Raw genomic sequence first — 144,179 nt, 5'->3', positions numbered from 1 at the left:
ACAATAATAGTAATCAAGTAAGATGTTCTTGTATTGCCAAGCACAGTGCTGATGAGTATTCTAGTCCTCATCAGCTACTCCCCCTAGTCTGGTTGAACTGTGTCTTCTTCGTTGTTCAACCAGTGGTGTGTGATATAGAGTCAGCGCTGTGCTGCTCTCCCGTGTCAATTAAGTGTACATGATTCCCTGCACTTCTTAGATAAGAACTTGTCAATCTTTGTAAGAACAGTAAAGACAAAGTATTTCAGCGCTGCAAACGAACCAAGATAAAATAGAGTAATTTTTCCTTCGAATTATTTGGATGTCATCAATGATGACTAACTTAAGGCTCAAGTATCCGCAGAGCGGCTGAGTTTCCACTTAAGGCTCATCCCCAGTCTAACTTTCGCGGCTTACGATGTTTCTGCGCGGAGCATAGACATTGAGGCCTTCGTCGTGCAATTAATGCATTGAATTTTGCAATTAATGCCTTGAATTGTGCAATTAATGCCCTCATCGTGCAATTAATGTCTTGACTTGTGCAATTGATGCCCTCGTCGTGCAATTAATGCCTTGAATTTTGCAATTAATGCCCTCGTCGTGCAATTAATGCCTTGAATTTTGCAATTAATGCCCCTGTCTAACTTTCGCGGCTTACGATGTTTCTGCGCGGAGCATAGACATTGAGGCCTTCGTCGTGCAATTAATGCATTGAATTTTGCAATTAATGCCTTGAATTGTGCAATTAATGCCCTCATCGTGCAATTAATGTCTTGACTTGTGCAATTGATGCCCTCGTCGTGCAATTAATGCCTTGAATTTTGCAATTAATGCCCTCGTCGTGCAATTAATGCCTTGAATTTTGCAATTAATGCCCCTGTCTAACTTTCGCGGCTTACGATATTTTTGCGCGGAGCATAGACAATCAAAGAACCCTGTCTAACTTTTGCGGCTTACAATATTTTTGCTCGGAGCATAGACAATCAAAGAATCCTGTCTAACTTTCGCGGCTTACAATATTTTTGCGCGGAGCATAGACACTGTGAATTGACAACGACTCGGACATTTTGCGCCGACCGAGATAACTGAGATAATTGTTTTCCACTGGTTGCGCTGATATAATCGCACTGACTGCGCTGAGATAACCACATCGACTGCACTGAGATAGCCACACTGGCTGCACTGAGATAGCTACACTGGCTGCGTTGATATGATCACTCTGACTGTACTTAGATAGCCACACTGGTTGCTCTGATATGATCCATCTGACTGCACTGAGATAGCCATACTGGCTGCTCTGATATGATCCCTCTGACTGCACTGAGATAGCCACACCGGCTGCACTGAGATAGCCGCATTGGCTGCGCTGATATAATCTATGCAATTTGCGCTGCAGATGACTTAAATGAAGAAGACTGCACAGGTTGAGCTGATAATTTGAGCACTGATTGTACCGAGATAACTGAGACAGCCGCACTGGCTGCGCTGAGAAAACTCAGATAAATTCTGAGGTTGATAGCTGCACAGGCTGAGATAGCCTGTGCTGACTGCGCTGAGAAAGCTCAGATAAATTCTGAGGTTTACAGCTCTGGATCGTAGTTAAGTTACCATTTAAGGTTTTAATATCCGCTACGCGGCTGAGTTGCCATTAAGGCTCAAATATCCTGCTAAGTTTTTCGAGAAAGCACATATGGTGGTATATACTCCACTCCCCCCCTTAGTAACATGTGCATGGTTCAACAAAACATGTTATGTGTATACTTGTGCTTGGTGTCCTTACTTGTGATGCTAGTGGCAGCGCTGACATGACTATGGTCCCGAAGTAAGTTATTCAAATTATGTTCCAGGTCCTAGCACATATGCAGAAGGTGTGCAGCTTTGTGTACTTAGTCAATTTATATTCCAGGTCTAGGCACATATGCAGAAGGTGTGCAGCTTCGTGTACTTAGTATCAAATTCTCACATCCCATCAAAGATAATATAAAACATTAGTATGCCCGAGTGTTCAAGTAGAGTATCTTTTGATGCCCAATCATGCTCACGTGCTTCGATAACTAAGATCATGTATGAGAAACTTTAGTTCTGCGAAGTACCTGAATCATCACTATTTAGTGGGTTGCCCGTGTATCACATTTGTTCAAATGTTTTCCCAAAACATGTTTAACCTGCGCTATAGGAATTCTGGAGCAAAAAGATTAGTACAACATGAGAGCCCCTAAGATCAGGGCTATAAACCCATTAATAATATAAGAGTGTACACTTTGCTTTCTCTAAGCGACGACACTGACTGGAGCTAGTATCCCATCAAGCAACTCATACGGTGATGAAGAGCTCGTGCCTTGACACAATACTTGGCCAAGAATTCACACGCGTGAGCAAGAAAATCATTTTCATCAAAAATAGCAGATCATGCTTTAATTCCTGTTTCATATATATATTTTATACACATATTGTCTGATTGAGTTCATGGATGAGATTGATCAAGCGAGCTACATCATCAATCGGCTCCCAAACATTTCTTCCGACCAATAAGGGTTATCAAAACTTCTCAAACTTAAAAGCATAATCCCCAATATAGTCATTAAAGTTCAGAACCTGTTTTATTTAATCCCCCATTGTTGTTGCACATGCAAAAGATGATGTTCCCAATAAAAGTAAAAACAACTCAGGAAGTTAAGGAGTGATACAACAGCACCCGAATCATGAATTGAGTTCAATGTACGTGATCAGCGCAATCTTAACAATCAACAAGTACAACCCAAGAAAATAACTAATTCATCAAGAATTAACATAATGAAAGGAGATAACTTAGCTTCCTCTTGTATTAGTGTTTATCAACGCTGGAAATTCAGCGCAGGCGATGAGATGGACCGGTATATGGCATCGACCTGGTGAAGAACAAAGAATGCGCAGCAGCGCTGGTGAAGAGCAAAGCATAACATCACAGCGTTGGAAACTTCATTGTATCAAGATCAATAAATCCCATAGAGTTGAGACGCTAGAGTAATTTGTTTGGCTTGGTGATCATAAAAACTGAGACTTTATCATCCCAGCTAGTTCACCTCAGTGGTGGGTGTGAGTTGCCGACGACGTGATTTAGATTTCGAAAGGCGACATCTTCGTATGTCAAGGAGTTCTGAAGCTGAGAGTGCATCTTCAATAATATAAGCCCATCTTAATCACGAGTCTTTTGTGCGCGGCAGCGAACCCGGGACTGAATAGCTGGAATTGGCCTTGAACTAAAATTCACCTCTCGTTGAGATCAATGCATTTCGCTGCCCAGATTTGATGTCCTGGCTATTTCACTGCAGGTGCTGCAAACGTCGATAATCTAGTCACTGCATTGCCAAATTTTCCCCTATCACGAAGCAAAGCAACTCAGCAACTGTTATTATATAAACCATATTTGATTTACAAGGTTCCCAACTATAAGTGCTCATGAACAAGAATGGAAACATGAGACGAGCTAGCTGTTGTACAGACTTTAAGGGCAGTTTAGCAAATGAGCTAACAAAGCTATGTCAAGAACTTAGTTAACCAAAACTTAAATATCTCAACAACCTCAGCATCTTGGTACATTTCAACAAGAGAACGATTCATGCTTGAGTATATTCCGCAATAATTAGCACTAAAAGCCATGAAGACTCCCCCCACAACAACAGGAATCAAATACCAGCACGAAGCATCCATACTTATACAGATTTTGCAATCAAATAAAAAGGAATCGAACTATAATAGCTTATCACAAACTCTCACATATGCATAAGATGCATCAAACATTGTTATACTCATACGAGGCAGTAAAACTTAGATTTTAGAACGAATTGGGCTGCAATTCCCTGGTTGCAAAGAAGCGGTGATTTGTGGCCGGCAGCAAGCAATCTCCAGAGCCCAGGGTACGATAATCGGCGAGTAGAGTACAGAGGTAAGCTTTGGGATCTTCGCCTCGGGTCAATTTAATGACAAAACCAGGGGCTCCAGAGCTTGGTGCAAGAGGGGACGAACCCCAGTGCTAAAGGAAAGGGGCTGCGCTGCCGAGCAGAGAGGTGATGCTGGCTGCGCTGCCGAGCAGAGAGGTGGCGCTGGCTGCGCTGCCGAGCAGAGAGGTGACGCTGGCTGCGCTGCCGAGCAGGGAAGACTTTGGAGACGGTATGATCGCGGATGTACTGCGTGGTGTTGTTCGCTGTTGAATGGAAACCATGCTGCCCTCACCCCTCACGATGCTTGAATTCTCGTCAATGGTCTACTTGTGGAGGGTGTTATCCACTGACCCCTCGCGCCCAACAATGGCAAAATCAACAAAATACTGAACTTGAAAAAATTGGAACTAGTTTACTTGTCTTCATATGTCCTCGCATAAAAGATCAAATAAGGTCACCAGAGATTGTAAGTAACATGATTAGAAATCAAGGAACTAAGCTGGTACGAAACAAATTGAAGAAAACCATTCGATGCGGTTCCGGCAGAAATCGGTGGAAAATCCCCGATGATCTGGGGAGAGTGATCGGTCCAACAACGCGAAAGAAGGCAGCGAGAGATTTGAGGTCTTTAGCTTCAAGGCTTCGTCCCTGGTTCGATTTTGGACTTGGGTGTGCGACTCTCTTCAAAGGCGGTGATTGAACTGAGAGATTGATGAGACTCGACGCGGAAGGTTTTTCCCAACCAATCCGCCCTGCCACAGCCTGAAAATTGAGGTTGGATTTTGGGATTCCCTTCTTAGATGGAGAATCGATGGTCAAGAGAAAAAGCTTTGTTGCTGGTTTATGTGTTTCACGATCTGAAATTAGTGTGGAGAATTGATGGTGGGCTCGATCTGGAGGTATAGAAATCAGATTTGGTGATTTTTCATGGGATCTTCGATTGAAGGTTTGTTGATTCTCGTCAGAAGCTTTTGGCCAAGAAAGGTGAACAAGGGACCTTGCCATCGGCAACTGGAAAATACCCAAGAAATTTTCTCTTTTTTTTGTTGGATGAACAGTAATCTCCTCCGATGAACAGTATTTTCTCCGATGAACAGTAACCCCACATCCTAATTTTTTAGAGGCTCGTCGGGACTCACGACGTAGCCCCCATTTCCCACAGACGGCGCCAGTTGGTGAAGCATGAAATCGACGCTGTAATACCCCGAATTTTCGATCCTAGGATTCATAATATCATATTGATATTATTAGGATATGATAGGTCCCTAATTCCCGATTAAACAGAATAATTATCCTCGCGATGATTTAATGAGTCTTGATGCCTAGGTTTTCTCTTAAGAAAAACGGAAAATAAGAAGATGATTATTTTATATTACCGATTTAAATCATTATGTATATACATGCATACTTTTTATTTCAAGGTATGAAAAGAAAAGTGCATATTTAGTTTAATACGTGTTTGTTAGGGCTGGTAATCGGGTCGGGTTCGGGTACCCTATCCGAAAAAATCGGGTACCCGAACCCGAAAATCCCCTAAACCCTATACCCGACCCCGACCCCGAAATTGAAATCGGGTACCCTAATACCCGACTCGGGTACCCGAGTCGGGTATTAGGGTACCCTAAATTACCCGATTGTAGGAACTTTCAGATCTGTACAGAATTTTGGAGGAGGAAGAATCTGGGAAGATTTCGGAGAAGAAAAGGAGACTGAGCGTGGATCAAGAAGAAAAGAAGGCTTTGGTTTCAGAACCGCCGTGCGCGGTGGAAGACCAAGCAGTTGGAGAGAGATTACGGCCTCCTCAAAGCCAACCACGAAGGCCTAAAGCATAAATACGAGTCCCTCCACAGAGAGAATCAGTCCCTCCACGACGACAACAACAGCCCCATCACCTCCTCCGGCGGGATCCTCCACCACAGCCCTCACCGCTTCGGCGGCGGATTCTCGGAGGCGAAGGCGAGTGTCGTTGTAGACGCCAGCAAGATTTACCAAACGCGGTTCGTGAAGATCGATCTGTCGTGGACTGGGGAGGCTGGGAACGAAGGTGACGCACCGACGCTGGGCTGGCGAGGGGCGACGGCGAGTGGGGCGGCCGGCCGGGGCTGGACGTGAGAGCCGAGACAGCTAGGGCTGGGAGTTCACAGTTCAGTTTGGGAATTGGGATTTGGGAGGGATGAATTGAAACAGGGGGCGGGGCCGCGGGACGGGAGGGATAAATTGCTAGGGCTGGGAGTTTTTACTTTTTAGTTTTAGATTTCATATCATATGTAATTTAATTAAATAATTTAAATAGTTTAAAATTTATTAATTAAAAAAATCGGGTAATTCGGGTATACCCGATACCCGATCGGGTATACCCGATACCCGATTATTTCAACCCCTAACTACCCGATCCCGTACCCGATCCTAAAAAAATCGGGTATCGGGTACCCTATACCCGATTTTTTCGGGTCGGGTATCGGGTACCCGATTACCCGAACCCGAAATTCCCAGCCCTAGTGTTTGTTTTTAAAACGGGTTTGAGCGAGAACGGGCTCGTAGAAAGGGCCGAAGGGTGGGCCGATTTTTGGACAAGCCTTGGGCCTATTTTAGGCTCCATTATTTAGTTAAATATCAGCCCAATTTTCAAGCCCAAGCCCACATGTGATCAGCCACCCTTATTTTATTATTTTTGCCAACATAATGATTAAAAGTGCATGGGAACTAGTAGAATGTGACCTCCAATGCATCCATGCATTGGTGGAAGCCACCCCCCCTACCCTACCCTAAATTTCCTGCCCCACCCCTTCCTAAAGCCAAGAGTTGGCTGATAACTCTTCCCACTCACTCAATTTCACTCCAAGAAAAATACCAAGGCAAGAAAAGCTCTCACTCTCTCCACCTCTCTTCATTTTCGTCCCTCCTCTCTTCCCCCACTCTCACAAATTTTCTCCCACCATTATCACACTCCATAGAAGCCCCTGAAGCCCCAAGAGAAGTATCAAAGCAAGGGAGAGCGTGGGAAAACTAGGGCGTAAAGTTAGAGTGAAGGTTGTGCTTCGAGGGTGAGTTTTTCTTTGATATTCTCAACTGAAAATGCTCTATGGCCATGGATTTTTACACATATGTGTGCTATTTTATGTGAGGATATGTTTTATGGTTTTGGATATTTATTTTGGTAGAGTTTATTGGGTGAAAAACCGTGCATGAGGTAAAGCAGTGAATCTGCCATAACTACACTTCTCCTGCAGTGTTTTGCAAGGCGATTCCAGCCATCCAAACGGTGCCCACAAATTCCCAAATTAATTTTGTATCGTCTTTAATATGTTTTCTATACTATGGTAAAATTTCAGAATATTTGGAGCTCGTATGATTTATTTACGAATTTTGAACATCACTGCCTGTCTGGAATGAATTTCTGGTAAACAATCTTTGGGAGGCCATAAGTCAAGTTTCAATCGGTGAAAACCTTTGAAACTTGAATATGTCACTCTAGACTCCCGTATCTTTCTTTTGGTATTGGCTTCACCATTTTTGAGTAAGGAAAACAACCGGTATAAATTCTTGAAATCTAGTTGTTGTTCCTTGTACCATCGAGTAGGTTTTACAAACCTACGACTTTGAGGTGGCAAAGGCCAATCTAAATCTTTGATTCTCAAGCCCATTTTGCTACTGAATGTTCATTGATATGTTGGAAACTTATTTGTTCATTTGTAGAATTTTTGGTGAAACCTAAAGTGGTTTTTCTGATTTAAACTTTGAATCTGCCGAACTTGAATTCTTTTTGTGCACTGAACTTTGGATGTTAATATCTCCTAAACCATGAACCTTTATGGGGTAAATCCAACTGGAGAGTGTTACACTCTCTCCCTAATTTTCATATTGACCTTTGGGGTTCCTAGTGGAGTTTTGTAAAGGGATATATGAATTTTTAAAGAAAGCCCACTGACTTGGTTCTAATCTGGAAATCTGAAATTTTCAGATTTTTGCTTGTTAAATACCCATCTTTGAGTGGGCATATCTTGCTCGTTTCAACTCTGTTTCATTCGATTCAAATTGGAGAATGATCCTTGAAATGCCTAGTTTCCAGAATGTCCTTTGGAGCCTCATTTAAAGATCCGAGGAAGATTTGGTGTCTGTTACAAAACAGCCCCTTAAGAGCTCAAGTTGTTGAATTATTTTCTAAGTTTGAAAGTTGATTTTAAAGGATGTTTCATGAAATATTATGTATATGTGCATGACGAGTTTGGGACATGTTTTGTGCAAAGTTTTCATGAAAATGAGTGAGTTAACCTAGATAAGGCATCAAGATAAGCTAATGTATGTAAAATGCATAATCCCTAGTTCGATTATGCGTTGTAAGTTCGGGAATAGGTTGACCTAGAGGCCCTAAGTAGACAACGGTTTTCGTTATCCATGATATGTGCTAAGTGTTAAGAACTCGTCTTGTAGGAATTGGTTCACAGGACGGTACCACAGCTTAAGATCACCTCTCTTCCACACTGAGGATCAGGTGGGCTTACTTTCCAAATGTATGATTGAGTTATTAAGCTCTAAATATTTCATGAAATGAAAATTGTTTATCCAATAAATGTTTTTGTGCGCTCTGTTATGTTTAAGGCTCGCAATTCATGGATCGATCGAGGTTCTCTTATGGCCTAACACGTTATTTGAGAATTATGTACACTTGTTAGTTGTTTTGGTGGGTTGATCTCCATCGGGCACTAATTCATGCAAGAGGCGTTATAAGGGTGCTCAGCTGGATGTGTTCCGGAGCATGTATCATGTAAGGCCTGCCTGGGTAGCGTCCTGAGGTCAATTCAACTTGTCTTAGTTACGTCCTCAGGGCAAGTATCATGGGAATGAGGGATCCGTTGGTGGCTAAAAGGTCCGGGATCACAACGAGTAACAGAACAGAGTGTGACAACAGCGCGCTAATAAAATGAAATATTTTAACATGCTTAGAAGTTCCTCTACTTTAAAAACCTTCTAAGTTATGTCATGAATAATTGGATAAACTGCTCTTACGAATTGTGAAATGTTTTAAAAGTTGCAGCCCACTAAGTACATTAGTACTTAGCCTAAATATTTTTAAATGTTTTTCAGGTTGATGGCTGGTGTTGACGGGGAGAGCTGAGGCTAGGGTTCAACTCCGTGTTTTGACTTCCGTTGTAGTACTAGCCTTTATCTGTCTTTCGTTCTCTTGACTTAAGACCTTTATGTTATAACTCTAAACGATATCTTTTGTTGCGCCTAGACTTTTGACTCTCATGTATTTTGATTAAGGAATGTTGGTTATCTGAAGCATGAAACTAAACTTGTGATCCTGACGTTTGTCATGTTTGTCGATTGATTTGTATCAATTGGATACATGTCTTTCTTCATCTAAAGGGGCGATGCCCGATTGTTATCCCTTCATTTCGGATTTCACAAGGTTTTTCCCTTGTTCATTTTAATGATTAGTCGTACCCCAGTTATAGTTATTGTTTCAAGAATTGGGGTGTGACAGAATGGTATCAGAGCATAAGTTTTCTTTCATGTCTCTGATAACCGAAAGCTTCTAATGTCGAGTCTAGAATAGTACCTCTAGACGTCTAAGAAAGTTGTTGAACCTCAGCTCGCCGTCACACTGCCGCAACCAAGGTATGCTTTAAAAGTTCAAAAGCTTTAAATGCTTTCAAAGTTTTTAAGAAGTGCGCGCTTTCAATGAATGATGTTATATGGATTGCTTATCGATTTCATATTGTTATATTGAGTCTCCGGCTCATATAACCAATGTATGTATGTATGTCGTGTTTGGGACTACCCGAGCCCTTAACGAATCAATGAATTTATGGTCGAGTTAGATTCCTTTAATCTTTCCGACTTAAGAAGAGTTTTCATGAAAGGGACACTTACTGTCCAAATGTTTTAAGGTTTCAAAAGAAACAAATAATTAAATGTTAGTCCATTGCCTGTACGATACGAATGATGAGTCCTCGTACAGACCGTTTGAGTACTACCCAAGAATACTTTAGAAATGTTAGTCGTGAAAGCTTCACTTGATCAATTTAAGTAAGGAATGATAAGATAGCAACGTTTAACATAGATATGTTACAACGTAGAAGAAATGACAAGAGGTTAAGGTTTCACTTAAGTTAATCCACTTAAGTTAAGATTTGTTCCCACATAGAACTAGTCTTTCACGTGGTTACACCATAGAAGCGATATATCTTGTATATATCTAGGTATGTGTATGTATGTAGAATGAGTCTTACTGTTGTGTTAATATCGTTCGTAAACTAGAGTGGAAGACGCACCAAGAGGATGCGGTAGGGGACGAGGACGTGGACGTGGTCGCGGACGCGGCAGGGGATTCATCCCTGAAGAGCCAATCCAACAAGTAGCACCAAATCGTACTGCTGAAGAGAAGTTTCGTAAGGAAAAACCTCCAACGTTTGACGGGCTGGACGATCCAACAGACGCCGAAAAATAGGTAAGGGCCATAGAGCGTATCTTTAACTACATCCGTTGCGATGACGAAGACAAAGTAACTTGTGCAACCTACCAATTGGTGGACGAAGCCGACTTCTGGTGGGAATCAGTGAGACGCACAATGACTGAGGAACAGTGGGAAAACTTTACTTGGGAAGATTTTAAGACTGTGTTGTATGAGAAGTACATACCAGGATGCTATAGACAGAAGAAGCAGAACGAGTTCTGGAATCTAAAACAAAAAGCTGGGACAGTTACGGAGTACGATAGAGCATTCAATCAGCTATCAAGATATGCTCCGACGCTGGTGAACACTGATGAGAAGCGCGCAGAAAAATTCAGAAATGGATTGTGCCATGAGATAGCGATTTCTTTAGCAAGCCAAGGAGGTCTTACGTATGCACAAACATTGAGCAGAGCCCTCACCATTGAATCACTGCTACCGAAGAAAAAAGGAAAATCTACCGAACAATCTGGAATTGTACCATCTCAGGATAGTGGTAAAGGAAAAAGAAAATGGAACGAGGGAACTGGTGGAAACCCTGGGAATGGAAATGGGAAGAAACCATGGGCGGCAAATCAAAATAAAAATCAACACCAGAACCAACAGCCGCAAGCTATAGCTCCACCACCTTGTCCAAACTGTCGGAAACCCCATTTAGGGGAATGCATGCAAGGAACGAATGTTTGTTATTACTGCGGGGAACCTGGGCATTTTGCTTCAGCATGCCCAAAGAAAAGAGGAGGAGCACCCCAACAACAAAATCCCGAAAACCAACAACGACAGAACCAAGGTCCTGGAGGATACCAAGGACAGCCACGAAATGCTAGGGCCTATGCCCTTAACTAGCACCAAGCAGCAGGAGATCAGGGAAACCTAGCAGGTACGATTAATATTTTCGACGTGTCAATTATAGCTTTGTTTGATACTGGTGCCTCACATTTTTTTCCAATGCTGTGTGTGATGCACTAGACATTGCGCCTGCTAGGGTAGATAAAGAACAAGAGAAGTTTGCTTGAATTTAGAACTGAACCTAGAAGGACATAAGTTCCTAGCTAGTCCCAGGGTACTCTTTATCATCGACTTCGACCTCATCCTAAGAATGGATTGGCTGTGAGCGAACAAGGCAACGATAAACTGTCAAGACAGGGAGATCATTTTCTCACCACTAGGCAGGGAGCAAATCACCTACCATGGAGCCATGGTAGGGTCCAGCAGAAAGATAACGATCTTCGAGAAGCTTAGGCTTGAGGTAGTAGTACCTCCAGAAACACTCCAGGAATGCATAGCAGCATTGATTGTGAGACCAGACCTCCGGGAAAGAGTCATCTCTGCCCAGCGACAGAGTGAGGCCCTAGAAAAGAAACTATTAGCTAGCAGAACGGGAGGACCCCGAGAATTTAGGGAAAAAGCTGGATTTGAAACCCTGACCTTGGGGATAGAAAGAGGAGTGGTTATTACCACTACACCACACCAATGAAAGGGATGGTGCGATTCCGCAAGCGAGGAAAATTGCGCCTTCGCTTCATCGGGCTGTTTGAAATACTAGTCTTTCACTTGGTTACACCATAGAAGCGATATATCTTGTATATATCTAGGTATGTGTATGTATGTAGAATGAGTCTTACTGTTGTGTTAATATCGTTCGTAAACCAGAATGGAAGACGCACCAAGAGGATGCGGTAGGGGACGAGGACGTGGTCGTGGTCGCGGACGCGACAGGGGATTCATCCCTGAAGAGCCAATCCAACAAGTAGCACCAAATCGTACTGCTGAAGAGAAGTTTCGTAAGGAAAAACCTCCAACGTTTGACGGGCTGGACGATCCAACAGACGCTGAAAAATAGGTAAGGGCCATAGAGCGTATCTTTAACTACATCCGTTGCGATGACGAAGACAAAGTAACTTGTGCAACCTACCAATTGGTGGACGAAGCCGACTTCTGGTGGGAATCAGTGAGACGCACAATGACTGAGGAACAGTGGGAAAACTTTACTTGGGAAGATTTTAAGACTGTGTTGTATGAGAAGTACATACCAGGATGCTATAGACAGAAGAAGCAGAACGAGTTCTGGAATCTGAAACAAAAAGTTGGGACAGTTACAGAGTACGATAGAGCATTCAATCAGCTATCAAGATATGCTCCGACGCTGGTGGACACTGATGAGAAGCGCGCAGAAAAATTTAGAAATGGATTGTGCCATGAGATAGCGATTTCTTTAGCAAACAAAGGAGGTCTTATGTATGCACAAACATTGAGGAGAGCCCTCACCATTGAATCGCTGCTACCGAAGGAAAAAGGAAAATCTACCGAACAATCTGGAATTGTACCATCTCAGGATAGTGGTAAAGGAAAAAGAAAATGGAACGGGGGAACTGGTGGAAACCCTGGGAATGGAAATGGGAAGAAACCATGGGCGGCAAATAAAAATAAAAATCAACACCAGAACCAACAGCAGCAAGCTATAGCTCCACCACCTTGTCCAAACTGTCGGAAACCCCATTTAGGGGAATGCATGCAGGGAACGAATGTTTGTTATTACTGTGGGGAACCTGGGCATTTTGCTTCAGCATGCCCAAAGAAAAGAGGAGGAGCACCCCAACAACAAAATCCCGAAAACCAACAACGACAGAACCAAGGTCCTGGAGGATACCAAGGACAGCCACGAAATGCTAGGGCCTATGCCCTTAACTAGCACCAAGCAGCAGGAGATCAGGGAAACCTAGCAGGTACGATTAATATTTTCGACGTGTCAATTATAGCTTTGTTTGATACTGGTGCCTCACATTTTTTTCCAATGCTGTGTGTGATGCACTAGACATTGCGCCTGCTAGGGTAGATAAAGAACAAGAGAAGTTTGCTTGAATTTAGAACTGAACCTAGAAGGACATAAGTTCCTAGCTAGTCCCAGGGTACTCTTTATCATCGACTTCGACCTCATCCTAAGAATGGATTGGCTGTGAGCGAACAAGGCAACGATAAACTGTCAAGACAGGGAGATCATTTTCTCACCACTAGGCAGGGAGCAAATCACCTACCATGGAGCCATGGTAGGGTCCAGCAGAAAGATAACGATCTTCGAGAAGCTTAGGCTTGAGGTAGTAGTACCTCCAGAAACACTCCAGGAATGCATAGCAGCATTGATTGTGAGACCAGACCTCCGGGAAAGAGTCATCTCTGCCCAGCGACAGAGTGAGGCCCTAGAAAAGAAACTATTAGCTAGCAGAACGGGAGGACCCCGAGAATTTAGGGAAAAAGCTGGATTTGAAACCCTGACCTTGGGGATAGAAAGAGGAGTGGTTATTACCACTACACCACACCAATGAAAGGGATGGTGCGATTCCGCAAGCGAGGAAAATTGCGCCTTCGCTTCATCGGGCTGTTTGAAATACTAGTCTTTCACTTGGTTACACCATAGAAGCGATATATCTTGTATATATCTAGGTATGTGTATGTATGTAGAATGAGTCTTACTGTTGTGTTAATATCGTTCGTAAACCAGAATGGAAGACGCACCAAGAGGACGCGGTAGGGGACGAGGACGTGGTCGTGGTCGCGGACGCGGCAGGGGATTCATCCCTGAAGAGCCAATCCAACAAGTAGCACCAAATCGTACTGCTGAAGAGAAGTTTCGTAAGGAAAAACCTCCAACGTTTGACGGGCTGGACGATCCAACAGACGCCGAAAAATAGGTAAGGGCCATAGAGCGTATCTTTAACTACATCCGTTGCGATGACGAAGACAAAGTAACTTGTGCAACCTACCAATTGGTGGACGAAGCCGACTTCTGGTGGGAATCAGTGAGACGCACAATGACTGAGGAACAGTGGGAAAACTTTACTTGGGAAGATTTTAAGACTGTGTTGTATGAGAAGTACATACCAGGATGCTATAGACAGAAGAAGCAGAACGAGTTCTGGAATCTGAAACAAAAAGCTGGGACAGTTACGGAGTACGATAGAGCATTCAATCAGCTATCAAGATATGCTCCGACGCTGGTGGACACTGATGAGAAGCGCGCAGAAAAATTCAGAAATGGATTATGCCATGAGATAGCGATTTCTTTAGCAAGCCAAGGAGGTCTTACGTATGCACAAACATTGAGGAGAGCCCTCACCATTGAATCACTGCTACCGAAGGAAAAAGGAAAATCTACCGAACAATCTGGAATTGTACCATCTCAGGATAGTGGTAAAGGAAAAAGAAAATGGAACGGGGGAACTGGTGGAAACCCTGGGAATGGAAATGGGAAGAAACCATGGGCGGCAAATCAAAATAAAAATCAACACCAGAACCAACAGCAGCAAGCTATAGCTCCACCACCTTGTCCAAACTGTCGGAAACCCCATTTAGGGGAATGCATGCAAGGAACGAATGTTTGTTATTACTGTGGGGAACCTGAGCATTTTGCTTCAGCATGCCCAAAGAAAAGAGGAGGAGCACCCCAACAACAAAATCCCGAAAACCAACAACGACAGAACCAAGGTCCTGGAGGATACCAAGGACAGCCACGAAATGCTAGGGCTTATGCCCTTAACTAGCACCAAGCAGTAGGAGATCAGGGAAACCTAGCAGGTACGATTAATATTTTCGACGTGTCAATTATAGCTTTGTTTGATACTGGTGCCTCACATTTTTTTCCAATGCTGTGTGTGATGCACTAGACATTGCGCCTGCTAGGGTAGATAAAGAACAAGAGAAGTTTGCTTGAATTTAGAACTGAACCTAGAAGGACATAAGTTCCTAGCTAGTCCCAGGGTACTCTTTATCATCGACTTCGACCTCATCCTAAGAATGGATTGGCTGTGAGCGAACAAGGCAACGATAAACTGTCAAGACAGGGAGATCATTTTCTCACCACTAGGCAGGGAGCAAATCACCTACCATGGAGCCATGGTAGGGTCCAGCAGAAAGATAACGATCTTCGAGAAGCTTAGGCTTGAGGTAGTAGTACCTCCAGAAACACTCCAGGAATGCATAGCAGCATTGATTGTGAGACCAGACCTCCGGGAAAGAGTCATCTCTGCCCAGCGACAGAGTGAGGCCCTAGAAAAGAAACTATTAGCTAGCAGAACGGGAGGACCCCGAGAATTTAGGGAAAAAGCTGGATTTGAAACCCTGACCTTGGGGATAGAAAGAGGAGTGGTTATTACCACTACACCACACCAATGAAAGGGATGGTGCGATTCCGCAAGCGAGGAAAATTGCGCCTTCGCTTCATCGGGCTGTTTGAAATACTAGAAAAGGTAGGTCAGAACGCCTATAAGCTAACACTACCTCCCAGTCTAGTAGGAGTGCACGATGTTTACCATGTATCATAGCTCAGAAAATACGTTTATGATCTCAACCATGTGATATCATATGATGATCTAACCTTTGAGCCAGATCTTGGTTATGTGGATAAACCAGTATGCATCAGTGATAGAAAGATACAAGTTCTTAGAAATAAAGAGATCCTAATGGTGAATGTGATATGGAATTGCCATGGGCAAGAAGTGGCAACTTGGGAGCTACAGTCTAGCATGAACCAACAGCACCCCGAATTGCCATACCAAGGTACAAATTTCGAGGACGAAATTTCCGTAAGGAGGGTCGGTTGTAATACCCCGAATTTTCGATCCTAGGATTCATAATATCATATTGATATTATTAGGATATGATAGGTCCCTAATTCCCGATTAAACAGAATATTTATCCTCGCGATGATTTAATGAGTCTTGATGCCTAGGTTTTCTCTTAAGAAAAATGGAAAATAAGAAGATGATTATTTTATATTACCGATTTAAATCATTATGTATATACATGCATACTTTTTATTTCAAGGTATGAAAAGAAAAGTGCATATTTAGTATAATACGTGTTTGTTTTTAAAACGGGTTTGAGCGAGAACGGGCTCGTAGAAAGGGCTGAAGGGTGGGTCGATTTTTGGACAAGCCTTGGGCCTATTTTAGGCTCCATTATTTAGTTAAATATCAGCCCAATTTTCAAGCCCAAGCCCACATGTGATCAGCCACCCTTATTTTATTATTTTTGCCAACATAATGATTAAAAGTGCATGGGAACTAGTAGAATGTGACCTCCAATGCATCCATGCATTGGTGGAAGCCACCCCCCCCCCTACCCTACCCTAAATTTCCTGCCCCACCCCTTCCTAAAGCCAAGAGTTGGCTGATAACTCTTCCCACTCACTCAATTTCACTCCAAGAAAAATACCAAGGCAAGAAAAGCTCTCACTCTCTCCACCTCTCTTCATTTTCGTCCCTCCTCTCTTCCCCCACTCTCACAAATTTTCTCCCACCATTATCACACTCCATAGAAGCCCTTGAAGCCCCAAGAGAAGTATCAAAGCAAGGGAGAGCGTGGGAAAACTAGGGCGTAAAGTTAGAGTGAAGGTTGTGCTTCGAGGGTAGGTTTTTCTTTGATTTTCTCAACTGAAAAGGCTCTATGGCCATGGATTTTTACACATATGTGTGCTATTTTATGTGAGGATATGTTTTATGGTTTTGGATATTTATTTTGGTAGAGTTTATTGGGTGAAAAACCGTGCATGAGGTAAAGCAGTGAATCTGCCATAACTACACTTCTCCGGCAGTGTTTTGCAAGGCGATTCCAGCCATCCAAACGGTGCCCAAAAATTCCCAAATTAATTTTGTATCGTCTTTAATATGTTTTCTATACTATGGTAAAATTTCAGAATATTTGGAGCTCGTATGATTTATTTACGAATTTTGAACATCACTGCCTGTCTGGAATGAATTTCTGGTAAACAATCTTTGGGAGGCCATAAGTCAAGTTTCAATCGGTGAAAACCTTTGAAACTTGAATATGTCACTCTAGACTACCGTATCTTTCTTTTGGTATTGGCTTCACCATTTTTGAGTAAGGAAAACAACCGGTATAAATTGTTGAAATCTAGTTCTTGTTCCTTGTTCCATCCAGTAGGTTTTACAAACCTGCGACTTTGAGGTGGCAAAGGCCAACCTAAATCTTTTATTCTCAAGCCCATTTTTCTACTGAATATTCATTGATATGTTGGGAACTTATTTGTTCATTTGTAGAATTTTTGGTGAAACCTAAAGTGGTTTTTCTGATTTAAACTTTGAATCTGCCGAACTTGAATTCTTTTTGTGCACTGAACTTTGGATGTTAATATCTCCTAAACCATGAACCTTTATAGGGTAAATCCAACTGGAGAGTGTTACACTCTCTCCCTAGATTTCAGATTGACCTTTGGGGTTCCTAGTGGAGTTTTGTAAAGGGAGATATGAATTTTTAAAGAAAGCCCACTGACTTGGTTCTAATCTGGAAATCTGAAATTTTCAGATTTTTGCTTGTTAAATACCCATCTTTGAGTGGGCATATCTTGCTCGTTTCAACTCTGTTTCATTCGATTCAAATTGGAGAATGATCCTTGAAATGCCTAGTTTTCAGAATGTCCTTTGCAGCCTGATTTAAAGATCCGAGGAAGATTTGGTGTCTGTTACAAAACAGCCCCTTAAGAGCTCAAGTTGTTGAATTATTTTCTAAGTTTGAAAGTTTATTTTAAAGGATGTTTCATGAAATATTATGTATATGTGCATGACGAGTTTGGGACATGTTTTGTGCAAAGTTTTCATGAAAATGAGTGAGTTAACCTAGATAAGACATCAAGATAAGCTAATGTATGTAAAATGCATAATCCCTAGTTCGATTATGCGTTGTAAGTTCGGGAATAGGTTGACCTAGAGGCCCTAAGTAGACAACGGTTTTCGTTATCCATGATATGTGCTAAGTGTTAAGAACTGGTCTTGTAGGAATTGGTTCACAGAACGGTACCACAGCTTAAGATCACCTCTCTTCCACACTGAGGATCAGGTGGGCTTACTTTCCAAATGTATGATTGAGTTATTAAACTCTAAATATTTCATGAAATGAAAACTGTTTATCCAATAAATGTGTTTGTGCGCTCTGTTATGTTTAAGGCTCGCAATTTATGGATCGATCGAGGTTCTCTTATGGCCTAACACGTTATTTGAGAATTGTGTACACTTGTTAGTTGTTTTGGTGGGTTGATCTCCATCGGGCACTAATTCATGCAAGAGGCGTTATAAGGGTGGGTGCTCGGCTGGATGTGTTCCGGAGCATGTATCATGTAAGGCCTGCCTGGGTAGCGTCCCGAGGTCAATTCAACTTGTCTGAGTTACGTCCTCAGGGCAAGTATCATGGGAATGAGGGATCCGTTGGTGGCTAAAAGGTCCGGGATCACAACGAGTAACACAACAGAGTGTGACAACAGCGCGCTAATAAAATGAAATATTTTAACATACTTAGAAGTTCCTCTACTTTAAAAACCTTCTAAGTTATGTCATGAATAATTGGATAAACTGCTCTTACGAATTGTGAAATGTTTTAAAAGTTGTAGCCCACTAAGTACATTAGTACTTAGCCCAAATATTTTTAAATATTTTTCAGGTTGATGGCTGGTGTTGACGGGGAGAGCTGAGGCTAGGGTTCAACTCCGTGTTTTGACTTCCGCTGTAGTACTAGCCTTTATCTGTCTTTCGTTCTCTTGACTTAAGACCTTTATGTTATAACTCTAAACGATATCTTTTGTTGAGCCTAGACTTTTGACTCTCAAGTATTTTGATTAAGGAATGTTGATTATCTGAAGCATGAAACTAAACTTGTGATCCTGACATTTGTCATGTTTGTCGATTGATTTGTATCAATTGGATACCTGTCTTTCTTCATCTAAAGGGGCGATGCCCGATTGTTATCCCTTCATTTCGGATTTCACAAGGTTTTTCCCTTGTTCATTTTAATGATTAGTCGTACCCCAGTTATAGTTATTGTTTCAAGAATTGGGGTGTGACAGACGCCTAATCTAAAAAGTAATAATCGAGACAGGATTTACGCGGTTCGGTCGTTAAGACCTACGTCCACGGGAGATCTTCGAGTTCTTGCACTATATTTCGAGATGATTATATTTTAGAAGTATTGCTCCCAAAATAATCTATCATGCCTTAATGCTAATGCTAACCTTTTATTTATAGATGTGAGAGTGAGCCCTAAAGGCCTTAGGCCCATGAACTCTAATAATTGGATTTAGGCCCAAAACTTAGTACAATGATCTTAATCCCCAAGCTGAACCATCATACGTGGCTGCGCGGAAAGGCACTTTGGTTGCGCTGCTCTGGTTTGCGCTGCTCTACGCTGCTGTGCTGCGCAGCTCTGCGCTGCTCTGGTCTGCGCCGTTCTGCTCTAGCTGCATAGCTCTGCTGTGCTGCTCTAGTCTACGCTGGTGGTGTTTCACTCTAGCAAGGCAGCAGCTCTGCACTTTGGTCAAGGCTGATTGACTCTTTTTAGTTAGACCTGCGTTCATTAACTCCTGTGATAATAATAACAATAATAGTAATCAAGTAAGATGTTCTTGTATTGCCAAGCACAGTGCTGATGAGTATTCTAGTCCTCATCAGTTTATATTATCTTGAATGTGAAAGGAGTATTCTCAATGTACAAAACAAACGACCTAAGCTGAGTAATGCGAATAATACTACGTATCTTTGGCATTGTAGACTTGGTCATATCAATGAGAACAGGATAGCAAGATTGAGAAAGTTAGACTATCTCAAATCATTTGACCTTGAGTCATATGGTGCTTGTGAATCCTGTCTCAAAGGTAAGATGACTAAGAAACCTTTTTCTGGGAAGGGGTTACGAGCCAAAGACTTGCTAGAATTGATTCACACAGATGTGTGTGGATCGTTCCCAACAGAAGCAAGAGGTGGATATTCGTACTTCATAACTTTTACTGATGATTTTTCGAGGTATGGATATGTGTATCTCATGAAGCACAAATCTGAGGCCTTTGAGAAGTTTAAGGAGTTCAAGTTAGAAGTCGAGAAACAACTTGGAAAATGTATAAAGGCTCTTCGATCAGATCGAGGAGGAGAATACTTAAGCCATGAGTTTCTTAATTACTTAAAATCACATGGAATTCGGTCAGACTTGACTCCTCCGGGGACACTTCAAATGAATGGGGTATCCGAAAAGAGGAATCGAACTTTATTAGATATGGTTCGATCCATGATGAGTTTTGCAAGTCTCCCTTTATTCCTTTGGGGTCATGCCTTACAGACCGCTGTTTATATTCTGAATAGAGTTCCTTCTAAATCAGTTGAGAAAACACCATATGAGTTATGGTGTGGCAAAAAGGCAAGTCTTAACCATATGCGGACCTGGGGATGTCCTGCTTTTGTTAAGAAAATGATGACTGATAAGTTGGAATCTAAAAGTGAGAAATGTTATTTTGTGGGATATCCTAAGGAAACAATTGGATATTATTTCTACGTTCTCGGTGATCACAAGGTGATTGTTTCCAGGAATGTGACGTTTCTTGAAGACACCTTCGTCTCTAAGGAACAAGGTCACAATACGATAGAACTTGAAGAAATTCAAGAACCGCAAAATAACATAGAGGATGAAAACTTGTCTAATGGTGTGGACAAGAATTCAGTGGGAGTATTTGATGATCTATTGGGAAGGGGAATATCTCTTAGAGAGACACCTCAAGACAATGAGATGCATCAAAGACATGATGATACAATAGTTGTGTCACCACCATCCTCAAGAAAATCTTGAGGATGTCCCTGAAAATTTTGAAACTGTTGAAACGTTCAACACAGAGGAACCTGCTCACATTCAGAATATACAACCCGAACAAACGCAAGAACAACTCCATAGGCCTCGTAGGAATCGTCGAGCACCTGAAAGACTTAATCTATTGGTTGAGAACCAAGATGATAGAGTTGATTCGGATGATGATGAACCTAAGACCTATACCGAAGCGGTGTCGGGCACCGACTCGGAGAAGTGGCTTGTAGCCTTAATTTTCGAAATGGACTCAATGTACTTCAATCTAGTCTGGGAACTAGTTGATTTGCCAGATGGGAAATATCCCATAGGCTGCAAATGGATCTTCAAAAAGAAGAGAGATGCAGATGGCATAGTACGAACCTACAAGGCTAGGTTGGTGGCAAAGGGTTATAGTCAACACGAGGGCATTGATTATGACGAAACCTTTTCACCAGTCGCAAAGATCAAGTCCATTAGGATTTTACTTGCTATAGCTGCATACTATAACTTTGACATTTAGCAAATGGATGTCAAAACCGCGTTTCTCAATGGAGAACTTGAAGAGGAAGTCTATATGACTCAACCTGAAGGTTTTGTATCCAAAGAAAGGCCGAATGCGGTATGTAGGCTAAAGAAGTCCATTTATGGACTTAAGCAAGCTTCTAGGAGTTGGAATATTTGCTTTGACAGAGCTATAAAATCGTTTGATTTTGTCAGAAGCAAAGAGGATCCATCTGTTCATAGTAAACGTAAAGATGGGAACATTGTTTACCTTATCATATATGTTGATGACATTTTGATTATGGGTAGTGATCATTCCATGATGCAATCCGTGAAAGATTGGTTGGCTAGCTCCTTCATGATGAAGGACCTGGGTGATTCTTCCTATATCCTTGGGATAAAGATCTATCGGGATAGACCTAATAGATTGTTAGGATTATCAAAATCCACCTACATAGACAAATTGCTAAAGCGCTTCTCAATGAAAAATTCTAAGAAAGGATTTCTTCCTATGGGACGTGGTATAATCTTGTCTAAGAAGGGTTGCCCTTCTAGTGACCAAGAGATTGAATACATGAAAAGGATCCCATATGCTTCTGCTATAGGATCGATAATGTATGCCATGACATCTACTAGGCCAGATGTGGCATATGCGCTTAGCATGACAGGCAGATTTCAGCAAAATCCCGGTGATGTACATTGGAGAACTGTCAAGACTATTCTAAAGTACCTTAGAAGGACTAAAGAATACTTCTTAGTCTATGGTGGACAGTCAGAGTTATCAGTTACTGGGTATACTGATGCTAGCTTCCAAACAGACCATGATGACTATAAGTCACAGTCTGGCTATGTCTTCATCCTCAATGGTGGAGCAGTTAGTTGGAATAGTTCCAAACAAAGCACTACTGCCGACTCCACCACCGAAGCTGAATATATTGCTGCATCTGAAGCTGCCAAGGAGGCTGTGGCTCTGTTAGAATTCGTGAAAGAACTGGGTGTCATTCCAAGTACCAATTGTGCAATACCGTTGTATTGCGACAACACTGGTGCAGTTGCGCAAGCAAAGGAACCAAGACCCACGAATAGAAACAAGCACATTCCCCGGAGATATCATATGATCAGAGAAATAATTGAAAGAGGCGATGTGAAATTAGAAAGAGTACCCACTGATGATAACTTAGCCGATCCTTTCACCAAGCCATTGTGTATAGCAAAACACAATAAGCATTTTGAGAGCTTGGGTGTTAGACATGTTGGAAGTTGGCTTTTATTTTGTGGGAGTTTTGGTTTGAATGTCTTAGAAACAATTTGAATTGAGACATCCTTACCTGATCACATTTATATATGTTATTTGATTTCATGGGCTAGTGCATTTATTAGAATATTTGGTTTTATTGTTTGACTTTATTCTTTTATTTGTTCCCTTGAATTATCACTACTATTAATGATGTGAGACATTAATGGTTTGAGTGTAATTCTAAAGATGCCCTAACCAATGGTCATCAAGAATGGGATATTGATGACATGTGATAGGTTAGCATGTGGTCTGCATCATATTCTTAGAGAATGTAGTTGATCTCACAACTACGAGTAATTTGATTCTTGTGATGGACACATGGATATTTTGGAGAATATTGGTATACCCTGCTATTAAATCATTTGTTCTAGTGTCTATGATTTAATGGTGTATGGAGTATGTAATAGTCCTTTGACTTGAGGTCAATACTCATTTTGTTTGTTGAGTGGTGTGCTTTGACCAAGTACAATGCTTGCACTCCATCAAAGGGGTAGATACGGCTTGTGTTGGGTACATCATGAGGCAAATGGAAATGGTAGTTGAGCCAAGAATAGGATTCATTCCTCGATTTGAATTTTGAGAGAACACTTTAAATTCTCTATATTATTTGACCGTAAGTCATTGGCCAATGCAAAGATATATTCAATTAGAATAATTGAATATGATCGGAAGGGTCATTTAATAAAGATGAGATAAAATGATTGAGCTATTGGGATAGACACATGGCAGATCCTAGGCTCAATCAAGTGGTTCGTGAATGAAGGGATATTACATAAACTTCATATAAAGGTTTGTTTACAGAATCCACGTAAACGTTATTCATATATCGAGTTTGCTACACAACGCAGTCTAGGATTTTTGTGTAGACTTTAATTTGATTATCGTCGATAATGGAGACCTAAAGGGTCACACTTTATGTGTATTGTTGGTTCGCTCAAGGGTGCAAAGATAGTGCTTGGTGTTTAATCTAATACTAGTCCAAGTGGGAGATTGAAAGATATTATGGACTAGATTATGATATATTTGATATATTCTAATAACACTTAATTAATTGGGAATTAGTTGGACTATTGGACCTATTAATTGGAGTAGGATTGACTTCCTTAGTAAGACAACTCTTTGGCTTATAAGAGAAGCCAACTCTTTGGCTTACAAGGTAAGCCAATCCTTTTAGCTTATAAGTATGAGTCTTAGTCTTACAAGAAAGAAGCTTTTGCTTGCAAACACTAAGAGAGCACTATAATTTCAATCGGAGATTTCCTAGCTGTCAAAGATTGAATCGTGCACTTGGAATCGTTCCTGCATCGAATCAACATACACGTGGATACCCTAGTAGTGGATTCACGGCAAGAATCGAGACGCACGTTAACCACACAATGAGTAAGTTATTCTTATTGTTGTGTGCCTATCTCTACACATGATGCATTTGTAAATCTAGATCTAATCCTTGAATGTATATTCCGCTGCGTATCATTAGATGATGTCAAGGATAACCAACACTTTACTTACTGTATTATTGAACTGACATCATCAGCTAAGCGCATCATACTCTTCGACAATTGACTCAATCGGCTAACTTACACTCAAACCATCTAATGAGTTTAACTTACTTATTCAACGGTTTTCTAAGTTATCTATCTAATTGATGAGCTTTTAAATTAGCTGTCAGTTAACTAATTGATCTTTACATTGTACAAGACTTCTACTTGGATAAGGGCAGCTCACTCATCGTGTCTCCCAATACACTAGGATACACTCGTTCGAAACCAATACATATAAATACAATATGCAATCTAGATTAGGATCTATATACTATTTAAAAAGTGATATCTATTAGATTTTGACCCCTATATATATTGATTCAAACAGGCGAAAATTTGAAGTCATGAAGCATCGACAATATCAACTAACACCACTTCACATATCCATAAAGTGTTCATTAATGATCTATAATATACTAATAGAAAAAGAGTCTCGGGCACAACATATCGATTGCCTATTTTACTCCTATTACATGTTTTATTTTAAGATTATTTTATATATTATATATTTATAAGAATATATTAATTCATTAGATATTACACTATCTATGTTGTATATATCTATAGTTATTGATAAGGCTTATAAATACATATATCTATCCAATAAATTAATATTTAGTAGAAGTAATGAACTAATAGATTTACTAAAAAATTGTTGTAAGAGATAATAGTATTAAATAGGCCAAATTGTTAATTGAAAAAATGAATATAATAAATATTATATTTATATTTTTATTTTATCAAATAAAATAACATTAATTATGCGTACAACGTACGCTCTTTCTGCTTGTCATGTAAAATGAGAAGATTAGTGTGTCAGAGGAACAAATTGTCAACGTTGACTTGGATACGCTAAACCACATTTTTGGATAAAGAAATGAATTCAATTGATAAGACGTTTTCACCCCGACTATTGAATTAATGATATATATTTCAAATGAGATGAAAGGTAAATAACCTAAAATTTAAAGGAAAATCACAAACATAACTCTTACCAGTCTATAAGACTTCTTAAAAGAAAGGCTTGATGAAGAAAAATAAAACACTGGTCATATTAAAGTTGTATACAAAAGAAGACACACTCATCAAAACAGAGTTGTACACAAAAGAACCAAAAGAAAACAAAAATCCACAAGTCATTGGTCAGGCCTCATTAAAACCTCCTGAGGTAAACCCATAGGAAAAAACCCCAGGTAGGAAAAAGAGTACCTGATACTTCTTATTTGAACAACTAAGATAAATAACAGACTCCAAATAAAAGACTCAAAACTCTAAGAAACATTTCCACGATTTCTAAATTTAAGTTGCAATCTTAACAACTGAATCTCTTAGGTCAATAGGATACTCGTCCACGAATCAGGGACGCATATACCTCATCCAGATTTTTCTGTAAAGCTGCCTTTGTCTTGGGATATTTCAAGACCTCACCCTGCAAAAAGAAGTTAATTAGAATTGACCTTAACAATCATGAACCTCTATGTCTGCATAAATGGTATCTCTATTTTGAGTTTAAAAACATTTGTGGCCACTATCTTAAGTTGGTTTGCAAAAATAGACTATTTTTTTCGGATTTACAAAATTAGGCTAAGTATTTTAAATTTCGGCGTGTTGGGCCACTTTTGGCCCCAATTCGACATCTATATGTCACATTTAGAGCCATATTCGGACCGAAATGTGGTCCAAAATAGCCCGAATAGACTCAAATGTGGCATATAGACGCCGAAATTTAAAATAATTGGTCTATTTTTGCTAGTCCGAAATGTGAGAGCTTTGTGATGAGGAAAGAGATGGTCAAAAGTGTATGAATTGAAGAAGGAGAAGTTCAGCATTTGATGGTTGATGAAGAGGAGGGTTGCCAATTGGGGAAGAAGGTTCCACGTTTAGGAGAAAGGAGAAAGATTTATGTTTTTATTTTTTTTAAAAATAGGGTTAAATAGCAGATGCACCCCTAAAGTAGAGGCCCCTAAAGCATATACTCCCACATTCTCGATCTTGGCTCAAATACACCCCCAGAGTCCATAAAAATGGTGCATTTAAACCCAGGCCTTTAGCGTCCCTTATCTTTTAAATCTGGTTGAAGCGAGAAAGTTGTTCGACGAAATGCCTGAGAGAAAAATGAAAGTTTCGGCGAAAGCATATTCAACTCCGACAGGGTTCACGATATACAGTCCAGAACTCGATTTCATGGGGAGATCTTTTCAACCCTCATGGAATATAAGGTAGTCCAGATGAGATAGGATTGTATAGCTCTTCCCTATTGGTGTGGAAGATAGTGTGTGCGTGTATGTAATCATGTTACTCTACACCAAGAATCTTGGGACTGAACAAGAGAATTAGAAATATATACTTCCAAGAATTTATGCAACGATCTTCATCATGCCACCTCAAAAAAAAAAAAAAAAAAAAAAAACCACCGATCTTCATCACTCCTCTAAGACAACCCAATATGCAACATTATTGTTGTGATTGCTTAGACAACTCTCGTAGTTTTAGTCAAGAAGAGGTAATATGTTTTCAAATTCCAAGATGCATAGTGCGAGGCGCGGGGATTACTTATGGAAGCCGAATTGGATGTGCCGGCGGTGGCGAGAGGAAGAGCAACCGGCCGTCGATATTCAGGAAATTGAAGCCGCCGCCGCCGCTTGCTGGCAAAAGTGAAGAAGTCAGTAACCGCCGAATTGGAGAGGGGAGAGCGACTGTAGCATGTAATGACGCAGGGTAAACACCGACCACTTTTCTCTCAGTTATTTCGTCGAACACCTTCGTCACTTCAACCAGATTTAAAAGATAACCGACGCTTAACTTGTGTTAAAAGCCTAGGTTTAAATGCACCCTTTTTATGAATTCTGGGGTGTATTTGGGCCAATGTCGATAATGGGACGTATACGAGCTTAGGGCTTCTACTTCAATGGTGTATATGCACTTTAACCCAAAAAAATAATCTATCTAAGCATCAAAATGACATTTTTTTGATGCATTGAAACGATACGTTGTCGGATATATTCTCTCAAGCGGAACATAACATAAATAAAAAACAAACTTGAAATTGAAGAGTTTTAAATTAATTAAATAAAAAAGTAAAGAAAAATACCTTTTCAATAATCTCGTTAGTGTCAGAACATCTATATATCCCTTCGTTGAAAATTATAGTCCCTGCTGTCGTTGCTAAAGTGATAGCGAAAGTTGCTAAGGGTGCGGCGGCTGCCGGGTGACTGTTGCATTAACAAAAGGTTTAAATAGGTATTAATTACTATGGTTTAAATTCTAAATACTAGTATTAATTAATTCAATAGTTATTACCAGATAGCAAGACCAATAAGTGCAGCAGAGCCGAGAGACAACAATCCCACAATTGCCCAAGTAGGCAGTGACCATCCCTATTCCTTCTTCTCACGTTGCTTCTGTACAACCGGATCTTATGATTAATACCCAAAATTATGCCTGGTTGACTCTGGCACGGATTTTAATAAAAAAAATATTTGTAGTAATGATAGTGGAGAAAGGGTCTCACATTGAGAGTATTGTTAAGTAGATTATGAGTAAATAGTGTAAATTAAAATGATAAAATTGTTCTCCTCTTTTACTTCCATTTTATTTTGTTCTCCTCTTTGTATCAAACTTCCATTTTATTTTGACATGATCCAGTTTATAGTTATTATGTAATCCAGTAATCGAGGTTTGTTCTCCTCTTTTACCCAATTTTTAGTTTTCTTTTTATTTTACCTTATTCTGTATTAAAATGATGTGGCAGATATTGTAGTTACTTGACTTAAATGGAGATTATTATGTGGCACTTTAATTTTCATGTGTGATAAACTTATTAGGGAATTTAAATTAAAAACTTAAATGATACAAAATATAAGTTTAGTATTCATTTTGAAACAAATTAAAATTTAATAGCTAATTTAATATAAGTACTATAGAGTACTATAGTTTAGTGACATCCTATGCAATTAACCCCCCAAAAAAAAGTTATGCATATATGCAATAAGAAATTCAAAGCATGTAAGCCTCGTGGTCGAATCCTAGTACAGATATGAGTCTATTATATAATGTGTGGTTAACTAATTCTATGTGCGTAAATAAACGTAAGTCTACCTAATGGACGTATAAAGAAGGTAGCAACTGAGAGTTTCCACAAATACCAATGAGGTAGCGTTATTTACATATATTAGATGTATCATTTACATATAAAAAAGGGTTAATTACGTGAAAAATCATGAACTTTGGGCCCATTTCCAAATTTTCCATGAACTATTTTTTTATCAATTTTTCCATGAACTTAAGGGTGTGAACAATTTTGCCATGATTTTCAAAAATCCCCAAATTGAGTGCTGACATGACATTTTAAGTGACCTGAAAAGTGACATGGCGTCACCGGCGGTGAATCAAAACGACATCGTTTTGAGCCCAAAACTTTCTCTCTCTCTCTCTCTCTCTCTCTCTCTCTCTATGTTAGTGGTCGAGCTCACCAGAAAGAAGGTTTTCCGTCTCCATGGGCAGAGCTCTTCTAACCACCTGGTACTGCAGAGGGGGGCGGCGGATCTGCGAGGTAGTGGGGGAGGGCGGTGGAGAGAGAGGTGTGGTGTGGGGGAAGGCAGCGAAGGGGGCGCAAACCCTAGTGAGGTGTAAGGTCGGCGGCGCGAGATCTGGGGAAGAAGAAGATTTTTTGAGGAAGAATAAGTCGACGGCGGCAATGGATGTTTGGGGAAGAAGAAGAACGGCGCGAGGTTTGTGGTGGACGGCGACGGTGGAGGTCTGGGGAGAAGAAGAATTTCTGGAATGATGCGAGGTCTGTGGTGGACGGTGGTGGTGGAGGATTGCGGTGGACGGATCTGGTGTGGTGGTGGTAAAGGCCGCGAATCGGAGCAGCGGAGAGGGCGGCGACTGGCGCGGCGGCGGATCTGCTCAAGGCCAGAGCAGAGACCAGACCAGAGCAGCTCAAGGCCAGAGCAGAGCGGCTCAAGGCCAAAACAGAGACCATAGCAGCGGAGAGGGCGACGACTGGCGCGGCGGCGGCAGGGGCGCCGGATCTGGTGCGGCGGCGGGTGGAAAGAGGTGAAATTAGGGTTTGGCGGGTGGGGAAAGGCAGCGTAGGGGCGGCGGATCTGGTGTGGTGGTGGTAAAAGCCGCGAATCGGAGCAGCGGAGAGGGCGGCGACTGGCGCGGCGGCGGCAGGGGCGCCGGATCTGGTGCGGCGGCGGGTGGAAGGAGGTGAAATTAATTAGGGTTTGGCCGATGGGGAAAATGGGGGAGACGATGGGGGGTTCTTTTTCTTCTTGTTTTTTTATTTTTCTATTTTTCATGTGTCAATTTTTAGTTATAGTTGGCGCCATGTTAGCGCTATATCAGCTTGTAATTGCCAGCTCAGACCGGAGTATTACCGGAGCTCAAAATCATGGCAAAATTGTTCACGCCCTTAAGTTCATGGAAAATTTGATAAAAAAAAAAGTTCATGGAAAATTTGGAAATGGACCCATAGTTCATGATTTTTCACGTAATTAGCCCTATAAAAAAGTGCTCTCTCATTTTCACTCCAAATGATCCAAAAAAATTGAATACGAAAATTAAGAAATGTGTGATAGGTGTAAAGTGGTAATATATAGGACAATCCAAATTAAAAGTAGAGTTAAATGCCTAATTTTATTTCTAAATTTGGGTTGGATTATTTGAAGTGGGACAACCCAAAATAGAAATTGGATCATTTGAAGTGACGGAGGGAATATTATTTACTAAGGTAAATAGTACAATATCATTTACTCGTAAGCATAATATAATTTACCATGACTGAAGCATAATATCATTTACATGAATTAAAAATGTCATTTACTAGCATTAAAAGTGTCATTGGCTAAAACTGGCCTTTTTTTTTTTTTAATAAAAGTCGGTAAACTAAACTAAAAAATTAAGTTGGACCGACCACAATATTAAGACTCCTCACCTCTAGATCAAAGAAGAGCCTCTCATCCAACTAAGCGGAAAATTATGAATAGCTATGACATTAACCTATGAGCCTCTCATATTTACTTTGAAATTTTTTACCTAGGTTCGAATTCGGGAGGCAGTGAAAATTTTATCAATTAACTAAATGTTGTTATTCAACATTATATACTGACTTATTTATTATTCTCATTTCCTACTTAAAATATAATATTTTTACTAGAATTTACCCTTATATATATATATATATATATATATATATATACACACACCGAAGTGGAGCGTACGTGCGCTCCAAATTTATACTGAGCGCATAAAATTTTTTTGAATACCAAAAGGATAAAAAGAAATTCAAGCGCCAACAAATTTGAAAATCGTGTAATACCTATCGATACAATCTATCGTTGGCGAGACGAAGCTCCATGTCCAGTTTAAACTTATTCCAGATATCTCTGCATTTAATTGGAGTGATCAAAGTCTTTTGTGAAGGGACCTATATATACATCAACCACAATAATTAAGATTTAATTACGGAAGACTAATAAATCAATTAAAGTTATTGATTCTGAAAACTAAATGCACGGCACGCACGATTGCACGAATAGGTAATAAGGGGAGAGGGTACTCAAAACTTATTTTCCATCCGGCCACAAAAAAGAGTCTATTTTCACAATTTCGATACGTCCAATTAGTTATGATTATTAACATTATTTTTTAAATGAAACATTTTTTCCACTCACAATACATTAATCATTTTTACCAGATGAGCATGGGACAATATAGGTAGGTTGGTTTAACAATATATAATTAGTGAGCAAGGTCACATTAACCTTTTCCCATGTGATTGAAGAAAGAGGATCTGGTGAAATCTTATGGGCATCCATGAGTCCAGAATATAGCAGTCTTCGTACGCCGTCGTGGTTGTTATCTAAACGTATTACAGCCATTGTGGACAAGATATCCAAACACTGCACAACTCATACATGTTATATAAATATAGTTAATTTCATTGCTTCAGCATATTATACAGTATATAAATAAAATCTCAAAAACTAATTAAAATAAAGAAACGATATTACCTGACTGTACGCCTCCTTAATAGTCGGGGACTTGGAGGCAAATAAAGCAAAGACGAACCTAAAGTTATATGCATATTATTCCCGGTTAATTAAACATATGTTTATAGCTAGTTTGCCTCAAATTAATTAATTAATGAACCTTTTTTTCATGAGCGTGGCGACATAGCGAGATTCATCTTTGAAAAAGGTCTCCACCCTGTTTGCAGCGTGTTGCTTTAAATCAGCTATGATTCGACCAACTTCTTCCTTCTCCACCCCAAATATATCAACAATGGCGGATTCAGCTCTTTCACTCTCTCTCTTTATCACACTGCTAATACGACCCCATACGTCGTTTGGATGTTCCATAACTTTTGATATTTCCATTTCTGTAGTAAGACTCATTGAAAGTTGCTCCTGCGTCCCAATCAATTATATCAATCCAATATATATAGGGTTAGGTTCCATTCAGAAATTAAAAATTTTACAAAATTGCGAAATGTTGAATAAATTAATATTTTTTATGAACATACCAATAATTTTATTGAACAAACATTTTGTTTTGGGGTTCAAATCTTGGAGTGCGAAGTTTTCAACAAATACGTCTGTTCATTAAAATTATTGACGTGTTCATCAAAATTCTCAATTCTCAATAGAACTGTTTGACCTATTATTAAATTGAGATTTATTAAAAAAGAGAAAAAGAAAAAACATCCCTTGAAATCACAAAGACGCAGACTAAGGGCACAAAACTTTAAAAGCGAAGGAGAACAACTCAAAAAGGAAACTCAGGATAATCATCCATATCATCCGACCAACGCCTATGGACGACATTATTCATTGCAATCATACTAGGCCTATTGGTGACGTCAACCACAAACTCCCTCGGTTTGTGACCCCTTTCTTTCGCATTCCTGTGACGACTTTTAATACAACCTTCCGGAATTGCATGTACAGGCTCTCGTCCCTTTACCAAGCCCTTTGGATGACCACGTCCGCGCTTCTGCTCCGAGAGCAACTGCATCCACTGATTAACCTGCTCCTCTAACCTAATTATACGACTCGCCATGTCATCCGGAGTAGGATTGGACTGCTTATCAAAATCAACTTCCTTAATCGGAGAATTAACCCGCTGGCTCGTTGAATCTTCTGCCCCAACTACCGATTGCTGCTCTACCACAGCTCCATTATTCGTTCCCGGAACCTGCCCAGGAAAGTCCGTTGCTGCCCTCATTTCCGGCAAAACCTTATTGCCAATGCTTCTCACACTCGAGCTATCCTGAACCTCCAACTCCAAAGTTCCCTCTACATTTGAGCCCTCCTTATCACTAGCCTTGTCCGTGTGAGGCGACCCATCATTTTCTCCCTCATTTAAAGCCTCTGCTTCATAATTGGAGTCCGCAATGATAGTCTCATCCACTTCCTCTTCCTCGTCCTCATCAAGCGCTTGATATCGGTTAGCATCCCCCGCCAGAGGGAGATCATTCTCCTTAACCGGCACTGTAGCCGCTTCTAGAAGATCATGACCTGATAGAGGTTTAACAATATCAACTTTGGGCTGCCATGCAAGAGTCGGACCCTCTCCCTTATCAAGATTCTTCACAACCACAGCAGGAGGCTCTTCAGTGATCTTTTGCTTGCTCGTGGCCCTATCAGCTCTCCGGCATTTATCCGTTGAATGACCTGTAAGTTTACAACGCGAGCAAAAAAAGGGCATAGATTCAAAACCAAACTCAATGTAGAACTATCTATCGCCGTCATCAATGTACATCGAATTGAGAATAGGCAAAGCCATGTCAAGTTCCACCAAAACCCGCGCAAAGTGTCCCACATGACCAGTTGCGGAGGCGTTATCAATTCGCGGCGGATGACCAAGTGTCACGACCGTGCTTGCTAAGGATAGCAAACTCGGGGAAACCGCGACTAGGGAAGGGGATTTAGGAGTGGGATCAGAAAGGGGCATGCTTAACTTCTTGATGACTCGACTTTGTATAAGGGAAACAATCGAATTAACTAGATATTAACGAAGGCCACAAGGGGACCGTACATAATATTATCCAAAAGGGTACTCAAGGAGTTCGAGTATGTCGCAGCCCGCAGACCCGACACTAGTAATAGTGGGGTACGAGTATCGATACGACTATTTTTAAAGAATAAAAGATAAGAAGAACTAGGTGAACGTCATGCGGGAGCTCACGTCAAAGCATGCTAAGGAAAAACTTCATAAAGTTAGCCCAAGGGTAAAATCGTCAACATTGTCATAACTTTTTAATTATTAGGAATTTCACGATCAAAAACAAAACGCGTATAGTTCATTTTTCATAAGGAAGCATAATTTGCAGAGTATCGCAGCAAAAGGCGAACCGATTATATGTATGAAGACACATAACCGTGAGTGTATTGCTTGATCCCAAAAGAAACTAAGTAATTCAAACATCAAGACTCTATTATCATCGAGGCAAAATAGTAATTTAATTTACATCATTTGAAACTCTCCCCCATCAGCACCAGTCCAATCTCACTCCCAGCTTAGCCTGCACATTTAGAAATACATGCAGGGCGTGAGTACATAATACTCAGTGGGCAAATGCCGAAAAACAAGAAAGGTGCTCATAGAGCTATAGGTTTGAAACTTGCCATATCTCAGCAACACACAGAAATAAATTAGCATTAAAAGAATCTGTGCATGCAGTTTTCATAATTATGACATCATAAGTAAACGAATGACAGCTGTCAAAGATCTCAACATGCATGTACCACATCTACAACTCATCATCATCAAAGGTACTGAGAAGTAGGCCTCCCTCTCAAGTACCGTGACCGGCCGACCCGAAGACGGCTCACAGTCACCTCTGTGCACAAAATCCCGCTTGTGGCAGGACCGAATTCGTCTCATCAGTAGAGGGTAACACACAAGCTCAACATCAAAAATTGGCAAGTCAAACAGTTCTCAAATATCATTTATCTCAAAACATTTGTTAATCTCATAACATCATTATATCATTAAATCATTTTAGAAAGCTCGGATAATATTTGTATACTCAAAATATTGCCCACCTGAAGTCCTTCGCTTAATCTGGAAAGAAATCAGGCAACTTACTGCTTCGTCTCGCTCGGGCCTTCATATGTCATCATCACATCGTCATCGTCATCGAAGGTTCATGTGATAAAACAAACCTTAGTCAGAAACTCAAATTCTAAATCCAATCTCTTCTTTACTCTAACTTCTCACTCAACATCTATTTACCCGTTAAAACTCAATCCCTAGGTATACTCGGCTTCTAAGGATTAACACATCCAATATTCGACTTAACTCTCAACTCGACTCAAACTTATAGCAAACAAGCACATAAACAAGTATAAACACTTAGGCATATTAAAAACACACATAGACAAGTCGAAAACAAGCTTTACTCTGCACTGACTCAACTTTAAAACCTCACCAGACTCTGTACAGACCTCTCCTGGGGTCGTAACTCATACCAAATGAAACCTCTTCGAGTCTAGTTTCATTTACAAAAAAGTAGGATCAAAAACTCCAAGTATTTTAGGAGATATGACTGTTTTACTACAGTCTACCATATTCGGCAGTTTTTGGCAACCGAAAAGTTTGATTTTTAAAAAATAGTAACCGTTGTCAAAACGGTCTGAAATTTTGTGGGTACTTAGCTAAGATACTCTGGTCTCAACCATAAAAATTTGGGTTCCAGAATGCTAAGGAAAGCTACTGGAAACGATGACTCTATTGGCTACTCACCGAACAATTCGGCAGAATGTAGCAGTTTTTGTTTTACATTTTATAAAAATAGCAAACGAAGTCCAAATGACTTGAAATTTTACCGGTGTGCTCAAGACTCTCAAATATACCTACCATAAAAGTTTCAGAGTGTTTGGGTATCAAGAACCCCTCGAAAACAGTAGGTCAGTGGGTCGTGAAAAACGACTCCGAAACATACACACAAGTAAACATGCTCAACTCAACAATTAAACAAAGCAAATACATCAAAACTCATTTTAAGCACTTAAAGCACTTAAAGGCATTCAAAAACATCAAAATACTCGTAATACTCAATCTCGACTCTTCTCTTTCGTCATCCACTCAAATCTCATAGAAAACACTTCAACGAACATATCTAACAAATTCCTTCTCAATTTCATGCTCGAAATTTCTCAAATACTCAAATATGATCATTTACATCATATATCTCATTATTCTCATATTTACTCTCTTTTTATCATAAAAACTATATTTATTACATTTTTATGAAAATCCATGTATCAACATAAAACTCTTAGCAAAACATGGATAAAATTTCTCATAATGATCATAGAGCAAATAAACCTCATTTTTTCAAGCATCAAACTCACATCATATAAAAACTCAAAAATCATACAAACTAAACTTAGCCAAAATTTTATTTAGCCTACAATAGACTTAATCAAAAATACAAAGACACTACAAACATGCTTAAAAACATATATTCCAAGCAAAAACACTTAAACAACACATAGACTAAAAAGTCCTAATTTTTACTAACTAACTCTTTGAAATTTTTACAAACACAAACCAAACTTTAATCTACTCCAAGATCCTTCATTTTTAACCAATTAATCTCACATCAAAACCATCAATTCACAAATAAGGGCATATATACACATAACCCTAAATTTTAACAAACTAACTCACATCAAAAACTCCAATTGACATCATATACTTAAATTAATCCATCAATCATCATCATCTACACCTCATAGACTCATTTATATCATCAATTCATCATTTAACTCATTAACTCAAAAGTTACCATTTTTGGGGTAAACTAACTTCCATCAAAAATTTCACACCTCAAGACACATATTTCACAACATATATCAAACATCAATATACATCACATAACTCTCATTTTTCACCCCCAAACAAGAAAAGAAAAAGAAAAATTTTGAAAGGGTGGAGACCCTATTTTTCGAAAATTTGGAAAAGAAAAGGAGGGGTGATTTTCTTGCTCATCCTTCAAAAATACACTTACACAACATCTTTCAAACAAGATTTTAGGAAAGACATGGTTACTTACCCAAGTTCTTACCAAAAATTTCTCACTTTCTCACTCTACTTTTGAGGCTCTTCTTCAAGGATTTTCTTGATCAAATGAGGATAGATAGTGTTTAGGGAAAGTTTTAGAGTGATGTGAGGTGTTTAGTAGTATTATTGGAAGCTTCGAAGGTTTGCTCTAATGGTGGAAAATGGTGGATGTGTGAGGTGAAGAAGATGATGAGTGTATGTATGTGTTGGGCGAAATTTTTAGTGAGGGAGAGAGGGGTGATGGCCGAAAATTTAGTGAGGGAGAGAGAGGTTTGGCTCTTGCAAGATTGAGTTTGATCTTGCATATCTTATGCAATATTTGGTAATTAATGGTCTTCTCTCTCTAATCTTTTCTCTTCTCTCTCTAATCTTTTCTCTCTCTCTCTCTAATCTCTCTCTAATCTCTACACTCTCATCTCCACTCTCTCATTCTCTATACTCTCAATCTCAACTCTCTCAATTCCATACTTAGCAAAATTGAGACATATAACATATAGTATGGGAAATTAAATAAAGTGTGAAGGGTGATTAAATAAAAATCACAGAACTATGGTAAAGTCACTCATTAATAAAATACCATAGTATAATTATTCATGTGACCAAAATAATGATCATAGCACTATTATTAGTGCACTCACTCAATTATAATATTCCTCTTCGTAGGAAAAATAATTTAAAAATATTATGCCCGGAAAAATTTTCATAAACCGGCATCATTCGATTTCTCGATAAAAATAAACTATACTTGCTTTGGAAACTTAATCAAAATTCCAAATGCTAAGGTCTCGAATAAAAATCATAATAACTCGGTCACAGTGACACACATCACGAAAATCACATAATCGATCAGTCACGTAAATTCACATAATGTCACATTAAAGCAGTCGGCAAACAAACAAACTAGACATCTCTCGGACCGACTCTTTTCATCAAGGTTCTCACTCTTTCTTCCTCGACTCTAGGTCAGACTCATTATACCTATTCTCTTTAATAGGTCAGTCAAACTCTGATAACTCAGTATCTGTTAAATTTATTCCCGGTAGTCGGAAATAAAATAAAATCTCAACTCAATTCAATCAGCATCTCTTTCTCAGCTCATTTCTCGAATCTCATCATTCTAACTCTATCCTCGGTTTAGTCACTCGTATCTCTATTTAAAAGACAACTGTCTTATCTAATCATAAAAAAAAAAAAAAAAAAGTAATCTCGCATCTTGACATCTCAGTTCTCTCATTAGTGTTAAGACACTATCTCACATCATAGGAAAAGTACGGGGTGTTACAGAGTACAAAGTTAAATAATACATATTGTTTGACGAATGACATAATATCTTGGCAAAAATCAGTGTTCGCAGCGGAAAAACAACAATTCGAGTATATGTATGAAGGCATATACTCCACTCTGAAGTACTCGTCCTAGATTGACCAAAAGCTCCGCTTGCACACTACATCCTCGATCACAGCTCAACCTGCATATTTAGAAATACATGCAGGGCTAAGTACGGGAGTACTTAGTGGACACTTGCCGAAATATACATACATGCATAATATTTTATTGTCAAGCCTTTCAACAGTAGTAAGATACGAGGGTTTTCCTTTAAAGACTCGTATTTACCAAAATAATATCATTTCTTTCATAAATATCCCGCGCAGGCATTTTAACATCATTAATCACCATATCAGTAACTCGTGCCGAGAGGGAGGCCTCCCTCTACGGTCACTATGATCGGCTAACCCGCTAGATGAATCACGATCACAAGGGTGTACACTAGTCCTAGCAGGATAGCTATCAACTGCTCAGGACCCGAATTCGATTAACATCAGATAGGCAATTAATAACAAAACATAAAGCATTTAGGAATTGACAATATCATTCAAAATTTATAAACATAAAGTCGTAACAATTCTGTAATATGGTTTTAGTTTATACGTAAGAAAGCCCACCTGGTAGTGGAGACTCACGACTAAGCCTTAAACTCTTGCGTTCAACCTTGATTCGGAAAAGAAATAACGTAGGGTCTTAGTCCGAAGAAATTCTCAAATAAATGAGGATGCGTAATGTAATTATGCATGGCTCATATTCCTTTTTATTAAACAATCAACCCAACTAGGTTCCGTCCCACGAAGTCAAGTAATTAACTACATTGATTCGTTCTCATTAGGGTGTTCTAAACTGTCAGTAAAACATAGTAATCTCCCTTCGTGTAAGCAAGGGAAAGAAAATAATAAAGATTTAAACACCCTATGTTCTCTTCTCTCTCTCTCCCTCTCTCTCGGTCTGCTCTGATTCTTCGCTTTCTGCTCTGGAGGTCAGCTCTGGCCTCTAAGTCAGCACTGGCTGAGTTAGCTCTGTGGCGATGTGATTCCTCTGGCGAGGAACAATTCCTCTGGTGAAAGTGATTTCTCTGGCAAAGTGATTCCTCTGGCGAAGAACGATTCCTCTGGCGATTCCTCTGGCCATTCCTCTGGCGAGGTGATTCCTCTGGCGATTCCTCCGCTCTGGCCATTCCTCTAGGAAGAGCGACGGGGACTCCAGTTTCCAAAACCAGAATTCTCCGTCTTTATCTCGCCCCGATTCTCACTCGTATACAGACCTTAATCTCTACCTATGTGAGCATGCTGTGATTATTCACGTTCGTCTACGTTTAAAGCTAAAATTCTCGTCGTTCATCAAGGTTCAAGTTGTAGGTTCCACAAAAACGTGACTTAACATGCTTTTTGTTCATTCGTTTACAACCCATAAAACATGATTTCTGCGAGTGTGATTCATGCCGATTGGAGTAGCAACAGAGGTCGAAGGTTACCTTGATATATCGCGTGCTTTGGTCGGGTAAAGAACGATGGTTTCTCTCTCGCTTTTTCGAGCGTCGAGGTGCAAACTTGTTCAAGTCGGCAGCAAGAATCTCGCTCTACTCCCCTTCGTGCAAGGCATCGAGAGAGATGAAACTTCTTGCTGTTGTTGCTGAAAATTTCTAAGTGTTGAAAGGAGAAAGGGGTGGCTCAAGGGTTGAAGAGTGAATTTATACAAGGAGCTTGGTTGGTGTGCACTTGAGTGCCGAAGGGCATTGGTGGCAGTACTGCATGGCGTGGGATGGGGTGCAGCAGGTGAGGTGATGGGAGGCCTTTCGGCTGCCCAGCCAATGGGAAGAGTTGTTGCTGCAGCTTGCGTGGGAGGCCTTTCGGCTGCCCAGCCAATGGGAAGAGCTGTTGCTGCAGCTCCTTTTCCACCTCTTCTTTTCTCCCTTTTTCCTTCTTTTCCTTAATCATGGCGTTGGCAGGTGGCGGGATAGGGTGGCGTGGGTGGTGATGTGATCTAAGAGAAAGATCTAAGTAAAATCCTTTAGTGTTGGTTTCTCTGTATTAGAAATACTGGTTTCGTGTTTCTGCTAAAATCGATAAGTGCTAAATTAAATCCGTAGACTTAATTCGTTCGTCATTCTAATTCTTAAATTAAATCCGTAGATTTAATTAGCTTCAAAGCCGGAAATAGTTCACGACTTAGGTAACAACATGAAAAAAAAAACTCCATCTTGATAAATAACACAACTTTGCTAAGTTGGTTATAACTTTGAATAATAATTATTCATCGACTCAAAGATTCTCGTCGCGGTCTTAAACACACGAAGGTAAATAGAAATGCATACTGCTAGTGTAGTGACTCTGTCTCCAAAATACGTAATTCAGAAACATAGCTGAAAACATAAGGTGCTTCATTTACTGGCAGATAGATAACTAAACACGCAAAAACTGGAATTAAAAACTGATAAAAGAGCGGGTTGTTACATACTACCCCTCTTAACAAAAATTTCGTCCCGAAATTTGCATATCTGTGCTAAAAAGTTCTGGCATTTTTGCTCATCTTGGTTTCAAGCTCCCATATAATTTCTTCTTATCCATGGCGTCTCTATGGGACTGTCACTAATTGCTAGACTTATTCCTGAGTTATTGCGTCTTCTCGAGCAAACATGGCTTTTGGTCTTCCTTCATAGCTCGAGTCTGAGCTAAGAATCATTTTGTTATGGTGAGTCACGCTCTTCGGATCGAAAACATACTTCTTAAGTCGAGGAATGTGAAAAACTTTGGACATTCACATAACTTGGCGGTAGCGTCTATCTATAGGCTATTGGGCCTATTTTCCAAAATCTCATGTGGTTCCATGAATCGGGGTCTAAACTTTTCTTTGTCGTCAAACTTAGCTATTCCCTTAGAGAAAAATACCTTTAGGAAAACCTTATCTCCTACTTCAAAATGTGACTCAATTCGGTGCGTATTAACGTAAGATTTCTGCCTATCTTGTGTCTCTTTTATTCTTACTCTAATCTATCGAAGTATCTCAATCGTTTCACTGATCGTGCTTGGTCATAAATTCCCATTCCACCTACCTCTTCCAGTAAAGTGGTAATTTGCATTTTCTTTCATATAATGCCTCATAAGGCGCATATCGATGGTTTCCTGATAACTATTGTTGTATACGATGTCAATCAATGGCAACAATGATTCCCCCACTCCCACCTCAATCTAGTACTGCTACTCAAAGATATGTCTAAGAGAGTTTGAATTGGTCTGTCGAACTATCCATCTGATTGTGGGTGGGAGGCGGTACTGAAATTTAACCTTGTGCCTAACTCCTTCTACAAGCTCATCCAAAATCTAGATGTGAACTTCGAGTCTCGGTCGGAAGTGATTTAACACGGGCACGTCGTGTAAGCGCACAATCTCTCAGACATACAATTATGCTAGCTTGTCTGATCCGTATGTGATCTGTATTATTATAAACGAGCGCATGTCGCGGGTCACTCCACTATTACCCAAAAGACAGCGTTCCCTCATTTCGTCCTCGTAAACTAGTCACGACATCTATTGCAATATGTTTCGACTTCCAATCTAAAAATCTTCGGTGGTTGTAACTTTCCATATGATCTTTAGTGCAAAGCATTCACTCATTGGCATGCTAGGTATATCTCAACGAGTGAAGCTATATATATTTCTTCATACCTTCCCACCAGAATTTTCCTTCATTGTCCTGGTACATTTGAGCTTCCCTGGTGGCCAGTATGTGGCTTGTCATGAGCCTCGCTTATTATCTCATCTTTGTGTTTCTCATCGCGTGGGATACACAATCTCTCTTCAAACATTAATGCATTATCCAATGTCTCATGGTAGCATTCAGGCTTGCCTGATCTTATTGCTAAATGTATTTTCTCTAAGGTCTCATCATTTCCTAACATCTTTCCTCTCAAATTGGGTGTTACTATAATTGTGGCAATAATGCCTTCCACTGATTTCGGTAGTTAAGCCTCTTCTAAACTCATTCTACAAAAATCTTTCATGAGTCCCATCCAGAGTGAGGATAATTCTAACTTAGATTGAGTCTTATGGCTCAAGGCATCAACTACCATATTAGCCTTGACTTAGTGGCAGTTAATAGCACCGCCATAGTCCTTCACTAGTTCGAGCCATCTCATCTGTCTCATGTTAAGATTCCTTTGCTCGAAAAAAGTATTTCAAACTTTTATGGTTTGTGAACATCTCGCACCTAAATCCATATAGGTGGTGTCTTTACTACAACTAATTCTAGATCATGAGTTGGGTAGTTCAATTCATGTGGCTTAAGCTGTCGTGATGCATAGCTATCACTCTTTCTTCTTGCATCAACATGCAACCAAGTCCCCTCTTGGACGCGTACGTATAATTCACATATTATTTGTCAGCTATTGGAACGGCTAGCACTAGCGTGTTGTTAACTTCTCCTTGAGCTCTTGAAAGTTTCTCACATTCTTCCATCCAAGAAAATTAGATTCATTTCCTAAGTCATCGTGTCATTGGCCTTGCTATTTTGGAAAATCATCCTATGAATCTACAATAGTAACTTGGTAATCCCAAGAATTTCTTGTCTCATTAGGATTTGTAGGTGGTCTCCACTAGGCGGTCTCCACTCATGTACAACTTGTACCCTTTTCGGGGTCCACTTTGATCTCTTCTGATAACATGATATGCCCTACAAATATGACTTCACCGAGCCAAAAATTCGCACTTGTTGAACTTAGCATAAAGAGTCCCTGTTCTCAACGTTTCTAAGACTATCCTCATGTCTTTCTCGTTCTTCGAGTAGGTTGAGTCATCATCTATGAAAACTAACATAAATTGGTGCATTGATCAATCCGAATGGCACCACTACGAACTCATAATGGCCAATCTGGTTGTGAAGGCCGTCTTAGGTACATCTTCTGGTCAAAAATTTAGCAGGTGGTATACAAGTCTCAAATCTATCTTTGAGAATGCACTCGATCCTCTGAGCTACTAAAAAAATGTCATCTATCCTCGACAAATGATCAATATAGGATACTCGTTCTTAAGTGTTTCTTTGCTAAATCTCACTTTTTTTTTGTCGCTTGCTGGGCGGAGATGACAGACTTTCTCCTACCCATGCTAATCCCACGGGGACTTATTAGCTTCTTTCTTTCTAGCTTTCCGTGGCTTTCTAACGTGACGGGGTCGTACATGTTGTTGTTGTTGTCTCTGATGCTGCTAGCGTGGTTACTACTATTTGGTTGGGGCAAAGCATGGATTGCTTGCATATACGGAGCCTGGGCAAGCAAGTTCAGCATAGACCCGTCCCTTGTTCCTTATTCAGACAACGGTTTGCAAAATGCCCTTCGGGCTACTGTGTAACAACCTTCACTTCCACTCTTCCATTATTGCAGCATCTTCCATGGTTCTTGTTACACTTTGGGCAGGGCAGGATCCTTTGTTGGTTATCTCCTATCTGTCTAGAAGTACCCTTTTGGCTTTCGTAGCCCTGTTGCTGGGATGATTGCCCCTGCCATGGTGTCTTCTTCGCTTGACAATTGTTATTGCTGTCCTCTTTTCTTTTTCCTCAAAATTTCTGAGTTTGTGCCTGTGGAGGTGTTAGCATAGGCGTCGTTACTGGTCTATCTCTCGACATTGTTGCCTTAATGTTTAATGCTCTTCTAAGCGCAGTGTAAGATAATCCACCATGGCTTGCCAAAGCCATCCTAATCTCGTGCCTCAAAGCGGCACAAAGTTTTCGCCATATTTTTTTTTTCATCCGTGTCTACTTGATCTGGCGCATATCTCGACATATCACAGAACATCCTATCGTACTGAGTAATGGTCATTATTCCCTACTTTAGATTGAAAAATCCACTTTCCTTCTTCTTGCGATAGCCATGGGGTATATACTTATCATATATCTCTGTTTTAGAATGATCCCGCGTAAAATTTCTAATTGTTCAACTGTCATCGTTTTTCTCTGTGCTTTCCTTCCTGGTCTGTACAACTCAAATGAAATTGAAAACGCACTCAATAGCTCTTACCCAAGTCTCAGCTTTTGCTGGATCTCCTGTCCTACTGAAGGCAGGTGGGTTTTGTCGTGAAATAGTTCATCTATTCTACGTTCTAGTTGTATGGGTGATAGGGCTATGTGTTTTTTTTTTCTTTCTTTCTTGCCCTAGTACTTTCATTATCTTAGGGAATTCTTCTCCCTCTTCTTGGATGCCCTTGTTTTGGTGGCATACTAATGAGTTGACATAAAATCATCAAAACATACAGTTGTATATCATCACTTCTGTAAACCATTTCTTGATTCTCAAATCTTGCTCGCACTCTTTCTCATGCAAGCATATAAGTAAAACATGGCGGACGTGACTCACCGCAAAAGACCATAAGGTCGCTAAGTAGACATGAGAAATTGCCTTAATGAGGACTTTTTCGTCAACTTCTGAATCTAGGTATACTGATCTATCCAGGTACTGCATATGATGGACTGGTTGTCTAGCAAAGCCATCACAAAATAACTGAGTCACGGAATTCCCTATGGACCAGTGTTTCCATGCTAATATTAGTCAAAATAACCAAGCCAACATAGGGGTATACAAAAAAAATATCGGAACAATCATCATTTCCAAAATACACAAGTAATGTCCTACTAAAAAAATACGAGGTGGTCTAAATGTATCACGTGCTTGACCCTTGGGTCGAGGCATTCGTGTCTGACTGATTTAATCTAGTGAATACTTGCTTGTCTTTAGGTCATAAAAAGTCTACTAACAGCTAATAGATCACAATGATTGGAAACACAATGGCAAGTGGTTCAAATTTTTTTTTTTTTTTTGTCAGACATTTGAAAAGAAAAGACCATAGGGTAGAAATGAATTGACTGAAAGGTCGAAATGAAGTGACCTAATAGTTTGCACCCGTTTGGCTTTTTAGAAAAAGTTCAAATACACAGGTTTAGAAACCCATATATGACGACTATTGAGATTATGGTCATGTGGACTGGCCAGGTCCAACACGATTACTTCTCAGTCACACGGAAATACTTTTCCAAACTTGGTAAGTCTTGATTACTGGCTGCAAAAAGGACCTCTATTCTAAAACCTCCGCTTTCTTCTTAACATCTAAAATCTATCATTGAGAATGTTCCGGAGATTCTCAAGCTTGAAGTCTGGCCTTTAGAATCAAAATCATTCCTTAAAAACTTCTAGGCGAAGTAAAACTTTCAACTATCTTTAAACTTACTCAACAATCTCTCTCTAAACGATCATAGTGTGGTACTTCTCGTAGTTAACGTTCATTCTCATAACGCTTGAAATGCAACCATGCAATTTGAAGCACTCTCCCATGCCTTTGCTAAAGACCTTCTTAATCATCATACCTTCCATAAGAAAGAGGATTTGCTTCTCTGAGCATCTTTACAAGGTACATATCACCACACATAATACTAAGTTATGTAATGATCTTAGTCACCACTTTCATTCTTCTTACTAAACTGAATGTCTAATCCAAGACGTTCTAACAAGGGCGATGTCTCTGATAGGCTAAGGTATGTATACTTAACCATCTTCGGGAACTCATTCCCATCGCATCTCGTCCTTCGATTTCGTAGTAGGTGATCGTAATCAACATGGGTTCTAAATCAAGCTCACGTGTAATGTAATATGTAACTTTAATCAGAAAGGTTTCGAATATCTAAAACTGTAAGCTAATAGTTCTAATCGCAATATTATAACATCATACACAAAGTGAGGTTCAAACATTAATCATGAAGGTTCTCTTCATGCAATAACGGGTGATAATTGAGGGGTTTGAAATGAGGCTTAGCTCATTACACAACTGCAAGCTAACTACATAAGTCACACTCGTCGCTATAAGCAATGTCTCAAGTAAGTTCTTATCGGATAATGCAATACTCGGTTCGGTATTCTGTCATGTGTGAACATCCCGAACAAGGAACTATGCCCATGTCACCGACTCATGTGTGACACTCTTCTTTTCATCTCATTGCATCTCTTCTCATTAAATTCTCGCTTCTCTTGAAGTGGTATTTGATTTTTTTTTTCCTTTTCTGGGCTCCTCACTATAGCTATAGTGAGATATAACAGAGTTTCTAGTTTCTATTGTTCTTCTCGTAACAGTGATCATGCATTCTTAATGCATCTAAGTTCATTGAGATATCTAATCAATCAAAAAACATAAAACTTGAGTGTAAGCATCGGTACATTCGCATGAAACGTGAACTTTCAACGTTTGAAAATCATTACCATTTTCTTTCTTGTTGAGCATGACGATGTGATGAAGTGCTGAGCTCTTGTCGACCGACACTTTTATATTAATATCCAAACTAAGGCTAATAGATAACTCTTGGGTTCAGAGCAAACGAACTGCTCTGATACCATTCTGTCACGACCGCGCTTGCTAAGGATAGTAAACTCGGGGAAACCGCGACTAGGGGAGGGGATTTAGGAGCGGGATCAGAAAGGGGCATGCTTAACTTCTTGATGACTCGACTTTGTATAAGGGAAACAATCGAATTAACTAGATATTAACGAAGGCCACAAGGGGACCGTACATAATATTATCCAAAAGGGTACTCAAGGAGTTCGAGTACAAAGTTAAATAATACATATTGTTTGACGAATGACATAATATCTTGGCAAAAATCAGTGTTCGCAGCGGAAAAACAACAATTCGAGTATATGTATGAAGACATATACTCCACTCTGAAGTACTCGTCCTAGATTGACCAAAAGCTTCGCTTGCACACTACATCCCCGATCACAGCTCAACCTGCACATTTAGAAATACATGCAGGGCTAAGTACGGGAGTACTTAGTGGACACTTGCCAAAATATACATACATGCATAATATTTTATTGTCAAGCCTTTCAACAGTAGTAAGATACGAGGGTTTTCCTTTAAAGACTCGTATTTACCAAAATAATATCATTTCTTTCATAAATATCCCGCGCAGGCATTTTAACATCATTAATCACCATATTAGTAACTCGTGCCGAGATGGAGGCCTCCCTCTACGGTCACTATGATCGGCCAACCCGCTAGATGACTCACGATCACAACGGTGTACACTAGTCCTAGCAGGATAGCTATCAACTGCTCAGGACCCGAATTCGATTAACATCAGATAGGCAATTAATAACAAAACATAAAGCATTTAGGCATTGACAATATCATTCAAAATTCATAAGCATAAAGTCGTAACAATTCTGTAATATGGTTTTAGTTTATACGTAAGAAAGCCCACCTGGTAGTGGAGACTCACGACTAAGCCTTAAACTCTTGCGTTCAACCTTGATTCGGAAAAGAAATAACGTAGGGTCTTAGTCCGAAGAAATTCTCAAATAAATGAGGATGCGTAATGTAATTATGCATGGCTCATATTACTTTTTATTAAACAATTAACCCAACTAGGTTCCGTCCCACAAAGTCAAGTAATTAACTACATTGATTCGTTCTCATTAGGGTGTTCTAAACTGTCAGTAAAACATAGTAATCTCCCTTCGTGTAAGCAAGGGAAAGAAAATAATAAAGATTTAAACACCCTATGTTCTCTTCTCTCTCTCTCCCTCTCTCTCGGTCTGCTCTGATTCTTCGCTTTCTGTTCTGGAGGTCAGCTCTGGCCTCTAAGTCAGCACTGGCTGAGTTAGCTCTGTGGCGATGTGATTCCTCTGGCGAGGAACAATTCCTCTGGTGAAAGTGATTTCTCTGGCAAAGTGATTCCTCTGGCGAGGAACGATTCCTCTGGCGATTCCTCTGGCGAGGTGATTCCTCTGGCGAGGTGATTTCTCTGGCAAGGTGATTCCTCTGGCCATTCCTTTGGCGAGGTGATTCCTCTGGCCATTCCTCTGGCGAGGTGATTGCTCTGGCGATTCCTCCGCTCTGGCCATTCCTCTGGCCATTCCTCTGGGAAGAGCGACGGGGACTCCAGTTTCCAAAACCAGAATTCTCCGTCCTTATCTCGCCCCGATTCTCACTCGTATACAGACCTTAATCTCTACCTATGTGAGCATGCTGTGATTATTCACGTTCGTCTACGTTTAAAGCTAAAATTATCGTCGTTCATCAAGGTTCAAGTTGTAAGTTCCACAAAAACGTGACTTAACATGCTTTTTGTTCATTCGTTTACAACCCATAAAACATGATTTCTGCGAGTGTGATTCATGCCGATTGGAGTAGCAACAGAGGTCGAAGGTTACCTTGATATATCGCGTGCTTTGGTCGGGTAAAGAACGATGGTTTCTCTCTCGCTTTTTCGAGCGTCGAGGTGCAAACTTGTTCAAGTCGGCAGCAAGAATCTCGCTCTACTCCCCTTCGTGCAGGGTGTCGAGAGAGATGAAACTTCTTGCTGTTGCTGCTGAAAAATTCTAAGTGTTGAAAGGAGAAAGGGGTGGCTCAAGGGTTGAAGAGTGAATTTATACAAGGAGCTTGGTTGGTGTGCACTTGAGTGCCGAAGGGCACTGGTGGCAGTACTGCATGGCGTGGGATGGGGTGCAGCAGCTGAGGTGATGGGAGGCCTTTCGGCTGCCCAGCCAATGGGAAGAGCTGTTGCTGCAGCTTGCGTGGGAGGCCTTTCGGCTGCCCAGCCAATGGGAAGAGCTGTTGCTCCAGCTCCTTTTCCACCTCTTCTTTTCTCCCTTTTTCCTTCTTTTCCTTAATCATGGCGTTGGCAGGTGGCAGGATAGGGTGGCGTGGGTGGTGATGTGATCTAAGAGAAAGATCTAAGTAAAATCCTTCAGTGTTGGTTTCTCTGTATTAGAAATACTGGTTTCGCATTTCTGCTAAAATCGATAAGTGCTAAATTAAATTCGTAGACTTAATTCGTTCGTCATTCTAATTCTTAAATTAAATCCGTAGATTTAATTAGCTTCAAAGCCGGAAATAGTTCACGACTTAGGTAACAACATGAAAAAAAAACTCCATCTTGATAAATAACACAACTTTGCTAAGTTGGTTATAACTTTGAATAATAATTATTCATCGACTCAAAGATTCTCGTCGCGGTCTTAAACACGCGAAGGTAAATAGAAATGCATATTGCTAGTGTAGTGACTCTGTCTCCAAAATACGTAATTCAGAAACATAGCTGAAAACATAAGGTGCTTCATTTACTGGCAGATAGATAACTAAACAAGAAAAAACTGGAATTAAAAACTGATAAAAGAGCGGGTTGTTACACCAAGCACACGACCTATACCAGCAATAATCACCGGAGTCCATAACTCCACAGGGAGATAGTATATCCGGACCCAGACCTGAGCCAGAGACGACACTTCCTTATACGGATCTAAATACCTAGTCCATTCACGGAAGCGTACGTGGCCGATTGACAGTTGGAGAAAAGAACTCCCCTTAGCTTTCTTTTTCGCTTCCATCGTCAAAAATTTAACAACGAAGAATCCCTTAGCCATGGGCACCAGTTGACAGTCGGCGCACTGCCATATGGTTCTGTCACGAACGGACTTAATTATGGATAATTAAGCCGGGAAACCGTGACCAAGGGTTGGGGATAAAAAGCGAAATAGAAAAGGGGATGAACGAATATATATTAAGCAACGAAGAAACATACTTAAATATTAACAACGAAGGGAACATTTACAATGGAGATAAAGTCGTGATGACATAGTCAAACTAGTAAGCTCGGATAGCTCCGACTTAGCCAAAATAATATGAAATTCAATTGAGTACGCAGCGGAAGAAGGTTCTGATTACATGTGTGAGGACATGTACTCAAGAGTTCTTTAATACATATGACTTCAGACAAAAGGGATTTCCTGCTCGTCACTTCATCACCACCGGTTACTGCTCAACCTGCACATTTAGAAATATATGCAGGGCTGAGTACAAAAGTACTCAGTGGGTACATATGCCTATAGAAACTTGCATGGAAAACATAAATTGTCATGCCATCTTAACAGTACAGCAAGGGAGTTTTCGTGAAATAAGCCCAAGCTTACTAAATTCTTTTGTGATTCTTAAAGATCGACTGATCAGTCTAAGTTCTCTTGTATTTTATCATATCTGAAGCTTGTGTGCCGGAGAGGTGGCCACCTCTCACGGACACCTGACCGGCCAACCCGTTAGATGACTCACGGCCCTGGGTGTACACTAGTCCTGGCAGGATAGCTATCAACTGCTCAGGACCCGAATTCGATTACTTTAACTGGCATTGCCTCATCAGATAGATATCATACTAAACTGAAACATTTTATGGCAAGACAATAACTGAAATAACTGAAATAACTTTCTATTCATAGATTCTGTAATGAAATAACTTGCTTGAAAGTAACATTAAACTGATTTGATATATCTGAAAATAAACCCACCCGATTTGAGCTCTTGGTGATTCGGTGATTCCTTGATTGACGGTTATTCCCGACCTTGACCTTGATTTCGGGAAAAACATAAGATACTTACTCGGGGAAAAATTCTCAGAATGAGAATGCATAATTAACCATGCATGAATCTGGTATGCATGAACTAATCCTCTGAGCGATAGTCGGGAATTTCTACTGTTAATCCTCGTTAAAAGATTTAGCTAACTCTCGTTTATCGCGGTCGAATAAAGCTATAATTCTTCCTTCCCCATCAGAACATTCTAACTCGTAAAATATAATAATCTCGCTCCTGTATTTGATAAATAGAAGGAACTGACTCGGTTCATCCCATAAGTAACCCCATAAGAATTTATCGGGCTTGACAGTAAGAAAATATAACTTCAAATAATTAATGGCTCATAATAAGGTAGCTGATTAATCAAATAAAACAAATGGCTTTAATGAAACAAACGATAACAGTCCTCTTTAAATTATTTGGGCTTGAAGGAGATAGTAGTAAGCTCATTAATTAAGAGGCTCAATAAAATAGCCTACTAATTAATCAAGAATGACGCGAATTAATATACTGCTATTGTCTCAAAAGAATAATGGAGGAGTCCAAACAATAATTAATGTGGGTTGGAAAGAATTAATCTTAGTTCAATAGACAATTAAATCGGCCCAAATGAAACAATAACCGGCCCAACAATATACATATGGGATTTGGAAATAGAATAATATCTCAGCCCATTTCTTTTTAAAACAATTACAGCCCAAACTTTAAAATAATTCGGCCCAAATCATAAGGGAAATGGCCCAAAATAAAAACTGGCCCAGTTCGAATTAAAAGGAAAAGCCCAAACACTTAAACATAAAGCCCAAACTTACAATTAAAAGAAAAGCCCAAATCAAATAAAATAGGAGCCCAAAATAGAAGAATGAAACACAGTCCAACTCTCTATCTCTCTCTGAATTCTCGGTCTCTCTCTTTCTCACGGAGCCGACGCTCTCCTTCTCTCTCAAACCAGCCGATCGGTCTCTTCTCCTCCGGTTAAATCTGGCCGGCTTCGCTTCTCTGGCTGTTCAGCCGTCGTCTGCCGACGCGTCGAACCCCGGCGACGTCCTCTCTCTCACTCTCTCTCCACGCAGAACCCAGTCGAGCCCTAACTCTGGAATTCATCGCCGCGGCCGCATCCTTGTCTGATTCCAGCGAGCGGCCACCGCCTGGAAACGGTTCCATCCAATTTCCGTCTCCATTATTCCCCTTCGAGGTCAAGCCCTAGCTTTCAGAAAAGGGGGAAAAACGCCGCTGCCGAGGGACCGCTGCTGTTGCGCCCGAGCCTCTGCTCGGCCATGGTTCCGGTTGGCCTCAGCGACTCTCCAGCTCCGACGCCTTTGGAAGCTCCGTTGTCGCGCCGTCTTCTCGATTCAGAGCAGGGCAGCAGCCCACTCTTCTCTAAAGCTAAGTCCAAAAACTCGCCCTCTTCTCTACCGGTTCTCATCGTGAATATAGTCAAGTGCAATCTCTCTTTGTTTTGCATATGAAACATGCTACTCTCGATTGAAACTTCGTAAATACTATCACTTGTATAAGAGTAAATAGTTGGTGCTAGCTAAGTTCAAGATGCTTGTGAGGATCTTATATCATGTGAAACTAATCATGATCATGCTTGGTATGAAAGTTTACTGGAATGGGTGTTTGGGATAATGAATTACCTTGAATGTGCTTGAACTGATTGCTTGCTGTTGGAGTTGAAAGAATTGTGTAATAACTGAAATGAATTGAAGGTGCCATGTTTAAACGAATGGGGGAGACTTGAACTGAAAACAGCAAGTTAAGGACAGAGCTTACCTTGCAGTTGTTTGGTTTGATTGATATATCGTTCGTTGTAGTTGATTAGTTCCAACTGAGGAATTAACTGAAATGAACGGTGGTTCTTGTTTAATGCAGGTGAACTAATCAAAGAGGATGAAGTTATTGAAGCCAAGCCTTACCTTGAGAGCTTTGGCAGAAACAAGCTGGGTTGTTCTCCAATTTTGCTGAAAAGAACCGAGAGTGAACAAAAACATTTGCTGGCTGGGTTGGTATTAATAGAAGGGTTTGTTGCTGCATACTTGAGTATGCTAGGAGGATGAGCAGGCATAGGGTGGCTGGAGGTAGAGGCTGGAGGGAACCGGGCAGCCATGGAAGGTGGCTGGAAGCTTTTGTTGAAGGTGGATGAGATGGAAGTGCAGGGGGTGGTCGGCTGATGCTCCTGCTGATGCTTCTGCACTCCATTTTTACATTTCTCTCTCTTTGACTATTGTGCCCCCAACTTGAGAAGTGGGCCATGTAAGTCCCATCTTGTAATATACTATGAATTTTCCAAGCTGAGAACTAATTGTAATCTGCAAACTGTAAATAAAATACTGGTTTGAGTTCTTAAACGTTGCGTATTGTATTCGTTTAATATCTGCTTTCTTGTCTGCTAGTATCGATAATCTGTAAAATAACTGGCACTAATAAAATATAACAGCATCTGATTTTTAATTAGTAAATAACATGACTTCGCTAAGTCAGTTATAACTTGGAATAATAATTACTGAATGGTTCGATAATTCTCATCGCGATTTACTCACGCGACACATAAGCATCAAGCTAAATTAATAACTCTGCCTCTGATAAATAAATCAGGATTGTTAGCTGAAATCTCATAAACTGTCAACTGGATTCCATTTACTGAAAGATGCGATTTTAATATCGCGATACTGGATTTAGAAAACAATTAAGAGAGCGGGTCACTACAGGTTCGAAGTTCATGAGAGAGGTCGACGAGCGTGCGTGGCTTGTCCCCTTTACGTTGGATAAGCCTACCGATTAGTGCAAATTGAAACTCTTCCAACTTTTTTTGATATTCCGATTTGGGCACTGAGAGGGTGACAATCTCTCCTTCACGCTGTAGTGGAAGGGCTCGAAGGCCATGTGCAGCGACATCCGGTGCCTTGGGTTGAACTTTAGCAGCGAACGAGATAGCCGGAGCAGATCCCGACGCTATCTGCGCCGCTGACGCAACTCCAGATGGCAGCGGCTGAATCGAACCAGGGAAGCCCTGGTTAGGAGTCGATTGCTCACCAATTGGACTCGGTGAGAAGCCCGACGAGCGCTGCCCAGCAGCCACTACACCGGAAGAAAAACCTGGCTTTTCGAGGGGCGGGTGCTGAGACAGAACATTGGCAGGGGATTTCGATCGAAACCCGTCAAAGTTAGATGAGACCGGGGGAAGGTTGAGGCCCTCCTTATCTCAATTGACAGCCGGCGAACTCGAGTCCATCACCGGCAGCGATCGGCAATTTAGGATTTAGGGCGGCTAAGGTTAGTGGCGTGGGGAGAGAGCATATCTACGTGAAAAATCAATATAATTGTTTGACCTATTATATTACATCTTACACTTTCTCTTATATTTACCTATATTCAATTTTTAATTAATAATGTACATTTATTTCATTAAAATATGTGTCCAGCACACAATGAGACATTTTTTTGTGAACGGATAAAGTAATTTTTTTTAACGTATTGTATATTTATGATTATTTTATGCCCCTACAATTAAAAAAATTGGATCCATTTCTGATCATTACCCGTAGCTGATATAGTGCATGTTCTTTAATTTCACGAAGAAGTTCTTGGCGCATAGTTGAAACATCATCCTTCCAGTCTGCCTGCTTTATGGCAGCATAATCTGAAAATTGATTAATGTATGCAAGATGATCATTAATTTGTCCATACGTATATGAGAGTTATAGAGGCTGCGGTTTCAATGAAATTTCTATTTTTTGTGATAATTAGAATAACGAATAAATTAATATAACTTATGAATAGTCGTATCAGGTTAATATGGTAAAAATTTTGTCCCCTACAGGATTCGAATACAAACGAGAATGACTATTTGTGTGTTACATTGATTTATTCGTAGAACTTATTGACTTATTCGCACGCATTCTCAATTTTCAATACATTTAGCATTGCAACATATATATATATATATGGAAGAGTTCAATGGATAACACTAAATATTCAAAAAACAGAGAACAAATCTCATCCATTGATCTTATCTGATCTAATGGTCAACATTTATTCACGCCATGTTCAACAGATTTTTATGTTGAACATATAGGGGTCGAACCCTAAAACCCCCAAAAATTCAGTATATTTTGATGAACGTTCACTGAAATGACTGATATGTTCAATATAATTTGATGAACATGGCAGTGTTCGTGTTCTCCCTAGATCAATAGAGAATGCTAAATGTAGAGAGAAAGAGAAAGGTAGTGTGAATAAGTTTATAAATTTATTGAATACGCCAACAATTTTACTGAACAAACATTCCACATGGGGTTCAAATCCTAAAGGTGGCGTGTTTTATGAATATATGTCTATTTAATTATGTGGTCTCTCGATTTATTCCGTAAAGTTATTGACTTATTCAGAACGAATAATATAGAATTCTCCATATATTGATCCTAACCCTATATATATATATAAGAGAGCTAGCTAGGCTAAAAACAACTCTCATAATATAAAATAAGAATAAATTATATCATTAATCCACTCATGATAATTTAATGAATGAGATTTAATCTTAGAAAAATCTAAAAGTTCTCAGGCCAATTATTTTTGGTAGTCCATACAATTCGTTTTTTACCGAAGTAAAGTCTTAATCGGTAAAACTCAAACACTTATAATAACAAGTAACTATTTTATTTTCATTGATTCAACAACAAATGTATTGAAAGCACAAAATAAGCTAATTAATTTTCATTATTAATAGTTTATAATATTTTTTTAACTAAACGATTGACTCACGCTCAACATTTAAAATTAACTATGAAATAAAAATGAGATAAAAATAACATAAATTTAACAAACTAATAAAACAAATCACTATAAAATTAGTTATGATATGCACCTGAACATTTGCTGAGTAAACTGAAGCAGACAAGAGTCATGGCCTCTCCGAACTGCAGATTTAGAAAAGTTTATTCTACTTTTTTCGAGTTGAGTCTTGAAGCTTTGCAGTGCCTCAGAACGTATATGACCCAACGTATGCATATAAGCAGGATGGACCACCTAGTTAATTAATTAATCACTATTAATACATATATGCATATAATAGATTATATTTCAATTGGTAAATTTTCATAAAAAATGAATATATAATCCAAAAAAAATACAAAATATGCATATAATAGATCATATATATCCTTTAACTTTAATTTTAGATTGTATCGTAGATATATTAACAATGCATAATATTAAATATAATAATGCATCAAAGCATTAGCTTAAAAACACAAACACCCATATATAGGAATGAGATCGTATAGTATTCAAGCCTTAGGTAGTATTTATTATCTCTTTGATTTATGGTACAGATTTTTTTGCATTTTTAAACTTATTTTACTGCAGTGAGGATATAATTGAAATTCAATTTATTATTGATACAAAAAAAACATGCATATTATTAAATAGAATGTTCATATGATGGCACACAAATATACATTCGTTGCAACACAAATAAATCCAAAAACTTTGCAAAGTTACCCAACACGAGGTTACTCGGCCAGCACATGGTTATATGATTTCAAAAAGAATGTATATGGTCGAATACAAATATGTATTGCAATACAAATAAACCCAAAGACTTTAGAGGCAGTCTCCCATGCAACCGGTTGCACGGTGCAACTGGTTTCTGAATAACACTACTTCAACATACAAATGACGCTTGAAGATCTTCAAGTGTCATTTGTATGTTGAAGTAGTGTCATTCGAAAATGTTCAAGTGTCATTTTCCGAATGAAGTAGTGTCATTCTGGAAACCAGTTTCACGGTACAACCGGTTGCACAGGAGTATTTGTGAAGGCTTTACGGGATTACCCAACCAACGCGAGCGTGCGAGACAAGAAGAGAGAGACTATAACTGAAACAATTCTCCAATTACTAGTTTGCCCTTTATTTGAAGTAATTAAAAATAAAAATAAAATGTGTGATGTCACATTACACAATCTAAAGAATCTACATGTACACAATATGTATTCCAAATTTGATACAACATACTACCATATTTAAAATAAATAGACATGGTATATAAGGTTATAGTGAGATTATTATTTTTTATGAGATGTGACACTAATGAAAAAGCTATTGTATAGTGATGAATATCATAGTATATAGTGTTGAATAACGATATTTAGAAAATTAGTAAAATTTTCGTTCGCTCCAAGATTCGAACTCAGGTAAAAAAATTCTCCTTTGATAAACATGCATTTTTGTGTCGCAGCCCGACATCTAGCCAGTGATAGCGTAGATTGGGTATCGATACGACTAATAAAAAGATAGGGTAGAACAAAGGAATCTGAAAGACTCGTCAAGCGGAAGCTACTAATAATTCAAGTTAAAAAAAAATATAATATCATCAATCTTAAAAGAAACATTATCGGCTTCATTCATTCAAATGTATCAAGGTTCTAGTCAACATAAACAAAGGGAGTATAGCTAAATAGTTACAATGATTCATATTGTTCAGGGTAGCACAGCATAACGTGATCAGACTATATGTATGAAGACATATAGCTGAGAGTAACAATCCTAAATAAGTTTCAAGAACATAGTCTTCAACTATTCGCACAACCGTATAGAAGTAAAATACGGTACTTAAAAGGGTCGTCTATGAACAACAGCCCTCCAGCGATTCCCCAATCTCCCTCCTTGCTCATCCTGCACATTTAGAAATACATGCAGGGCTGAGTATAAATACTCAGTGGACATAAGCCGAAAATAAACAATCTCGCTCTTAGAGCTATACATTTAACTTGCCATTTAAACATCACACAGGGGTTTTTCTTTAAAAGAACCCGTGTAAGCAAAAGATAAATTATAAGCATCATAAAGTAATGAAAGATAGACTGCAGTCATAAATACTTAGCATGTAGTACCCCTTCTACAACTCATCATCATCATCATGGTACTGAGAAGTAGGCCTCCTTCTCAAGCACCGTAACCGGCCGACCAGACAGTCGGCTCACAGTCATTTCTGACCGGCCAACCCGGTATACAGCTCACGGTTACCTCCGTGTACACAATCCCGCCTTTGGTAGGACCCGAAATCGTCTTATCTCATCAGTAGAGGGTAACATACAGGCTCGTCGTCATCAAAATTCGGCAAGTTAAGTAGTTCAAACATCAATTTATCATCTTAAAACTTATAGACATCATCAAAATCATCATTTAGAAAGCCTGTAATAGAGGTATTAGAAAGTAATGCCCACCTGGAAATCTTAGCTTTGGTCCTTGTACTTCGGAAAAATCCTACTTATGCCCTTGACTTGTGTCTTCAGATATCATCGTTGGCATAGACGATTCATGTAATAAAATAAACGTCAATCAGACAAATCCTCACTAGGTTTTCTATTCTCATCTAAGTACTAGTCTTCCCTTCTCATTGTTTCCTTGTAACTAATCACTCTTTTGTAACCAAAACACTCTTATAATAATACTTCCTAATTATTCATCGATTTCATTATCAACCACATACCAAAGTTTTAAGTTAATATGTTCATTAAGGAAAGACTTCTAAATACACAAACCCAGATAACCCTTAGCAATCACAAACTAAAGTTATGAGGTTATATCACATTCTTTAATATATACTCGATAATTCACATAATGCTTAATGATATTACTAAGTGGTTTAATATCTCAAGAGAACCAATTTGGTTAAGTAAATTAAACTCGGAAAAAGTGTTATATATATATATAAACACATATATATATATATATGTATCCCATTAGCATTTTTATGAATTACTAAGGTGTATAGTTATCATCTTTAACACATGCAATTTACTAAATCAAAGGTAGGTGTACTTTGTGCAAAACCATACTTGACTTCATATACTCTGTCCCAACTTCAAGCAATAAACTGCTTTACCTCGGAACTCTCCTGGGTTTGGGACTCATACCGTTTGAAACCTCTTGACGTCTAGTTTCATTTAAAAAAAAGTAGGTTGCAAAACTCTAAGTGTTTTAAGAGATATGACCATTTTCCTACAGTCTACCATTTTCGACAGTTTTGTGCAACTGAAATTTTTGATTTTAGAAAAATAGTAGATCTTGTCAAAAAGACTTAAAATGTTATGGGTAGCTAGATAACATGCTCACCTTGTTCATATAAAAATTTGGAAACCATAAACTTAGAATAAGATACTGGAAAAGTGACTCTAATATCAGTTTCTTCCACACTTCCAGTAGAAAGTTGCAGTTGGAGACTCATAATTTAAAAGGTTATCAGACGATGTTCAAATGACCTCAAATTTTACATGAACGTTCCTAACACTTATATATGTTTACCATAAAATTTTCAAGATTTTTGGGTATCAAATACCCCGTCGAAAACCATTAAGTCAGTAGCTTAAAAGCTAGCCAATTAACTCATCAACTAGTCCATCCTAAACGTATAGCCAAGCATACTCTATTTTCTTGTCAACCCAATTCATCATAATCATTATCAAACATTTCTAATCATCATTTTAATCCATCAACAATCATAACTTCAATCTCATAGGCTCATTTCATACTAAAATCCTCACTCTCTTCATGAATCTTATCTTCCAATCATCACGCAACCTAACACCTTTATACACCATATCTTAAAATCAAAACATGCTTTTCATTCAATGACCAACAAATAACATCTTAATAGCATGCATATACTTTCCATCTTAAAGTTAGAAGACGACAAAAATTTTAAAAGACTTCCAACCCTAGTAATCTTCGAAAATTACCAATCTTAGATTAAGAGTTGTTTTCATGCTTTGATCCTCCATTTTCATGCTCATAAAGCTTAGATATAAGTAAATTCATGTGTTTAGAAGCTTACTCTATGAGTTTGAAGAGAAAAGTATATAGCTCCTCCTTCTTGAAACCAAGCTTTCAATCACAATCTAGCTTTTGATTAATGGAGATATTGATGTTTCATGCTTGATTTTAGAGCTTTCTATGGTGTAGAATTGATCTATGGAGCTTTGGTTATGCCCAACAATGGAAGGTGTTGATGGAGAAAGAGAGAGAAAAGTGAGATGAAAGTGACGGCTGCTATGGTGAGGATGAAAGAGAAAGGTGTTATACATATATATATATATAACCCCATTTACTTAGTCATCAAGTATTGGATAATTAACACATGCTTTAATTATCCACTTGCATAAAATATCTTATCCGTTAACAAAGTTTATCCACTTGCTTTGACCTCTCTCTCTCTAAAGTAGGTTCTGCACCAGAGCAGAGAAATGCTCGCCAAAGGAATGCATTCTCTGTCTGGGCAGAGGGATGGCTTCCCCTCTGTTTGGGCAGACGAATGGCTTTCCCTCTGTCTGGGCAGAGGAATGGCTTCCCCTCTGTTTGGGCAGACGAATGGCAGAGGAATGGCTTCCCCTCTGTCTGGCAGAGGAATGACTTCCCCTCTGTTTGGGCAGATGAATGGCAGAGGAATGGCTTCCCCTCTGTCTGGCAGAGGAATGACTTCCCCTCTGTTTGGGCAGACGAAGGCAGAGGAATGGCTTCCCCTCTGTCTGGCAGAGGAATGACTTCCCCTCTGTTTGGGCAGACGAAGGCAGAGGAATGGCTTCCCCTCTGTTTGGGCAGACGAAGGCAGAGGAATGGTCTCACCTATGGCATTCCAGAGGAATGACCTCACCTATGGCATTCCAGAGGAATGGCCTCACCTATGGAAATTCCATAGGAATCACCTCACCTATGGCATTCCAGAGGAATGGCCTCACCTATGGCATTCCAGAGGAATGGCCTCACCTATGGCATTCCAGAGCCCGCATCCCGAGCCGAGCTCGCAAGCCATAGCAAACTCCTAGGCCAAAACAGAACTCCAAGGCCAGAACTCGGCTAACATACTATCAAAAGAAAAGACATCTTTAACCTCATCCTCGTTCAACCATCATCTCTATACATCTTTCATCTCTATACATCTTTATTTCCTCAAAGTATTTCATTCACTAGTTCTTCATTGAAAACATAATAGTTCAACTTATTAAAAATCTTATCTCATCAATAACTTATTTTTATATCTCAGTGCTCTTAAACATAAATCTCAAAATATTTAAAAAGAGGAAAATGCGGGGTGTTACATCCTACCCCCCTAAAAAAAATTTCGTCCCGAAATTTACGTTATTTACCTTCGGGAAAAAGCTCGGGGTACTTCTCCTTCATCTTCTGCTCAAGTTCCCAAGTTGCTTCTTCTTGGCCATGGTGTCTCCATTGAATCTTCACCAAAGCAATTGATTTGTTTCGCAACTGCTGTATCTTTCTATCCAGAATAACTTCTGGCCTCTCCTCATAGCTCAAGTCTGGTTCCAAGGATACTTCTTCTTGGTGAATGACGTGTTTTGGATCAAACACGTACTTCCTCAGTTGAGATACATGAAAAACGTCGTGGACGTTTGCGAAGTGTGGTGGCAACGCAAGTCTGTAAGCAACGGGGCCTACTTTCTCTAGTATATCATACGGTCCTATGTATCTCGGTTTAAGCTTTCCTTTCACACCGAATCGATGCACTCCTCGAGATGGGGAAACTTTCAGAAAAACTTTATTTCCCACATCGAAATGAATCTCCGTTCTTCTAGTATCTGCGTAGGACTTTTGACGATCTTGGGCCTCCTTGATTCTCTGACGAATCTGTCGCACAGTAGAAATCATTTCTTCTACTGCTTCAGGTCCAAGTACCTTTCTTTCTCCTACTTCGTCCCAATAGAGCGGAGATCTACACTTCTTCCCATACAAGGCTTCATATGGCGCCATGTTAATAGTTGACTGGAAACTATTATTATAAGCAAACTCAATTAAGGGCAAAACTTGTTCCCATTGGGTCCCTTTGTCTAGCACAACAGTTCGGATCATATCTTCCAGAACTTGTATAGTCCTTTCAGATTGTCCGTCTGTTTGAGGATGAAAAGCTGTACTAAAATTCAATTTAGTACCCAACTCCTTCTGCATGCTTATCCAAAACCGTGAGGTAAATTTGGAATCTCTGTCGGATGTGATCGTCAACGGTACTCCATGCAGTCGTACTATCTCTCGAACATAGATCTGAGCTAGCTTGTCAGATCCATAAGTAATCGAGATAGGTACAAAATGGGCACTCTTTGTCAATCTATCAACAACTACCCAAATGGCTGTGTTACCTTTTTTCGACTTTGGCAACCCAGTGACAAAATCCATAGCTATGTGATCCCACTTCCACTCGGGAATCTCTAATGGGTGTAGTTTGCCATAGGGTCTTTGGTGTAGTGCTTTTACTTGTTGACATGCCAAACATCTTTCTACGAAAGCTGCTATCTCTCTCTTCATTCCTTCCCACCAAAACCGAGTTTTCAGATCTTGGTATATCTTCGTGCTTCCTGGGTGTGCGGTGTACGGAGTGTCATGAGCTTCGCTCAAAATTTCATTCTTCAACTCATCTTTATCAGGCACACACAATCTTCTTTCGTATAAGATGGCATTGTCTGCCGCTTCTTGATAACCTTCCATTTTCTCAGTTCGAATCCTCATACGCAATTTTTCCATTTTCTCATCTTCTCGTTGCGCCGCGATAATCCTTGATCGCAAATCCGGTGCAATACTCAATGTGGCCAATACGACCCCTGTCGTTTGTGGTGGTAATATAACTTCTATGTTCATCCTCTCGAATTCTTTGATCAAGTCCTTTTCTTGGGTAAGGAGAAATCCCAATTCTACTTGATTACTTCTACTCAAAGCGTCAGCTACAACGTTAGCCTTTCCAGGGTGGTAATTAATTCCACAATCATAATCTTTTACTAACTCGAGCCATCTTCTCTGTCGCATATTGAGATCCTTTTGCTCGAAGAAATATTTGAGACTTTTGTGATCGGTGTATATTTCACACCGTACTCCATAAAGATGGTGTCTCCATATCTTCAATGCGTGTACCACTGCTGCTAATTCTAAATCATGCGTCGGGTAATTCATCTCATGTGGTCTAAGTTGTCGTGATGCATAAGCTATCACTTTTCCGTCTTACATAAGTACACATCCTAGACCATTCTTTGATGCATCTGTGTAGACAGCGTACTCTTTATCTGCCCTTGGAACAGCTAGCACTGGAGCAGTGGTGAGTCTCTTCTTCAATTCTTGGAAACTTCGCTCACACGCGTCAGTCCACTCGTACTTGACATCCTTTTTTAGCAGGTGCGTTATTGGCTTAGCAATTTTTGAAAAGCCCTCAATGAACCTTCGGTAATAACCTGCTAACCCTAGAAAACTGCGTATTTCATGCTGCGTAGTTGGTGATCTCCATTCTTGTACAGCTTGTACTTTTGTTGGATCTACCTCAATTCCCCTTGCAGAAACGATGTGGCCCAGAAAATTGACTTCCTTGAGCCAAAACTCGCATTTGCTAAACTTAGCATAAAGTTTCTCAACTCGCAATTTCTCTAACACGATCCTTAGATGTTCTTCATGTTCCTGTTTACTTCTCGAGTAAATCAAGATATCATCGATAAAGACTACCACGAACTTATCTAAGTATTCGTGGAAAACACGGTTCATGAGGTCCATGAACACGGCAGGGGCATTTGTTAGTCCAAAAGGCATCACTATAAACTCATAGTGTCCATATCTTGTACGAAATGCCGTTTTCGGAATATCCTCTGACCGTATTTTCAATTGATGGTATCCCGATCTTAAATCAATCTTTGAAAAAGTTTTCGCTCCTTGTAGTTGGTCGAACAGGTCATCTATCCGGGGCAACGGATACTTGTTTTTCAGCGTCACCTTATTCAACTCACGATAATCGATGCATAACCTCAAGCTGCCATCTTTTTTCTTGACAAAAAGAACTGGTGCTCCCCATGGGGAAACACTGGGTCGAATGAAACCCATGTCCAACAATTCTTGCAATTGCAGCTTCAACTCCTGTAACTCTGCCGGTGCCATTCTATAAGGTGCTTTTGATATTGGTGCGGCTCCGTGCTCAAGGTCGATCGTAAACTCGAGTTGCCGATCGGGTGGTAATCCTGGCAAAGCTTCAGGAAAAACGTCTTGATACTCCCGCACAACTGACACGTCGTCGATGTTTGCCTTTGATTCCTCGTTTTGATTTAAGTATACAACGTACGCAGTTGTATCATTCCTCTCCAAAAGCTTTTTGGCTTGTAGCGCTGAGATGATTGGCGTCTTTTTCCATTTCCTTTCAATGCCAATAAAAGAGGTAGACTCTTGGCCGGGAGGTTGAAAAGATATGCGTCTCTCCTTGCATTGTATCGTCGCATGGTTTTTCTCTAACCAATCCATTCCCAATATGATGTCCAAATGCCACATAGGCATTACCCTCAGGTTTCTAGCCTTAAGCTGTATTGATCCTAACTCAAATTCTAAGTTAGGACACACACGTGAAACCGTAAAAGTTCTGCCTATGGGAGTGGTTACCCTTAGATGTTGTGGAGCAGGTTCTATGTTCAGTTCTAACGTATCGACACAAGTATGTGAGATAAAAGAATGCGAAGCTCCAGTATCAAACAAAATTACTATAGGCACTCCTTTCAACTTGCCTATACCTGTCAAATTTCCTTAATTTTTCTCTGGTGCTTTCTGCTCAAGTGCGAACACCCTCTGGTGATGCTGTTGATTTACCTGCGGGGCTGGGGGTTGCCTTCTTGACTGACGTGGTCGATAGGCTGGCTGTTGTCGCTGTGGTGGAGGTAGTGGTAGAATTCCTTCCATTGCTTTGAGTTGCGGCCGAAACTGACTCGGTCGTCCTCCGCTTCCACTTTGCTGACGATTTGGACACTGGTTCGAGTAGTGCCCGACCTTTCCGCAGGTGTAACAGGTATTCTGTCCCATTTTACACTCTCCCAAGTGTAGTTTATTGCACTTCGGGCAAGGCGGTAACCCTCGCGGTCCTTGAAAAACTGCTGCTGGAGCAGCTGGGCCAACATAAGGCCGTTTATCTCTGTTCTGAAACTGCGGTGGCGCATTCTGACTCTGCCACGGCTTATTGGGACCTTGACTCCGGTCATCCCATTTTCTCTTACCCTTTTGGCCTTGTCCAGCAAAAGGATGGTTTCCCGATTGAACACTCGGGTTTAATTGTGGCATCGGGCCTTGACTCGGTCTCTCTGGCTGCATTGCCAGTTCCATGTCTAGTGCTCGGTTTAAAGTCTCAGTGTAGGTTAGCGCACTCTGACTCGCTAAAACGACTCGTAACTCTTGCTTTAATCCAGAGCAAAATAGTTCCGACATCTTTTTATCTGTATCTACTCGATATGGAGCATATCGAGCCAAATCGCAAAACTGTCGGTCATACTCGGCTACCGTCTTATTCCCTTGCTTTAGATTTATAAACTCCATCTCTTTCTTCTTTCGATAGCTTCAGGGTATGTATTTCTCGCAAAGAGCTTCTTTGAATTGCTCCCACGTAAGAGCTGTTATTTGCTCCTCGTTCATCGTTTTCTGTTTCGCTTCCCACCAGAAATCTGCGGATCCCTTAAGTTGATACGACATACACATGAGACGCTCAGCGTCGTTACATCTAAGGAATCTGAAAATTCTCTCCATACTTCGAATCCACTCCTCGGTTTCAGCGGGATCTCCTGATCCATTTAATGTTGGTGGATTTTGCCTCAAAAAGAGTTCTTCTATTCTCCTTTCTGGCTGTGGAGGGGGTGGTGGTGGCGTAGGTTCTCTTTGTTCCTCCTCTTCCTCTTCTTGATTTCTATATCTTCTTCTTGGCGGCATTCTTAAAAAGAAAACATACGTCAGCTCTTAAGACTAGTTCTTCTAAATTATCGATCTTAGGGTTCTTACTCAACATCATTGTCATATCCCGACTTGTAATGACTGATTAAAGGCTTAAATTTTAATAATTAGGGTTCAGCATCCATTAATAATAAAAGTGGTTTGATTTATCTGATGTGATTTAATTGTTATATATGTGATTAACGTGCTTGATTTTATTTATTTGAATCTATTTGAGATTAAAAGGATTTTTTTTTATATGGTGCATAAGTTTTAGTTCGTGAGTTAAGTGCATTTATATGAACCACATGGATTTATTTTATTTTATTTTGCATGAAGTCATGAAATTTCCTTTAAGTGGGATATTATTCAATCGAGGGTTTTATTTTAATGATTTTATTAAAGATCATTTTATTTATTTATTAAGGTCATGAGTTTTTTTAAAGTAATTAACATGCACTTACTTCCCTTAAATTGTTTTAATCTCACATCCTTTCACTTACTACATTTTATTATTTTTGCTCCAATTCCATAATCACCAAATTGCCTTATTAGTAATTCCAAAATATTCTTTCTTATCCAAATCAAAGGTTTGGCTTCCTTATTAAGCCTTTCACTTATCTACAAGTTTAACTTACACATTAAGACACATACATTCTCTCTCTCTAATCTCTCATTCTCTCCAATCTCTACATTCTCTCTCCAATCTCTACATTATCAATCTCTCTCAATTCCTACTCTAAGTTCTCGATGGCTTCCAAATTACCAAATAAATTCCAAAATTTCAATCATCAAGACTCGGCTGTTTCCAGATCTCCAGGATCAGTCCCAAGTTTTGCAGTTTCGACTACTTCCAAGATTCAAAATCAAGAAGGTGATTACTTGATTAATCTCCATCAATTGTTCCAGTTTCAAAGAAAGCAAAACTCATTCTTATATTTGTTTACAATTCACAGATTCCAACAACATCACCAAATCAAGGTTACTCCAAAACCTCCCCACATCATTTGTTAATTCTGCATCAAACAAAAAAACAAGGGAAGAAGAAAGAAACAGCAACGAACACACACACTCATCATCACTTCACTTTCTACCTATTACAATTACAAGATTTGATTTTGAGAATAGACAAGAATAGAAAGAACAAATTTTGAAAACCTAAGTGTTCTGTGTAAACTGAAAATTTGGACTCTTTGTGTCTCTGTGTGTGTGTGACCGGGGACGGAGGGAGGAGTGAGAGCAGCCGGCGGCTGCTCACGGCCGGAGACGGCGCGGCGGCAAGCCACCGCCTTTTTCCTTTTCTGTCTGAAACGACCGAGAGAGAGAGAGAGAGAGTAAGTTTTAAAAAAAAAGGGAAGAGAGAGAGAGAGAAGGGAGGACTCATCTTCTCCGGTGACGACGACGCGGCGGCATCGGCAGCGGCGACACGGCGGCGGGAGCAACGGGCTGTTCCTGATCGGCCGGAAAAGAGGAAAAGAAGGGGGGGGCAATTTCAGATCTGGGTTTAAAAATAGAAAAGAGAGAAAAGGGGGAAGAATTGGAACCTACCTTTCCAATGAGGCAAGGCCCGGCCTCCACCGCGACTCCAGCCAGACGGACGACGGAGGAGGCGACCAGACGGCGGCCGTGCGCTCCCTATGGCGGAGAGGGCAGACGCCCTGTTCCAGACGAGGGGATGGAGAGGAAGCTACCCCACGCCCTTCTTCGAGCGGAGGCCGAAGGCGGAAGACCAGATGGACGACGGCCGAGCTCCATCACGGCGAGGCGGCGGCTGCGGATATCGAGGCGGCGCGTGCAACGATTCCGGCGAGGGAGAAAGAACTGAGAAAGAGGGAGGCAGACGGAGGAGGTCAGAGAGATGAGAGGGGGAAGGGAGGTGCTCGGCGAGGCGGCGCGCCGAAGGCGGCGCCGCACTCGACCGAGCAGAGAGAGAGCAGAGAGAGCCGGGAGAGAGAGCCGAGGATAGAGAGAGAGTGAGGCTTGTGTGTGTATTTGTGTGTTATGTGTGTGTTATAGAATTAGGCCTTTGTTTGATTTGGGCTTAAGCCTCTAATGGCTGGGCCGACAATTTTTAAAGAAAAGAGAAGGAATGGGCCGAATTTTTAAGTGCACTGGGCCTTTTGATAAAAAAAAAAAGAAAAGCTGATGGATTTATTTAATTTGTTTGGGCCGAATTTTGCATTAAAATCAGTGGGCCAAATTTTAAATGCTGGACAATTTATTTTAATTTCTGTTGGCCCCTTTTTGCCTTTAAATCCTGATGGGTGTTTATTTAATTGATTGGGCCATTTTAATTATTTTTGGGCTGTAATATGAATAATAAAGCCTACGAATTTTGGCCTTATTTCTTTTAAAAATGTTTGAGTTTTCACTAAATTATTTTAGTGAATTTAAATCTCTTGATTTAAATTTTAATATTGACGGTTGGGACTATTTATTTTAAATGAAGTCCGTTCTTTTATTTAAATTTATTGATGGACTTTAAAGGAAAATTTTTGGGAATAAGCTTGCATTTATTATAATATTTCAAGGCTTTATGAGTATGGTTTTTAAATGGGTAAAATATTTTTATTTAATATCAATGGGGTTAAAATGTCTTATTTAAATTTATGAAATCAAATAATTGTGCGGGCTTTTTATCTCTTATGTGAGCTTGTGAATTTCTAAATGATATTAAGTTTAAGGATATTGTTTTCTTTTATCTTGTTGCTATGTGATTTCCCGTAAGGTTATATGATTAGTCAAGTTTATGTGGTTTTGACTGTCTTTAATCGAACGAATTATGGATGCTAGAACCCTAAAACACTAAAAGATACCTTAGGCACGTAGAATTAGACTTTGTCTCATGACAATTTCCTCACGAACTTATCGACTCTTCATCAATGAAGGTCCGGGCGACAGAAAGTGAAGCCGAAGGAGAAGCGACTCCACGCCAGCTTTAAGAACGTTTAAGGTGGGCATTACTTTTACTATACGTATATAGAGATCCCCTGCGTGTCGTAGGCCTCTTATACGAATATATGCATGAGATGATTTTTAACTGTTAAGTTCAGTTTATTATTATGCCCAAATGATAAATGACTCTTATGAAATGAAAATGGAAATGTTTATGAATGAAATGTTTATGAAATGATTGACTGCCAAAAATGTTTATGTTTTTATATGTATCCTATCTGTGTTGGTTCGCCAACTTTAAAGGAAATCCAATTGGGATCCTATGCTAGACAAAGGTCGCTAGCTAGGGTTAACGTGTACACTCATGGAGACCGCGAGTCGCTTGCGACCGGTCTTGGCGTCCGTGGTAAGGAGGCCTCCTTCCCGGCGCGTGACTGAAAGGACAGATATGGATCATATAGACTGAAAATAGGATGGCCATCCAACTTTATGAAAATGACAGAAATGTTTTAGTAAGCGCAGGTCATTTAAGAAAACCCCTGTGTGTTACTGTTATGGCAGTTCAATTTATATATGTATGCATGATGTTTTTCGGCTTATGCCACTGAGTATTTTTATACTCAGCCCTGCATATATTTCTAAATGTGCAGGTTGAGCAGGCGATGGAATGGTTTGGTGTTGAGCGGGAATTCTTTTGATGGATACGTAATGAAACCTTGAGTATGCATCTCCATATGCATAACTCACACGTTTTTCCGCTGCAAACACTCTGAATTTGTTATCGTATTATGGAACTTATTACTCTTTCACTTTGTTTAACTTTCCCTTGGGCCTGGTCGTTATGGCATAATCGTTTGTAAAATATCCAAGCAGTTGTTTATATATCACTAGTTGTTGTTATTAATGTTGGTTACTTAGCAAATCCCCTTTAATTTCCTTTTCTTATTGTTCACCCAAGTCATAACCCCGATTAACCCGTCACTGGGATAGTGGGCTGTGACAGAATGGTATCAGAGCAGTTCGTTTGCTCTGACCTAGAAACCTCATTCTAAATAGTCGATTCTAGCTTAATTCACTAGATTTACATGGGTTCATACGACACCGCTCAACACTCCATTGCATCGTGCTCAATCAAGGAAAAAGGTAACTGCAGTTTCAAAGTTTTAAAGATGTTATTGTTTCAAGCTGTTTTATGAATATGTTTATGTAAAGAGCATGCTATGATGAAATATTGAATGTTTTGCCTTTCATGGCATATCTTTGCAGTTATGATGTTATGATAAGAGGAATGATAGAAAATTTACACTTGCTTTCCCCAGAAAACATAGATTGCTATAAGTGGCATTATCACGATTCTAAAAGAACATAGACTACTAGATTAGTAGGATATCTCTACAATCTAGATTCTTAAAGTGATGATTTAGAAGAATGAAAGAGGAATGAAAAGATATGTACGCGTTGAAGGAAAAGCACGGAATGACGATAACAAGATGAATTCGAGGCAAATGTTGCATCAAGGGTTTGAGCATAGTCTCTACGTTCGAGTGTTCACACGCGACGGAACATCGAATCGACTTTTGCTATACGATAGATTTTAAGAATAGTATGTTTTGTCTGTATGTGTGTGTATGTTTTAGTGGGGTTTGGGGTTTGAGATCAATAAGATAGAAAACCTTAAGATAAGTTTAGTTGTCATAATGAAACTTATGTTTTGTTATGCATAGTATGTTCATAACCTTTTACCTTTAAGAGATTTACGTATGCTTACGTATAAGAAGACTCACCTTTGCCCTTATCTGCTAAAGATGGTTACGTCCAGGCCTATTCCGATAGTTAGGAGGGCCCCGCGTCTGACCCCAACATAGACCACCAGGGCATATCAGGATATCAGGATAGCTTTTGATGGCAACATAGGAGCTGCTATAGCTCAATATACATGCTTTTGGACTACTGCCCATGTCCTTGGGACTACAAGTTGTATAGAAGTTATGGTGCGACTATCGGTATGCTATGTACGTACACTTATGTAAGAAGGTAGACCTAGGGGAGTAAGAGTCTAGTTCAATAGGACATAGAACCTTAAGTTGAGTTTTAGTTGCTTTTACGAACTTAAGATTCGTCATGTATAATATGTCCATGGCTCTCCAAGTTTGGGACGATGTTTCCCGTGTGACTGGGAGGTGATGATGTTAGACCTGGCCAGTCCACATGATCCAAATCTCAGTAGACGTCTTTTGGGTTGAAAACCCATGTGTTTCAACTTTCGGTTAAAAAGCTAGATAGGTTCTTACTCGAGGTCATTTTGTTCGACCTTGTTGTTAACCATTTCCTAACCTCTGGTCATTCTTTTGAATCTCTTAAACAGTTTCTACAACACCTTGCTTTGAATGTTGTGTTTATTTTGAGCCTTGCAACTTTTGAGTTGTCATAATAGATCCCCTTGATTGATAAGACCAAGAAGTGTTAGTCTACTGATGTAGTATACTACCCAAACTATAGCATCGTATAATTGTGTCTCATTGTGTTAAATTAGTTGAGATTAGTCTTTGTCCTATAAGTGATATCGACCGCTCATTATGATAGAAATTCAGAGTTCAAGCTAAGACCGTAATATAGTGTTCGAGTACGAGGACTTAAGTTATTTGGTCTATGATAGTTTTAACATAGATTTATAGGAAAGTGTTATGCATATAGGTAACAAGAAATGGGTTGATGACCATTTTGGTCTTTGGAAAATAGAATGCCCCGTAGATGAGCCCTAAGAATGAGGTAGGAGCAAATGAACCGCCACAAAAGGACGAGGGAACTTATTCTCAAGTAAATCTCGTGTATATAGATTAGAATTGGGAATTTAATTGATAGTAAGCTTGGGATTAAGGTGATGGACAAGACCCTTGATGTTTTCTTTCCCCCATCGTACCGCCAAGAACGATTTCCTGTGTCGCATTCCTGTTGACTGAATCTGCAGATTTTGGTGGAAGGCAAAACGAAAAGAGATGACTCAACAAGGGTTGGCATAATTGCCTTAGAAATGACCTTAAGGCAGATATATACGATATATATATATATTTTTCTGATAGCTGCTATAGGACAAAAACGAAAATGATTAACCTGAAGCAAAACAAGATATCAAGACTGAGTACGACCGTAGCATCTGCGACATGTTCGTTATACCCTACAATAAGTGGATACTGATGAAATATGTCAGAAAATTTCTGCTTCGGCCTTAGGCATGAGATCAAGATGGCACTTACTAGTCATGGTAATCTCACCCACTCTGAGGCACTTAGTAGAGCCCTGGATGTTGAAGCAGCCATGCCTGAAGACAGCTCAACCCAGACTCAAGCTCCGGGGAACAGTGATCGCGGAAAGAGAAAGTGGGAAGGCAACAACAATAAAAACAGAGATTATTACAACAACCAAGATAACAAGAGGCCATGGCAAGGGAACATGGTGCCACAAGGGCAATGGCAAGGACGACCAGTCAATCCAGGACCAACTGGAAACAATCAGGGCCAGCTCAGGGTACCTTTATGTCCCAAATGCTCCAAGTCACATCACGGCATATGCTTGGCTGGCAGCAATATCTGCTTGAAGTGTGGCCAGAAGGGCCATTTTGCCAGAGAATGCCAAGGAAAACCTCAAGGAGGAATGAAAAGGCCGAATCAGTCGGGCCAAGCACAACCACTCAGGGTTGTCCAAGGCCAACAACTACTCTACCCACCACCACAACAACAGTATCGACCTGCGATACATCCACCACAATTTCACAGGCAAGAGCCTATGCCCTGCACAAGAATAAGCAAGGAAACAACCAAGGGAATTTGGCAGGTATGGGCACGTTATGCGACACACCTGTTATACTCCTGTTCGACACGGATGCCTCGCATTCTTTCATTGCAAGTACATGTGTAAAAACCTTAAAGCTCCAACCTGAAAAGACTAATCAGGACTTGAGAATTTCTTCACCAATAGGAGGGACGGCAGTAGTAACACATGCTTGCTCGAACCTAGAGCTAACCATAGGATCGTTTAAGGTCATAGCGAACAACTTGCACGTCATATCGATGTCAAGCCTTCCTCGTATACCTGAACGGGGGAGTTGAGACCGAAAGGACAATAGAAGATGTAGAGACCGTGCGGGATTTTCAAGATGTTTTCCTAGAAAATTTGCCAGGTTTACCACCCGACATGCAAGTAGAATTCACCATCGATCAAGATCCAGGATCAGCGCCAGTATCAAAGGCACCATACAGAATGGCTCCGAAGGAATTGGAGGAGTTGAAGATCCAATTACAAGAGTTGCTGGACCTAGGCTTCATTAGGCCTAGTGTGTCCCCATGGGGAGCGTCGGTGCTATTTGTCAAGAAGAAAGATGGCACTTTGAGATTGTGCATTGATTACCGAGAGCTGAACAAGCTAACGCTCAAGAACAAGTATCCATTACCAAGAATCGATGATTTATTCGACCAACTCAAGGGCGCGAGTGTTTTCTCCAAAATCGATTTGAAGTTCGGGTATCATCAGCTAAAGGTTAGGCATGAAGATATACCCAAAACGGCTTTCCGAACAAGATATGGTCACTACGAGTTCGTAGTTGTACCGTTCGGACTAACAAATGCGCCGGCTGTGTTCATGGACCTCATGAACAGAGTATTTCATCCTTATTTGGATAAGTTCGTCTTGGTGTTTGTTGACGATATTCTCATCTACTCTAAGAATGAAGAAGAACACAAGGAACATCTAAGAACTGCGTTGCAAACGCTAAGGGATGAACGCATTTACGCCAAATTCAGCAAATGTGAGTTTTGGCTAAAAAAAAAAAAGTTACATTTTTGGGACACATTGTGTCTTCAGAAGATATCAAGGTGGACCCCGCCAAAGTGGAAGCAGTGCAAGGGTAGAGGTCGCCAACTACCCCAAACGAGATCAGAAGTTTCTTGGGATTGGCTGGCTACTATCGAAGATTCATTGAGGGATTTTCTAAGATAGCAAGGCCGATGAAGCAATTGCTCCGAAAGGGAATTAAATACGCATGGACTAACGAGTGTGAGGAAAGTTTTCAGCTGCTCAAAGAGAAACTAACTACGGCGCCAGTGCTAGCAATTCCAGAACCAGACAAGGAGTATGTGGTATACACGGATGCATCAAAGAATGGACTAGGATGCGTTTTGATGCAGGAAGGCAAAGTGATTGCATATGCATCATGGCAACTTAGGCCACACGAATTGAATTATCCGACCCATGATCTAGAGCTAACGGCGGTAGTGCACGCACTGAAAATCTGGAGACATCATCTATATGGTGTCAGGTGTGAGATTTACACCGATCACAAAGGTCTGAAGTACTTCTTCGAGCAAAAAGATCTCAACATGAGACAACGAAGGTGGCTTGAATTAGTAAAAGGCTATGACTGGTATAAATTATCATCCGGGAAAGGCCAATGTAGTAGCCGACGCATTGAGCCGCAAGATCCCATCGAAGTTGGGATACATCTTTACAAAGGAAGAAAAGCTCATAAGGGATTTTGATAGGATGAGGATAGAGGTGAAAAAGCCACCTGCTACAATAGCGGGAATGGTCGCGACGATGCCAAATTTGAGGGAAATGGTGGTAGAAGCTCAAAGGAATGATGATAAATTAGAGAAATTACGAGCAAAGATAAGAGAAGGAAATCTTAAGAACTACCACGAAGAAGCCGACAATGCTATTTTCTTTGAGAAAAGAATATGCATCCCTCATGACGATGAACTCAAGAACAAGATCATGAGCGAAGCCCATGACACTCCTTATGCCGCCCACCCTGGAAGCACTAAGATGTATCAAGATCTAAAAGAGAATTTCTGGTGGGGAGGAATGAAACGAGACGTAGCTTTATTCGTCGAAAAGTGTCTAGTTTCCAACAAGTAAAGGCTTTACACCAACGACCTTACGGCGAGCTACAACCTTTGGAGATTCCAGAATGGAAGTGGGACGATATTGCAATGGATTTTGTCACAGGACTGCCAAAGACAAGACGAGGTAACACGACGATATGGGTCATTATTGACAGACTCACGAAGAGTGCACACTTTCTGCCTATCCCTATCACGTATGAATCAGAAAAGTTAACCCAACTCTACATCAAGGAAATCGTGCGTTTACATGGAGTGCCGAAGACAATCACGTCTGACAGAGACTCTAAGTTTACCTCCAGATTCTGGATAAGCTTGCAAAAGGAATTGGGGACAAGGTTGAATTTCAGCACAGCTTTCCACCCTCAGACCGACGGTCAGTCTGAAAGGACAATTCAAACGCTAGAAGATATGTTAAGGACTGTCGTGCTAGATAGAGGAGAAGATTGGGAGCGTGTATTGCCACTAATCGAATTTGCTTACAACAACAGCTATCAAGCAACTATCGCCATGGCACCTTATAAGGTGTTATACGGGAAGAAATGTAGATCGCCGCTTTACTGGGATGAAGTGGGCGAAGAAGGATCTTGGGGCCAGATACAGTAGGTGAAATGATAGAGATCGTCCGTCAGATTCGACAGCGTATTAAAGAGGCCCAAGATAGACAGAAGTCTTATGCCGACAAACGTCGAACCGACTTACAGTTTGAGTGTGGGGATAAAGTCTTTTTGAAGGTTTCTCCCTCTAAAGGGATTACAAGGTTTAGCGTGAAGGGTAAGCTTAGACCCCGTTTTAAAGGACCCTATGAGATCCTAGAAAGGGTGGGCCCGATAGCTTACAGGCTGGCGTTGCCGCCAAGCCTAGGGAATGTGCATAATGTGTTTCATGTGTCGCAGTTGAGGAAATATGTTTATGATCCAAAACACGTGGTCCAAAGGGACGGCGTTATCCTCAGCTCAGATATGAGCTATGAAGAGAGACCCGAATCTATTCTAGATCGGAAAGTTCAAGTACTAGGGAATAAGTCGATACCCTTAGTAAAAGTCCTTTGGAAGCACCATCATCAAGAAGAGGCGACATGGGAACTCGAGTCTAGTATGAAGGAACCCAGAATTATTTCCTAAGGTACAAATTTCGGGACGAAATTTCTTTTAAGGGGGATAGTATGTCATATCCCGACTTGTAATGACTGATTAAAGGCTTAAATTTTAATAATTAGGGTTCAGCATCCATTAATAATAAAAGTGGTTTGATTTATCTGATGTGATTTAATTGTTATATATGTGATTAACGTGCTTGATTTTATTTATTTGAATCTATTTGAGATTAAAAGGATTTTTTTTTTATATATGGTGCATAAGTTTTAGTTCGTGAGTTAAGTGCATTTATATGAACCACATGGATTTATTTTATTTTATTTTGCATGAAGTCATGAAATTTCCTTTAAGTGGGATATTATTCAATCGAGGGTTTTATTTTAATGATTTTATTAAAGATCATTTTATTTATTTATTAAGGTCATGAGTTTTTTTAAAGTAATTAACATGCACTTACTTCCCTTAAATTGTTTTAATCTCACATCCTTTCACTTACTACATTTTATTATTTTTGCTCCAATTCCATAATCACCAAATTGCCTTATTAGTAATTCCAAAATATTCTTTCTTATCCAAATCAAAGGTTTGGCTTCCTTATTAAGCCTTTCACTTATCTACAAGTTTAACTTACACATTAAGACACATACATTCTCTCTCTCTAATCTCTCATTCTCTCCAATCTCTACATTCTCTCTCCAATCTCTACATTATCAATCTCTCTCAATTCCTACTCTAAGTTCTCGATGGCTTCCAAATTACCAAATAAATTCCAAAATTTCAATCATCAAGACTCGGCTGTTTCCAGATCTCCAGGATCAGTCCCAAGTTTTGCAGTTTCGACTACTTCCAAGATTCAAAATCAAGAAGGTGATTACTTGATTAATCTCCATCAATTGTTCCAGTTTCAAAGAAAGCAAAACTCATTCTTATATTTGTTTACAATTCACAGATTCCAACAACATCACCAAATCAAGGTTACTCCAAAACCTCCCCACATCATTTGTTAATTCTGCATCAAACAAAAAAAAAAGGGAAGAAGAAAGAAACAGCAACGAACACACACACTCATCATCACTTCACTTTCTACCTATTACAATTACAAGATTTGATTTTGAGAATAGACAAGAATAGAAAGAACAAATTTTGAAAACCTAAGTGTTCTGTGTAAACTGAAAATTTGGACTCTTTGTGTCTCTGTGTGTGTGTGACCGGGGACGGAGGGAGGAGTGAGAGCAGCCGGCGGCTGCTCACGGCCGGAGACGGCGCGGCGGCAAGCCACCGCCTTTTTCCTTTTCTGTCTGAAACGACCGAGAGAGAGAGAGAGAGAGTAAGTTTTTAAAAAAAAAGGGAAGAGAGAGAGAGAGAAGGGAGGACTCATCTTCTCCGGTGACGACGACGCGGCGGCATCGGCAGCGGCGACACGGCGGCGGGAGCAACGGGCTGTTCCTGATCGGCCGGAAAAGAGGAAAAGAAGGGGGGGGGCAATTTCAGATCTGGGTTTAAAAATAGAAAAGAGAGAAAAAGGGGGAAGAATTGGAACCTACCTTTCCGGCGAGGCAAGGCCCGGCCTCCACCGCGACTCCAGCCAGACGGACGACGGAGGAGGCGACCAGACGGCGGCCGTGCGCTCCCTATGGCGGAGAGGGCAGACGCCCTGTTCCAGACGAGGGGATGGAGAGGAAGCTACCCCACGCCCTTCTTCGAGCGGAGGCCGAAGGCGGAAGACCAGATGGACGGCGGCCGAGCTCCATCACGGCGAGGCGGCGGCTGCGGATATCGAGGCGGCGCGTGCAACGATTCCGGCGAGGGAGAAAGAACTGAGAAAGTGTCGCAGCCCGATTCCGACACTAGTAATAGCGGGGATCGAGTATCGATACGACTATTTTAAAGGAATAAAAGACAAGATGTATAGGTCAAACATCAAGCGGAAGCTCACATCAAAAGGTGTTAAGGAAATCATCATAAATGAATCCAAGGGTAAAATCGTCAACATCGTTATATCTTTTTGATTATCAGGAATTTCACGAACAAAAACAAAACGGGTATAGCTCATTTTTCATAATGAAGAATAATATGCAGAGTATCGCAGCAAAAGGCGATTCGATTATATGTATGAAGACATATAACCGTGAGTGTATTGCTTGATTTTCAAAGGAAATTAAGTATCTTAAACATCAAACTCTATTTAACATAACTTCATATCAAAACTCTATCGACAAAACAGACATACGATAGAGAAAGAAAACGTCAACCCGAAACATTCTCCACCAGCACCGCACCATACTCCCCCTCCGCTTATCCTGCACGTTTAGAAATACATGCAGGGCGTGAGTACATAAATACTCAGTGGACATATCGCCAAAAAACAAAGCTGCTCATAGAGCTATAAATTGAACTTGCCACAATTCAGCAATACACAGGAATTATATCTTAAAAGAGCCTGTGCAAGCAGTTTTAACCATAAACATCATAATTAAGTGTCTGCAGACAAGTACTCGACATGTATGTACCGCATCTACAACTCATCATTATAATTAAGGTACTGAGAAGTAGGCCTCCCTCTCAAGTACCGTGACCGGCCGACCCGAAGACGGCTCACAGTCACCTCTGTGCACAAAATCCCGCTTGTGGCAGGACCGAATTCGTCTCATCTCATCAGTAGAGGGTAAACATACAAGCTCAACATCAAAAATTGGCAAGTCAAACAGTTCTCAAACATCATTTATCTCAAAAACATTTGTTAATCTCATAACATCATCAAATCATTTAGAAAGCTCATATGATAAACATATACTCAAAATATTGCCCACCTGAAGACCTTACTCAAAATCTCCCGTCAAAGTGGAGTTACTTACTTCCTTGCTCTTCTCGTGTCTTCAGGGATCATCATCATCATCGAAAGTTCATGTCATAAAATGAATCTCGATTAGAACTCATTGACTAATTCTCAGGCCTTATCTCATACTCTATCTCATATTCTATCTCTTTACTCAACTCTATATAAACTCTCCACTCATCTCACATCCTTAAGTTCAAGGATAGGTTTCAAGAAAATCATGGCTCTAAGTCTCGATTTATTTCTCATATAAGGTTCGTCTAATCTCATTCAAACACATAGGTAACACAATCACATAAGGCACATAAGAAATCACAAACAAACATCATCAAAACATGCTCTGTTTTTACACTGACTCAACTTCAAAATTTAAACTGTTCTGACTCCGACATCTCCTGGACTCGAGACTCATACCTAAAGAAAGATCTTCGAGTCTAGTTTCATTTAAAAAAAAACGTAGAGTCGAAAACTCCAAGTGGTTTGAGAGATATGACGTTTTTACCATTATCTACCATTTCTGGCAGTTTTGTGCAACCGAAGGTTACAATTTTTCAACAAATAGTAAACGTTGTCAAACTGGGCTCATCTTCGGTGGATATCTAGCTAACACAATAAGGTTGATATCATAAAAAGTTGGAAAGCAATATCACATAGGAAGCTACTGAAACGAAAGACTCTTTCCCCTGTTCTCTGAAATTCTTGGTAGTAATGTGCAGTTTAGGTTTTGTATTTTAAAGAAATATCAAACGATGTTGAAATGGCTTACAATTTTATCAGGGTACTCAAGACTCATGTAGGGACTTTCTATAAAATTTTCAAAGCTATTAGACATCGACAAACCATCGATCACAGTAGGTCAGTAGGCCTACGAAAATTCTCCAATTTGTACTTAAAACTCATATATCTCAAAAACATCTCTATCTTGAATACAACAACATAATTCTCAACAACAAACTCATACCAAAACTCATTTCATCACTTCTAATCATCAATCTAAACCATCACTTAACATCTTAGCATGCTCAAGAACTCATATAACCACTCAAATTTTCAAATCAACTCAAGAACTCAAATTCGTTATCACTCATTTCTAATCATCATTTTAATCCATCAACTATCATAACTACAATCTCTAAGGCTCATTTATATACTCGAATCCTCACTCTCTTCATGATCTTCAACTTGAATTAGGAGTTGTTTTAATACTCTAATCATCTATATACATGCTCATAAAGCTTAGATATAAGTAGATTCATGTGTTTAGAGACTTACTCTTATGATCTGTATAACGAACAGTATAACTCCACTTTCTTGATTCCTAGCTCAAACCTTCGTCCAGCTTTTGTTTTATGGATATACGAGTGTTTTCAGCTTGGTTTAATCGGTGGTTATGGGATAAAAAGTAGCTTACAAAGTTTTTTTTTTACTAGCTCATCAATGGCGTTGGATAATGACAGTCGAGAGAAAAGAGAAAAAAGAGAGAGGAGAGAGAGGAAAGGGACGTCTGTTATGGGGATGAAAGAGAAAGGTGTTATTTATATAACCCCATTTACTTAGCCATCAAGTATTGGATAATTAACACATGCTTAATTATCCACTTGCATAAAATATCTTATCCGTTAACAATGTTTATCCACTTGCTTTGACTCCTCTCTCTCAAAAGTAGGTTCTGCACTAGAGCAGAGAAATGCTCCCCAGAGGAATGCATTCTCTGTCAGGGCAGAGGAATGACTTCCCTTCTGTCTGGGCAGACGAATGACTTCCCCTCTGTCTGGGGCAGACGAATGCCTTCGCCTCTGGCATAGCAGAGGACTGACTTCCCCTCTGTCTGGGCAGACGAATGCCTTCGCCTCTGGCATAGCAGAGGACTGACTTCCCCTCTGTCTGGGCAGACGAATGCCTTCGCCTCTGGCATAGCAGAGGACTGACTTCCCCTCTGTCTGGGCAGACGAATGACTTCGCCTCTGGCATAGCAGAGGACTGACTTCCCCTCTGTCTGGGCAGACGAATGCCTTCGCCTCTGGCATAGCAGAGGACTGACTTCCCCTCTATCTGGGCAGACGAATGCCTTCGCCTCTGGCATAGCAGAGGACTGACTTCCCCTCTGTCTGGGCAGACGAATGCCTTCGCCTCTGGCATAGCAGAGGACTGACTTCCCCTCTGGCATAGCAGAGCTCGCATCCCGAGAAGAGCTCGCAAGCCAGAGCAAAACTCCCACGCCATAGTAGAACTCCAGGGCCAAATTTTTAACTTTAACAACGTTCAACTATTATCTCTATACATTCTTATTTCCTCAATGTATTACATTCAGTAGTTCTTCATCGAAAAAAAAACAATAGCTCAAACTATTGGAAAATCTCATCTCATCATAAACTTATATATATATATATCTCAGTAAAATATTTCTCATAAAATACTGATATGCAAAATAATAATAGTTGTATGTTATTTCCCGATTTTAAAAAAAATAATCTCGTTCTCCAAAATCTCGAAAATAATCCGTGTTAACATAACACAAAACAAATCATACTCACATCATCGTAACAAATAGTCACGTAGACAATCACTCAAACCATCTTAGATAAAACACGGATACAATTCACATCAAAGCAATCAACAATCATCTCTCAATTAGATCATCTCTCAGATCGACTCTCCCTTCTATAGGGTTTCTCACTCACTTATCTCAACTCTATTCTTAATCAGATGTTCCTATTAACAATAGGACAATTAATCTCACAGATACCTCTGTATCCGTCATCGGGAAAAATAAATTATGCTCTTCTCTCAATTCAATCAGCATCTCTATCTTTATCATTGATTCTATCAGACTCATATCTCTATCTAGAAGAATAACTCATCTCATCAAAAAAGTGTAACTCTAATGCTCAATATTTCTATTTATCATCATAACTCCATCTCATTATAATCTCATATCTCAGTACCGTAGTACTCTTTGTAGTGTCTCGACACTACTACTACTCATAAAAGTACGGGGTGTTACATCCTACCCCCCTAAAAAAAATTTCGTCCCGAAATTTGAGTTATTCACTTTCGGGAAAAAGCTCGGGATATTTTTCTTTCATCTTCTCTTCAAGTTTCCATGTTGCTCTATCTTGCCATGATGTCTCCATTGGATGTTTTCCAAAGGAATTGACTTGTTTCTCAGTTGCTGGATCTTCCGATCCAGAATAACATCGGGCCTCTCTTCGTAGCTCAAGTCCGGCTCTATGGACACTTCTTCTTGATGAATGACGTGTCTTGGATCAAACACGTAATTAATTAAATGTGAAACATGGAAAATGTTATGAACGTTCGCGAAGCTCGGAGGCAACGCAAGTCTATAGGTAATAGGGCCTACTTTCTCAAGTATATTGTAGGGTCTAATACATATCTCAGTTTGAGTTTTCCTCTAACTCCAAAATGATGTACTCCTCTGGGTGGGGAAACTTTAAGAAAGACTTTGTCTCCTACATCAAAATGAATCTCTGTTCGCCTAGTGTCTGCATAAGACTTTTGGCGATCTTGTGCTTCGTTAACTCTCTGTTGAATTTGTCGCACAATGGCGATCATCTCTTCAATAGCTTCTGGTCCAAACACTATTTCTCTCCCCAACGTCATCCCAAATAAAGCGGGGGTCTATATTTTCGTCCATACAAGGCTTCGTATGGAGCCATGTTAATAGTTGATTGAAAACTATTATTATAAACAAACTCGATCAGGGGCAAAACTTGCTCCCATTGACTTCCTCTATCTAACACAAAAGTTCTAATCATGTCTTCTAAAACTTGTATAGTCCTTTCGGACTGTCCATCCGTCTGCAGATGAAAGGCTGTACTAAACTCAGTTTAGTACCTAACTCTTTTTGCATGCTCGTCCAGAAACGTGTAGAAAATCTGGAATCTCGATCCGTTGTAATCGTCATTGGTACTCCGTGCAATCGCACTATCTCTCGTTTCATACCAAAATTTCATTTTTAAGTCTTGGTACATTTTCGTACCTCCTGGGTGTGCTGTATAAGGGTGTCATGAGCTTCACTCATGATTTCATTTTTCAATACTTCTCTATCAGGCACACACGTTCTTCCATCAAATAATATGGCTTTGTCTGTCGTTTATTGATAATTCTCCATCTTCTCGGTTCGAATCTTCATTCGTAACCTCTCTATCTTTTCATCCTCTCTTTGAGTTGTGATTATCCTTGACCGTAGGTCAGATGTAACGTTCAGTGTAGCAATCACTATTTCCGTCGTTTGAGGTGGTATCACTACCTCCAATCTCAATCTCTCGAATTCTTTGATCAAGTTTTCTTCTTGAGTAAGGAAAAATCTAACTCTCCTTGATTCTTTCTACTCAACACATCAACGACATCGTTAGCTCTTTCGGGGTGATAATTTATCCTGCAATCGTAATCTTTCACCAACTCTATCCATCTTCTCTGTCACATGTCTTGATCTTTTTGCTCAAAGAAGTATTTGAGACTTTTTGTGATCGGTGTTTATCTCACACCATACTCCATAAAGATGGTGTCTCCAGATCTTCAAAGCATGCACTACGGCTGCTAACTCTAAATCATGCGTCGGATAATTCATCTCATATGGCTTGAGTTGCCGTGAGGCACTTGCAATAACTCTTCCATCATGCATCAGTACACATCTTAGTCCATTCTTTAATGCGTCTGTATAGACTGCATACTCTTTGTTCACCTTTGGAACAACTAAAACTGGGGCAGTGGTAATTCTCTTCTTCAGCTCTGAAAAACTCAACTCACACTCGTTCGTCCACTCAAATTTAACTTCTTTATTTAGCAGGTGCGTCAATGGCTTAGTGATTTTCAAAAAGTCCTCAATAAATCTTCGGTAATACCCTGCTAATCTCAGAAAACTACGGATTTCATGCGGTGTAGTCGGTGCTCTCCACTCTTGTACCGCTTGAACTTTTGTTGGGTCTACTTTGATCCCTCTCGCAGAAACGATATGGCCAAGGAAATTGATTTCTTTAAGCCAAAACTTACATTTGCTGAACTTAGCATATAGCTTTTCAGCTCTCAATCTCTCTAACACGATTCTCAACTGCTCTTCGTGCTCTCGTTTACTCTTTGAGTAAATCAGAATGTCGTCTATGAATACTAACACGAACTTGTCCATGTATTTGTGAAAGACTCGGTTCATGAGATCCATGAACACTGCAGGGGCATTCGTCAATCCAAAAGGCATGACTATGAATTCATAGTGCCCGTATCTCGTACGAAATGCCGTCTTCGAAATATCTTCCGATCTTATCTTCAGCTGATGATACCCCGTTCTTAAGTCAATCTTTGAAAAAGTGCTCGCTTTTTGGAGTTGATCGAATAAATCATCGATCCGAGATAACGGATACTTATTCTTCAATGTCACCTTATTCAACTCGCGGTAGTCAATGCATAATCTCAAACTACCGTCCCTCTTTTGTAAAAAAAAATCGGTGCTTCCCACGGGGAAACACTAGGTCGAATGAAGCCCAAATCTAGCAATTTTTGAAGTTGCAGCTTTACTCTTACAATTCTGCCGGGGCCATTCTATATGGTGCCTTTGACGTCGGTGCGGCTCCGGGCTCAAGATCAAATGTAAACTCGAGCTATCGATCTGGGGTAATCCTGGTAAAGCTTCAAATGTCTTTGTATTCTCGCATGACTGGTACGTCATCTATGTTTGTTTTGGACTCCTCACTCTGATTCAGGTATACAACATACGCGGTTGTATCCTTTCTCTGCAAAAGCTTTCGGCTTGAAGCGCCGAAATTATTGGCGGCTTTCTCATTTTCTCTCAACGCCAATAAACAAGTAGGCTCTTGGCCTAAAAAAAAATGAAACGTTATTCGTCTCTCCTTGCATTGTATCGTCGCATGGTTCTCCTCTAACCAATCCATTCCCAAAATAATATCTATGTACCACATAGACATCATCCTTAGGTTTTTAGCCTTGAGCTTAATCGATTCTAGCTAGAATTCTAAGTCAGGACATACGAGTGAGACCATAGTGGTTATGCTAGATTTCTTCGATTCTTGTCCTGAGCCTTCTGCTCAAGCGCAGCACTTTCTGTTGATGGGATTGATACGCCTGCGGGGCTGGCGGCTGCCTTCCTTACTGACGTGGTTGATAGGCAAGCTGCTGTCGCGATGGCGGCGGTAGCGGTAGTACTCCTTCCATCGCTTTGAGCTGCGGCTGAAACTGACTCGGTCGTTCTCCGCTTCCACTTTGCTGACGATTCGGACACTAGTTGAGTAGTGCCCGTCCCCTCGACAGGTGTAGCAGGTATTTTGTCCCATTTTCTCTTTCCTTCTTGCCCTCGTCCAGAAAAAGATAGATTGAAATGTTCGAGTGCTCTTAACCGTTTTGGGGTGCTGAAGCTTAAAACACTTTCTCTGGCTACAATGCCAGTTCTATCTCCAATACTTTATTTAATGTTTCAGTACACATAACCGCACTCCGACTCGTTACATCGTCTCGTACCTCTTATCTCAAACCTGATCGAAACAATTTTGACATCTTCTTGTTCATCTCTTCTTGATATGTGGCATACCGAACCAAGTCGCAAAATTGACGTTCGTTTTCAGCTACGGTTTTATTGCCTTATCTCTTATCATCAACTCTATTTCTCTCTTCAATCGGTTTTTCTTTCTCGGCAAAAGTCTAAGGGGACATATTTCAGCCTTAGAATTAATTCCCATTGCTCACGAATCATAAGACTCTTACTCAACATCATATTATTTCCTTAGTTCTCATAACTCAACGTCAAAGACATATCTCATGTCTATCATCGTAACATTAGCTCAAAACTCTACTCAAACATAGAGACTCTCTGATCATCGTCGTATAGACATATAAGAAAATCTTCTCTTTCGAGAACTCTTACTAATTGCGGGGCATAACGGAAATAAAACATCCCGTACTACGACGACGATGCTACTTCTATACTAGTCGTCATCTCAGTCTACTATCGTGGAAAAAGTCATCTGTTCTAATCTGTCATCTCGATCTCCTTAAATCTGCTATTGCCTGTTCTGGCTTAGCATTACTTCTTCTCATCCTCGAAATGGTTAGCTTTCTACATACTTGGCTAATATATGAAAATCCATAGTCGAACAGTTGTGCTCGTCCCGTAATAATATATTTTACGACTGCTCCCATAACTCGTGTTTTCTTTCAAATACTCTTCTTGATTATGCCATCCTAGTTACCTAGACATTCCTAACTCTTGTCGGATGTGGTAGGAACTAGGATGTGATGAATAAAAATGTCTGATCTTGAACAAGACGAGCTCAAGTAATGGAATGATTCCATAATAGCCAGTGCTATCTCAAGGATAATGAAGAAGTTACAATCAAAGGAAGATCAAAAGCTAGAACAGAAACTAAGATAAAAACTGAGATATAATATGATGGGAGTAAATCAATACTGGAAGTAGAAGCAATCCACTAGGTGGAAAATGAATAAATTGTCCACTGTTAAATCAAGGGGTAAGGATTTCCAATACAAACGACTCAGGCTCGAACACAGTGGATCTGGAAAAATTTCTCAATAGCAAATAGTTCATCTCATGTAGGAGTTCAAATGGATGCAGAAAAATTTAAAAATGACCAAGCGGGATAGGAACTCAATAAGTCTACTCTCATTATTACTCTTAGCGATGTTAAACGCGGTCCCGGTGAAAATACCTCTATTACGAAGTACAATTGGTCAATAGTATCTATGCATCCCATGAGGTCTCCATAATACGTTCGCCCTATTAGGCTCGTGTCTATAAATCGCGATGAAATCTCTAAATTCTCATCTCAGTTCTCTATATCTCAACTCAATTCTATATTTCTCATATAGAATTCTCATAGTTCTCGTTATCTCTATCGTTTATCTAACATCATGCATCAAATTATCAATCTCAAAACTACGATGTGACATAAAGCTTTCTAGTCATCACTGTCATCTCTATATCATAGGAAAAATTGCCTCTCTTTTGAGGTCTTACACAAAAGCGAAGGTTCTCTGTGTACAAAACGCCCTATACTATAATGATGCTCTCGCTATGCAAACATCATAGGGACTAAGCGTCATATATGTTCTATACTATGCTTCTAGCTATGTACATCGGCTATGCATTACTACTATATATATATTCATATACATCTCTAGATAGTCTTGGTCGTCATCTATCAATCTCCCATCTCGTCGTCACCTGATATCCTACTCCTAACATCATCAGTCGGAGCATCCTCACTCGGCTCCGACTCTTCCTCCTCACACTTGTCTATGATCCGAAACGCGCTATCGTCGCTCGGCTCATCCTCGACATCAGTATCATACATCGGATAGTAAACCGGCACCTCGGGAATAGAAACCCATGTCTCGGTGCTGTCGTCCGCAACTTGATGCCATAAAGGCTGGGTTCGCCCGCGTCCAACTGTCATATCCGGAGTCTCCTCGTCCGGATCCTCCTCATCGCCGTCTGACCTCGCAGGTCGAGATCCTCCCTCTTGGGCGCCTCGATAAGGTGCATAGTGGAGCTGGTGCGTGTAAGGCTGTAAAGCCAAAACATCGGAATCTAGTACTGGGGCAACTCTCGAATCGGATGGCCCCGATACTCGCTGAATCAGAGGCTCTGTAAAACCAATCGGCGGTGCTGACCTGATAGGTAGCACTGGTAACGGTGCCGTCACCGGGGTCAACTCCCATAATGGTAAGTCGGCACTAGGATATGTGATCATCGCCAAATACGAAAACGGATCGTGCTCCACAACCGGTGAATACGTCTCGAAAACTATCGGATCTGAAACAGTCTGCTCAGGTATAATCGGCATCGGCTCACTACGGGGTGGTGGTGCAACCGGGTAAGGCTCATCTGGCAGTGGGGGTACAACCACTAACTCTCCACCCTGGACTGGCCCAGCGGGCACTTCGTACGGCGGTGCAGGGGAATCGCCGAATGCAAAATAACGATGGCCGAGCGTCGCGATTAAACCGCTAATGTCACCATACCTCACTCTTCCCAACCATGTAGTGCCCACGAGTAAGGGGGACTAAAATTGTCGCCCAAACTCCCCCTGTGGGTGGTAATCGCGGAATCAGAAGGTCGATAGCTTCCGCTCCGTCGATTCCATAGGGAATAACCCTCTACCTGCGTCGATGGTAATGCGCTAGAAACTCTCCTAGCGTATTGTCCTTATCTGGCTCATACTCTCTAAACCAGCGTTTCGTTGCTTCTTCAACAATACGCTGCATCTCTCTCTCATTTGGTCCGGTGGAGCAACGGCTATACTAGCCTCAACATGACTCCCAAATATTCCTCAACTCATGGTTCTCATCATGCTCAGATAGTTCCGCCATCAAACATCACATAACTCATTAGTGAGTCAACTCAAAACTCAGCATGAAAGCGGAAAAGAAAACATCAAAAGCTCTTACCTCGATAAGTCGAAGGAGATGGGGTGCTGGGGTTCTGTTTCGACCGACTCTCAAACCAGTCTAAGAACTCAAATTAAACTAGTACTCAACTCATAAATAAGAGCAAATAAAAGCTCAACTCAATCAAGCATTTAACTCAGAGCAGACGACCTGCTCTGATACCACTCTGTCGCAGCCCGATTCCGACACTAGTAATAGCGGGGATCGAGTATCGATACGACTATTTTAAAGGAATAAAAGACAAGATGTATAGGTCAAACATCAAGCGGAAGCTCACATCAAAAGGTGTTAAGGAAATCATCATAAATGAATCCAAGGGTAAAATCGTCAACATCGTTATATCTTTTTGATTATCAGGAATTTCACGAACAAAAACAAAACGGGTATAGCTCATTTTTCATAATGAAGAATAATATGCAGAGTATCGCAGCAAAAGGCGAATTCGATTATATGTATGAAGACATATAACCGTGAGTGTATTGCTTGATTTTCAAAGGAAATTAAGTATCTTAAACATCAAACTCTATTTAACATAACTTCATATCAAAACTCTATCGACAAAACAGACATACGATAGAGAAAGAAAACGTCAACCCGAAACATTCTCCACCAGCACCGCACCATACTCCCCCTCCGCTTATCCTGCACGTTTAGAAATACATGCAGGGCATGAGTACATAAATACTCAGTGGACATATCGCCGAAAAACAAAGCTGCTCATAGAGCTATAAATTGAACTTGCCACAATTCAGCAATACACAGGAATTATATCTTAAAAGAACCTGTGCAAGCAGTTTTAACCCTAAACATCATAATTAAGTGTCTGCAGACAAGTACTCGACATGTATGTACCACATCTACAACTCATCATTCTAATTAAGGTACTGAGAAGTAGGCCTCCCTCTCAAGTACCGTGACCGGCCGACCCGAAGACGGCTCACAGTCACCTCTGTGCACAAAATCCCGCTTGTGGCAGGACCGAATTCGTCTCATCTCATCAGTAGAGGGTAAACATACAAGCTCAACATAAAAAATTGGCAAGTCAAACAGTTCTCAAACATCATTTATCTCAAAAACATTTGTTAATCTCATAACATCATCAAATCATTTAGAAAGCTCATATGATAAACATATACTCAAAATATTGCCCACCTGAAGACCTTACTCAAAATCTCCCGTCAAAGTGGAGTTACTTACTTCCTTGCTCTTCTCGTGTCTTCAGGGATCATCATCATCATCGAAAGTTCATGTCATAAAATGAATCTCGATTAGAACTCATTGACTAATTCTCAGGCCTTATCTCATACTCTATCTCATATTCTATCTCTTTACTCAACTCTATATAAACTCTCCACTCATCTCACATCCTTAAGTTCAAGGATAGGTTTCAAGAAAATCATGGCTCTAAGTCTCGATTTATTTCTCATATAAGGTTCGTCTAATCTCATTCAAACACATAGGTAACACAATCACATAAGGCACATAAGAAATCACAAACAAACATCATCAAAACATGCTCTGTTTTTACACTTGACTCAACTTCAAAATTTAAACTGTTCTGACTCCGACATCTCCTGGACTCGAGACTCATACCTAAAGAAAGATCTTCGAGTCTAGTTTCATTTTAAAAAAAAACGTAGAGTCGAAAACTCCAAGTGGTTTGAGAGATATGACGTTTTTACCATTATCTACCATTTCTGGCAGTTTTGTGCAACCGAAGGTTACAATTTTTCAAAAATAGTAAACGTTGTCAAACTGGGCTCATCTTCGGTGAATATCTAGCTAACACAATAAGGTTGATACCATAAAAAGTTGGAAAGCTAGATCACATAGGAAGCTACTGAAACGAAAGACTCTTTCCCCTGTTTTCTGAAATTCTCGGTAATAATGTGCAGTTTAAGTTTTGCATTTTAAAGAAATATCAAACGAAGTTGAAAAGACTTGAAATTTTACCAGGGTACTCAATACTCATGTATAGACTTTCTATAAAATTTTCAAAGCTATTTGACATCGACAAACCGTCGATCACAGTAGGTCAGTAAGGCCTACGAAAATTTCTCCAAAATGTACTTAAAACTCATATATCTCAAAAACATCTCTATTTTGAATACAACAACATAATTCTCAACAACAAACTCATACCAAAACTCATTTCATCACTTCTAATCATCAATCTAAACCATCACTTAACATCATAGCATGCTCAAGAACTCATTATCAAATCAACTCAAGAACTCAAATTCGTTATCACTCATTTCTAATCATCATTTTAATCCATCAACTATCATAACTACAATCTCTAAGGCTCATTTATATACTCGAATCCTCACTCTCTTCATGATCTTCAACTTGAATTAGGAGTTGTTTTAATACTCTAATCATCTATATACATGCTCATAAAGCTTAGATATAAGTAGATTCATGTGTTTAGAGACTTACTCTTATGATCTGTATAACGAACAGTATAACTCCACTTTCTTGATTCCTAGCTCAAACCTTCGTCCAGCTTTTGTTTTATGGATATACGAGTGTTTTCAGCTTGGTTTAATCGGTGGTTATGGGATAAAAAGTAGCTTACAAAGTTTTTTTTTTTACTAGCTCATCAATGGCGTTGGATAATGACAGTCGAGAGAAAAGAGAAAAAAGAGAGAGGAGAGAGAGGAAAGGGACGTCTGTTATGGGGATGAAAGAGAAAGGTGTTATTTATATAACCCCATTTACTTAGCCATCAAGTATTGGATAATTAACACATGCTTAATTATCCACTTGCATAAAATATCTTATCCGTTAACAATGTTTATCCACTTGCTTTGACTCCTCTCTCTCAAAAGTAGGTTCTGCACTAGAGCAGAGAAATGCTCCCCAGAGGAATGCATTCTCTGTCAGGGCAGAGGAATGACTTCCCTTCTGTCTGGGCAGAGGAATGACTTCCCCTCTGTCTGGGCAGACGAATGCCTTCGCCTCTGGCATAGCAGAGGACTGACTTCCCCTCTGTCTGGGCAGACGAATGCCTTCGCCTCTGGCATAGCAGAGGACTGACTTCCCCTCTGTCTGGGCAGACGAATGCCTTCGCCTCTGGCATAGCAGAGGACTGACTTCCCCTCTGTCTGGGCAGACGAATGACTTCGCCTCTGGCATAGCAGAGGACTGACTTCCCCTCTGTCTGGGCAGACGAATGCCTTCGCCTCTGGCATAGCAGAGGACTGACTTCCCCTCTGTCTGGGCAGACGAATGCCTTCGCCTCTGGCATAGCAGAGGACTGACTTCCCCTCTGTCTGGGCAGACGAATGCCTTCGCCTCTGGCATAGCAGAGGACTGACTTCCCCTCTGGCATAGCAGAGCTCGCATCCCGAGAAGAGCTCGCAAGCCAGAGCAAAACTCCCACGCCATAGTAGAACTCCAGGGCCAAATTTTTAACTTTAACAACGTTCAACCATTATCTCTATACATTCTTATTTCCTCAATGTATTACATTCAGTAGTTCTTCATCGAAAAAAAAACAATAGCTCAAACTATTGGAAAATCTCATCTCATCATAAACTTATATATATATATATATCTCAGTAAAATATTTCTCATAAAATACTGATATGCAAAATAATAATAGTTGTATGTTATTTCCCGATTTTAAAAAAAATAATCTCGTTCTCCAAAATCTCGAAAATAATCCGTGTTAACATAACACAAAACAAATCATACTCACATCATCGTAACAAATAGTCACGTAGACAATCACTCAAACCATCTTAGATAAAACACGGATACAATTCACATCAAAGCAATCAACAATCATCTCTCAATTAGATCATCTCTCAGATCGACTCTCCCTTCTATAGGGTTTCTCACTCACTTATCTCAACTCTTTTCTTAATCAGATGTTCCTATTAACAATAGGACAATTAATCTCACAGATACCTCTGTATCCGTCATCGGGAAAAATAAATTATGCTCTTCTCTCAATTCAATCAGCATCTCTATCTTTATCATTGATTCTATCAGACTCATATCTCTATCTAGAAGAATAACTCATCTCATCAAAAAAGTGTAACTCTAATGCTCAATATTTCTATTTATCATCATAACTCCATCTCATTATAATCTCATATCTCAGTACCGTAGTACTCTTTGTAGTGTCTCGACACTACTACTACTCATAAAAGTACGGGGTGTTACATCCTACCCCCCTAAAAAAAAATTTCGTCCCGAAATTTGAGTTATTCACTTTCGGGAAAAAGCTCGGGATATTTTTCTTTCATCTTCTCTTCAAGTTTCCATGTTGCTCTATCTTGCCATGATGTCTCCATTGGATGTTTTCCAAAGGAATTGACTTGTTTCTCAGTTGCTGGATCTTCCGATCCAGAATAACATCGGGCCTCTCTTCGTAGCTCAAGTCCGGCTCTAGGGACACTTCTTCTTGATGAATGACGTGTCATGGATCAAACACGTATTAATTAAATGTGAAACATGGAAAACTGTTATGAACGTTCGCGAAGCTCGGAGGCAACGCAAGTCTATAGGCAATAGGGCCTACTTTCTCAAGTATATTGTAGGGTCTAATACATATCTCAGTTTGAGTTTTCCTCTAACTCCAAAACTGATGTACTCCTCTGGGTGGGGAAACTTTAAGAAAGACTTTGTCTCCTACATCAAAATGAATCTCTGTTCGCCTAGTGTCTGCACAAGACTTTTGGCGATCTTGTGCTTCGTTAACTCTCTGTTGAATCTGTCGCACAATGGCGATTATTCTTAAATAGGCTTCTGATCCAAGCACTATTTCTCTCCCCAACGTCATCCCAAATAAAGCGGGGGATCTATATTTTCGTCCATACAAGGCTTCGTATGGAGCCATGTTAATAGTTGATTGAAAACTATTATTATAAACAAACTCGATCAGGGGCAAAACTTGCTCCCATTGACTTCCTCTATCTAACACAACAGTTCTAATCATGTCTTCTAAAACTTGTATAGTCCTTTCGGACTGTCCATCCGTCTGCAGGATGAAAGGCTGTACTAAACTCAGTTTAGTACCTAACTCTTTTTGACATGCTCGTCCAGAAACGTAAGTAAAATCTGGAATCTCGATCCGATTGTAATCGTCATTCGGTACTCCAGTGCAATCGCACTATCTCTCGTTTCATACCAAAATTTCATTTTTAAGTCTTGGTACATTTTCGTACCTCCTGGGTGTGCTGTATAAGGGTGTCATGAGCTTCACTCATGATTTCATTTTTCAATACTTCTCTATCAGGCACACACGTTCTTCCATCAAATAATATGGCTTTGTCTGTCGTTTATTGATAATTCTCCATCTTCTCGGTTCGAATCTTCATTCGTAACCTCTCTATCTTTTCATCCTCTCTTTGAGTTGTGATTATCCTTGACCGTAGGTCAGATGTAACGTTCAGTGTAGCAATCACTATTTCCGTCGTTTGAGGTGGTATCACTACCTCCAATCTCAATCTCTCGAATTCTTTGATCAAGTTTTCTTCTTGAGTAAGGAAAAATCTAACTCTCCTTGATTCTTTCTACTCAACACATCAACGACATCGTTAGCTCTTTCGGGGTGATAATTTATCCTGCAATCGTAATCTTTCACCAACTCTATCCATCTTCTCTGTCACATGTCTTGATCTTTTTGCTCAAAGAAGTATTTGAGACTTTTTGTGATCGGTGTTTATCACACACCATACTCCATAAAGATGGTGTCTCCAGATCTTCAAAGCATGCACTACGGCTGCTAACTCTAAATCATGCGTCGGATAATTCATCTCATGTGGCTTGAGTTGCCGTGAGGCACTTGCAATAACTCTTCCATCATGCATCAGTACACATCTTAGTCCATTCTTTAATGCGTCTGTATAGACTGCATACTCTTTGTTCACCTTTGGAACAACTAAAACTGGGGCAGTGGTAATTCTCTTCTTCAGCTCTGAAAAACTCAACTCACACTCGTTCGTCCACTCAAATTTAACTTCTTTATTTAGCAGGTGCGTCAATGGCTTAGTGATTTTCAAAAAGTCCCTCAATAAATCTTCGGTAATACCCTGCTAATCTCAGAAAACTACGGATTTCATGCGGTGTAGTCGGTGCTCTCCACTCTTGTACCGCTTGAACTTTTGTTGGGTCTACTTTGATCCCTCTCGCAGAAACGATATGGCCAAGGAAATTGATTTCTTTAAGCCAAAACTTACATTTGCTGAACTTAGCATATAGCTTTTCAGCTCTCAATCTCTCTAACACGATTCTCAACTGCTCTTCGTGCTCTCGTTTACTCTTTGAGTAAATCAGAATGTCGTCTATGAATACTAACACGAACTTGTCCATGTATTTGTGAAAGACTCGGTTCATGAGATCCATGAACACTGCAGGGGCATTCGTCAATCCAAAAGGCATGACTATGAATTCATAGTGCCCGTATCTCGTACGAAATGCCGTCTTCGAAATATCTTCCGATCTTATCTTCAGCTGATGATACCCCGTTCTTAAGTCAATCTTTGAAAAAGTGCTCGCTTTTTGGAGTTGATCGAATAAATCATCGATCCGAGATAACGGATACTTATTCTTCAATGTCACCTTATTCAACTCGCGGTAGTCAATGCATAACCTCAAACTACCGTCCCTCTTTTTTAAAAAAAAATCGGTGCTTCCCACGGGGAAACACTAGGTCGAATGAAGCCCAAATCTAGCAATTTTTGAAGTTGCAGCTTTACTCTTACAATTCTGCCGGGGCCATTCTATATGGTGCCTTTGACGTCGGTGCGGCTCCGGGCTCAAGATCAAATGTAAACTCGAGCTATCGATCTGGGGTAATCCTGGTAAAGCTTCAAATGTCTTTGTATTCTCGCATGACTGGTACGTCATCTATGTTTGTTTTGGACTCCTCACTCTGATTCAGGTATACAACATACGCAGTTGTATCCTTTCTCTGCAAAAGCTTTCGGCTTGAAGCGCCGAAATTATTGGCGGCTTTCTCATTTTCTCTCAACGCCAATAAACAAGTAGGCTCTTGGCCTAAAAAAAATGAAACGTTATTCGTCTCTCCTTGCATTGTATCGTCGCATGGTTCTCCTCTAACCAATCCATTCCCAAAATAATATCTATGTACCACATAGACATCATCCTTAGGTTTTTAGCCTTGAGCTTAATCGATTCTAGCTAGAATTCTAAGTCAGGACATACGAGTGAGACCATAGTGGTTATGCTAGATTTCTTCGATTCTTGTCCTGAGCCTTCTGCTCAAGCGCAGCACTTTCTGTTGATGGGATTGATTCGCCTGCGGGGCTGGCGGCTGCCTTCCTTACTGACGTGGTTGATAGGCAAGCTGCTGTCGCGATGGCGGCGGTAGCGGTAGTACTCCTTCCATCGCTTTGAGCTGCGGCTGAAACTGACTCGGTCGTTCTCCGCTTCCACTTTGCTGACGATTCGGACACTAGTTGAGTAGTGCCCGTCCCCTCGACAGGTGTAGCAGGTATTTTGTCCCATTTTCTCTTTCCTTCTTGCCCTCGTCCAGAAAAAGATAGATTGAAATGTTCGAGTGCTCTTAACCGTTTTGGGGTGCTGAAGCTTAAAACACTTTCTCTGGCTACAATGCCAGTTCTATCTCCAATACTTTATTTAATGTTTCAGTACACATAACCGCACTCCGACTCGTTACATCGTCTCGTACCTCTTATCTCAAACCTGATCGAAACAATTTTGACATCTTCTTGTTCATCTCTTCTTGATATGTGGCATACCGAACCAAGTCGCAAAATTGACGTTCGTTTTCAGCTACGGTTTTATTGCCTTATCTCTTATCATCAACTCTATTTCTCTCTTCAATCGGTTTTTCTTTCTCGGCAAAAGTCTAAGGGGACATATTTCAGCCTTAGAATTAATTCCCATTGCTCACGAATCATAAGACTCTTACTCAACATCATATTATTTCCTTAGTTCTCATAACTCAACGTCAAAGACATATCTCATGTCTATCATCGTAACATTAGCTCAAAACTCTACTCAAACATAGAGACTCTCTGATCATCGTCGTATAGACATATAAGAAAATCTTCTCTTTCGAGAACTCTTACTAATTGCGGGGCATAACGGAAATAAAACATCCCGTACTACGACGACGATGCTACTTCTATACTAGTCGTCATCTCAGTCTACTATCGTGGAAAAAGTCATCTGTTCTAATCTGTCATCTCGATCTCCTTAAATCTGCTATTGCCTGTTCTGGCTTAGCATTACTTCTTCTCATCCTCGAAATGGTTAGCTTTCTACATACTTGGCTAATATATGAAAATCCATAGTCGAACAGTTGTGCTCGTCCCGTAATAATATATTTTACGACTGCTCCCATAACTCGTGTTTTCTTTCAAATACTCTTCTTGATTATGCCATCCTAGTTACCTAGACATTCCTAACTCTTGTCGGATGTGGTAGGAACTAGGATGTGATGAATAAAAATGTCTGATCTTGAACAAGACGAGCTCAAGTAATGGAATGATTCCATAATAGCCAGTGCTATCTCAAGGATAATGAAGAAGTTACAATCAAAGGAAGATCAAAAGCTAGAACAGAAACTAAGATAAAAACTGAGATATAATATGATGGGAGTAAATCAATACTGGAAGTAGAAGCAATCCACTAGGTGGAAAATGAATAAATTGTCCACTGTTAAATCAAGGGGTAAGGATTTCCAATACAAACGACTCAGGCTCGAACACAGTGGATCTGGAAAAATTTCTCAATAGCAAATAGTTCATCTCATGTAGGAGTTCAAATGGATGCAGAAAAATTTAAAAATGACCAAGCGGGATAGGAACTCAATAAGTCTACTCTCATTATTACTCTTAGCGATGTTAAACGCGGTCCCGGTGAAAATACCTCTATTACGAAGTACAATTGGTCAATAGTATCTATGCATCCCATGAGGTCTCCATAATACGTTCGCCCTATTAGGCTCGTGTCTATAAATCGCGATGAAATCTCTAAATTCTCATCTCAGTTCTCTATATCTCAACTCAATTCTATATTTCTCATATAGAATTCTCATAGTTCTCGTTATCTCTATCGTTTATCTAACATCATGCATCAAATTATCAATCTCAAAACTACGATGTGACATAAAGCTTTCTAGTCATCACTGTCATCTCTATATCATAGGAAAAATTGCCTCTCTTTTGAGGTCTTACACAAAAGCGAAGGTTCTCTGTGTACAAAACGCCCTATACTATAATGATGCTCTCGCTATGCAAGCATCATAGGGACTAAGCGTCATATATGTTCTATACTATGCTTCTAGCTATGTACATCGGCTATGCATTACTACTATATATATATTCATATACATCTCTAGATAGTCTTGGTCGTCATCTATCAATCTCCCATCTCGTCGTCACCTGATATCCTACTCCTAACATCATCAGTCGGAGCATCCTCACTCGGCTCCGACTCTTCCTCCTCACACTTGTCTATGATCCGAAACGCGCTATCGTCGCTCGGCTCATCCTCGACATCAGTATCATACATCGGATAGTAAACCGGCACCTCGGGAATAGAAACCCATGTCTCGGTGCTGTCGTCCGCAACTTGATGCCATAAAGGCTGGGTTCGCCCGCGTCCAACTGTCATATCCGGAGTCTCCTCGTCCGGATCCTCCTCATCGCCGTCTGACCTCGCAGGTCGAGATCCTCCCTCTTGGGCGCCTCGATAAGGTGCATAGTGGAGCTGGTGCGTGTAAGGCTGTAAAGCCAAAACATCGGAATCTAGTACTGGGGCAACTCTCGAATCGGATGGCCCCGATACTCGCTGAATCAGAGGCTCTGTAAAACCAATCGGCGGTGCTGACCTGATAGGTAGCACTGGTAACGGTGCCGTCACCGGGGTCAACTCCCATAATGGTAAGTCGGCACTAGGATATGTGATCATCGCCAAATACGAAAACGGATCGTGCTCCACAACCGGTGAATACGTCTCGAAAACTATCGGATCTGAAACAGTTTGCTCAGGTATAATCGGCATCGGCTCACTACGGGGTGGTGGTGCAACCGAGTAAGGCTCATCTGGCAGTGGGGGTACAACCACTAACTCTCCACCCTGGACTGGCCCAGCGGGCACTTCGTACGGCGGTGCAGGGGAATCGCCAAATGCAAAATAACGATGGCCGAGCGTCGCGATTAAACCGCTAATGTCACCATACCTCACTCTTCCCAACCATGTAGTGCCCACGAGTAAGGGGGACTAAAATTGTCGCCCAAACTCCCCCTGTGGGTGGTAATCGCGGAATCAGAAGGTCGATAGCTTCTGCTCCGTCGATTCCATAGGGAATAACCCTCTACCTGCGTCGATGGTAATGCGCTAGAAACTCTCCTAGCGTATTGTCCTTATCTGGCTCATACTCTCTAAACCAGCGTTTCGTTGCTTCTTCAACATTACGCTGCATTCTGAAAACAAAAACATCGTGTTTCTCAAAAGTGGATACGAAACTTACTTGGTATTCCACCTCAATCATCAACATACTCTCTCTTATTTGGTCCGGTGGAGCAACGACTATACTAGCCTCAACATGACTCCCAAATATTCCTCAACTCATGGTTCTCATCATGCTCAGATAGTTCCGCCATCCAACATCACATAACTCATTAGTGGGTCAACTCAAAACTTAGCATGAAAGCGGAAAAGAAAACATCAAAAGCTCTTACCTCGATAAGTCGGAGGAGATGGGGTGCTGGGGTTCTGTTTTGACTGACTCTCAAACCAGTCTAAGAACTCAAATTAGACTAGTACTCAACTCATAAATAAGAGCAAATAAAAGCTCAACTCAATCAAGCATTTAACTCAGAGCAGACGACCTGCTCTGATACCACTCTGTCGCAGCCCGATTCCGACACTAGTAATAGCGGGGATCGAGTATCGATACGACTATTTTAAAGGAATAAAAGACAAGATGTATAGGTCAAACATCAAGCGGAAGCTCACATCAAAAGGTGTTAAGGAAATCATCATAAATGAATCCAAGGGTAAAATCGTCAACATCGTTATATCTTTTTGATTATCAGGAATTTCACGAACAAAAACAAAACGGGTATAGCTCATTTTTCATAATGAAGAATAATATGCAGAGTATCGCAGCAAAAGGCGATTCGATTATATGTATGAAGACATATAACCGTGAGTGTATTGCTTGATTTTCAAAGGAAATTAAGTATCTTAAACATCAAACTCTATTTAACATAACTTCATATCAAAACTCTATCGACAAAACAGACATACGATAGAGAAAGAAAACGTCAACCCGAAACATTCTCCACCAGCACCGCACCATACTCCCCCTCCGCTTATCCTGCACGTTTAGAAATACATGCAGGGCGTGAGTACATAAATACTCAGTGGACATATCGCCGAAAAACAAAGCTTCTCATAGAGCTATAAATTGAACTTGCCACAATTCAGCAATACACAGGAATTATATCTTAAAAGAGCCTGTGCAAGCAGTTTTAACCATAAACATCATAATTAAGTGTCTGCAGACAAGTACTCGACATGTATGTACCGCATCTACAACTCATCATTATAATTAAGGTACTGAGAAGTAGGCCTCCCTCTCAAGTACCGTGACCGGCCGACCCGAAGACGGCTCACAGTCACCTCTGTGCACAAAATCCCGCTTGTGGCAGGACCGAATTCGTCTCATCTCATCAGTAGAGGGTAAACATACAAGCTCAACATCAAAAATTGGCAAGTCAAACAGTTCTCAAACATCATTTATCTCAAAAACATTTGTTAATCTCATAACATCATCAAATCATTTAGAAAGCTCATATGATAAACATATACTCAAAATATTGCCCACCTGAAGACCTTACTCAAAATCTCCCGTCAAAGTGGAGTTACTTACTTCCTTGCTCTTCTCGTGTCTTCAGGGATCATCATCATCATCGAAAGTTCATGTCATAAAATGAATCTCGATTAGAACTCATTGACTAATTCTCAGGCCTTATCTCATACTCTATCTCATATTCTATCTCTTTACTCAACTCTATATAAACTCTCCACTCATCTCACATCCTTAAGTTCAAGGATAGGTTTCAAGAAAATCATGGCTCTAAGTCTCGATTTATTTCTCATATAAGGTTCGTCTAATCTCATTCAAACACATAGGTAACACAATCACATAAGGCACATAAGAAATCACAAACAAACATCATCAAAACATGCTCTGTTTTTACACTGACTCAACTTCAAAATTTAAACTGTTCTGACTCCGACATCTCCTGGACTCGAGACTCATACCTAAAGAAAGATCTTCGAGTCTAGTTTCATTTAAAAAAAAACGTAGAGTCGAAAACTCCAAGTGGTTTGAGAGATATGACGTTTTTACCATTATCTACCATTTCTGGCAGTTTTGTGCAACCGAAGGTTACAATTTTTCAACAAATAGTAAACGTTGTCAAACTGGGCTCATCTTCGGTGGATATCTAGCTAACACAATAAGGTTGATATCATAAAAAGTTGGAAAGCAAGATCACATAGGAAGCTACTGAAACGAAAGACTCTTTCCCCTGTTCTCTGAAATTCTTGGTAGTAATGTGCAGTTTAGGTTTTGTATTTTAAAGAAATATCAAACGATGTTGAAATGGCTTACAATTTTATCAGGGTACTCAAGACTCATGTAGGGACTTTCTATAAAATTTTCAAAGCTATTAGACATCGACAAACCATCGATCACAGTAGGTCAGTAGGCCTACGAAAATTCTCCAATTTGTACTTAAAACTCATATATCTCAAAAACATCTCTATCTTGAATACAACAACATAATTCTCAACAACAAACTCATACCAAAACTCATTTCATCACTTCTAATCATCAATCTAAACCATCACTTAACATCTTAGCATGCTCAAGAACTCATATAACCACTCAAATTTTCAAATCAACTCAAGAACTCAAATTCGTTATCACTCATTTCTAATCATCATTTTAATCCATCAACTATCATAACTACAATCTCTAAGGCTCATTTATATACTCGAATCCTCACTCTCTTCATGATCTTCAACTTGAATTAGGAGTTGTTTTAATACTCTAATCATCTATATACATGCTCATAAAGCTTAGATATAAGTAGATTCATGTGTTTAGAGACTTACTCTTATGATCTGTATAACGAACAGTATAACTCCACTTTCTTGATTCCTAGCTCAAACCTTCGTCCAGCTTTTGTTTTATGGATATACGAGTGTTTTCAGCTTGGTTTAATCGGTGGTTATGGGATAAAAAGTAGCTTACAAAGTTTTTTTTTTTTACTAGCTCATCAATGGCGTTGGATAATGACAGTCGAGAGAAAAGAGAAAAAAGAGAGAGGAGAGAGAGGAAAGGGACGTCTGTTATGGGGATGAAAGAGAAAGGTGTTATTTATATAACCCCATTTACTTAGCCATCAAGTATTGGATAATTAACACATGCTTAATTATCCACTTGCATAAAATATCTTATCCGTTAACAATGTTTATCCACTTGCTTTGACTCCTCTCTCTCAAAAGTAGGTTCTGCACTAGAGCAGAGAAATGCTCCCCAGAGGAATGCATTCTCTGTCAGGGCAGAGGAATGACTTCCCTTCTGTCTGGGCAGAGGAATGACTTCCCCTCTGTCTGGGCAGACGAATGCCTTCGCCTCTGGCATAGCAGAGGACTGACTTCCCCTCTGTCTGGGCAGACGAATGCCTTCGCCTCTGGCATAGCAGAGGACTGACTTCCCCTCTGTCTGGGCAGACGAATGCCTTCGCCTCTGGCATAGCAGAGGACTGACTTCCCCTCTGTCTGGGCAGACGAATGACTTCGCCTCTGGCATAGCAGAGGACTGACTTCCCCTCTGTCTGGGCAGACGAATGCCTTCGCCTCTGGCATAGCAGAGGACTGACTTCCCCTCTGTCTGGGCAGACGAATGCCTTCGCCTCTGGCATAGCAGAGGACTGACTTCCCCTCTGTCTGGGCAGACGAATGCCTTCGCCTCTGGCATAGCAGAGGACTGACTTCCCCTCTGGCATAGCAGAGCTCGCATCCCGAGAAGAGCTCGCAAGCCAGAGCAAAACTCCCACGCCATAGTAGAACTCCAGGGCCAAATTTTTAACTTTAACAACGTTCAACCATTATCTCTATACATTCTTATTTCCTCAATGTATTACATTCAGTAGTTCTTCATCGAAAAAAAAACAATAGCTCAAACTATTGGAAAATCTCATCTCATCATAAACTTATATATATATATATATATCTCAGTAAAATATTTCTCATAAAATACTGATATGCAAAATAATAATAGTTGTATGTTATTTCCCGATTTTAAAAAAAATAATCTCGTTCTCCAAAATCTCGAAAATAATCCGTGTTAACATAACACAAAACAAATCATACTCACATCATCGTAACAAATAGTCACGTAGACAATCACTCAAACCATCTTAGATAAAACACGGATACAATTCACATCAAAGCAATCAACAATCATCTCTCAATTAGATCATCTCTCAGATCGACTCTCCCTTCTATAGGGTTTCTCACTCACTTATCTCAACTCTATTCTTAATCAGATGTTCCTATTAACAATAGGACAATTAATCTCACAGATACCTCTGTATCCGTCATCGGGAAAAATAAATTATGCTCTTCTCTCAATTCAATCAGCATCTCTATCTTTATCATTGATTCTATCAGACTCATATCTCTATCTAGAAGAATAACTCATCTCATCAAAAAAGTGTAACTCTAATGCTCAATATTTCTATTTATCATCATAACTCCATCTCATTATAATCTCATATCTCAGTACCGTAGTACTCTTTGTAGTGTCTCGACACTACTACTACTCATAAAAGTACGGGGTGTTACAGAAAGAGGGAGGCAGACGGAGGAGGTCAGAGAGATGAGAGGGGGAAGGGAGGTGCTCGGCGAGGCGGCGCGCCGAAGGCGGCGCCGCACTCGACCGAGCAGAGAGAGAGCAGAGAGAGCCGAGGATAGAGAGAGAGTGAGGCTTGTGTGTGTATTTGTGTGTTATGTGTGTGTTATAGAATTAGGCCTTTGTTTGATTTGGGCTTAAGCCTCTAATGGCTGGGCCGACAATTTTTAAAGAAAAGAGAAGGAATGGGCCGAATTTTTAAGTGTACTGGGCCTTTTGATAAAAAAAAAAGAAAAGCTGATGGATTTATTTAATTTGTTTGGGCCGAATTTTGCATTAAAATCAGTGGGCCAAATTTTAAATGCTGGACAATTTATTTTAATTTCTGTTGGCCCCTTTTTGCCTTTAAATCCTGATGGGTTATTTAATTGATTGGGCCATTTTAATTATTTTTGGGCTGTAATATGAATAATAAAGCCTACGAATTTTGGCCTTATTTCTTTTAAAAAAGTTTGAGTTTTCACTAAATTATTTTAGTGAATTTAAATCTCTTGATTTAAATTTTAATATTGACGGTTGGGACTATTTATTTTAAATGAAGTCCGTTCTTTTATTTAAATTTATTGATGGACTTTAAAGGAAAATTTTTGGGAATAAGCTTGCATTTATTATAATATTTCAAGGCTTTATGAGTATGGTTTTTAAATGGGTAAAATATTTTTATTTAATATCAATGGGGTTAAAATGTCTTATTTAAATTTATGAAATCAAATAATTGTGCGGGCTTTTTATCTCTTATGTGAGCTTGTGAATTTTTAAATGATATTAAGTTTAAGGATATTGTTTTCTTTTATCTTGTTGCTATGTGATTTCCCGTAAGGTTATATGATTAGTCAAGTTTATGTGGTTTTGACTGTCTTTAATCGAACGAATTATGGATGCTAGAACCCTAAAACACTAAAAGATACCTTAGGCACGTAGAATTAGACTTTGTCTCATGACAATTTCCTCACGAACTTATCGACTCTTCATCAATGAAGGTCCGGGCGACAGAAAGTGAAGCCGAAGGAGAAGCGACTCCACGCCAGCTTTAAGAACGTTTAAGGTGGGCATTACTTTTACTATACGTATATAGAGATCCCCTGCGTGTCGTAGGCCTCTTATACGAATATATGCATGAGATGATTTTTAACTGTTAATTTCAGTTTATTATTATGCCCAAATGATAAATGACTCTTATGAAATGAAAATGGAAATGTTTATGAATGAAATGTTTATGAAATGATTGACTGCCAAAAATGTTTATGTTTTTATATGTATCCTATCTGTGTTGGTTCGCCAACTTTAAAGGAAATCCAATTGGGATCCTATGCTAGACAAAGGTCGCTAGCTAGGGTTAACGTGTACACTCATGGAGACCGCGAGTCGCTTGCGACCGGTCTTGGCGTCCGTGGTAAGGAGGCCTCCTTCTCGGCGCGTGACTGAAAGGACAGATATGGATCATATAGACTGAAAATGGGATGGCCATCCAACTTTATGAAAATGACAGAAATGTTTTAGTAAGCGCAGGTCATTTAAGAAAACCCCTGTGTGTTACTGTTATGGCAGTTCAATTTATATATGTATGCATGATGTTTTTCGGCTTATGCCACTGAGTATTTTTATACTCAGCCCTGCATATATTTCTAAATGTGCAGGTTGAGCAGGCGATGGAATGGTTTGGTGTTGAGCGGGAATTCTTTTGATGGATACGTAATGAAACCTTGAGTATGCATCTCCATATGCATAACTCACACGTTTTTCCGCTGCAAACACTCTGAATTTGTTATCGTATTATGGAACTTATTACTCTTTCACTTTGTTTAACTTTCCCTTGGGCCTGGTCGTTATGGCATAATCGTTTGTAAAATATCCAAGCAGTTGTTTATATATCACTAGTTGTTGTTATTAATGTTGGTTACTTAGCAAATCCCCTTTAATTTCCTTTTCTTATTGTTCACCCAAGTCATAACCCCGATTAACCCGTCACTGGGATAGTGGGCTGTGACAATCATATTACCTCTATAACATTTATATATCTTAGTGGAAAATCTCTTTTTGTATTTAACATCATAATATGAAAGCATAAAACAAAACTCTTATTTATAAAAGACCCTCGGGTCATCATCATATATATATGAAAATTGCCTCTTACGAGGACTTTTATAAAATGGGATATATACAGCAAAAAGTCCCTAATACATACTATGACGCTCCATCAAAACGGTCGTCATACGTACTAGGCATCTATATATGTCAGATACTGAAGATACTGATATACTCACTATACTATGCATCTCTAACTATATACATCTATCTTCATATAAGCATCTCCAACCCATCATCATATGTAGCTACCCTCACTCAGACCCATCCAGTCCCACCGAAAGCATCTCCGGATACTCTACTTCCCGCATCATCTACTGTCATATCCTCTCTGGGCTCAACCTCCTCATCCTCACTAGGCTCAGTCTCCTCACCATCATCATCATCCTCTGTCTCATCCTCCACATCTGTGTCTACCATCGGGTAACAAACAGGTGGCTCCGGAATAGGCTCCCATACATCGACTCCATCAGCAGTGGTCCGACGCCGTAGTGGTCGGGCCTGTCCATGCCCAACTGTCATCTCTGGCGTCTCCCCGTCTGGGTCCTCATCATCACTATCAATTGGAAACGGATGAGACGGTCCCTCCTGTGCATCTCTGGATGGTGGGTATAGAATAGGATGCATATAATGCTGAAACTCAAGTGTGCCAAGCTCAGGTAGAGGAGTAACCCTCGGGTAAGGATCAAAAGGCACATACTCGGTACAAGGAATCGGAGATGGAATAGGTGGTATAATCTCTGAAGGAGGCAATGAAAATGGTGATGTCGCTGGGGCCGACTCCCAAAGAGGCAGATCAGCACTGGGAAAAGGTATCAATGTCAAATAATGAAATGGATCAAAGTCCATGTATGGCGATCCAGTCTGCAGAATACCCGATTCTGAAACAGTAGAATCCGGAACAATGGGCTCAAAAACAATGGCCTTATCAGGCACGAATGGCTCCGGAATATACGGAACCTCATCAACTGGGGGTGCAGGTAAGATCGAAAAAGGATCTGTCGGACGAGGGGGTGCATCATAAGGTGGTGGTGGGGGATCATCAAACACAAAGTAGCGGTGACTAATCGTCGCTACAAAACCCCTAAAATCTGCCCGCACAAAACGTCCAAACTCAGTCCTAACTATATACTGCGGCACTAGTGAAGCCGCCCAACCTTGCCACTCAGGTGGTAACTGTGGAATCAAAATGGTGATAGCTGTTGCTTCATCAATCCCATATGCGGTAGTCTCTAGCCATCGTCTATGGTAGTGTGCTACAAACTCACCCAACGTGTCACCCTCCTGCGGCCTAATATCTCGGAACCATCGACACATCATCTCTTCTAAATGTCGTTGCATCCTGAAATAAAATTTTTAACTTCTATCACATCAAGGATAAAGAACTTACTTGATATATCTCAAACAATGACATACGCAATCTCGTTTGGTACGGTGGTGCATTGGCTATTCTAGCCTCAATATTTCTCCATTTATTCCAAAACCACTGGCTCACATCATATTCCATCACCTCAAGCAGTTCCATCCATCAAAACATTACATATCTCGTTAGTTCATCACTATCAATATTCATATTCAACATAAAACAGTACAATAATAACTCTTACCTCGATAAGCCGGAGGAGATGGGGCGCTGAGGTGTTGTTTTAGACTTACTCTCAATCTTACTTTCACTCTAGCCTAAGGATTCAAGGTAGGCTAGACTCATTCTCAAGGTAGGACTTCGTCTTATGAGTAAATGAGTTCAAAAGATTTACTCACCTCAAGGATAGTTGAAACCAAACATTTGGCTCAATCGTGAAGTTTTAACTCAAGCAAGGAGTTTGAACTTAATCAAGAATGAAACTCAGAGCAGACGACCTGCTCTGATACCACTCTGTCGCAGCCCGACATCTAGCCAGTGATAGAGTAGATTGGGTATCGATACGACTAATAAAAAGATAGGGTAGAACAAAGGAATCTGAAAGACTCGTCAAGCGGAAGCTACTAATAATTCAAGTTAAAAAAAAAATATAATATCATCAATCTTAAAAGAAACATTATCGGCTTCATTCATTCAAATGTATCAAGGTTCTAGTCAACATAAACAAAGGGAGTATAGCTAAATAGTTACAATGATTCATATTGTTCAGGGTAGCACAGCATAACGTGATCAGACTATATGTATGAAGACATATAGCTGAGAGTAACAATCCTAAATAAGTTTCAAGAACATAGTCTTCAACTATTCGCACAACCGTATAGAAGTAAAATACGGTACTTAAAAGGGTCGTCTATGAACAACAGCCCTCCAGCGATTCCCCAATCTCCCTCCTTGCTCATCCTGCACATTTAGAAATACATGCAGGGCTGAGTATAAATACTCAGTGGACATAAGCCGAAAATAAACAATCTCGCTCTTAGAGCTATACATTTAACTTGCCATTTAAACATCACACAGGGGTTTTTCTTTAAAAGAACCCGTGTAAGCAAAAGATAAATTATAAGCATCATAAAGTAATGAAAGACAGACTGCAGTCATAAATACTTAGCATGTAGTACCCCTTCTACAACTCATCATCATCATCATGGTACTGAGAAGTAGGCCTCCTTCTCAAGCACCGTAACCGGCCGACCAGACAGTCGGCTCACAGTCATTTCTGACCGGCCAACCCGGTATACAGCTCACGGTTACCTCCGTGTACACAATCCCGCCTTTGGCACCGAAATCGTCTTATCTCATCAGTAGAGGGTAACATACAGGCTCGTCGTCATCAAAATTCGGCAAGTTAATTAGTTCAAACATCAATTTATCATCTTAAAACTTATAGACATCATCAAAATCATCATTTAGAAAGCCTGTAATAGAGGTATTAGAAAGTAATGCCCACCTGGAAATCTTAGCTTTGGTCCTTGTACTTCGGAAAAATCCTACTTATGCCCTTGACTTGTGTCTTCAGATATCATCGTTGGCATAGACGATTCATGTAATAAAATAAACGTCAATCAGACAAATCCTCACTAGGTTTTCTATTCTCATCTAAGTACTAGTCTTCCCTTCTCATTGTTTCCTTGTAACTAATCACTCTTTTGTAACCAAAACACTCTTATAATAATACTTCCTAATTATTCATCGATTTCATTATCAACCACATACCAAAGTTTTAAGTTAATATGTTCATTAAGGAAAGACTTCTAAATACACAAACCCAGATAACCCTTAGCAATCACAAACTAAAGTTATGAGGTTATATCACATTCTTTAATATATACTCGATAATTCACATAATGCTTAATGATATTACTAAGTGGTTTAATATCTCAAGAGAACCAATTTGGTTAAGTAAATTAAACTCGGAAAAAGTGTTATATATATATATAAACACATATATATATATATGTATCCCATTAGCATTTTTATGAATTACTAAGGTGTATAGTTATCGTCTTTAACACATGCAATTTACTAAATCAAAGGTAGGTGTACTTTGTGCAAAACCATACTTGACTTCATATACTCTGTCCCAACTTCAAGCAATAAACTGCTTTACCTCGGAACTCTCCTGGGTTTGGGACTCATATCTTTTGAAACCTCTTGACGTCTAGTTTCATTTTAAAAAAAGTAGGTTGCAAAACTCTAAGTGGTTTAAGAGATATGACCATTTTCCTACAGTCTACCATTTTCGACAGTTTTGTGCAACTGAAATTTTTGATTTTAGAAAAATAGTAGATCTTGTCAAAAAGACTTAAAATGTTATGGGTAGCTATATAACATGCTCACCTTGTTCATATAAAAATTTGGAAACCATAAACTTAGAATAAGATACTGGAAAAGTGACTCTAATATCAGTTTCTTCCACACTTCCAGTAGAAAGTTGCAGTTGGAGACTCATAATTTAAAAGGTTATCAGACGATGTTCAAATGACCTCAAATTTTACATGAACGTTCCTAACACTTATATATGTTTACCATAAAATTTTCAAGATTTTTGGGTATCAAATACCCCGTCGAAAACCATTAAGTCAGTAGCTTAAAAGCTAGCCAATTAACTCATCAACTAGTCCATCCTAAACGTATAGCCAAGCATACTCTATTTTCTTGTCAACCCAATTCATCATAATCATTATCAAACATTTCTAATCATCATTTTAATCCATCAACAATCATAACTTCAATCTCATAGGCTCATTTCATACTAAAATCCTCACTCTCTTCATGAATCTTATCTTCCAATCATCACGCAACCTAACACCTTTATACACCATATCTTAAAATCAAAACATGCTTTTCATTCAATGACCAACAAATAACATCTTAATAGCGTGCATATACTTTCCATCTTAAAGTTAGAAGACGACAAAAATTTTAAAAGACTTCCAACCCTAGTAATCTTCGAAAATTACCAATCTTAGATTAAGAGTTGTTTTCATGCTTTGATCCTCCATTTTCATGCTCATAAAGCTTAGATATAAGTAAATTCATGTGTTTAGAAGCTTACTCTATGAGTTTGAAGAGAAAAGTATATAGCTCCTCCTTCTTGAAACCAAGCTTTCAATCACAATCTAGCTTTTGATTAATGGAGATATTGATGTTTCATGCTTGATTTTAGAGCTTTCTATGGTGTAGAATTGATCTATGGAGCTTTGGTTATACCCAACAATGGAAGGTGTTGATGGAGAAAGAGAGAGAAAAGTGAGATGAAAGGGACGGCTGCTATGGTGAGGATGAAAGATAAAGGTGTTATACATATATATATATAACCCCATTTACTTAGTCATCAAGTATTGGATAATTAACACATGCTTTAATTATCCACTTGCATAAAATATCTTATCCGTTAACAAAGTTTATCCACTTGCTTTGACCTCTCTCTCTCTAAAGTAGGTTCTGCACCAGAGCAGAGAAATGCTCGCCAAAGGAATGCATTCTCTGTCTGGGCAGAGGGATGACTTCCCCTCTGTTTGGGCAGACGAATGGCTTTCCCTCTGTCTGGGCAGAGGAATGGCTTCCCCTCTGTTTGGGCAGACGAATGGCAGAGGAATGGCTTCCCCTCTGTCTGGCAGAGGAATGACTTCCCCTCTGTTTGGGCAGACGAATGGCAGAGGAATGGCTTCCCCTCTGTCTGGCAGAGGAATGACTTCCCCTCTGTTTGGGCAGACGAAGGCAGAGGAATGGCTTCCCCTCTGTCTGGCAGAGGAATGACTTCCCCTCTGTTTGGGCAGACGGAGGCAGAGGAATGGCTTCCCCTCTGTCTGGCAGAGGAATGACTTCCCCTCTGTTTGGGCAGACGAAGGCAGAGGAATGGTCTCACCTATGGCATTCCAGAGGAATGGCCTCACCTATGGCATTCCAGAGGAATGGCCTCACCTATGGCAATTCCATAGTAATCGCCTCACCTATGGCATTCCAGAGGAATGGCCTCACCTATGGCATTCCAGAGGAATGGCCTCACCTATGGCAATTCCATAGGAATCGCCTCACCTATGGCATTCCAGAGCCCGCATCCCGAGCAGAGCTCGCAAGCCATAGCAAACTCCTAGGCCAAAACAGAACTCCAAGGCCAGAACTCGGCTAACATACTATCAAAAGAAAAGACATCTTTAACCTCATCCTCGTTCAACCATCATCTCTATACATCTTTCATCTCTATACATCTTTATTTCCTCAAAGTATTTCATTCACTAGTTCTTCATTGAAAACATAATAGTTCAACTTATTAAAAATCTTATCTCATCAATAACTTATTTTTATATCTCAGTGCTCTTAAACATAAATCTCAAAATATTTAAAAAGAGGAAAATGCGGGGTGTTACATTTTGCCTCTTGGTGTATCATATTTGATGCTTAGTTATGAGGATTTTGTGTGTTTGATGGTTTATTTGAGCTTATATTAGTTTATTCTCAAGAACTTGTTACTTCCTTGTTGTTTGAACGAATTTTCAAAAATTATCAAATAGAATTCGGAAGAATGTTCTGAAATACAAGTTGTAGATCATTTCGATACAAGTTCGTGAACACAAACGAATTGCGAATCAGGGTTCGAATGAGAGAGATATGACCGATTTTCGAGCCCGATCGCCGATCTGGTTGCTGAATCCTTTATTTTCTTCGCATTTTTGCCAAATTTTGGGTTTTTATCATTTTAAGCTCTATACTGTATTTGACACCTTGGCCTATAAATACCCCTTAAAAACTTCAAGAAAAGAGCCCAGACTTTACCTTTTATCATGTTCTACTTTTCCTGAGAGCTGCAGAGACAGATTAAGAAGATCTCAAGAACAAGAACTTAAGATTCACATATTTTCCTACGGTTTATTTGTTGAATGTCCATCTATTCCATTATTATTTTTAGGGTTAAGTACCAAATCCCCCCCAACATTGGGGCCCCTAACGCGTATAGGACCCTATAGTCAGGGTAAGCACTGTTTACTACCTCAACGTGGCAAAATCGAACCAATTCCCCTCCCCCCCCCCGCGTTTTAACGGTGCTTAACACCGTTAGTTTTTTAAATTTTTTTTAAATTTTTAATTAAGATGGGCTCCACTCCAAAGGCTAAATAATAAAAAAAAATTAAAAAAATTCACAAACCACCGTGCACCGCCGTCCCTCTCCCACCGCCGTCTCAGCACACAAACCACCGTCCACCGTCGTCCCTCTCCCGCTGCCATCTTAGCACACAAACCATCACCGTCTCAGCACACACCGCCGTCCCTCTCCCGGTGGACGGTGGTTTGTGTGCTGAGACGGCGGCGGGAGAGGGACGGCAGTGCACGGTGGTTTGTGAATTTTTAATTTTTTTTTATTATTTAGCCTTTGGAGTGGAGCCATCTTAATTAAAAATTAAAAAAAAATTAAAAAACTAACGGTGTTAAGCACCGTTAAAATGCGGGGAGGGGGGGGGAATTGGTTCGATTTTGCCACGTTGAGGTAGTAAACAACGCCTACCCTGACTATAGGGTCCTATACGCGATAGGGGCCCCAACGTTGGGGGGGGGGGAGGAGGGATTTGTTACTTAACCATTGTTTTTATTCTAATTCATATGTCTATGTGTGGCTAGAATAATTTTTATCCTAGGTTTTAGGAGTAAACAAATTTGGATTCTTGACTTTATTTGATTCAATTTATCAAGATTTATTTATCATTTTTATGTTCTTGTGCTTGTTGTTTGCTTAATTGATTGGGCACCATTTTAGCATGTTCTTAAGTATTAATTTGAGATCGTAAGATGATAATTTTTACATGACCTAAGAACATAAAACATATTTGTTGATATTCACGAGAGAGTTGAGATAAGTGTGAAGACATTAATCCAAGGAACTTTTTGGAGTTGTATGTTTAAGAGTGATCCGGGATTGGTAGCCTTGCTTGTATCAACTGTTTGTATGCCACGGAAGTGGGTATAAATTAGCTTTGAGATTATCTTAGAAGAATTTATTTTGGTTTATTGAATTGAATCTGTTGGGATATCTGAGTCTGTTGAAACCTTTACCTTGGGATAATTTATTTCCATTTGATTATTCTCTGTTAGCTTGATTTATTTTCTTTCTAATTATTATTATTTTTTTGTTGAAACCAAACTCATCTTTACTTGTTTTCCAGATAGATAATAATATTTTAGGATAGTAATTAATCACAATCAATCTATGTGGAATACGACATTGCTTGCTCATACACAACTGCACACGTGCACTTGCGGTATGTTAACAAATTAGCGAACACCCTTTCACATAAATATTAGTTATAAGATACATTAAATCAACACCTACAAATCAATCTAAGATCTCAGAAAATATGAGATTGTGCCACCGCCGTCGACGCCACAACAGTCGGACGGACTAGACGGCCATCGCCAACCATTTCTCTTTCTCCGCCAGATGGATAACAAGGTTGTGCCACTCCAGCGAAGGAGGTCAGAGAGAGAAGAGGCGGCGACCGACGATCGTCGCTGTCGCTGGTAAAGAAGAAGGAGAAAAAGGAAGCACCGCGTGAGGCCAGCCACCGCACCGAGAACCAAATTCTCCCCTATCAATAGGGGTCCACCTTAATTAAAAATAAAAAAATTATTTAATCTAACGGTGTTAACGTCAATTTAAGTGGCGGGGGGAGGGGGAGAATTTGTTCGATTTTGCCACGTTGAGGCAGTAAACAACGCTTATCCTGACTATATGGTCCTGTACGCGATAGGGATGCCATCGATAGGAGGAATTTGGTACTTAACCCTATATATAGGGGTGGGCTAAAATAAAAACATCTCTATAAAAAAATAGGAATCCTTAGCCTTTAGATTATCAAAATCTACGGTCCTGAGTTCGAATTCCATACACAATAAATTCATACGTGTTCTACATAAAATTCATACATTTTAATGGTTCATATTAAGAGTTGTTTTTAACCGTGCCTCACCCTATTATATATATATATATATATATATATATATATATATGGAGAGGTTCAAGTAGGAACCACGTATTAAATACAATAAGAACGAAAAACCATTTTCAGTCTTTTGATCATCAAAATTTACCTAATGATCATGAAGTACATATATATAGAAGGGAGCGCTCCAATGAAACCTCTTATGTTTAGGGAGATCTTAGACACGATCTCGTGCGTTTATTTTATCAATCTTATGGCTGATATTGTACCTAGAGGATGAATTTTTTTCTCAGGGTTCGAATCCTGGAGGGTGCGAAATATTTAAAATTTCGTTATTCATCAGTATATATGTCTTATTCATTAAAAATGAAGGTCTTAGTGTCTCACAAAACATAATGGTCTCATTGGAGCACACCTATATATATATATATATATATATATATATATATATATATATCGGAGGAGGCTAAAATAAAAACACCACTTAAAATATAAAATATGAATCATTTTTAGCTCTTAGATCATCAAGATCTACGGTTGATTTATCACCTTGATGGATGAATTCATGGTCTTGAGTTCGAATCTCATAGGTAGCAAAAAAATTACTTTTCGCAATTCAAACATTTACACAGAGAATTCAGACGTGTTCTACATAAAATTCATAAATTTTAACTAGTTCGTATTTTATATGTTTTAAGAAGTGTGTCGTCGATCCCCTATCTCTCTCTCTATATATAATAGGGATTGGATTAAATAAAAACTTCCCTTAACGTACAAACTACAAACCTCTTGAACTTAACCTATAAAGTATTTGCATTGGACCTATAAATTATCTGCACTTTCGTGATCCTGGATTCGAATTTCAAAGGGGGCATAATTACAGGATAATTTATTTCTACAAAAATACAGTATATTTATACATTAAGTGTAATTACTTTATACGTTAATTGCAAGGTTTTTAAAATTTTTACATTAAATGAATTTGTACTGGAACTCAACCCTAGCATATACTCTTTTCGTCCATATATTTTCATAAAATATATTAATGAACTAATTAAAATGAAAAATTGTGGATATATTAATGATAATGTATGAAAATTGTAAATGTAATAATTAATGAAATTATTTTTAAAAATAAGATAAAATATATTTTCTGAACATTCAAAAAATAGTAAAATAGAAATAGATATTTTTTGGACGCGACTAGTAATATTTTTATCGCGGCTACGTGCGTACCTTTAGTGCTTCTGACATCAGAAAATGGCGTTTATCCTTTGTCACATTTTCTTCTAAATTCATAGATTCCTCATCATATCTATCAAGGTTGAAAAGAAATACTTGTAAGTCATTATGTCACTACATAAATTAAAGAATTCTTTAAAATGTTGAACTTTGAGAATTATTTTCATCCCTCGAATTGACAAAATGTACTCCATGTCATATATATAAAGAGAGAGAGCTTCAAGGCAGAAACGTAAATATGTAAAAAAAAAAACAATCCGAACCATTAAAATAGTCTAATTAAACAGTCAATAATTAAGAATAAATTCAGTGACCAAAGCATGTCAATAATTTTGATGAACAAACGTATTTGTTGAAAATCTCGCACTCCATGATTCGAACCCCAAACCAAAATATTTGTTCAATAAAATTATTAATTGGTATGTTCATTAAAATTTTTGATTTGGTTCAACGTTTCTAAATTTCGCAAAAGAAATAATTTCTCCATAGAACCTAACCCACTACAAAAAAAACGCGGAAATACCGGCGGCATTTGCCGTCGGTAATCGGGGACGGCCGCCGAAAAAACGAATACCGGCGGCGAAATGCCGTCGGTAAAATCATCGTCGGTGATTCGTTTACCGGCGGAAAACGATCACCGTCGGTGATTAGCGGCGACGCATTTCCACGGGTATTTTTTTTAATTTATTTTATTTATTTATTTTATTCATTTTATTTATTTTATTCATTTTATTTATTCCACACAAGTATTTTCGTATTTATACAGTATTGCATACGTTAGACGAACTTCCCAGTCGATCACTCATCTTACTTGTGCTCTAAGTCAAGCACGCTTAACCTTGAAGTTTCTTTCGAGTGGTCACTAGTACAGAACACTCGTATTATTGATATATCTAGTGCCTATTAATTCATTTAAACTCTATTTCAATATACAATACATACATTCATAATCTTAGAATATATCGAGATGATATCCAAGTGATGTCGATCATTACTAATCGGTTTCATTTCCGTCCTTATTTTTATGTCGAAAAAATATTTATTTATTTATTTTTTATTTTGTTTATTATTATTATTATTATTATTATTATTATTATTATTATTATTATTATTATTATTATTATTATTATTATTATTATTATTATTTATCAATCTAGATTATATCCCATAAGTATTTTAATTTGGTATTTGCAATGTATTTTGAACTCAATTGTACACGTCTAGTACCTATTAAGATTATTCAATTGAAGAGTGATTAATAGATATTTTACTTAAGATTCTTGATTCCAAACTAGATTAGTGAAGAGTCTTGTTAAGATTATTCATTTGAAGAATGATTAGTGAAAAAACCCAAGGAAAGCGAAAAAAAAAATGAACAAAAGAAAAAAAAGAAAGAAAACCAAAAAAATCGAATAAAAAACAAAGGAAAAGAAAAAAAAACAAAATGAACAAAAGAAAAAAAAAGAAAACCAAAACATTTGAAACAAAACCCAAAAAAAGAATTTTACCAGCGCCACCGCCGCCGGTAATGTTGGCCGGACGGCGGTGGTGCTATTGCCGGATGTCACCGGCGATCTCCACCGCCGGTAAATAGCGGCGGCATCCTTGCCGCCGGTATTTCAGCTGCTATTTTGAAAAACACGGGTCGTCCCATCCACCGTCGGTGGGCCGCCGGTAATTACCGATGGCGGCTCCGCCACCAGTAATTCCCGCCGTTATTTCCGCTTTTTTTGTAGTGACCCTATATAATTCATAAATATATATTGGGTGGAATTAAAAGTACCCACCCCCATAATATGTCTATGAAAAATACCCACCCCCTAGGGGGTGGGTATTTTTCATAGACATATTATGGAAGTGGGTATTTTAATATATTAAGTCATATTTTTATATTTGTGTTTTATAATATCTATGTTTAACTATAATTCATAAATATATATTTATGTTTTATAATATCTATGTTTAACTATATGCACAAATAAGGATTTACAAGATGCATGTCAACTATATATATATATATAAATTATTATTAATCCGAGCAGCTTACTTGGAGAGAGATGCATCCAAGATTAAGCTTGTTCTTTTACCGAAGTCCTTCACGAGATAGTTTTTTGCATTTTGTTGTAATTCTAACCAAGCCTGCATGCATTAAGTTAATTATGAATTTAGTGCAATACAAAATTATACCATTAAGTAATTAACGTAATTGGAAGAATAGATTATAACTAAATTAATTATAACCTGGTTAGATTTTAAGAGCCCCAGCTCTCGAAAGACAATCTCTTCACACCGCATTGTGGCAACCATCACCTGATCCATCTCGATGGCAAAATTATACATGAAATATTAATTCATTATATATATAAGCTTATTATTTACACGTACCCTAAAAGGTGGAACTTGGAGGTCCTTATTTTCTTTGATCATATCCCATGTTTTCACTTGTCATAAAAATTCTTAATGTAGGGAGATAATTATTGTCCCCTTTTTGATGGGACGAAACTATTCGCAGTTTGAGTTGGTCCACCTGCAACGAGTACATTGCATATATTTTTGGGTCAATAATTTAGCTATTGCACCAACTTTAATCAAATTTCACTTTATAGTTTAGATCATAATTACGTCAAAATTGTGGGTAGAGGATACCCTGCCTACATCCTTGCCAAGGATCTATCCCCTGACACTTGGCAGGGTGGGCCAAAATAAACTAATATAAATATCAATTCATTCCCCAAACAATCTCATATTACAACAAAGCCCCAACAAAACTTTCATCAAAACAGAAAAGCCCTCATATAATCATGAAATTCAAAATTTCAATCAGCAAAATATTTCAATGGCCCAACATGCTTCCGTAACACTTCGAAATAATTCAAAACATAAATCAACAGTATACCTTTCGCCGAATGGTCACCTTCAGGAGTCAGTTCTCGTTGCGTTTTACGGACCGTCCGCCCTCCAGGCTCTCGTCCAACCACGCACTCGCAAGAGATGGTTGCAACCCTCCTCCTTCACTGTGTTTCGTCGTCAAATACTTTTGTTGATAAATGAAAAGAAAAATTCTACTAAACCGGAAAGTTGGGTAAAACGTAGTATTTAAAAGAGGAATTATAAAATACTTAATTTATTTCATAAATATCTCCCTAAGGGAGTAGACAAACTTGTTTAGCTACTCATTGGTAGCTAATACTTGTATACATAAAATAAAAAGAAACTAAAACTAGAATTTGAAAAACTTAAAAAACAAAATTTAAAATACAAAGATAAATTCTAGAGAGAGAGTGTGTTGTGTGAAAGTGTTGAGAATTTTCGATGATCTCTCTTCTCCAGAGCTTGGGTTTTATATAGAGGTTTGATCCCCTCTATAATTGCTTGGTAGTTGGCCTTGGATTCCTTCTTCGTGGCCAGCTAGCTTGGATGGTGACGGCCACCTTCTTTTGTCGGCCCTTATTGCCGACACTAGTTAGTGTCTTCACATGGAGTTGAACCTTCCTTTATCCTTTTGTGATAATGGTTGGTGAGGTCCAGCTACTTTATCTTCCACCCAACTTTGTCTCCTGCTTTCGGTGAGTGGTGCTTTTCTGGTCCCATACTTCATTATTTCATTGATAATGCTGTGAGGGGCCAGTCTGCAACTTTTCCACCATCCTTTGTTTTCTTTTGATGAGTGGAACTCCTGTAGAATTACCCACTTTGGCCAGTGGGTAGTTGGCCTGTAAAATCATCCACCCACTTTCGTCGTTTTTCTTTTAGTGGGTGGTCCTCCTGTCTTGAGTCACATGACTCCCTTTTCTTTGTCGAGCATCTTACTTTTTTTGTGCCCGAGGTGCTCGTCCATGTGGAGTCTTGTGCTCCTCATATTCATCCGACCAGAACTTCTTCTTGTTAGGCTTTGGAAAGAAGCCTATGCCAAACTCCGGTTCTTTCTGCGTGGGACACTCCGCGCAGATATGGTCTACCCAATGGCCTAGATGAGCCATATTGCAGAACTTGTGACGAGTTTCTTTACTCCCCGCTATCTTGTTTCGCCAGAGTGTCTGCCTCTTTTCTTCGAAGGCCTTCTCCGCGAAGCTTGTAGTTTTTCCTGTCATTGAATTTAACAAGAAAGATCCAAGTCCTGCGTTATGCGAGAACTTGAACTGATACTTTACTTTGTCCATCTCCGTGAGACAGACCCATAGTCCCCATGCACGTCTTGTGGAGATTTGATCCTCCGTAAAAGTTGTGACAATGGAGATCTGGTGATCTGGTGCCTTAATTCTGTTTAAGGTCTCCGTATCGGGTCTCCGAAGCTTAATAAAATGAAAAGCCTCATGATTCCCTTTGCCTACTGGTTCTGGAGTTGCACTAAGGAAATATAACTCCAGGACGTCTCCCCGGTTAAGGGACTGGTTGTTCGACCAAGCATCATAGACCGTTTCTTGGATCCACCTTGGTAGACCCTTGATTTCGCTAAATGTTGGCGATGTAGTATAAACTGAGGCTAATGCCCCAAATTCATACCACTCTTTGACCTCCTGAGGATTAGCTCCGGTGGTCATCTAAATGCGGGGATATTTTCCCGCAACATCAACCCGGCAATAGTTCAGATTGAGCCCTTTTCTGGTATTGAGTTTTTCCCATCTGGACTGGTACAGCTGCCAAACAGGAGAAATTTCAATAATGTTAGTATCAATCTTAGATTTGCCCGTCAATGGCCTAAGACTGATCTCTCCCTCTTTTTCCCCAGAGGTGGAGGGTTGACATGTTGGTTCGGGCTGTGAAGCCTTAGCAACAACTTTTCCTTTAGGATCTGGTTTTGACACCTTAGCCTTAGGACTCGTGCTAGGGGTATTTGAATCCCCTGCTACAGGTAATCCGGCCTGTACGGTAAGGCCTGCTTCGATCATGGGAGCCATAATCCCGCACAGGAGCGGCTTGTGGGTTGCATCATTAAGATTTAACATCTTCTTGATGCATTCTCGTATACGGTTGGTTACTTTGGATTCATCATCCATTTGTATCCTTCCCGCTTGTTTGGCATGGAGTAAACACTCTTGCCATTCTTGTTGTAGCATCTCCAGGTTGTCCAGGAGCTGCCTCTGGTTCTCCATGATAGAGTCAACCTCAGTTGGCTCCATCTCTTGTCAAGAAATCTGCAAGAACATTTTCATCAGATTTCAAAATGACAATATTAAAATCATAATATTGGCATTCAGCCTGCCATCTAAGTAATCTAGCCTTTTCAGGCTTAGATTCTATTTTCTTTGTTAAGAAAGCCTTAACATTAGTGTTATCGACTTTCAATATAAATTTCTTTGCCAGTAAGAACAACGACCATTTTTTGAACGCCTTTCTGACTGCATAGAATTCTTTCTCATTGATGTGCCATCGCACAGCTTCATTATCGGAGAAGAGACCGCTACAGTATCGGCATGGTTCTTCTCCATAAGGGGTGATTTTTGTGAGCACGGTCGCCCACCAGGAATCACTTGCATCGGTGTAGAGGACCAGGTCATCCTCGTCTTGTGGTATTGAAAGTTTTGGGAGATTTTTGCAAATCTCCTTCAACTTCTTCATACCTTTTCGATGCTCGTCCTTCCATATGAATGGAACATCTTTCTTCAGTAGTGGACTGAAGACTTTTCTGTGTTCTGCAAGGTTTTTGATAAACATCCCTGCAAAATTGACAACTCCGAGAAAACTTTGGAGCTGCTTCTTTTCTTTGAGATCTTCTGGAAATCCCTGGACTTTTTCCACAATATGATCTTGTAGAATTATTCCGGATTCATCGATCTCTATTCCCAGAAACTCCATCTTCTGGGTGGCTATGACTGCCTTCTTTTCAGACAGCACTAGTCCTTCTTGTTGACAGACATCCGCAAAGATCTCCAGATGTCTAACATGTTCATGAATGTTTTTTGATGCAATAAGAATGTCATCAATATAAACAAACATAAACGAAGAATAATCCTTGAAGAGATTATCCATCTTCCTTTGGAATATCTGAGGCGCGTTGGCTAACCCCATTGGCATGACATTCCAGACATAATGTCCTTGTGGAGTTGAGAAGGCTGTGAACTTCTTACTCCCTTCCTCCATGCGAATCTGGTAAAATCCTGATTTGCAATCAAACTTTGAGAATACCCTTGCACTTCTGATGCAGTTAATAAGGTGTTCTCTGCTTGGGATAAAGTATCCATCAAACTCAAGAATGTCATTAATCCCTTTGTAATTAATGACCAGTCTCGGTTTTCCTCGTTTGATCTTCCCATGATTTCTTACTAGAAATCCAGGATTGTTGTAAGGCGAATTCCCTGGTTCGATCAACTTCAAATCAAGGTGTTCCTTGATTATACATCTCATATCCTGTTGATCTTGAGTGTTCATCAGGATAGGTCTGAACCTCACAAACTCATGCTCCTTTCCAGTTTTAACTTTCAAAGTAGCTTTGAGCTGATTCGTGTCCCACCATGCCAAAGGATTCTCATGGTAACACTTCTGGATTCTCCTTTTGACGTCGGCTATGGACACCTGTTCTTCTTCCTTGATATCTTTGTGTGATATCAGGGAGACTTTGAGGATTTGAGTTTCCTCCTCGGAGAGATCTGGGAATCCCTCGGTCCTGCATTTGAGCAAAACATCTCTGAATCTCCGTTGATCCTTCATTTGTGGTCTCCGGAGTCTGCCATCATCACCACGCTTGCTGCGGAATTTTAATGGCATCGAGCGATTAAAAGCTCCTTCGAGCCTTTGCACAATGATCTTGTGGTCACAATTGGTTGTGAACACTAGCCTCCTGGCCTCATTGTCCTGTGTGTACCGCTTGAAGTTTTGCAGAAAATTATTCCCGAATAATATATCTGCGCCGGTATTATGGAAATATATCGGTGGGGTCTTGACCTTGTACCAAGGTGTCTGTCCTGCTCCTCCGATCAATATTTCCGTCTGTTTTACTCCCTTTGATAGGAGCAAAATCTTTTTGGAGAAATCCCTTCCCGCAATTCGAGGCAGTTCTTCTTCAACTTCTGCTGGAAAGACTCCTCGTTTTGCTGTACAGATTCCTGCTCCTGAATCCACATAAGCAGCAAAATATTCTGCTTTGAATTTCTCGTATAACATCCCTACAGAGATGTATATCGAGAATAGACTTGTCATTGGATCATCAATCTTTTGCGTCCGATTGTGATCTCCATTCCGCCTGCTTTCCATGACCATGGCTGATATTTGTCAAGGAAATCACGTCCTAAAATCAGGACGTCAGCTTCTTGCCCGGCTTGGCCTTCGACTTGGATTTGCCAAATAATACAACGTACTACAAGGAAACTGATTTTCCCTGTTAGTTGTATCAAATCTTGTGGAAACCCTTCTCCATCCTTTGGGACATTTGAACTTGACTCTCATGTCCGGAACTGGTGTTTCCTGAATTGCCCTTCTCTCATATGAATGAGAGAAACTTCTTGTTATAGGCCCTGAAGTTAGCCTATTTTCCTGGAATGATAACCTTGGTGCTCCCAATCTGAGACTCTGATCATGGCTCAGCACCTGCTTGTCTCCGACTTCGATATCAATTTCCCTGATCTGGGGAATTTCTACTCGGTTCGGATTGACTGCCTTGGCTACTTCTTTGAATATTTCTGGTACCTCGATGAATTCCTTTCCCAGAAATAATTCCGTGTGATGGGAATTCGATAGGGCATACGAAACTTGATAAGTCAACGAGTATGGTCTATTTCCTCTCGTCATAAGGTCCTTCCTTTTGTAGTCCTGATAGAGTGTCAGGGCTCGGCTGAAGGATGAATCCTGTAGAGTATAAGCGATTTGCGGGTAGAGCTCGGTTATAATCTTCTTGGCATAGAGATTGCCTGAGAAAGCTCCAAGAACTAAATCTTTGGCATCTCTAATCCTTTTGTCGCAGAGTGCAACATCAATTGGTTGATCTGTCCCGGGTGAGAGGGCAGATTTGATTACCAACTGAATGGCTCGATATGAATCCATTTCATCGTACTAGCGACTTCTGGCTTCATTCTTTTGAGATCCCGCCGGATATCTTCGACTGGAACAAGTTGGATCTCTACCTGGTTGCTTGTTATCTCGATTGGAAGCGCCAATTCTCGACTGGTAACGCCGAAATAGATGACTCAACCTAGAACACCTCTAGTTTGACTTGCAATAGAACAAGGACATCCTAGTGATGGTAAGTTGACCCAGTGTCATCTCTCAAGGAAAGTCTTAAAGGGCTTTTAATTGTATCGCAGGAAAAACAGTAAAAGAAAGCAGTAAAGGTTTTGATTTAAAAACGTAACTTAAACTTAAATGTAAATTGAACTTAAACTTAACCTAGGCAATAATTTAAACAACTCGAATTAAACCTAACTTAAGAAATTAAATACTTGTAAATTTAAAGACTTCTAATCTAGGCATGAAACTAAAGTGCATAATTGAAATTGCATAATTGAAAAGAAAACATAAACAATAACGAAAAGCATAAACATGATTAAACGAAAATAACTTGAATTGAAATATGAAATACCGTAATTGTCTTGAACGTGTAATTGTGTCACTCAATCACAATCCAAGAAACTAAACTAAAACGAAATTGAAATCTAACTTAGAACAATAAAAACTCAAAACTATGAACAACTATGAAAGCAAGTAAATCCTAAGCTTCGGACGCCAACAGATTGCAAAGATGGCGTCTAAAACTAGGGCAAGAATTTGGATGATTTTTACAATGAAAACTATAGCCCTATTTATAGACTTCAACTCCTTCTGGATCACCATGGAAATTACCATGCAAAGCCGGACTCTAAAAGGAATAGAATCGTAGATGATAAGGTAACTCCAGCTATGACGCGCGCAACAAGTATTCTCCTCTCGGCGGAAATCGCAGCTCTCGCCAGAGGAATGGTTATCGCCAGAGGAACGGATGACTTCTCTGATCTTGTCAGCGGAATGGGTTCCGCTCTGGTATTGATTCCTCTAGCGCTTTTCTCTCCTCTGGCGCTTTTCTCTCCTCTGGCGCCTTTCTCCTCTGGCTAAGCGAGTTTTCTGACTTAGCGAGTTCTCTGGCGGACTTCTCTGGCTTAGCGAGTTCTCTGACTTAGCGAGTTCTCTGGCGCTACTTCTCTGGCTTAGCGAGTTCTCTAGCGGACTTGTCTGCTTCGAGTCCTCTGCTCTGACTGCTAGGATTTCGCTTCTCTGGCGAATGACTTCTCTGGATCCGGAGCGCTTGGTTTCGCTGCTCTGGAGACTTGATTTCTCTGGTGGTTGATTTCTCTGGCCTATGATTCCTCTGGTCTGGTCTGGCGTAAAAACGCCATTTTTAGCCAAAAATCCCCAAAATTATACTCTTCCACCATTAAAACCTAAATCTCCTGAAAAGCATCAAATACACCATAAAACGCACCAATTTCCAGAAGATTTAACTTACAATGAGCACATTCAAACCCCTAAAATTAGAACAATTAAGCATAAATCAACCCCCCCACACTTAGCCTTTTGCTTGTCCTCAAGCAAAATCCATATGAATCTTAGGAAGAGATTGATTTCAACAATGCTAATTTCCATCCAATCATTCTCAAAGTCAATTCAAAATTTTACAATCAATATACCTCTCTCGATCATGCAATTAACTCAAAGTTTAAGAAGCAACAAAACAGTAATGTAAGCAATTCGATCAGACCCAATTCTCCGCTAGAAGTGAATTCCCTAATGTGATCGCCTTTATAATCAATATCACCATTTTTCACACTTTGTGTGCTTGAGATTTTCGACAGTTGAGCCATAATTCGCAAAATAAAAACCATTTGGATGTAATCCAAAGTCTTTTCACGTGGTTTCCCATGCTCATAGTTAGACTAGAGGAGCAGAGACTCAGAGCTGTCACGTTTTAGAACAGGCCAGATGTTTCAGAGCTGGCAATTTTGAGGTTGGCAATTCGTCCAACATTTTTCACATTTCACAGATAAGATACGATCGTAGGCAATCACAATGACAACACTCCTTCTAGCATCTACCGGACAAATCACGTTTTACTTACTTACAATCATGTTGCAACAAAACTCAAATTCTTTGCACAATCAAGAAACATATATCAAGAGTAAAACAAGAATAACCACCATTCATTCACAAACCCGAAACTCGCATCGAAAACCATCTACTCTTCCACAAATTCATATAAATTAGCAAGATTCGAGACCAACAACTAAGCATAGAAAAATCAATTTTTTGCCCAATTGACAATATAAACACAATAAAACACCCCCCCACACTTAAAGCATGCCATGTCCTCAGGGCACAAAAGAAATAAGAATAGAGGATACGTCCCTGATTATCGGCATGGAGACATTGAAGCAACGTGCGAGGTGGTGACGAGGGGAATTCACTGGCTATGGCAGAGTGGAGAAGGGCAGCGTGGAGAAGTGCATCGGTGGTGGCAGCAGCGCTGGCGGCTGTATGAGAGTTTCAGCGCTGAAAATAAGACATGCTCACCAAGCATCAAAGTGTCCGCAAAGCATCCAAAACTTAGGAAAGACACGAAACACACAACTAAAAAAAACTAAGAAAAACAGAAACTAAAAACAAACCAACGGTGGGTTGCCTCCCACCAAGCGCTAGATTTAGAGTCTCCAGCCCGACTTCAGAGCTGAACTTCAGCTAGGGTTGTGCAGAGCTTGAGACTCCACCTCCAACGGCGAGCTCTGGTGCTCGTAGTACGGCTTCACTCGATGGCCATTCACTCGGAAACTCTCCTTTGTGTGCTCGTTCAATAGCTCGACCGCACCATGCTCGAACACTTCTTTGAGTAAAAATGGACCACTCCACCTAGATTTCAGCTTTCCCGGAAATAACTTAAGTCGAGAGTTGAACAAGAGCACCTTCATTCCAGGGCAAAGCTTCTTGTGACAAATGCGGCGATCGTGGAGTCGCTTCACTTTGTCATTGTAAATTCTTGCATTCTCATACGCCTCATTGCGTAGCTCATCTAACTCCTCCATTTGCAACATGCGCTGCTTCACGGCAGAGCCCAGGTCATAGTTGGCAGCCTTGATCGCCCAATAAGCTTTGTGCTCTATCTCCACCGGCAGATGACAAGCCTTGCCATATACTAGACGGTATGGACTCATCCCAAGCACTCCCTTGAAGGCAGTTCGGTATGCCCAGAGAGCGTCATTCAACTTTGCGGACCAGTCTTTGCGCGAGGGCTGCACCGTTTTCTCCAAAATTCCTTTGATCTGCCGATTGCTCGTCTCAGCTTGTCCAGAAGTCTGTGGATGGTATGGTGTTGCAACCTTGTGCGTGATCCCATTCTTCTTCATGAGCTTTGCAAACAACTTATTGCAGAAGTGCTTGCCTCCATCGCTAATGATAGCTCTAGGAAATCCGAATCTAGAAAGAATGTTTTCTTGCACAAACTTAAGCACCACATTAGCATCACATGTCCGCGTGGGAATAGCCTCAACCCATTTGGACACGTAATCTACAGCAAGTAAAATATATTGAAATCCATGCGAAGTAGGAAATGGTCCCATGAAATCAATGCCCCACACATCGAAGATCTCGACAATTAAAATGCTTTGGAGGGGCATCTCATTTCTGCGGCCAATATTTCCTACTCTCTGACACCGATCGCAAGTAAGAGTGAAAGTGTGTGCATCTTTGAAAATGGAAGGCCAAAACAAACCTGATTGAAGAATTTTATGAGCTGTTTTCTGTCCCCCAAAGTGTCCACCACAATGATCCTCATGGCACATTTTCAACACTTGTTGTTGCTCCTCTGCCGGCACACACCGTCGAATGACATCATCCTTTCCAAGCTTGAAAAGGTGAGGAATCTCCCAATAATAGTGTCTGCATTGAGCTAAAAATCTCTTTCTTTCCTGCGATGTCAGCTCAGGCCGTAGAATACCACAAACTAAGTAATTGACAATATCTGCATACCAGGGCTCGGCACTCGCAGGGCTGCTCTGAACAGCGCTGAGTTCGGCAAGGCTGGTAGAGGTGATATCGGCAGAGCTGGTCAGAGCAGAGCTGGCTTCGATTCTGCGCTGGAGATGTCGGCTCCTCTGCTCTGGTACCGACTCCTTTGCTCTGGTATTCGACTCCTCTGCTCTGCTCGGGTAGTTCTCTGCTCTGGCATTCGACTCCTCTGCTCTGGCTTGGGCAGAGTGGATCTCGGCAGTGCTGCTCTTAGCAAGGGTTAATGCATATGTATGCTCAAAAGGAAAAGATTCAGGGATGCAATTGAAATTCGATTCTATCCGATTTTTATCCAATCGGGAAAGGTGGTCAGCTACGTGATTCTCGCTCCCTTTCCTATCCCTGATTTCTACATCAAACTCTTGCAACAGTAAGACCCAACGGATGAGACGAGCTTTAGCCTGAGGTTTAGTCATCAAGTATCGAAGTGCAGCATGGTCACTATGGACAATGACCTTAGACCCAATGATGTATGCTCGAAATTTATCTAAGGCAAAGACCACAGCAAGCATCTCTTTTTCAGTAGTGGTGTAATTTACTTGTGCACTATTCAGAGTTAAACTAGCATAGTAAATCACACGTAACATCTTATCCACACGCTGACCTAGCACCGCTCCTACAGCAGAGTTAGACGCATCACACATAATCTCAAAGGGCAATGACCAATCAGGCGCAATTACAACCGGGGCAGAGCTCAACTTAAGTTTCAATGTTTCAAAGGCATGCATGCAAGAGTCATCGAAATTAAAAGGAACATCCTGAGCAAGCAGTTTGCATAGAGGTTGGCTAATTTTAGAGAAATCTTTAATGAAACGTCGATAAAAACCGGCGTGACCTAAGAAACTCCTAATCCCTTTGACATCAATAGGGGGTGGCAACTTTTGGATTACCTCCACCTTAGCTCTGTCGACCTCTAGTCCATGCTTAGACACCACATGACCCAAGACAATCCCACGAGTAACCATGAAATAACTCTTTTCCCAACTCAAAGTTAGGCCACTTTCAATACACCTTTTCAACACAACATCAATCTTAGTTAAACAATCATGAAAAGACTTCCCAAAAACCGAAAAATCATCCATAAAAACCTCCACGCATTTACCAATCATATCAGAGAATATGGACATCATGCATCGTTGAAACGTCCCGGGCGCATTGCACAATCCGAACGGCATCCTCTTCCATGCAAATGTCCCAAAAGGCGTGGTGAATGCAGTCTTGACTTGATCTTCCGGTGCGATTGCGATTTGGTAGTATCCTGACAAACCATCTAGAAAACAATAAAAATCATGTCCTGCTAAACGGTCTAACATTTGATCAACAAAAGGAAGAGGAAAGTGATCCTTTTTGGTGACGGCATTGAGTTTCCTATAGTCGACGCACATCCGCCATCCCGTGGTAGGACGTGTCGGCACCAACTCCATCTTTTCATTGCGCACAACTGTCATTCCTCCTTTCTTTGGCACGACATGCACCGGGCTCACCCACTCACTATCGGCGACAGAGTAGATAATCCCTTCGGCAAGAAGCTTTAGGATTTCCTTACGCACAACCTCCATTAGCATAGGGTTCAAGCGTCGCTGGGCATCTCGATTTGGTGCAGCTCCTTCCTCTAAGTTGATCTTGTGCATGCATGTGGCTGGACTAATGCCACGTATGTCACCTAGGCTCCATCCTAGCGCTGCTTTGTTTCTCTTCAAAACTTCAAGCAGCGCTGCCTCTTGCTCTATAGTCAGCGTAGATGAGATGATGACTGGCTTCTCCCTTCCTGCTTCTAAAAAGATGTACTTGAGGTTAGCAGGGAGTTCCTTTAGTTCCAGCGCTGGGCTCTTGGTTTCCATCTGATCATCGAGGGATAGTTCGGTATGGTTGGAAAGCACTGAGCTCGGCATGGCTGTCTGAGCAGAACCGCAAGGCAGAGGAATGGGGATTTCTCTGGCGGGTCCAAAGCCAAAGTCTTCAGCTTCCCGAGCTAACTCCTCTATATCGGCTGATCCAGCGCAAACTTCCACACGCTCCTGTTCCTGTATAAATACCTTCTCAACCAGGCCATTAATAGCATCTATATATGAACATTCATTTATGAAATTAGCAGAAGGCATAGCCCGATTTTCATGCACCGAGAAAGACACCGACTCCCCCAACACTGTCATTTTAATAGTTCCATTTTTGACATCAATCAACGTGTTAGTGGTCGCCATAAAGGGTCTTCCTAATAGCAGAGTGTGATCTCTACCATTCTCGTGCACATCCCCAATCTCAAGGACTACGAAGTCAACAGGCACAATCAAATCCCCGACTCGCACCAGAATATCCTCAACTATCCCACGGGGGTACCTAACGGACCTATCAGCGAGTTGTAGACACATGCGAGTGGATTTCAAATTACCTAACTCTAATTGTTTGAAAATAGAGTAAGGCATAAGGTTAATTCCAGCACCCAAATCTAACATTCCCGTAGCTTCCTTACCATTTCCTAAAGCAATATTAATCACAAAGCTACCTGGATCGCGCTGCTTTGGTGGTAAGGATTGCTGCATGATTGAGGTCGCTACTTCTGAGACTAGAATCTTCTCATTGTCCCCGAACTTCCGCTTGTTGGAGACCAATTCCTTGAAAAACTTCACATATGCTGGGACTTTTCTGATCACATCAAGGAGAGGAAGATTCACGTTCACCTTGGCAAGCATGTTGTAGAAGTCGGCGAACTGTTGGTCTTGCTTTCCGTTGCTCAATCTGCCCGGGAAGGGAATCGGTGGTCGATAAGGTGTAGAAGCTTTGTGGAGCTTGACCTCCTTCTCCTTCTCTTCTTCCTTTTGCTGGTCTCCCTTTTCTCCATCAGTCGAGTTGGGCAGATCTGAACTCGGCAGCTCTGGTCTGAACGGAGCAGAGTTCGGCAGCTCTGTTCTGATAAAGCCAGAGGGATCCGTTCTGCTCTGGCGGAACGGTTCCTCTGCTCTGACAAGGTCAGAGGAATCGGTTCTACTCTGACGGGACGGTTCTTCTGCTCTGGTTTGTGTTGGAACCTCCATTTTGTTATCCAGAATCTTACCACTGCGGAGAACAGTTACAGCAAGAGCTTGATGTGGCTGAGCAGGTTGGCCATGAAATTTCCCAGGCTGCTGTTGTTGTTGGATTTGATTCAAGGCACCGGAAAGTTGTCCAACCGTTGTCTCGAGCCTTTTGATTGTAGATGCTTGGGCCTCCATACTTTGTTTGCTGATCTCCATAAAGGTTTGCAGCGTTTCTTCGAGCGTGGATTTTTGTGGTGGAATCGGCTGTGCACTCTGTTGCGGAATGGATTGCTGCTGTTGGTATTGTGATCTGTACGGTTGGAACGAACCCTGCTGTTGTGGGAAATATTGTTGTTGTAGATAGCCCATTTGAGGTGGTCGACGGAATTGATTCCCCCCAAGATTTTGATTTCCCCATCCAGCATTCGGCTGACCTCTCCATCCGCCATTCACATTTTGTTGACCTTGATTCATGTTCTGCCCATAAGGTCTGCTTGGCCCTAGATTGTAGCCTTGAAATCCTTGTGCCGCATAGACCTCAGCTTGTCCTTCCGGAGTAAACTCTCCCATTCTATGGCACTCATTAGCTCCATGGCTGAAATCTCCACAAATACCACAGGGCTCAACGTACTGTAGGGCTGGGTTCGGCGGGGCTGGCGTCGGCAGAGCTGGAATTGGCTGAGTTGTCATCGGCGGTGCTGAGCTCTGAACTGGAGAATTTTCCATCTTTTCCATCTTGAGCTGTTGGACTTCTCGCATGATCGAGGCCAATTGTTGCTGCATCTCGAACTGATTTGTCACGGCACTAGCCTCTACTCTCCTTACTCGGACTGACTTTTGTTGGGAGCTCTCGGCTAAAGTCTTGAAAATCTCTTTCAGATCTGCTGCAGTTTTCCGAGCTATGTTCCCTCCTGCCGTGCTATCTACCATAAATTGGGCAGTTTGCACTAACCCATCGTAGAAGAACTGCATCAACATAACATTAGTGAATTGATGTTGAGGGCATTGACGGAGGAGTTCTTCATATCTCTCCCAAGCTTCATGCAAAGGCTCGTCCGCTCCTTGGGTGAACTCCATTATTTTCGTTCTCAGCTCCTGTGTCTTGTGACTTGGGTAGTATTTCAGCATGAATTTTTCACAAGCATCTCCCCATGTAGTGATAGAGTTGGGCGGCAGAGATAGCATCCACGTCCTCGCCCGGTCTTTAAGTGCGTAGGGGAAGCACTTGAGCTTGAGTTGATCCTCCGTAAGAGTAAGTAGAGGGATTGTTTGCACTTGTGTGCAAAAATCCCGGATGAATTGCAGCGCATCCTCGCTTGGCATTCCGTGGAACACCGGCAGCAGATTCGAATCATTAGGTTTGAGATTGTAATTTCTCACAGCAGTGGGGAGCACGATTGCCGACGTGTTGGTATCTCCAATTACCGGACTGGTGAAGTCTCCCATATATTCCGTGTTCTTGGCCATCTCCTTCTTTTCCTTGTTTAAATTCTGCTTGGTGCAAAAATTGGCAGAGCTGGCCTCTTCCTCCTTAGTGTGTTCTGCCGTGGCTGCGGTCTGCTCTGTATTGGTAGCGCTGGTGTCCTCCTTAGTCGCGTTATGCTTAGTACGGAAGTCGACAAAGCTGGCCTCTTCCTCCCTTGTCTCTATGGTATGCTCTGGAACTTCAGAGTCAGATTCAGAACCAGAGTAGAAATCGTCAGTTCTGTCACGTGCGTCTTCGTCCGAACTGGAGTTAGAACCGTCTGCTCCGTCGTCACCGAACACTCCCTTGCAACTATTCTTCCTGAATATCCCTTCGCTCGTACTATGCAAAGGTGACACCAATTTGCCTTTAAGACTACGGCGTCCCTGCATGCACAACACTGAACAAACGGATTAAACGCACCGAGTGGAAGAAACGTAAAAACAAAAGTTAAATAAAGCAAGTAAAAACGACACAACTAAAACGCCTAAAACTTTCCCCGGCAACGGCGCCAAAATTTGACTCAACCTAGAACACCTCTAGTTTGACTTGCAATAGAACAAGGACATCCTAGTGATGGTAAGTTGACCCAGTGTCATCTCTCAAGGAAAGTCTTAAAGGGCTTTTAATTGTATCGCAGGAAAAACAGTAAAAGAAAGCAGTAAAGGTTTTGATTTAAAAACGTAACTTAAACTTAAATGTAAATTGAACTTAAACTTAACCTAGGCAATAATTTAAACAACTCGAATTAAACCTAACTTAAGAAATTAAATACTTGTAAATTTAAAGACTTCTAATCTAGGCATGAAACTAAAGTGCATAATTGAAATTGCATAATTGAAAAGAAAACATAAACAATAACGAAAAGCATAAACATGATTAAACGAAAATAACTTGAATTGAAATATGAAATACCGTAATTGTCTTGAACGTGTAATTGTGTCACTCAATCACAATCCAAGAAACTAAACTAAAACGAAATTGAAATCTAACTTAGAACAATAAAAACTCAAAACTATGAACAACTATGAAAGCAAGTAAATCCTAAGCTTCGGACGCCAACAGATTGCAAAGATGGCGTCTAAAACTAGGGCAAGAATTTGGATGATTTTTACAATGAAAACTATAGCCCTATTTATAGACTTCAACTCCTTCTGGATCACCATGGAAATTACCATGCAAAGCCGGACTCTAAAAGGAATAGAATCGTAGATGATAAGGTAACTCCAGCTATGACGCGCGCAACAAGTATTCTCCTCTCGGCGGAAATCGCAGCTCTCGCCAGAGGAATGGTTATCGCCAGAGGAACGGATGACTTCTCTGATCTTGTCAGCGGAATGGGTTCCGCTCTGGTATTGATTCCTCTAGCGCTTTTCTCTCCTCTGGCGCTTTTCTCTCCTCTGGCGCCTTTCTCCTCTGGCTAAGCGAGTTTTCTGACTTAGCGAGTTCTCTGGCGGACTTCTCTGGCTTAGCGAGTTCTCTGACTTAGCGAGTTCTCTGGCGCTACTTCTCTGGCTTAGCGAGTTCTCTAGCGGACTTGTCTGCTTCGAGTCCTCTGCTCTGACTGCTAGGATTTCGCTTCTCTGGCGAATGACTTCTCTGGATCCGGAGCGCTTGGTTCCGCTGCTCTGGAGACTTGATTTCTCTGGTGGTTGATTTCTCTGGCCTATGATTCCTCTGGTCTGGTCTGGCGTAAAAACGCCATTTTTAGCCAAAAATCCCCAAAATTATACTCTTCCACCATTAAAACCTAAATCTCCTGAAAAGCATCAAATACACCATAAAACGCACCAATTTCCAGAAGATTTAACTTACAATGAGCACATTCAAACCCCTAAAATTAGAACAATTAAGCATAAATCAATAGACATGATGGCTCCTTTTGAATGGACTCAAGCTAGATAAAACTTGATTCATTCTTCCACTAGAAAACCCTTGGTAAGTTTGTACCTCCTCGGTTTCCTTCTTGAGTTTTTTCACGAGCTTTTTCACTACCTCTTCTTGTGGAATCAGAAAATGGCTGGTAAATCCTTTCTGATCCTCCGTCTGAGTGTGGAAAACCTCGTTCTCCTCTTTAGTCTTACTCGTTCCCGGTTGATCCATTGGTCCAATCTGAACCTGAATCTTCAGAGCTTAAGACCTCTTCTTGTTCGTATATACTCTCGTCAGAGGATATATCTTCGAACTGATACACGGGTATCAATTCCTGGTGATAGATAGCGTCTTCGATATCCGGTGTGGATTCGAATCTTCTTATCTGGTTGTCTGGGCAATTGGTTGAAATATGCCCCTTTGCACCGCACGTCCAGCAGTTGCAATCTTTAAAACTTTCATTTATTTTGGCTTGGGTTCGCCTGAAATTTTTTCTTGCCAGGATTCGCTTTTGGGATGAAAACCGGCTCCTTGATGGTCCGCTCCGTTGGCCTGATTTGTAGGAGCGTGCCTTCTGTCTGGTCCACATAGTTCTCGGCTTCCAAGAACTTCTCCTTGATCTTTTTTCATAGGGTTGATACCTATGTTTCTTTCGATTCTTCCGTTGATATAGCAACTCAGCTCCAATCTTTGTTGCAAGATCAATGTTGTCGCATATCAATGGAGATCTTTTGTTGAGTCTTCTCAATTTCTTGAGATTTCTCTGGTCTGCTGCCTTCTGACACCATTCAGACAGCTTCCTGTGAACATATGACATCCTTCTTGATGCACTATCAAGAGGATAATCTCCTGGTGATACGTACTCATTGATGAGCATCTCTCTCCATGGACTTGGAAACTTTGTGAAGAATAGGTCCATGGCGGTTTGATCATCAATTACCCCCATATGGGCATATAGGGTGTACAGGCGCAAAAATTCATTGAGAGCTTTTGGCTCTAGCACCACCAATCTTAGATTGTAAAGTGCATGTCGATATTTTTTGCGCTTTTCCTCGGCTGAACCTTCGAAAAAACCCATTCCAAGAAAATGGACTTTAATCTGTTGGGTAGCCCCCTCAAGGATTTCTGAAACTGATGTTTTGTTAAACAGCTCATTCTTCCCCTCGGTTGCCGCATTATCCCTGAATTGTTTTGCCATGCCTGCAAAACTTGCCTCGAAGATTTTGACAAACTCCTCTTTGTCATAGTCTATCGTGGCAATTACGATCTTCATTGCTGAAGCCCATTCATCGATGAGTCCTTCCCAATCTTTGAAACTGGCTTCATCGAGGTTGAGAATCAATCCGTATGGATGGATTGGTTCAAGTGTGGCCTTTCCTAGAGGAGTATCCCGCATCTGAGGCCTGCGTCGTCTGGTTCGTTGATATTGGCTCGAATCTTCCTGAGCCCCACCTTTCTTTGACGACCCTGCTTGTTGATGCTCGGCTTTGGGCACCTCTCCTCCTTGGTTCATCTTTAGATCAACCATGTTGAGGTTAGCAAAGGATTCTGCTAACTCTTGTAGGTCTTCTAATCCGATTCGATCAAGGTTATTCATGTTGTTTTCCTTTCACGAATCGAATTATGTCCTCCGGCTGCAACTCCTTGGGCGCTGCATTTAGCGGTAGTGGATACGTCGGGTCTTTGGACCATTTATTCCGAATTCTTCCGGAACATGGTTTTCGTCGTTCGATGTCCTCCACCCTTTTCTTGATATCACACAAGAGATTTAGAATTTCCTCTTGTTTGAGTGATATTCTGTTCATTTCCATCGGCAGTTCATACAACTTGACGCCGTAATATTCCACCGTTCTTTGAATCTCCCGCAAGTTGGCGTTGTCGGAAGAATTTGGCTCGATCTTTTGGTAGCTTGGATAAGCTACTCCCGCCTTGTCCTTCTGGTCCATCAAATGTGTAATTGATGGAGGTTAATTGGCTCTGGCTCGTCTGTTTGCCGATTTGGCCTCGGCATTCTCCATTAGGGCATCAAGATGCTCCTGGATGTTCGTAATGATTTCACGAACAGTTTCCTCGTCCTCGGTAATGTTGAGCATAAGTGCTCTCCAATACCATCGTAATTCACCCATTAGGTGACTAGTCTCTCTTTCCAAGATTTGGAAAGATATCCTGTATACAAGACATCTCGGACACTCGTCCGGATTCATACCAATACAATGGAGTCTCCTCCCACAATTAGGTTAATCATAAAATAAATAAATTAAATATAATATAATTCCTCTTTTAAAAACCCGCTCTGATACCATTTTAAGGATCTTTTAATCATATGCTAAAATTCTGAATTTTTCAAGAAATATTTGGGCATTTCAGGACATGGACATAAACCTTAGAGGTTCTTGTGCAATTAGATAAAAGTGGGGTTTGGTCCACCTTGCCATGTGGCAAAATCTTAGGGTACATCCTCGGAGAGGAGGTAGGCGGGGTATCATTTTCCAAAATTGTGGCAACAACTGTTAAAATCGTCAAAAATTAAACTAGATTCTAAGAAAGATTTTCAAGGGTAGGTCATCAACATCAGACCACTAACCGATGTAGTCGGAATCACGCTTGAAAGTCGGTATCATTGTCATAATTTTCATTCATTATTCCAACGACATCAATAGTCTGATAGCGACTCATTATTCTGACGACATCAATAGTCTGATAGCGACGGACTACCTATCATTTGCTTTTCAATATAAAATACATTAATTAAGCTCTAGTTGTGGCTATTGATCACCATTTAAGATTTAATTTTAGCAAATAACAATTACTATCATAGTTTGGGCGTGATTAATTAAATAATTTATCACAATTCAGAACATATAAAAAAATAAATTAAAGCTATACAGACTGAAATTCAATAAAAGATCAAGTTATATAATTAACCCTGGAAAAAGGAATAAAATTAGTCGTAATAAAACCTCTTGATCAAACTCAGCTCTCATGTACTCATAGCTGGGCAACACGAAAACCCCCATCTTCAAGTCCAAACATGAAAAACAAACAAGAACGAGAAATTAATTAATTATAATTAATATATCAAATTAAGGTTATCAAATTATAATTAATATATAAAAATATGAGCCAAATATTGTGTGAGTATGTAAAACTAGAAAAATTAATAAAACAAATAAATTTAATATATATGTTAAAAATTTGTGTATAAATGAGGATTTTGTTAAAAGTTAAGGTGATTGTTATAAATGCAATTAAGTACTCCCTCCGTCCCAGAAATAATGGCACGTTTCTTTTGGGCACGGAGATTAAGAAATGTTGAATTAAGGAGATAAAGTGATGGGCCACACATTTAAAAATGTTATTAGTAAAATTAATTATTAGCTAATCACCACCATTTCCCCTTCTTTTTCAATACTCCAGCAACACAGCCGTTCGACCAACCACTCCAGCAACACCAACCTCCCGCCACTCCTCCACTGCCTGAAAGATATATGGACTAGATTAGGATATATTTGATATATTCTAATAAGCTTTAATTAATTAGTAAATAGTTTGACTATTGGATTAATTAATTGGAGACAAAAGAAAAGCCCGGCCTGTTTAACCTAGGGTTACAGGCGTGTCTTATTCCTATAAGAATAGCAATATATTTCTTTTGTCTACAATAGATGAACACACGTGAGATACGTAAAATCACAAAGAGAGAAAACACTTAGAGCACTATAGAATTCAATCGGAGATTTCCTAGCTTTCGAAGATTGAATATAGAATTCAATCGGAGATTTCCTAGCTTTCGAAGATTGAATTGTGCATTGGGAATTGTTCCTGCATCGAATCTGCAATATGCGTGGATACCATAGTAGTGGATTCAACTGCAGGATTGCTAGAAGAATTGCTACAGGATTGTTTGCTACACAATAAGTAAGTTATTCTAACTGTTGTTGTGTGTTTGTAATCTCTACACATGAATCAATTGTAAATCTAGATCTAATCCTTGACTGTTATTTCCGCTGCGTATCATTAGATGATGTCAAGGATTTCCAAAAGTGGTATCAGAGCCCGGGGCTCGATTTATAATTGTTTTTGTGTTCTAATTTGTTTACGGGTTAATTAAATTTGATTTTGGAAATCTTTGAAATTTAAGCTTCGAATGGCTACGACCGTGAAGAACTTGGATTTTGAAAGACAAATTTGGAATTGAATTATTGGTATTGATTAAATTTTATGTTGCTGGGCAACGTAAAAGCTTAAAGACGCGGTATTGAAATTTGATTTCAAATTACCAACTATGTGTTTTGAACTTGGTTCGATCTATTGCCGGAAATCTTCATCCCCTGATGGACGGCGGCGAGATAGGTGACATGCGTCCTTTTTCCTATCCAGACGAGACGGCGAAAGGTGGCTCGGGGCTTGCCGCTGTGCTGCGCCTGACCATCTGCCTCCGTCTGCGTCGGGTCGTGGCTTTGAGCCGGCGCGTTTTTTTCCATCGAAACCGTGTCCCACCGCAATAGGTGGCGGCGATGGTGGCTGAAGGAGGGTGGCGCGCGACTGACGTTGAAATTAAACGGCAACCGGAGGTGGTGGAGATACGAAGTGGCTGTGAGGAGGCTGATCCTCCTTCAAATTCACGTCCCACCGGCGAGGGCTTGGATGCCGGCGCGGTGGCGGTTGAAGGACGATAGTAGCGAGGGTTCTCCGGCGACGAGCAATCGCCCGGAGACGTCGCGGCGGTAACCGGTGTCGGAAATCGGATCAAGAACAGCAGCTACTGCAAAACGCAGCCAAACCCTAATTGGGTTTTGTTGGACTGCTACTGCTGGGCTGTTACTGATGGACAGCTGGGCTGCGGTTTAAATGGGCTAGGCCTGCATTTTTTAATTAAAGGCCCCTCGTTGGGCTGTAACAGTTTATAAAAAAAAGAGAAATCTATTATTAATTTAGAATTAATAATATTAATCCCAATTTCAGAATTAAGTTTATTAATTAGATTGATAAATCTTGATTACTATTATTTTAGAAATAATAATAATCATTGTGTGTTTATATTAATTTGGAATTAATATAAATTAATTAGATTAATGATTTTATTTAGTATTATTATTTTGGAATAATAATATTGAATGTATATTTATATTAATTTGGAATTAATATAAATTGACTAATTCATTAATTTGATTTATAAATCATGGATTATTATTATTTTGAAATAATAATATTTGATGAGTTTTTATATTAATTTTGAATTAATATATGAAATTATTATTTTTGAAATAATAATGTTATATTAATTTGGAATTAATACAAATTGATTAACCCATATTTTAATTGGAGAATAAAATTTTAATTGGATTAATGAATTTTATTCGTATAGATTCTATGTTGTTTTGTGATAAGCATGCTATTTGATTTTATGCTTATTATTTAACTATAGTAGTTAGAGACCGCTTTTATCCTTGGGTAGGCGGCGCCCACTATATGTAGTCCGTATTACTATGTATGGGTAGGCGGCACCCAATATGTGTGGTCCGCATTTCGTATGCCTGGGTAGGCGGCACCAAGTAATTGTTTTGCTATTTAATATTGGATATTAAATATAAGCAATTAATATCACATACAAAATCCCCACTAAATATAAGTCTTTGTGTAAGCACAAAACGCGTCGTCCATCATAATTGTTTGAGCAACCCATCCTTTTTGACCAAGAGTATTTACACCCAAGTGTTTGCTCTAATCTACAAGGCCAAGGCTCATCCATAGGTTGGCACCGTGTGATGGGGTTGACTTGCTTGATCATTTGTGGCGTGAAACTCGACCAAAGTGATTTGAGGACGCAGGTTAATTGGATTAATCAACCAAGAGTTGCAAAATGGTTGTTGCAATTGGTTTAGAGGCCTACTAAATAATATTATTGTAGTCATCAGCCCAAGCAGAGGCTGCATAATATTGACTTGGATCTTGGACCACTATAATTTATGTTTAATAAATTCGTATTTTATGTTGGGGTCATAAAATATGCAAAAATAGTGGGAGCTAATCAAAACAAAATGCCTTGTTTGATTAGTAAAATAAATGTGATCTTATTTGATTTGATTCTTTTATTGCTTTCTTTTATCTCTGTTTTATCTGCAACTGTATAGATATGTTTGTTGGATACGGTAAATTGACTAGGTCAAACTTTCTGGATTGACCGCACAATTTGCGTTTGGTGCTAAGGCTAGATAAGATTGACTGTGTCTTGGACAAATCAATCCGCATCATCCTTAATGCGACTTTAGAAACTTTCAAAATGTTTGACAATGGAAGTTATAAGAAGCATTTGGATGATATAACTTCTGCTAAATGTGTCATGTTTGTGTCAATGAGTTTAGAACAACATAAACAACATGATCACATGTTACGATTGAGATGTTGATACACCTGAAGAGTGTTAATGCTTTAGAAGCTAAGACTATAAAGTATAAAATACTCATGGATCTCTTCAGGATTAATCTACATAGAGTAGACAAGGTCTCTATGGATGTCTTGAAAAGGATTGGCCACGATTGGAATGAGACTATTCGATATTTGTCTCAATCAACTTAATCTTGCAGTAATGATCTGTCTCATTTGAGAACTTCATAGTGAATTCAAAATGAATAATAGGACAGTGACACTGTCTGAGTTTCATGACATGTTAAGAACAATTTTGAATCGTCTTCCACTAAGGACAATTTTGAATCGTCTTCCACTAAGGACAAATAAGTTCTTATGATTAATGCTTCTGTCAATTCTAACCCAAAAGGAAAGAAAAGGTAGAAGAAGGATCAAAGAACTAAATTTTGCATCCTAAGGTGGAAATCAAAAGAAGCAGAAGTTACCCAAAGATGAAATACCTTTTGTCAAGAAAATGACACTGGAAGGGATACTGCTTGATGTTCAAAACATTGGATGTTTTGATAGCAGAATTTGGTATATTTATCATTGAGGTGAACATGTCTACTAACAACTCATGCTCCTAGGTGATCACTATTTTATTAGCGACAAAAGTACCGCAACTAACACGGTGTAATCGTAGTATAAACAGTAATCGGATATCGTATCCACAGGGACTGTAAGACGAAATCACTCTATCTATCTCCTACACAGACTCTCACAATATGCAAGTAAAACGATTATGAAGGTGAATATTAAACTAAGATTAACTAAACAAAACTAAAGAGTATATAAATAACAATTACTTAACTCAAATATATGGAAAACTCTGACCCTAGGGATGTACTTTCACTAATCAACTACATGTATTTAACCTATTGATTCAATTACCAATTTTAATCCAACCCTGATGAAAGATCACTATATTATTCACAAGCGTCTCTAACGACCACCTATGAACGTAGATTAATTAATCCCTTTTCGCATTCAAGACTCCAAGGAATAAATTAACTCCAAATAGCACATAAAGAATAGCTTCCTATAGCTTCACCTATCGCATTCAAGACTCAAGGCTAACACTATATCATGCATTCCTGAATCGGCTAAACAATTATCGCATTCAAGACTCAAATTGAACAGCTAAACATGTAAATCATTGATCAGATAATTCACAAGAGAACAGGCACCAGGAATCATGAATCAAAAGTTGGAGGGCAAATTGATATCAATAAATCAAAAACACATAATCAATCAGCTATATACAAAGCCTAGGTTCAGATTAAAAGACTAGCCAGACATAATAAAATCAAACATAAACATAATTAAATTGAACGCAATTGTAAAAACAAATTGTATAAAAACCGAATTGAAACGATTGTAGCGGCTTGAATCTTCAATCTTGATCCAAGCCTTGAAAACTGGAAAGCTAAAAAGTTCTAAAGCTATAAAACTGAGAAAATAAAGTTGGGAACTGAAAAACTAAAGCTGGGAACCCTAGATAGGTCTAAAGAGGACCTATTTATAGTCTTAGGGTGAAAAACCAAGTTCTAAACCGAAAATAACTTGAAAAAACGTAAAAACGCGGAAGAAAACGGAAACACGCCTCAAAACGGCGACCCGTTTGGCGGTCGCCGAACTGGTCGCCGAAATCAGGCCATTTTGTACACAAAAACGGCGACCGCCGTTTTTCTCTCCGAAGGCCAAAATCCTGACAGGGAATTCGGCGACCTGGTCGGCGATCGCCGTCTTGGTCGCCGTTTCTCTCCTTTAAATCACCGAAATTCGGCGGTCAACTCCCTTTGACCGCCGAACTGCTCCTTTTCCGTCCCGACTCCAGAATCTTCGTCTTTTCTCGATTTTTGGGCTCGATTCTCTCAAAACTCTTCTCTTCAACATGTTCCTTACACTCCATGCTCCATTATCACTCAATTCTGCATCCAAACAGTCAAAACTACACCCAACCGTGAAATCTCGAAATAATAGTAAATGAACTCCAAACAATAATGAAACGGGTGTAAAATCGACTTAAACTACAGAATATAAACCATAAAAACCATGCAAAATGAGTGTTTATCAACTCCCCCAAACTTAAGATGTTGCTCGTCCTCGAACAACGAGAAGAACAAAACAATAAACACGAATGGGTAAGATGATTGGATCATCGATGCCTCAGAAAAATAAAACCTTTCGAATTCCCTCAAATTCTCAACATATGAACACAATAATCACCAACAAGCATAATCAATGACAAATTCAACCTCGACATTCCAACAATTGACTCTCAAGATAAAAGTGTTTCGCTCAACTCTCAATTGATGGAAAAAGGACGTGTATCACTCATCGAAACTCATGAAATGCAGATTACTTACCATATGCTTGCCAATTGTCTCAAAATCTCCATCGCTAAAAGTGTGTCAAGGGTAAGATCAAATAGGTCTTAAATTTGGGTTCTAATGTAGGGACATTGGATTAGGTAGGAAAATTTGGCTAAGTGACTCAAATTAAATTGCTCTCACCAACCTTATGACTTCACCATTCAAGCATGGAATAAATTCCATCTTCCACCTAACAACATCTCCATAATCATCACAAACCAAGGGATATAATCATCATAAATCAAACTAGACATTCTTTTATGCTCTCGTTTTTCTCATAACAACAAAGTCGACTATCCATGAATTTTTCAATTATCACTCGACTTTCTCAATCAACTTTCATCAATTTTTTTTTTTTTCGTTTTCTAGAGCTTATAAGAATGACTAGAATCATGTTTCACCCTTATTTCAATCAACCCACAATCAATATCACACGACGATCCCCATATACTCCATCACCCCCTATCATCCGGTTAATGAATCAAAGCTTAGAAAGGCTCAAACACGGGTAACAAGGGAATAATGTTTTTCAGGACAGTGTTTGGGATATAACGTGGCTTACGAAAAATGGCCTAAGATCATTTCAAACTCTTGAACACAACAAGCAACCTCGACCAAGACTCATGGCAAGTTCTAGAAGCGCACTACATGCATGACAACACTCAAAAACAAAGAACAAACTGCAAATATGGGCAGTTAAGGCTCAATTCCTCACTAGCTTGTTCAACGTCAAAAGTCAAGGCAAAATCTACTCATCAATCACACACATCGGTTCAAATCATGTCATCATATCAAGAAAAATTGAGAATTACCTTCTTTTTCGCAGAAATCGTCACAGGCACCTTACCAATCAACTAAATGGAGCAACAAACATTCAAATAGCAAAGAAACTATGGAGTGTATCTGAGAGAATATATCAATTTAGTTATAGGCCCACGAATTAAAAGACTAAGCAGCAAAACTCCTCAAAAACATCAAAAAGATCAAAAATATGCTAGGCTAAAAATGCAAACCATAACTAATCTCCATCCCCCTCCCCCAAACTTATTAAGGAGCGTATGCTCGAAAATAAGTTTGGAGGGAAAAATAGATAAAAGTTATGGTTAGCATACTTACACATCACTCAAGATGGCGGTCCTCCTTGTCTCCGCTGGAACTCTTGAAACTGTCGTAGGAGTTTCTCTTGCATAGCCATCTGCCTCGCATATTCTTGCTGCTGTCTCGCCATCTCAGCCCGCTGCCACGCCTCAAAGGTCGCCTGCCGGTTGAACTCCTCCCGGGCGTATGTCTCAAAAGCGCCATAATGAGCAAATTGCTCGCGCTGATATGCATCCATCGCTTGCTGCTGCAGGCGAACCGCTGTGACGTCAGTGCGCATCACCGTGAGCTGCGCCTCCTGTTGCTCGACGAAGCCCTGCAACCGCTGCATCCGATCGGTGAGGTCAGTCACATGAAAATGGGCTCCCGGTCCCCATTGTTCTCCGGCTGCTTCTGCCGCGGGCTCCTCCTGCTCCTCTTCCTCCTCATGCACCTGCTCCTGTTGAAGGACCTGCTCATCAACCCGCTGTCCTGCAATAACCCTCAAATGGGCGTCAGTGTTCATTAGCCAATTTTGCGTCTCAAAGCGTCCGCCCACTCGGGTGAGAGGCTTGTTCGGCAGGGGGAAGTGGTCTCCATCACTTTGCACCAGCTTGAATGGGGGCTGGGCGCTCGTCAAGAATCGCATGTGGACCATTCGGCGACCGTTGAGTAGCGTATCACCTTCCAACGCATCCCATTGAGCAACGACGGGACAAATACGTCGGGCAAGTGGTGTGAGCATCCCTCCAATTGTAATCACTCCTCTGGTCGCGCTGGATGCCTTAAACAACTGCTTGAGGAGGATGTAAGTCAAATCCATTGGGGTGCGTGTGAGCATCCCCCACATGATGAACAACTCCTGCCTCGTCACATGAGTATTGTCCTTCCTTGCCAACACCGTATAAGCTAAGATGCGGTGTACCATTCTGAGGATAGGATTTCTTATGTCCGCCGCATTCGACGTCCCCGACACAAATGACCCAGCGCTCGGCAGGGCTATTTCTCTCCAGAAAGCTCCATCATTGAACTCGGCACCAATAGAGTGCACGGTGTAGCCCCCTACTCTACAGTTGAGTGCCATGGTGATCTCGGTCACCGCGATATCTCCCTCCCAAATATTGTTGAGCTGGAAAGAGATGGTTCTCGGTCTGTTTTCCTTGAAGGCCGACTGATCCAACGAGCTCAGAATCTCCAGTGTTGCTCGTTCATAGGTGGGCCATCCACCGTTAAAGATGTGGACCCACCCCACATGGTAGAACAAGTCTTTCACGTCGTCATAAATGCCCATCTCCCGGAGAAGGTCGTGATCGGCATATCGTGTGATTTCGATCCCCTTTCTGGCAAGCTTCTTAAACCGGACTCTATCATCGTCGGATATCAGGACTACCCCATGAAACTCGGGGTCCTCCCGTTCGTATTCTGCCGGTTGGCGTGAGCTTGAGGCGCCGGCGGTTCTACGCTTCTTTGGGGCCATGGTACCTGGATTAATTGCTAGTTAGAAACCATGTAAACATCCACAAGATTTCAAAACAAACCAACTAGCACCCCCTTTCCATCTCTTTTGACAAAAATCAACTTCTTGTGTCTATCATAATCCCCCACATCATGCTAAGTCTTTCAAAACATACAAAGCCTCATGAAAATTATCAATGCCACAATCAACATCACATATAATCTTCAAATAAAGACCAATCAAAATCAAAGCAAAGACAATATCCCCTTGAGACTTCACAATTCTAGAACTGGCATGCTCTTGTGGATTCCATCACTCATCAACACCAACAATGATCTAGCAATAAGTTCAAACTCCAACACAAAGCAATTGATTCAAACTCCCTAAACAATTAAACTCATAAAAAGTTCTAGCATAAACCCTAGCTCTACTAACCCATCAAAAATTTCACAATCAAACCAAAGAAACATAGTAGTAGCATAGGAATAACACTAGATTAAGAGTTAGAAGTACATACCTTGAGGATTTAGGAGTGATTTTCGAAAATTCAAGTGTTCTTGAGCAAAAATCCCAAATTCGTGAATCTCCCGATTTGGTGGATGAAAACCCGAAGTAATCGGATGGAATGGAAGATAATGATGTGGGTAGTGAATGTATGGAAGGAATTGTGAAGATTCAAAGTCGTTTGGGAGTAATTGGATGAAGAATTTTCGACCAAAATGCTACTATGTGTGCTGAGTGTGTGTTTTGGGTGTAAGATAGGAAAAATAGGGGAAAATCGCGTCTTTAAACTAACCTGGGCAGTTCGGCGTTTTTGGGAAGGATTTCGGCGACCGCCGTTTTTCGGAACCAAGTGCAAATTTTCGTCCAGGGAAATCGGCGACCTGGACGGCGATCGCCGTTTTGGTCGCCGTTTTCAGAGCTGGGTCGCCGAATTTCCAGTCGAGTCGC

At 40.1% G+C, this 144,179-nt stretch overlaps 3 protein-coding genes and 3 long non-coding RNA genes across 6 annotated transcripts; 3 read left to right on the top strand and 3 right to left on the bottom strand.

The window, feature by feature from the left end:
* Positions 1-22,042: 22,042 nt before the first annotated feature.
* On the top strand, positions 22,043-22,780 carry LOC131023033 (secreted RxLR effector protein 161-like). Its single transcript, XM_057952571.1, has one exon. It carries the CDS (start codon positions 22,043-22,045, stop codon positions 22,778-22,780), a length of 738 nt encoding a protein of 245 aa, XP_057808554.1.
* Positions 22,781-30,631: 7,851 nt separating this feature from the next.
* On the bottom strand, positions 30,632-53,740 carry LOC131023032 (protein ROOT HAIR DEFECTIVE 3 homolog 1-like). Its single transcript, XM_057952570.1, has 5 exons — positions 53,636-53,740; positions 31,465-31,721; positions 31,326-31,383; positions 31,077-31,214; positions 30,632-30,739 (listed from the first exon to the last, which is right to left on the bottom strand). The coding sequence occupies exons 1-5, from the start codon at positions 53,687-53,689 to the stop codon at positions 30,632-30,634; spliced, it is 615 nt and encodes a 204-aa protein (XP_057808553.1). The 5' UTR covers positions 53,690-53,740.
* A 1,210-nt stretch (positions 53,741-54,950) lies between these two features.
* Positions 54,951-134,929, bottom strand: LOC131023031 (protein ROOT HAIR DEFECTIVE 3 homolog 2-like). Its single transcript, XM_057952569.1, has 6 exons — positions 134,873-134,929; positions 115,986-116,127; positions 115,842-115,910; positions 115,648-115,739; positions 113,595-113,673; positions 54,951-55,124 (listed from the first exon to the last, which is right to left on the bottom strand). The coding sequence occupies exons 2-6, from the start codon at positions 116,025-116,027 to the stop codon at positions 54,951-54,953; spliced, it is 456 nt and encodes a 151-aa protein (XP_057808552.1). The 5' UTR covers positions 116,028-116,127; positions 134,873-134,929.
* Positions 65,457-68,616, top strand: LOC131023657 (uncharacterized). Its single transcript, XR_009101453.1, has 3 exons — positions 65,457-65,691; positions 67,706-67,770; positions 68,363-68,616. It is a non-coding gene; the product is annotated as an uncharacterized LOC131023657 (long non-coding RNA).
* LOC131023659 (uncharacterized) lies at positions 65,727-66,879 on the bottom strand. Its single transcript, XR_009101455.1, has 2 exons — positions 66,366-66,879; positions 65,727-66,269 (listed from the first exon to the last, which is right to left on the bottom strand). It is a non-coding gene; the product is annotated as an uncharacterized LOC131023659 (long non-coding RNA).
* Positions 102,877-103,806, top strand: LOC131023658 (uncharacterized). The gene is made up of 2 exons (XR_009101454.1): positions 102,877-102,960; positions 103,553-103,806. It is a non-coding gene; the product is annotated as an uncharacterized LOC131023658 (long non-coding RNA).
* Positions 134,930-144,179: the final 9,250 nt, after the last annotated feature.

Source organism: Salvia miltiorrhiza, chromosome 4 (assembly GCF_028751815.1).
Source record: "Salvia miltiorrhiza cultivar Shanhuang (shh) chromosome 4, IMPLAD_Smil_shh, whole genome shotgun sequence".
In the NCBI taxonomy this organism is placed as follows: Eukaryota; Viridiplantae; Streptophyta; class Magnoliopsida; order Lamiales; family Lamiaceae; genus Salvia; species Salvia miltiorrhiza.
Note: the sequence above shows the minus strand (reverse complement) of the source record. Positions and strands in the feature narration are given on the sequence as shown.

Coding starts and splice junctions, on each gene's coding strand:
- LOC131023033 (XM_057952571.1), top strand. CDS start 22,043: ATGAAAAGGATCCCATATGCTTCTGCTATAGGATCGATAATGTATGCC.
- LOC131023032 (XM_057952570.1), bottom strand. CDS start 53,689: ATGCGCCAAGAACTTCTTCGTGAAATTAAAGAACATGCACTATATCAG. Junction 31,384..31,464: donor GCCACGCTCATGAAAAAAAG/GTTCATTAATTA, acceptor ATATAACTTTAG/GTTCGTCTTTGCTTTATTTG. Junction 30,740..31,076: donor CTTCAATCACATGGGAAAAG/GTTAATGTGACC, acceptor ATGTATATATAG/GTCCCTTCACAAAAGACTTT.
- LOC131023031 (XM_057952569.1), bottom strand. CDS start 116,027: ATGATCAAAGAAAATAAGGACCTCCAAGTTCCACCTTTTAGG. Junction 113,674..115,647: donor TTGGATGCATCTCTCTCCAA/GTAAGCTGCTCG, acceptor CAACCTTGATAG/ATATGATGAGGAATCTATGA. Junction 55,125..113,594: donor TGATGTCAGAAGCACTAAAG/GTACGCACGTAG, acceptor TTAATTAACTAG/GTGGTCCATCCTGCTTATAT.